The following is a 115,528-nucleotide window of genomic DNA, read 5'->3' on the forward strand; positions in this document are numbered from 1 at the left end:
CAAGATACAGGAAACCCTGATTGTGATCCAAGGCAGTGACACCCAGAATATCGCGCAGAATCCTTTACCTGCACATCATGATACACACTTTGCAGGGATAAGGCTTGATAACAGAAGCACTCGAATCCTATCGGGGACTTGTTGACTAAGGTTGATGATATTGAAGTTGGCAATGGTCTGGGCAATACAGATGCGAGGCTCAGTGGCTAAGATGCCAATTTTGACAAAGTGGGAGGACGCTCCGTTCCTTGGTTAGCAAGAGAGAAGCTTTTGGTGGCTTATTTTGTTGTCATTTCTGTTGTCCGGGTTATTCTTAGGATTGTAATACGGATGTTGTCTTATGTCAAACTTTCTTATCTTTCCATTTTTGTCATAGCGGTTTGTGTAGTTTTGTCCAGGTTTGTTTTAGGATTTTTATTCTGGTTTTTTTTTGTTATTCAAACCATTTCACCATTAGTCTAATGCAAAATCCGGTCTTTTATTTTTTTCCAGTCATCTTTTTGTTTAGTCCTTTTATCATTTTTGTTCAGCGCCGATTCTAGTGACATGACATGCGCACACAGTTTGGGCCTAATCTTAAAAGTTAATCATAAAACCCCGGAAAGGTGATCAAAAAATTTAAAGGAAATAAGGACGGTTTGAGATTATTCGGAGCTCGAGTCATACGGAACTAGGGCAAGTAAAACACAAAGAAAATCGTTAAAAGAAAGATTCGCCAAATTGGCATGAGGGTCGTTCATGATAATGAGAGTGAGAGTGTCGCCCAATGGTGCTTTAGAAATGACAAATGAAAAAGCAAATGTGTGAATATAATTGTGAAGTCCAGCACCATCAGAAGAGGCTACAAATCTCTGTTTAATTGTGTTGTTTGCACTTGGCATGTTTTGAAGACTGGAATGACGAAGGCATTTTGTTCTGCTACCTAAACACTTTATCCTTCGTTACCCCTTTTGAGCCTTATTTATTATTCTTTTCATACCCCTCATTCGGAATCGGTAACAACAGGTTAGAAACACAAACATGGAAGATAAAGAGAAAGAAAGAAAAAAGAGAAAAGAAAAGAAAAATGATAACAAAAAAACAAAAGAAAGTCAGAAGAAAACAGAGGAATTGGGAACTACGTTTGACCTGATTCCTCAAAGAGGATACGTAGGCGCTTCACGGCTCGGTCATAATGGCCATAATGGTCATAGTGTGCATAGTGTAACATAGTATAACAAAAATAAAAATCCCCAAGCAAGAAACTGGGGCAAGAGTTGCGCTTGTTGTAAGCAAATATGGTTCCGAAGGTTGTAATTTTGAACCCCAAGTTTATTTTTTGAGCCTTTGATACCCTTTCTTTCTAGCCTATCCAAAACCCATATTACGGTCCAAAGAAACACCTTCTGATCAGTCTTCAAAAGATGTCAAGTCAGACAAATGAGAGTCTTACCGGTGAACATAACATTATGTTCCACAGCAGAAAGGACTTTAATCCCCAGCAGAGAGAGTCATATCGGCTACACTCCAAATCCCCATCTGGAAAATGATACAAATGAGAGAGTCTTATCGGTGAAAATCTTCACGGGCACCATAAGGCAATGAAAACTGAGAGAAAAACCAAAATGAGATAGGCTTGATAGTGAAAACCCTTCGGGCACTACAAGTCAAATAAGATTGAGAATCAGATGGTGAATCGTCAAATGAAGATCTTGAAAGACAATTGACGGTGGAGGATAGGCCACATGTGCATGTCATGACCATTAGAGTCGATATCTGCGTTTGATAGGTTTCTATTTATAGTTTCTTTTGTTAAAGAGTCATATTTTTCCTTTGCCTTTTATTTTGTTCCTTTTTATCTTTCTCCTTTCATAGAAAAATTCTCCAGTAGAGTCTGTTTGGTCAGAACAAGTGAGAAATGACTTCAAAATATGCTATCAGCTTTCCAATTATGCAAGATGAGATCTGACTAGTACATACAAGTGGTATAGTCAGCAAGGAACAAGCGCGAGGCCAGTGTCAAGAAAGATATCCCCAGCAAAAGGGAATTGACAAAAGGATTGATGAGTGTCAAGAGGGATATCCTTGCCGAAATCAAAGGTTATAAACCTCAAGGCCAAGGCCCGTGGACAAATCAAAGAGAGAAATGATCATGATTTGGGAAATTCATACGAGACTAAAAGGTCGGGGAAATGCCAGTTTTCGAGCTATGCCACAAAAGAAGAGGGATATCCCCAGCAGAAAGGGATTATCCCCAGCAAATAATTTCATCCCCAACAAGTTGTGGAACGCAGAGCAAGGAAGGAGAAAGGGAAAAGCCATCCCAGTAGGAGTATCACAATCGACCACCGTGTTTTAAACTAACAAATTTTGTTTGATTTGAAACAGGTAAAGGAAATGGCAATGATGACGGAAATGAATGCCACAAGAGAGATTATCAAACTGGGGCAGCAAATTTTCCTTTCATTTAGAAAATTTTCTGGAAGTCAGGTACCCATTTGGGGAAGAATAAAAGATAGTACCAGTCTCAAGGGAAGTGTTCTTTGAACCAGTGTTACCCCCAGCATAACAAGTTTTTATGAAGGAAGTTGTTCCCCAGCGGACGGAACAAAAGGATGAAACTTATGCTCGAAGAAGCAAAAGGTTGTCCAGTGCCATTCCCAGCAGCCTTCCGAAGAGTGAAGCACTAGTTTTGAAGAATCAAAATCCCCCAGCAGTGTTATCCTCGACAGCGTTATCCCCAGCTGATAATATTTTATCCCCCAACAGGTAAGTAAATAATTCCCCAGCAGTGTTATCCCCAGCAGTTATGAGGGAGGACAATACAAGTTTTTAAGGAAATGGTTCACGCATAGCAGACGCACTTCCTAAGTTTAGTTTTACCAATAGGAGACGCACTTCCTAAGTTTATTCCTACCCCCTAGGAGACGCACTTCATAAGTTTATTTTTACCCCTAGGAGACGCACTTCCTAAGTTTAATTTCATGCTAGGAGACGCACTTCCTAAGTTTAATTTCATGCATAGGAGACGCACTTCCTAAATTAAGTTTCACCCCTAGGAGACGCACTTCCTAGTCTGGTTCATTTAAGTTCATTTATAGGAGACGCACTTCCTAGTTTGAATCATTGAAGTTTAACCCCTAGAAAATGCATTTCGTAGTCTGGGTCGTTCAGGTTATATTTTGCTTTAGGAGACGCACTTCCTAAAAATTAGAGTTTACCATTAGGAGACACACTTCCTGATCTTGGTTTATACAAGTTTTACTCGTAGGAGACGCACTTCCTAGTTGGGTTCATCCGCCCTCGAATAGGATATTTTGGGTTCATCCGCCCTCGAATAGGATATTTTGGGTTCATCCGCCCTCGAATAGGATATTTTGGGTTCATCCGCCCTCGAATAGGATATTTTGGGTTCATCCGCACTCGAATAGGATATTTTGGGTTCATCCGCCCTCGAATAGGATATTTTGGGTTCATCCGCCCTCGAATAGGATATTTTGGGTTCATCCGCCCTCGAATAGGATATTTTGGGTTCATCCGCCCTCGAATAGGATACTTTGGGTTCATCCGCCCTCGAATAGGATATTTTGGGTTCATCCGCCCTCGAATAGGATATTTTGGGTTCATCCGCCCTCGAATAGGATATTTTGGGTTCATCCGCCCTCGAATAGGATATTTTGGGTTCATCCGCCCTCGAATAGGATATTTTGGGTTCATCCGCCCTCGAATAGGATATTTTTGGGTTCATCCGCCCTCGAATAGGATATTTTGGGTTCATCCGCCCTCGAATAGGATATTTTGGGTTCATCCGCCCTCGAATAGGATATTTTGGGTTCATCCGCCCTCGAATAGGATATGTTGGGTTCATCCGCCCTCGAATAGGATATGTTGGGTTCATCCGCCCTCGAATAAGATATTTTGGGTTCATCCGCCCTCGAATAGGATATTTTGGGTTCATCCGCCCTCGAATATGATATTTTGGGTTCATCCGCCCTCGAATAGGATATCTTGGGTTCATCCGCCCTCGAATAGGATATTTTGGGTTCATCCGCCCTCGAATAGGATATCTTGGGTCCATCCGCCCTCGAATAGGATATCTTGGGTTCATCCACCCTCGAATAGGATATTTTGGGTTCATCCACCCTCAAAATAGGATATTTTGGGTTGTTGAAATCAGGAGCCCGCCTGAAAGAGGAAAGACGTTTTATTTTTCAAAGTTGTTGAAATCTCGCCAGCCTAAAGAAAGGAATGGCATTTTAGTTTCAAAGTTGTTGAAGTCAGGAGCCCGCCTGAAGAGAGTAAAGGCGTTTTGTTTTTAAAAGTTGTTGAAATCTCGCCAGCCTAAGGAAAGGAATGGCTGAAGAGAGGAAAGACGTTTATTTTGCAAAGTTGTTGTTGAGGTCAGGAGCCCGCCTGAAGAGAGGAAAGGCGTTTTGTTTTTAAAAGTTGTTGAAATCTCGCCAGCCTAAAGAAAGGAATGGCGTTTTAGTTTCAAAGTTGTTGAAGTCAGGAGCCCGCCTGAAGAGAGGAAAGGCGTTTTGTTTTTAAAAGTTGTTGAAATCTCGCCAGCCTAAAGAAAGGAATGGCGTTTTAGTTTCAAAGTTGTTGAAGTCAGGAGCCCGCCTGAAGAGAGGAAAGGCGTTTATTTTGCAAAGTTGTTGTTGAGGTCAGGAGCCCGCCTGAAGAGAGGAAAGACGTTTTATTTTTAAAAGTTGTTGAAATCTCGCCAGCCTAAAGAAAGGAATGGCGTTTAAGTTTCAAAGTTGTTGAAGTCAGGAGCCCGCCTGAAGAGAGGAAAGGCGTTTATTTTGCAAAGTTGTTGTTGAGGTCAGGAGCCCGCCTGAAGAGAGGAAAGACATTTTATTTTTAATGTTGTTTAAATTTCGCCAACCTAAAGAAAGGAATGACATTTTATTTTCAAAGTTGTTGTTGAAGTCAAGAGCCCGCCTGAAGAGAGGAAAGACATTTTATTTTTAAAGTTGTTTAAATCTCGCCAACCTAAAGGAAGGAATGACACTTTATTTTCAAAAGTTGTTGTTGAAATCAGAAGCCCGCCTGAAGAGAGGAAAGACGTTTATTTTTCAAAGTTGTTTAAGTCAGGAGCCCGCCTGAAGAGAGGAAAGGCGTTTTATTTTTAAAAGTTGTTGAAATCTCGCCAGCCTAAAGAAAGGAATGGCATTTTATTTTCAAAGTTGTTGTTGAAATCAGGAGCCCGCCTGAAGAGAGGAAAGGCGTTTATTTTTCAAAGTTGTTGAAGTCAGGAGCCCGCCTAAAGAGAGGAAAGGCGTTTTATTTTTAAAGTTGTTTAAATCTCGCCAACCTAAAGGAAGGAATGACACTTTATTTTCAAAAGTTGTTGTTGAAATCAGGAGCCCGCCTGAAGAGAGGAAAGATGTTTATTTTTCAAAGTTGTTGAAGTCAGGAGCCCGCCTGAAGAGAGGAAAGACGTTTTATTTTTAAAAGTTGTTGAAATCTCGCCAGCCTAAAGAAAGGAATGACATTTTATTTTTCAAAGTTGTTGAAGTCAGGAGCCCGCCTGAAGAGAGGAAAGGCGTTTTATTGTTAAAGTTGTTTAAATCTCGCCAACCTAAAGAAAGGAATGACATTTTATTTTCAAAGTTGTTGTTGAAGTCAGGAGCCCGCCTGAAGAGAGGAAAGACGTTTTATTTTTAAAGTTGTTTAAATCTCGCCAACCTAAAGGAAGGAATGGCACTTTATTTTCAAAAGTTGTTGTTGAAATCAGGAGCCCGCCTGAAGAGAGGAAAGACGTTTTATTTTTAAAAGTTGTTGAAATCTCGTCAGCCTAAAGAAAGGAATGACATTTTATTTTCAAAGTTGTTGTTGAAATCAGGAGCCCGCCTGAAGAGAGGAAAGGCATTTATTTTTCAAAGTTGTTGAAGTCAGGAGCCCGCCTGAAGAGAGGAAAGGCGTTTTATTTGTAAAAGTTGTTGAAATCTCGCCAACCTAAAGAAAGGAATGACATTTTATTTTCAAAGTTGTTGAAGTCAGGAGCCTGCCTGAAGAGAGGAAAGATGTTTTATTTTTAAAAGTTGTTGTTGAAATCTCGCCAGCCTATAGAAAGGAATGGCATTTTATTTTCAAAAATGTTGTTGAAGTCAGGAGCCCGCCTGAAGAGAAGAAAGGCGTTTTATTTTTAAAAGTTGTTGAAATCTCGCCAGCCTAAAGAAAGGAATGACATTTTATTTTTCAAAGTTGTTGTTAAAATCAGGCGCCCACCTATATAACGAGAGTAATACTTTTCAGTCTTTACATTTTAGGTATCAGGCGCCCACCTGTATAACGAGAGGAATACTTTTCAGTCTTTACATTTCTTGTTTCAGGCGCCCACCTGTATAACGAGAGGAATACTTTTCAGTCTTATACTTCAGGTCTTGAAATCAGTAACCCCTCTGGAAGGCAGAAGGTTACAACAGGAATCCCCAGCAGGAAACAATAAAAATCCCCAGCACCGGGAAGCAGAAGGTTGCAACAAGAGGTCCCAGCACAAGTTCAAGCGCATGAGTCAAAAGGAAGAAAGACGCGTCTTGAAAGAAGCGGCCTGTGAACATTAAATTATGCCCAGCATAACAAATCTGATGAAGAAAGTCGTATCCTCCGAGGAACCACCGAAAAGCTTAATGAAGGAGGCCATATCCCTAATAGACCAAACAAAATGATGAAAACTGGTATTCAGAAAAGCAAAAGGCCAGTGTCATCCCCAAATTCTCGGAAGAAAAGCACCGGAAAAAACACAAGCCGACAAGAAAGCAAGGCAACAAGAACAAGTTGAAGATAGATGAGATCTTATGATCCGTAGTCTAGCCTAGCTTCTTGTTTTCTTTTAAGCACGGTGTAACAAGGAGATCGGTAAGCAGTGGTAATAGCATGCAACAGCAGTAACATTGCAGTCCCATGGTAGTCCCAGCTACCAAAACTTCCCGAACTACATTAACCTGATTCCCCTTTAGCCAGGGATATGTAGGAAACCTTTGAAGCAAAGGTTCGGTTAAATCTTTTTCAAAAAATGTTTCACACGGAGTACTCGGATGGGCAAAAATCGCTCACTTTATCTTTGCACGAAAACCCTTCGTGTCTTCGGGCAAAGAGGGGCAGCTGTAAGCACGTGATTTTTGCCCTATGAGAGAATTACTATCAAAAAATCCAAAATAAAACAATTTTCCTTTGTGTGCAATTTTAGAATTTTTGTGGCATTTTTGATAATTATTTGTATTTCTGTCTGTGCGTGTTTATTGGTTAAATTAATAAAAAATTAAAAAAATATGTCGCATTTGCATTTAGTATTTATTTAAGTTTGTTTTACAAAATCATAAAAATAATGTACGTTGCATTTTTAGCATTTAACGTCTAAATTGTGTGATTTTTATAGTTAATTGCTATTTAAATGTGCGATAATTGTTATTTGGACAGATTTTTGAAGTTATAACAGATTTTGAATCAGGGCAGTAACAGTAGTTTTAGGGGTAATACGGGAATTAACCAATTGCAGATTATTTAATTATGGTGGGGGACAAGACGTAATGATAAAAGCAAAAAGGAAAAGGTGGATAATGATGTCTTCTTTTCAAAAAGAGGGAACAAGGGGCCCACTTTGACTACTTTTCAAAAGGAGGGAACATGTGGGCCCACTTTGACTACTTTTCAAAAAGAGGGAACACGGGGGGCCCACGTTGACTATTTTTACTAAAGTAAAAGTGTGGGTAATAATAAAAGTTAAAAGGGAAAGGGGTAAAAGGGGGTCTTGTTTTGTATATAAGGGAGGATGAGGGGATTGAAAAGGGAGGAGATTTTGGAAGAATTTTGAGAGATAGAATTTTGGGAGAGAAATTTCAAAACTAAAGGAGAGAACAAAAACTGAAAAGAAATCTTCTACTTTCCTTCATTGTTTGAAATCAGCATTAATTGTTGTTGTTTCATCGAAGCTTGAAGCTTTTTTTTTTGGGAATATTACTCCACCGGTTTGCAAACTCTGTTCCGTGTTGTTACTGTTGTTGGGCTGTTGTTGTTGGGCTGTATTGTTACTACTGCTGCTGATTCTCATCTTCATCTTCTTCCAATACCAGGTACACGACTGTAATACTAGCTATTACAAGATAATAATGTGGAAACATGAATACATATGAAGAATGAAATTTTGAAGTTTTGATTTCGCTTTTTCTTTCTTCCTTTTATTAATTGTATTTAGGTTATTTCATGTATTACTGAATAATAATTGGAATAAGGGAAAATAACATAAGTTAGTCTTTAATGAATCGGCTCGGCAAAACGGGTTAACTCGCTAGTTATGAAGGTGTTAAGATTATCAACAGTAGGTTAATCGTAAACAAGTAGCTAAATTTAGCTGAGGCATGAATTTGAACTAAATTTCGTGAATTAGGCATTAAGGTATGATTTGAGTTCAAACAAGATTAGAAGAACGTTTAAGTTTAATAAACTTTCTAATAAGCTTTAGTAATTATGGTTAAATCTAGTTTCAAATGGTTATGAATAATTAATCTCAATAGTTTTTTAAAAAATTGCGAGTTTTAATCTAGCTATATTTGATTCTTTTGTATATTAATTGTCGAATTTTATTTTTATTTATAATTTCGTTTTTTTTTTTGTAAAATTTCTTTTCATCAATATTTGTATTAATCTAGCAATTAGTATGCCATGCTTTCTTAAATAAAAAAAAAGGGCTCATAATTAATTAGGATTTTCTTTCTTTATTTTAGAGACTAATTTTAGTAGAAAAAATGTAGTCGCTTTAGGATTTGTCCATTTAAAATAAATAAGATGAGCCTCGCCTAGTAAAATGTATAGATTGCGGGGCCCTCACAAATGTATGCATTAATTACTTAGAACATCGGAGTTGGCCGTCTAGAGAAATTTTACGGCCTTTCCCAAAACAACAATACGCTAGTCGTTCTAGGCGCGTCTTTAACAAATCATTTTCTTAAATATGGGTGTGCATTTATGTAACCCAAATCCAAATCTCAACGGAGTCGAAATGTGTCGATAACCATGGGTGCATTGATTGAGGCGTGGTCTGAAATACGTTTTCACAATGTTGCAATTCTTCGTAAAATAATAATAATGACAAAAGCGGTTAAGAGTTAAAATTTTCACATGAGCTCATAATTGTATAAATCAGATAAACAAGCCGAATATGATAGTTGAGCGACCGTGCTAGAACCACGGAACTCGGGAATGCCTAACACCTTCTCCCGCATTAACAGAATTCCTTATCTGGATTTCTGGCTCGCGAACTGTAATACAGAGTCATTCTTTTCCTCGATTCAGGATTAAATTGGTGACTTGGGACACCCTAAATCTCCTAAGTGGCGACTCTGAAATAAACAAACAAATCCCGTTTCGATTGTCCCTTAATTGGAAAAACTCCTTCACCCCTCGCGGGGGCGAAAAAAGGAGGTGTGACAGCTCTGAAGACTCTGCTGGGGAATATTAACCCAGAACCACTGGTTCAGGGTTAGAAATTCGAGCTTAGATAAATTGTTATATTTGGCTTTATCTGATTTTTACATGTTTGAGCCTAATGTGCTAAATGCTGCTTTTACCGCTTTGATATTATCTGAACTGTATATAAACTGTGCCGAAACCATTCTCTTCTTACCTCCGGGGATGTGCTTATTGGTTGAGACTCCCTATTCTGTTAGTGTCATACCTTGAAATAGGAAAGAGGTCGGACAAGTTACTAAGCCGGATGGCCCTTTGGTTCCCGGAAAGTTGCCCCTCCTCGATTCGAGTTGTCCGCTCGGGTACACAGTCTAGAACACCAACTCAGGTTTTGAACATAGAATAACATGACTTCATGCTGGATCCCTAGTAGGAACGATTATTTGCATCATGTTGCTTTGACTTAGGGGATTCAACACAGGGGTTGGGTCCGTCTAGGACTAGCAACCTGAAATGAAAAGACCATCCTGCAGCATCCTGTTTGCTTTACGCATTTATTTGCTTCAGACTTGCATGCTGACCGGCTTCGAAAAATCAGGAATATTAGAAAATTATGGGAAAAAAAGAAGAGCGAGGTAACAATGTAGAGAATTAATCGCCTATTTTAGGAAGAGAAAAAAAACAATACCCAAATACTGTCGAAATTCTACCGAAAATCTTGAAAAAGTGAAGAAAAGAAAAATGTTTTATTTTATTTCACTCAAAATAAAAAAGAAAAAAAAAGAAGAGTCTTTTTATTTTTTAAGTTTGGAAGATAGGTTAGTAATTTTGGTGAAACGAAAAAAAAAATCTTCACTTTGTCTTGTTTTCAAAATAAAAAAAAAAAGAAAAGAAAAATAGTTTGTCTTGCCATGAAAAATGAAAATAAAAAAAGAGTCTTGTTTTTAAAATGGTTTTTTTATTTGTTTATGAAAATGCCAAAAATAAAAATAAAAAAGAGTCGTGTGTTGAACGTGGTTTTATTATTTGTTGCAAATATATATATATATAAATCCAAAAAGTATTTTTCTTTATTTCCTTTCTAGAAAAGTTTTTTTTAGACCCTCAATTTTCAAAAGAAAAATCCAAAAATATTTTTCACTATTTATTTCATTAGAAAGTTTTTTTTATTTTTTTTTAAATAAAAAATATTTTCTTCTAATTCCTTCAAAAAACAAAATCCAAGAAAAATATTTTCATTCTTCTTTTAAAATTGAAAAGAAAATTCAAAAATATTTTTTAGAAGCATTTCTTTCAAAAATGCTCCCTTTCTTCTTTATAAGTCTTTCCTTTAAAAAAAACAAATAATAAAATAAACATGGGGTTAGTTCATTTACTTCATTCATCATTGCCCGAACTACGCGGGTTTGATTCTCACCGGATGTGAGATAATTAGACAACCCTCATCGGGTCCAACCTCCCATTTTTTGCTAAAATAACTAAAAACAAACAAATAAATAAATAAATAAAAAACATGTCAAAATTTTAATTTTGTCATAAAGAAGTCGGGTGACGCTATTTTGTCAAAACATAGCCGAATGTTCCCGAAAGGGACACCGGAGGGCTGACTTTGCATAAACAGTCACCTTTGGGTCATTTTTTTTAGTATTTTTGTCCAGTTGACCCACACAGCCTTAAAAATCTTCGTCCCCGAGGCGTTGAAGGGCCGTGTTTGCAACACCAGGTTTTTATTGTAATTTGAAAAAAAAACGAAGAGTTTGCGGTCAGGTGAATACCGTTTGGATTTTTAGTCAAAAATAAGCCGAGCCAGCTTCGACCGCGTCTTAAACCGTTCTTGCCGAAATAGCCTTAGAGTATCTTTCAGTTGTCGAAAGGCTATTTTCGTAAAAGAACGGACAAGTTTGTAAATTGTCATAAAATAATCCTCCCCGGCCTCAAAATTCATGTAAAATTTGGAAGGGGCCACATTTGCAAAAATAACCGTTTGGTTGCATTTGTCAAACGGAGAAAGGGAGCTGGCCTTTTGTTTTTGAGTTTGTAAATCTTTTGATTAGAATATGTGGGTTGTTTGATTTTCGAGTTTGTAGGTCATCTTTAAACCTTTGAAACCCAGTTTGTTTTATTATGAAAATTGATAAAGAAAAAAATGTTTCATTGTTGTTACCTTTCATTTTGGCCGAACTACGCAAGGTCTGATTCATGCGGGGTCATGATACGTAGGCAATCTCCATAAGATTCGACCACAATAAAAAAAATGAAAAAAAAATGAAAAGGAAAAAATAAAAAAAAAATGAAAAAAAATCAAAAAAAAGAGAAAGAAAAATGAAAAAAAAAAGAGAAAAAAAAAGATCTTAATAATGAAGACCGAATGAGTCCATTCTAACCTGTTTTGTTTTGAATCGCAAGAAAGCTAAGGTGGTTGGTTTGTGGTAAGCCGGAAACACAAGATACAGGAAACCCTGATTGTGATCCAAGGCAGTGACACCCAGAATATCGCGCAGAATCCTTTACCTGCACATCATGATACACACTTTGCAGGGATTAGGCTTGATAACAGAAGCACTCGAATCCTATCGGGGACTTGTTGACTAAGGTTGATGATATTGAAGTTGGCAATGGTCTGGGCAATACAGATGCGAGGCTTAGTGGCTAAGATGCCAATTTTGACAAAGTGGGAGGACGCTCCGTTCCTTGGTTAGCAAGAGAGAAGCTTTTGGTGGCTTATTTTGTTGTCATTTCTGTTGTCCGGGTTATTCTTAGGATTGTAATACGGATGTTGTCTTATGTCAAACTTTCTTATCTTTCCATTTTTGTCATAGCGGTTTGTGTAGTTTTGTCCAGGTTTGTTTTAGGATTTTTATTCTGGTTTTTTTTTGTTATTCAAACCATTTCACCATTAGTCTAATGCAAAATCCGGTCTTTTATTTTTTTCCAGTCATCTTTTTGTTTAGTCCTTTTATCATTTTTGTTCAGCGCCGATTCTAGTGACATGACATGCGCACACAGTTTGGGCCTAATCTTAAAAGTTAATCATAAAACCCCGGAAAGGTGATCAAAAAATTTAAAGGAAATAAGGACGGTTTGAGATTATTCGGAGCTCGAGTCATACGGAACTAGGGCAAGTAAAACACAAAGAAAATCGTTAAAAGAAAGATTCGCCAAATTGGCATGAGGGTCGTTCATGATAATGAGAGTGAGAGTGTCGCCCAATGGTGCTTTAGAAATGACAAATGAAAAAGCAAATGTGTGAATATAATTGTGAAGTCCAGCACCATCAGAAGAGGCTACAAATCTCTGTTTAATTGTGTTGTTTGCACTTGGCATGTTTTGAAGACTGGAATGACGAAGGCATTTTGTTCTGCTACCTAAACACTTTATCCTTCGTTACCCCTTTTGAGCCTTATTTATTATTCTTTTCATACCCCTCATTCGGAATCGGTAACAACAGGTTAGAAACACAAACATGGAAGATAAAGAGAAAGAAAGAAAAAAGAGAAAAGAAAAGAAAAATGATAACAAAAAAACAAAAGAAAGTCAGAAGAAAACAGAGGAATTGGGAACTACGTTTGACCTGATTCCTCAAAGAGGATACGTAGGCGCTTCACGGCTCGGTCATAATGGCCATAATGGTCATAGTGTGCATAGTGTAACATAGTATAACAAAAATAAAAATCTTCAAGCAAGAAACTGGGGCAAGAGTTGCGATTGTTGTAAGCAAATATGGTTCCGAAGGTTGTAATTTTGAACCCCAAGTTTATTTTTTGAGCCTTTGATACCCTTTCTTTCTAGCCTATCCAAAACCCACATTACGGTCCAAAGAAAGACCTTCTGATCAGTCTTCAAAAGATGTCAAGTCAGACAAATGAGAGTCTTACCGGTGAACATAACATTATGTTCCACAGCAGAAAGGACTTTAATCCCCAGCAGAGAGAGTCATATCGGCTACACTCCAAATCCCCATCTGGAAAATGATACAAATGAGAGAGTCTTATCGGTGAAAATCTTCACGGGCACCATAAGGCGATGAAAACTGAGAGAAAAACCAAAATGAGATAGGCTTGATAGTGAAAACCCTTCCGGCACTACAAGTCAAATAAGATTGAGAATCAGATGGTGAATCGCCAAATGAAGATCTTGAAAGACAATTGACGGTGGAGGATAGGCCACATGTGCATGTCATGACCATTAGAGTCGATATCTGCGTTTGATAGGTTTCTATTTATAGTTTCTTTTGTTAAAGAGTCATATTTTTCCTTTGCCTTTTATTCTGTTCCTTTTTATCTTTCTCCTTTCATAGAAAAATTCCTCAGTAGAGTCTGTTTGGTCAGAACAAGTGAGAAATGACTTCAAAATATGCTATCAGCTTTCCAATTATGCAAGATGAGATCTGACTAGTACATCCAAGTGGTATAGTCAGCAAGGAACAAGCGCGAGGCCAGTGTCAAGAAAGATATCCCCAGCAAAAGGGAATTGACAAAAGGATTGATGAGTGTCAAGAGGGATATCCTTGCCGAAATCAAAGGTTATAAACCTCAAGGCCAAGGCCCGTGGACAAATCAAAGAGAGAAATGATCATGATTTGGGAAATTCATACGAGACTAAAAGGTCGGGGAAATGCCAGTTTTCGAGCTATGCCACAAAAGAAGAGGGATATCCCCAGCAGAAAGGGATTATCCCCAGCAAATAATTTCATCCCCAACAAGTTGTGGAACGCAGAGCAAGGAAGGAGAAAGGGAAAAGCCATCCCAGTAGGAGTATCACAATCAACCACCGTGTTTTAAACTAACAAATTTTGTTTGATTTGAAACAGGTAAAGGAAATGGCAATGATGACGGAAATGAATGCCACAAGAGAGATTATCAAACTGGGGCAGAAAAGTTTCCTTTCATTTAGAAAATTTTCTGGAAGTCAGGTACCCATTTGAGGAAGAATAAAAGATAGTACCAGTCTCAAGGGAAGTGGTCTTTGAACCAGTGTTACCCCCAGCATAACAAGTTTTTATGAAGGAAGTTGTTCCCCAGCAGACGGAACAAAAGGATGAAACTTATGCTCGAAGAAGCAAAAGGCTGGCCAGTGCCATTCCCAGCAGCCTTCCGAAGAGTGAAGCACTAGTTTTGAAGAATCAAAATCCCCCAGCAGTGTTATCCTCGACAGCGTTATCCCCAGCTGATAATATTTTATCCCCCAACAGGTAAGTAAATAATTCCCCAGCAGTGTTATCCCCAGCAGTTATGAGGGAGGACAATACAAGTTTTTAAGGAAATGGTTCACGCATAGCAGACGCACTTCCTAAGTTTAGTTTTACCAATAGGAGACGCACTTTCTAAGTTTATTCCTACCCATAGGAGACGCACTTCCTAAGTTTATTTTTACCCCTAGGAGACGCACTTCCTAAGTTTAATTTCATGCTAGGAGACGCACTTCCTAAGTTTAATTTCATGCATAGGAGACGCACTTCCTAAATTAAGTTTCACCCCTAGGAGACGCACTTCCTAGTCTGGTTCATTTAAGTTCATTTATAGGAGACGCACTTCCTAGTTTGAATCATTGAAGTTTCACCCCTAGAAAATGCATTTCGTAGTCTAGGTCATTCAGGTTATATTTTGGGTTCATCCACCCTCAAATAGGATATTTTGGGTTCATCCGCCCTCGAATAGGATATTTTGGGTTCATCCGCCCTCGAATAGGATATTTTGGGTTCATCCGCCCTCGAATAGGATATTTTGGGTTCATCCGCCCTCAAATAGGATATTTTGGGTTCATCCGCCCTCGAATAGGATATTTTGGGTTCATCCGCCCTCGAATAGGATATTTTGGGTTCATCCGCCCTCGAATAGGATATTTTGGGTTCATCCGCCCTCGAATAGGATATTTTGGGTTCATCCGCCCTCGAATAGGATACTTTGGGTTCATCCGCCCTCGAATAGGATATTTTGGGTTCATCCGCCCTCGAATAGGATATTTTGGGTTCATCCGCCCTCGAATAGGATATTTTGGGTTCATCCGCCCTCGAATAGGATATTTTGGGTTCATCCGCCCTCGAATAGGATATTTTGGGTTCATCCGCCCTCGAATAGGATATTTTGGGTTCATCCTCCCTCGAATAGGATATTTTGGGTTCATCCGCCCTCGAATAGGATATTTTGGGTTCATCCGCCCTCGAATAGGATATTTTGGGTTCATCCGCCCTCGAATAGGATATTTTGGGTTCATCCGCCCTCAAATAGGATATGTTGGGTTCATCCGCCCTCGAATAGGATATGTTGGGTTCATCCGCCCTCGAATAGGATATTTTGGGTTCATCCGCCCTCAAATAGGATATTTTGGGTTCATCCGCCCTCGAATAGAATATTTTGGGTTCATCCTCCCTCGAATATGATATCTTGGGTTCATCCGCCCTCGAATAGGATATCTTGGGTTCATCCGCCCTCGAATAGGATATTTTGGGTTCATCTGCCCTCGAATAGGATATCTTGGGTTCATCCGCCCTCGAATAGGATATCTTGGGTTCATCCACCCTCGAATAGGATATTTTGGGTTCATCCACCCTCAAAATAGGATATTTTGGTTTTTTGAAATCAGGAGCCCGCCTGAAAGAGGAAAGACGTTTTATTTTTCAAAGTTGTTGAAATCTCGCTAGCCTAAAGAAAGGAATGGCGTTTTAGTTTCAAAGTTGTTGAAGTCAGGAGCCCGCCTGAAGAGAGGAAAGGCGTTTTGTTTTTAAAAGTTGTTGAAATCTCGCCAGCCTAAAGAAAGGAATGGCTGAAGAGAGGAAAGACGTTTATTTTGCAAAGTTGTTGTTGAGGTCAGGAGCCCGCCTGAAGAGAGGAAATTTGTTTTTAAAAGTTGTTGAAATCTCGCCAGCCTAAAGAAAGGAATGGCGTTTTAGTTTCAAAGTTGTTGAAGTCAAGAGCCCGCCTGAAGAGAGGAAAGGCGTTTTGTTTTTAAAAGTTGTTGAAATCTCGCCAGCCTAAAGAAAGGAATGGCGTTTTAGTTTCAAAGTTGTTGAAGTCAGGAGTCCGCCTGAAGAGAGGAAAGGCATTTATTTTGCAAAGTTGTTGTTGAGGTCAGGAGCCCGCCTGAAGAGAGGAAAGGCGTTTTATTTTTAAAAGTTGTTGAAATCTCGCCAGCCTAAAGAAAGGAATGGCGTTTTAGTTTCAAAGTTGTTGAAGTCAGGAGCCCGCCTGAAGAGAGGAAAGGCGTTTATTTTGCAAAGTTGTTATTGAGGTCAGGAGCCCGCCTGAAGAGAGGAAAGGCGTTTTGTTTTTAAAAGTTGTTGAAATCTCGCCACCCTAAAGAAAGGAATGGCGTTTTAGTTTCAAAGTTGTTGAAGTCAGGAGCCCGCCTGAAGAGAGGAAAGACATTTATTTTGCAAAGTTGTTGTTGAGATCAGGAGCCCGCCTGAAGAGAGGAAAGGCATTTTATTTTTAAAGTTGTTTAAATTTCGCCAACCTAAAGAAAGGAATGACATTTTATTTTCAAAGTTGTTGTTGAAGTCAGGAGCCCGCCTGAAGAGAGGAAAGGCATTTTATTTTTAAAGTTGTTTAAATCTCGCCAACCTAAAGGAAGGAATGACACTTTATTTTCAAAAGTTGTTGTTGAAATCAGAAGCCCGCCTGAAGAGAGGAAAGACGTTTATTTTTCAAAGTTGTTGAAGTCAGGAGCCCGCCTGAAGAGAGGAAAGACGTTTTATTTTTAAAAGTTGTTGAAATCTCGCCAGCCTAAAGAAAGGAATGGCATTTTATTTTCAAAGTTGTTGTTGAAATCAGGAGCCCGCCTGAAGAGAGGAAAGGCGTTTATTTTTCAAAGTTGTTGAAGTCGGGAGCCCGCCTGAAGAGAGGAAAGACGTTTTATTTTTAAAGTTGTTTAAATCTCGCCAACCTAAAGGAAGGAATGACACTTTATTTTCAAAAGTTGTTGTTGAAATCAGGAGCCCGCCTGAAGAGAGGAAAGATGTTTATTTTTCAAAGTTGTTGAAGTCAGGAGCCCGCCTGAAGAGAGGAAAGGAGTTTTATTTTTAAAAGTTGTTGAAATCTCGCCAGCCTAAAGAAAGGAATGACATTTTATTTTTCAAAGTTGTTGAAGTCAGGAGCCCGCCTGAAGAGAGGAAAGGCGTTTTATTTTTAAAGTTGTTTAAATCTCGCCAACCTAAAGAAAGGAATGACATTTTATTTTCAAAGTTGTTGTTGAAGTCAGGAGCCCGCCTGAAGAGAGGAAAGACGTTTTATTTTTAAAGTTGTTTAAATCTCGCCAACTTAAAGGAAGGAATGGCACTTTATTTTCAAAAGTTGTTGTTGAAATCAGGAGCCCGCCTGAAGAGAGGAAAGACGTTTCATTTTTAAAAGTGTTTGAAATCTCGCCAGCCTAAAGAAAGGAATGACATTTTATTTTCAAAGTTGTTGTTGAAATCAGGAGCCCGCCTGAAGAGAGGAAAGGCATTTATTTTTCAAAGTTGTTGAAGTCAGGAGCCCGCCTGAAGAGAGGAAAGGCGTTTTATTTGTAAAAGTTGTTGAAATCTCGCCAACCTAAAGAAAGGAATGACATTTTATTTTCAAAGTTGTTGAAGTCAGGAGCCTGCCTGAAGAGAGGAAAGATATTTTATTTTTAAAATTTGTTGTTGAAATCTCGCCAGCCTATAGAAAGGAATGGCATTTTATTTTCAAAAATGTTGTTGAAGTCAGGAGCCCGCCTGAAGAGAAGAAAAGCGTTTTATTTTTAAAAGTTGTTGAAATCTCGTCAGCCTAAAGAAAGGAATGACATTTTATTTTTCAAATTTGTTGTTAAAATCAGGCGCCCACCTATATAACGAGAGTAATACTTTTCAGTCTTTACATTTTATGTATCAGGCACCCACCTGTATAACGAGAGGAATACTTTTCAGTCTTTACATTTCTTGTTTCAGGCGCCCACCTGTATAACGAGAGGAATACTTTTCAGTCTTATACTTCAGGTCTTGAAATCAGTAACCCCTCCGGAAGGCAGAAGGTTACAACAGGAATCCCCAGCAGGAAACAATAAAAATCCCCAGCACCGGGAAGCAGAAGGTTGCAACAAGAGGTCCCAGCACAAGTTCAAGCGCATGAGTCAAAAGGAAGAAAGACGCGTCTTGAAAGAAGCGGCCTGTGAACATTAAATTATGCCCAGCATAACAAATCTGATGAAGAAAGTCGTATCCCCCGAGGAACCACCGAAAAGCTTAATGAAGGAGGCCATATCCCTAATAGACCAAACAAAATGATGAAAACTGGTATTCAGAAAAGCAAAAGGCCAGTGTCATCCCCAAAGTCTCGGAAGAAAAGCACCGGAAGAAACACAAGCCGACAAGAAAGCAAGGCAACAAGAACAAGTTGAAGATAGATGAGATCTTATGATCCGTAGTCTAGCCTAGCTTCTTGTTTTCTTTTAAGCACGGTGTAACAAGGAGATCGGTAAGCAGTGGTAATAGCATGCAACAACAGTAACATTGCAGTCCCATGGTAGTCCCAGCTACCAAAACTTCCCGAACTACATTAACCTGATTCCCCTTTAGCCAGGGATATGTAGGAAACCTTTGAAGCAAAGGTTCGGTTAAATCTTTTTCAAAAAATGCTTCACACGGAGTACTCGGATGGGCAAAAATCGCTCACTTTATCTTTGCACGAAAACCCTTCGTGTCTTCGGGCAAAGAGGGGCAGCTGTAAGCACGTGATTTTTGCCCTATGAAAGAATTACTCCCAAAAAATCCAAAATAAAACAATTTTCCTTTGTGTGCAATTTTAGAATTTTTGTGGCATTTTTGATAATTATTTGTATTTCTGTCTGTGCGTGTTTATTGGTTAAATTAATAAAAAATTAAAAAAATATGTCGCATTTGCATTTAGTATTTATTTAAGTTTGTTTTACAAAATCATAAAAATAATGTACGTTGCATTTTTAGCATTTAACGTCTAAATTGTGTGATTTTTATAGTTAATTGCTATTTAAATGTGTGATAATTGTTATTTGGACAGATTTTTGAAGTTATAACAGATTTTAAATCAGGGCAGTAACAATAGTTTTAGGGGTAATACGGGAATTAACCAATTGCAGATTATTTAATTATGGCGGGGACAAGACGTAATGATAAAAGCAAAAAGGAAAAGGTGGATAATGATGTCTTCTTTTCAAAAAGAGGGAACAAGGCGGCCCACTTTGACTACTTTTCAAAAGGAGGGAACATGTGGGCCCACTTTGACTACTTTTCAAAAAGATGGAACACGGGGGCCCACGTTGACTATTTTTACTAAAGTAAAAGTGTGGGTAATAATAAAAGTTAAAGGGGAAAGGGGTAAAAGGGGGTCTTGTTTTGTATATAAGGGGGGATGAGGGGATTGAAAAAGGAGGAGATTTTGGAAGAATTTTGAGAGATAGAATTTTGGGAGAGAAATTTCAAAACTAAAGGAGAGAACAAAAACTGAAAAGAAATCTTCTACTTTCCTTCATTGTTTGAAATCAGCATTAATTGTTGTTGTTTCATCGAAGCTTGAAGCTTTTTTTTTGGGATTACTACTCCACCGGTTTGCAAACTCTGTTCCGTGTTGTTACTGTTGTTGGGCTGTTGTTGCTGGGCTGTATTGTTACTACTGCTGCTGATTCTCATCTTCATCTTCTTCCAATACCAGGTACACGACTGTAATACTAGCTATTACAAGATAATAATGTGGAAACATGAATACATATGAAGAATGGAATTTTGAAGTTTTGATTTCGCTTTTTCTTTCTTCCTTTTATTGATTGTATTTAGGCTATTTCATGTATTACTGAATAATAATTGGAATAAGAGAAAATAACATAAGTTAGTCTTTAATGAATCGGCTCGGCAAAACGGGTTAACTCGCTAGTTATGAAGGTTTTAAGATTATCAATAGTAGGTTAATCGTAAACAAGTAGCTAAATTTAGCTGAGGCATGAATTTGAACTAAATTTCGTGAATTAGGCATTAAGGTATGATTTGAGTTCAAACAAGATTAGAAGAACGTTTAAGTTTAATAAACTTTCTAATAAGCTTTAGTAATTATGGTTAAATCTAGTTTCAAATGGTTATGAATAATTAATCTCAATAGTTTTTTATAACAATGCGAGTTTTAATCTAGCTATATTTGATTCTTTTGAATATTAATTGTCGAATTTTATTTTTATTTATAATTTCATTTTTTTTTTGTAAAATTCCTTTTCATCAATATTTATATTAATCTAGCAATTAGTATGCCATGCTTTCTTAAATAAAAAAAAAGGGCTCATAATTAATTAGGATTTTCTTTCTTTATTTTAGAGACTAATTTTAGTAGAAAAAATGTAGTCGCTTTAGGATTTGTCCATTTAAAATAAATAAGATGAGCCTCGCCTAGTAAAATGTATAGATTGCGGGGCCCTCACAAATGTATGCATTAATTACTTAGAACATCGGAGTTGGCCGTCTAGAGAAATTTTACGGCCTTTCCCAAAACAACAATACGCTAGTCGTTCTAGGCGCGTCTTTAACAAATCATTTTCTTAAATATGGGTGTGCATTTATGTAACCCAAATCCAAATCTCAACGGAGTCGAAATGTGTCGATAACCATGGGTGCATTGATTGCGACGTGGTCTGAAATACGTTTTCACAATGTTGCAATTCTCCGTAAAATAATAATAATGACAAAAGCGGTTAAGAGTTAAAATTTGCACATGAGCTCATAATTGTATAAAATCAGATAAACAAGTCGAATATGACAGTTGAGCGACCGTGCTAGAACCACGAAACTCGGGAATGCCTAACACCTTTTCCCGGGTTAACAGAATTCCTTATCCGGATTTCTGGTTCGCGAACTGTAATACAGAGTCATTCTTTTCCTCGATTCGGGATTAAATTGGTGACTTGAGACACCCTAAATCTCCCAAGTGGCGACTCTGAAATAAACAAACAAATCCCATTTCGATTGTCCCTTAATTGGAAAAACTCTTTCACCCCTCGCGGGGGCGGAAAAAGGAGGTGTGACAACTGCTATTTTTCTTTTTCTTTTTTTTTCACAATTTTTCAAAAATTCCCGATTTCAGAAGCCGGTCAGCATGCAGATCTGAAGCAAACACATGTGCAAAACAAACAGGATGCAGCAGGATGGTCTTTTTTCATTTTAGGTTGCTTGTCCTAGACGGACCCAACCCTTGTGTTGAGTCCCCTAAGTCAAATGCAACATGATACAAATAAACGTTCCTACTAGGGATCCGGTATGAAGTCAAGTTATTCTAGGTTCAACCTGGGTATATGTTCTAGACAGCGTACCCGAGCGGACAACTCGAGTTGAGGAAGGAGCTCCTTTTCGAGAACCAAAAGGCCAGCCGGCTTAGAAACTTTCCGAGCCTCTTTTGTTTCAGGGTATGACACTAACAGAATAGGGAGTCTCAACCAGTAAGCACATCCCCGGAGGTGAGAAGAGAAGGTTTCGACACAGTTTAGATGTACAATTCAAATAATATCAAAGCGGTAAAAAAAGCATCATTTTGCACATTTAGACCAAAACAAGTAATAAGATCAAATAATAAATAAAGCCAAATAATTGTCAGTGATAATGGACTCAGGAACTCCGAATCGACACACAATACGATCCTTGACAAAATCTGCGATGACCTTCTTGGTTACAGCTTTGTAAGATGCAGCTTCTACCCATTTTGTGAAGTAATCAATGGCTACCAGAATAAACCGGTGTCCGTTTGAAGCCGTGGGCTCAATCGGACCAATAACATTCATTCCCTAGGTAGCGAATGACCAAGGCGGTCTTGTTGCATTGAGATCGTTTTGTGGCACATTTATCATGTCGGCATGTACTTGACATTGAAAGCATTTGCGATTATACTGAATACAATCTATCTCCATGGTCATCCAAAAGTAACCTGCCCTGAGTATCTTCTTGGCCAGAACAAAGCCATTCATGTGCGGACCGCAGGTCCCAGCATGCACATCCTTAAGTAACTTAGAAGCTTCCTTTGCATCGACACCTCTTAGCAAACCCAAATCCGGAGTTCTTTTGTACAGGCTCCCTCCGCTGTGGAAGAATTGATTTGATAATCTCCAGAGCATGCGTTTCTGAATGTGATTTGCGTGCTCTGGATATTCTCCTTTTGATAAGTATTCCTTGATGTTATGGAACCAAGGCTTTCCAACTATTTTTTCCTTAACATGAGCACAATATTCCGGCTGATTATGGATCCTCACCGGAATGGGATCAATATAGTTATTATCTGGATGCTGTATCATTGATGATAAAGTGGCGAATGCGTCGGCGAACTCATTCTGAATTCTGGGCACATGTCAGAATTCTATTTTCGTGAACCTCCTATTCAATTCTTGCACGTGGTACAGATATGGAAATATCTTGGAATTCTTATGTCACGACCCTAAACCCGGACCCGGTCGTGATGGCGCCTCTCGTGAAGCCAAGGCCAGTCAATTATTCCCAATTCGAGGTTAAACAGTTAAACAACAAGAAAACAGTCTAAAACATGATTTAATAATACTAAGTAGCAAATAATATCAATAAAATGCGGAAGTACAACCCTACACAGACCTAATCGGGGTGTCACTAGTCATGAGCATCTATAAGTCCTAATATCAATCCGCTAAGTCTATAAACTAGTACACTTGTCTGAAAAGGGGTAGAAATAATAAAGGATGAGGAACACGGGACTGCGGACGTCAAGCAGCTACCTCGTGAACTCCGAATGTCCGCCTGAAGCTGGAAGGATTAGCACTCGGGAGCGGAACCAGCTATGCCTGAATCTGCACACAGGGGTGCAGGAAGTAAAGTGAGTACTCCAACTTAATGAGTAAAAAATGTAAATAAAGACTGAAAACAAGAAAAACACGTAAGGCACAAGGCATTCTATAATGAAGTTGTAAAACCATTTGAAAACAGTGAACCAGTGAAAAAATACGTAAAATTCTTTTTCAATAAGTAAGCAGGTAATTGATAGGCAATTAAGGAAAATAAACACATAAAGGTTTGCCCATCGGGCACTGTATCAACAAAACCGTCCCTCGGGCAACATCACAGAACAATACCAGCCCCTCGGGCTCACTCTCACATCACATGGGTACCCGCGCTCACTGGGGGTGTGCAGACTCCTGGAGAGGCCCCTTACGGTCCAAGCACAATATCAAGTCATATCGTGGCGTCATCACTAGGCTCTCGGCCTCATATCGATCAAGCCACCTTGTGCCATACACATCTCAGGCCCTCGACCTCATAATCAATATCAAATGTTTCCTCACAACATAAGTCATTGGCCTTACTCAGTCAAAATCTTCACAAGCCAATCGGGCAATAGTGAAACACGATTCTTAGCCCAAAATATCATTTAAAAGATCATTTAGGTGTTAAAATATAGTAAACATGGCTGAGTATAAATGCAGTGGAAAATAACATGATTGAGCTTAAGTATAAAGTCAAAACAGTGAGAAAATATCATTAAAAAGCCCCGAAGGGTTCAAATAGTTGGCACGAAGCCCAAATATGGCATTCAGCCCAAATAATGATGATATCAAATAGATCTCAGTCAAATACGCGATAAAATCATCAATCGGGACGGACTAAGTCACAATCCCCAATAGTGCACGACCTCACGCTCGTCATCAAGCGTGCGTCTCACCTATATAGCACTACGATGTGCAATCCGGGGTTTCAAACCATCAGAACATCATTTACAACCATTACTCACCTCGAAGCGGTCAAATCGCTAGCTTGCGACGCCTTTGCCCCTCGAATCGGCCTCCACTCGCGTCGAATCTATCCAAAATCAGAAGAGGACGTCAAAATATGCTAAGGGAACGAAGCCCAAACAAAAACAATCAATAAATGGCACAAATCTCGAAATTACCAAAACCCGACCCCCTGGGGACCATGTCTTAGAATTCAGAAATTTTTACATCAATAGGTTCCTTATCTCCCTACAAGTTCACACATATCAAAAGTTCTCAAATCCGACCCCAAATGGTCCTTCAAATCCTCAACTAAAGGCCTAATTTCCCAAGCCCTAGTTTTCCCCAAATTTCACTCTTATTTTCCTTAATTTCTAGCTCTAATCCATGGAATAATAGCATAGGAGAGTTTTAAGTCCAAATCCTTACCTCAATAAAGTTCCCTTGAAATCCCTCTTTTAAATCGCCCAAAAAGCTCCAAAGGCGAAGTCCAAAATGGTGAAATAGCTCAATTTTGTGAAATGAAATAACTTATATGTTTTGCCCAGACATTTCCGCATCTGCGGTACTTCAACCGCATATGTGGTACCGCATTTGCGGTTATTTCTCTACTTCTGCAGAAATCACTTAACTCACTAGTTTCCGCATTTGCGATCCCTCATCCTCATCTGCGACACCGCGGATGCGGTCCATCTCACCGCTTCTGCAGTTTCTGACTCCCTCAGCACTTTCCGCTTCTACGATCACACTTCCGCATCTGCGACATTGCAGATGCGGTCACCCTAACCGCTTCTGCGGTCGCTGCTCATCAAGCCCACTTTCACATCTGCGATCGATCTCCCGCACGTGCGGCATCGCACCTGCGGTTCCCAATCTCAGTTGCGGAAATACCAGAAGTAGCAAAAGTTCAGCAGTTGCAAACATTCCTCAAACTTCCCGTCGACCATCCGAAATCACCCCGAGACCCCCGGGACCTCAACCAAAAGCACAAACATATCCTAATACCTTATTCAAACTTGTTCCAATTGTAAGCACGTGATTTTTGTCCTATATGAGAATTACTCCCAAAAACTTCAAAATAAAACAATTTTTCTTTGTGTGTAATTTTGAGAATTTTCGTGGCATTTTTGGATAATTATTTGTATTTGTCCGTGCATGTTTATTTGTTAAATTAATAAAAAATACAAAAATATGTTGCATTTGCATTTAGGATTTAATTCTACAATTAGGAGCAATTAAGTATGTTTTACAAGAACAAAAAAATCATAAAAAATAATGTACGTTGCATGTTTAGCATTTAATGTCCAAATTGTGTGATTTTATCGTAATTGCTATTTAATGGTGTGTTAATTGTTATTAAGAGTTAATTTGCACTTTTATAAATTAATTTAGTTCTATAGGATGATTTAGGATTTTTAGAATTTAGTTTTAGTTTAAGAAAAAATAAAAGAAGAGAAAAAAAAGCAATAAAAGAAGAAGAAAATCGGATTGGGCCTTTTCTTCAATTTTAAACCACAAGCCCAAAATCAGATAACCCCTTAACCAAACCCTTACCGGGTCAACCCGACCCGGTCCTCCCCATAACCAAACAACACCCCCCCTTCTTCCATTTTTCATTTTTTTTTAAAAAAAAACCTAACCTAACAAAACCTAAAAAACCTAAAACCACCCGCCCCCTCTTCTTCATCTTCCCCAAACCACCCCCCCTTCCCCCTCACATCCCATGGCTGCCGAAACCACCACCATCTACTCCAAGCGATGCAGCCACACACAGCTACACCTGCCCGCCCCCCTCTCCTCTCCTTCTCCAAACGAACCACCTTACCCAAGCGACCCCTCCAGCTCAAAACCACCCTCCCATGGCTGCCTTTCTCTTCTACTTCGTCTTCAACCACCAGACCACTCAGCTCACGTCGCCATTGACGCAGCAGTTGCCCCATCTTCATCTTCTTCGTTGAGCTCAAAAAGTCCGTCGAGCTCCAGCCAGCTTCACCTGCTGCTTCTTCTGCTTCGTCCTCACAGTACGTCGGACCACCCAAGTCGACCCCCCATCCGCCATTGACGAGTAGCAGCACTGCTGCGTCAACCAATCACGACCCTCGTCGTCCACCCAAACCACCCGTCGACGACACTTCCTACGACCACCACCAGCTTCGTCGCCCAGTTTGTCGTCACACCGCCTCCAGCCTCATGCCTAGAGAGTCAGAAATCGATTGTCCTATTGCATTTCTGGTTCACTTTGTTTTTGCCCGTTGATTGTTGTTGGTGTTTCTGGGCTTTTATTTGGTTTGTTCCTTGAGTTTGGTTGGTTATTTGTTATTGTTTCATTGGGGTGTTGCTGGAATTCTGCTGGTTTTATTAAACATTGTTACTGGGCTGTTCTGTTTCCGTTACTGTTGTTGTTGTTGTGTTGTTGCTACTACTCCTGCTGATCCTTTTCTTCCTTTTCCTTGTGGTCCCTTTCCAGGTACACATTTCTGAGATTAGTACTGATGTGACTTCAAACTGCAAAAATGCTGAATTAAAAAGGCTTAACAGATTGCCTATTAAAGTGTGTTCAATTAATGTATTAGAATGTACATTAGGAAATATTGTATATGTTTATGCTCATCTTAAACATGTATTTACATTGTACAACTATACTGAAAATTGGACTATGCTTAGAACTATTCTAAGTAGTTTGAACTGTTTTCTATATGCCTATGGGTATATGAATTGATAGATAGTCATTATTGGAGATTATTTTGATTTAAGAAGTATAACTCTCAATTCATGCAAACCAGAATAGAAATGAGTCAAAGCTTGTGAATTTTTAATCATGTTAGTAATGGAGATCTGTAAATATTAGGCAAAATAAAAAATGGTCAGTAATTTCATATAATCAGTAGGCCCACTATATTTTAAGTTAGGATCGTAGTAGTAATTGCTAAGATCATTAATCCAATAGGCATGAGTTGAGTTCAAACAAGACGAGTTAACGATTAAGTTTAACAAACTTTCGAATAAGCATTAGTGATTAAGGTTAATTCCAGTTTCAAATAGTTATAAACAATTAATTCCAATGGTTCAATTCATCTAACAATGTGGGTTTAAATTAGTTAGAGGATAATTAGTTTATTTTTGTAATATTATTTGTAAATTCTGTATTCTATTTATAATTTCATTTTTAGTAATATTCAATTATAGAATAAGGCATGAAACAATCTCCCTTTGTCTCGATTGCAGTTTTCAGTTTGCATTTGTCTTAATCCGATAAATAAGTAGCGGCCTTTTCAAGCATGTAATTAATTAGAATTTTTCTCTTTTTTAGAGACGAAGTTAAAATAGAAAAAATGTAGTCACTTTAGGATTATCCTTTTAAAATAAACGAGATGAGCCTCGCCCGATAAAATGCACAAGTCGCGGGGCCCTCAATAATTGGTTAATAATTGTATAGACTTCGGGATCGGCCGTTTAGAAAATTTCACGGCCTTACCCAAAATAATGACACGCTAGTCGCTTTAGGCGCGCCTTTAACAATTTACTTTCTTAAAATCGGGTGCACATTTATGTGACCCAAATCCAAATCTCAACAGAGTCGAAATATGTCGATAACCACGGGTACATTGATGTGACGTGGTTCGAGATGTATTTTCACAATGTTGTAATTCTCGATAAAAATAATAATAATGATAGAAGCGGTTAAAAGTTAAAATTCGCACATATGTTCATAATTGTATTAAATCAGATAATCAAGCCGAATATGACAGTTGAGCGACCGTGCTAGAACCACGGAACTCGGGAATGCCTAACATCTTCTCCTGGGTTTACAGAATTCCTTATCCGGATTTCTGGTGCGTAGATTGTTAAACAGAGTCATTCTTTTCCTCGATTTAGGATTCAACCGGTGACTTGGGACACCATAAATCTCCCAAGTGGCGACTCTGAGAATAAATAAATAAATCCCGTTTCGATTGTCCTTTAATTGGAAAAACTTCCTTCTGCGCCCCTTTGAGGCGGCGTGGGTAAAAAAGGAGGTGTGACAGCTCTGGCGACTCTGCTGGGGAACTGAACCCAGAATCTCTGGTTCAGGGTTCAGAATTCGAGCTTAGATGAATTGTTACCTTGCCATTTCTTCAAAAGTTTTATTCTTCCTTTTCCCAACTACATTTTTCTATGGAGCTCTAAGGACTGAGAAGTTATGGGTAATGCCATTCTCGTTGCAGAAATCATCAAACTTAGCATTGTCGAATTCTGTTCCATGATCTGATCTAATGCATGTTACTTTTGATTCCATTTTTACTTGAATTTTCTTCACAAAGGCTACGAAAACTTCAAAAGTCTCATCTTTTGTTATGAGGAACAGAGTCCGAGTAAATCTGGAATAGTCATCCACTATCACAAAAATGTATCTTTTTCCTCCCCTGCTTTGCACTCTTATAGGACCACATAGATCCATATGAAGGAGATCAAGTGGTTTTGAGGTGCTGACGTCCTTATTTGGCTTGAATAAGGATTTCACATGCTTCCTTCTAGCGCCGGAATCACAAACTTTATGCTCCATGAACTTTAACTTGGGCAGACCGCGAACTAGGTCCTTCTGAACTAGCTTATTCAGTAGAGAGAATCATGTATGCCTCATTCTTCTGTGCCACAGTTCAGCATCATCATCAACTCCTTTCAAGTAACTCAGATTACCACTTTGTAGGGACTCAAAATCAGCAATGTAGATATTCTTGTATTTTTTGGCCACAAGTACCACTTCACCAGTTACTAGATTTGTAACTATACATATCTTTGACAAGAACTCCACCTTGTTTCATTTATCACATATTTGGGAAACACTTAGGAGACTGTACTTAAGACCATTGACATAATACACATTCTCAATTTAGTGAGTGAGTGGTTTTTCAATCTTTCTAACTCCAAGAATGTACCCTTTTTTCCTATTACCAAAGGATACACTCCCTCATTGCAGGGCTTTTAGTGAAAGAAAGTCCATGGTATTCCCAGTCATATACTTTGAGCATCCACTGTCCATAAACCATTGTTTACTGCTTCCTTTCATTGTTCCATGCACAAAGAGATCATGGGTTAGATTTAGGAACCCAAGCAAGTTTGGGTCCCTTGTAATAAACAAGAGGATGAATAAGTGTTCTTATAGTCCATGCAAGTAACATGCGATTTTTATGGGTGGCACCTGATCCTTTTTTAGCAGTTACTCTCTCAGTAAAAACCTTGTTTTTCTTAAGAGACTGAACTCTGGCTTGTCAATTTTCTTTGAAATGCCTATTGTTCCCACAGTGGATACACAACCAATTGTCAGGTACAGTAACATACTTTCTATAAGGATTATAAGGAGTTCTCTCCCTTTGAAACCTTATACCCTGCCTATTTCCACCATTGTTAACGTACATGGCAGTAATAGCATCCGAGGACCAAGACCACTTAAGAGACTTCTCAAGATCATTTTTTACTCTTTCCAATTCTGCTTGAAGTTGTCTATTTTTCTCAAGTTCAGCACATAAACTAGTTTTTACAGCATTTAACTCATTTTCAAGCCTAATATATGCTTCACTAGCAGCTTCTTTTCTTTTCTTAGAATTTCCAGGCCTACATTCTGTTTTGACTTCCTATATTGTTCCCTTCAAGTCTATCATCACAACTAAGAGGTCATCTCTTTCTTGCTCTAAGGCATCAACTTTCTCCACTAAGTCATTCTTTTCTTTACTAAAATTTTCAATGGTTTCTTTTAAGTCAGCCACTACTACCATCAAATCGTCTCTTTCATGTTCTACACTAGCAACTTTCTGAGTTAGAACCTTCTTTTCATTTTTCAGATTACCTATGGTTTCCTTTAGATCAACCACACAAACTACCAATTCATCTCTAGTTTGTTCAGCATCTCCTAACTCTATGGTTAAGGCATACTTATCATCTACAAGACTATGATAGACATCAATTAATACATTTTCTAATGACATGAGTTTCTTAGGAGAATATGATTTCAGATTTCTCTAAACATCCCTGAATGTTACCTCATCATTGTCATCATCTTCATCATTATCTGACTAAGCCATCAAAGCAAATATTGAATCATATTCATTTGCCTCACTTTCAACGGCCATCATAGAACTATCACCTGCATCATTTTCTTCTTCAGACTCACTGAAGGAATCTCCCCATGCTGCAAGAGCTTGCTTCATAACATTATCAGCGGCGTTCTTTCTTTTGAAGCATTTGTCGGGAACCGAGTTCCTCTTGGCTGCTTTATCAGATTTGTACTTGAAGTTTTATTGCTTCAGGAGAGGGCAATTCTTGATGAAATGCCCAAACTTTCCACATTTGTGACAAAGGTCATAATTCTTTGGTTTGCTGGAATTGCCTCTCTTTGATATGCCTCCATTCCTTCAGACCATTTTCTGAAACCTTCTGTTTAAGTAAGCCATGTCGCTGTCCTCCTCACTTGAGTCATTGCTTTCAGCTTTGGGTACCAGGTTCTTTTCCTTCATTGGTTCTCTTCTTTCACTATCCTTCTTCTTCTTTATTTCGTAGGTTTTCAGCTTTCCAACTAGCTCATCTATAGTTAGAGCCTGCAGATCCTTTGCTTCAGTAATGGCATTCACTGTACTCTCCCATGAATTGGGCAAAACACTGAGAATTTTCCTCACAAACTTGTTCCTAGTAATGATTTCACCAAGCGAGTGTAGCTCATTTATGATAGACGTGAATCTTGTGTGCATGTCTTGAATGGATTCATCGTCATTCATTCTGAAGATCTCACACTCAGTGGTGAGCATGTCAATCTTAGATTGCTTTACTTGAGTGGTTCCCTCGTGTGTTGTCTGTAAAGCTTCTCATATTTCCTTGGCAGATTGACAGGCTAAGATCTTGTTGTATTCATTAGGTCCTATGCCACACACCAAAATTTTCTTTTGCGTGAAAGATTTTCTCCACAGCTTTCCTATCTACATCATTGTATTCTTTCCTGGTTTTTGACATCTTCTCTGGAGGTTCTCCGACCTTCTTTGTTGGGACATAAGGACCGTCACAATTAACATCCCACAACTCAGAATCTTCTGCCATGATGAAGTCATGCATTCTTATCTTCCACCAGATGAATGGAGTCGTAGAAGCCGCCAACAAGAACATTAAAAGATACTAAAGAAAATGGCAGAGAATCATAAGTAGTGGCATGAAAAGTTACCCTTTGCTCTGTTAGGGTACCACACCACAGTTTGCACATCAACCAGGACAACCCCCTACATGCTGGTTTATGGTACCGAGGTTGTCATCCCGACCGAGGTAGAGATTCTTTTTTTATAAATCATACAGGAAGCTGAACTCAGAGATGCAGAATAGATAAGAAGTCGCTATGAGCAATTGGCCCTTATCGATGGAAAAAGGATGAACGCAATATGTCACGGCCAACTTTATCAGAACAAAATGTCTAGAGCTTTCAACAAAATGGTCAAACCAAGACAGTTCGCACCAGGGTAACTGGTGTTGAAGAAGATTTTCCCACACCAATATGAAGCCAAAGGGAAATTCTCTCCCAACTGGCAAGGTCCGTATATGGTTCATAGAATACTAACAAGAGGAGCACTCATACTTGCAAAAATGGATGGAGAAATCTGGCCAAAACCAATCAATTCAGACACAGTCAAGAGATACTATGCTTAGATTATTTCACATTTCTTTTCTGATGTAATTGAACTACGCTTGACCTGATTCCTGTTTAAGAGGGGATACGTAGACAGCCTTATAGGTTCGGTCATATCATAATAAAATTTTCATTTCCCCTACAATCAGAAACTGAGGCTGAATTTTGAGGAGGGTCCTCAAAATTTCAGAGCAAGTCCAGCTAGTGCCATAACATGCCAGGAAGTCAATCATTAGTCAAGAACTGGGGCAGAATTTTGAGGAGGACCCTCAAAATTCCAACATAAGAGAGCTGCAATGCCTTTGAAATGTGTCACAGTCGCTAGTTCATCAAAAGTTACTTGATATATCAATACGCTTCCAAAATAATCCTATTTTATCAATGAACGCATATTTTTCGAAAATTCTATTTTTTTTAACAATCAGGTGCTACCTAGGGGCACTCGAATGGGGCTTCCAGGGCGAAGCAAAACAAGGTCATCATATGAAGAAAGAACCAACCTCCCCTCATGAAACTTACAATTTTTCTTTGAACACAGGCACACTTGACGATAGCATTCGTACACAAAGCAAATTCACTATCCATCCGGCCGTTAGACGCTAAACCTATCCTGGCGAAGATATACTCTACCCTTATCTGCTATTTTCTCTTTGCATGAGTCTAATCTATGACTCCACATTTGCATGAGTCTAAGCTCTGACTCCATATTTGCATGAGTCTAATCTCCGACTCCACATCTGCATGATTCTAAGCCTTGACTCCATATTTGCATGAGTCTAATCTCTGACTTTATATTTGCATGAGTATAAGCCCTGACTCCATATTTGCATGAGTCTAATCTCTAACTCCATATTTGCATGAGTCTAATATTTGACTCCATATTTGCATGAGTCTAAGCCCTGACTCCATATCTGCATGAGTCTGGTCTCTAACTCCATTTCCATGGGACTAGGCCATGTCCCGCATCTTGCATGAGGTTAAGCTCTACCTCCATATCTGTATAAGGCTAAAAATTGCCTTCTATTTGCATGGGACTAAGCCATGTCCTGCATATTGCATGGGGTTAAGCTCTACCTCCATATCTGCATAAGGCTATGCGCTGCCTTCTCCTTGCATGAGACTAAGCTCTGTCTCCAATCTTGCTTGAGTCTAATCTCGGACTCCATATTTGGATAAGGCTAAGCATCGCCTTCTCTCTGCATGAGTCTAAGCCCTGACTCCATATTTGCATGAGGCTGATCCTTACCTCCATACCTGCATGAGTCTAAGACTTGACTCCATATTTGCATGAGGCTGATCCTTACCTCTATACCTGCATGAGTCTAAGCCCTGACTCCATATTTGCATGAGGCTGATCCTTACCTCCATACCTGCATGAATCTAAGCCCTGACTCCATATTTGCATGAGGCTAATCCTTGCCTCCCCATTTGCATAAAGCTAATCCTTTCCTCTCCACTTGCACGGGACTAAGCACTGTCCCTCTTTGCACCAATATTGCTCTGTTTTCTCTACTACTATCTACCTGCTTTTCAATCGGGCTAAGCTCTGCCCTCTACTTCCCAAGACTAAACCTTGTCTTGTTACGTCATATTGTTGCATATCATGGGCTGAAACATCGCCAATCCGTCCAAAGGCGTCATAGTCTAAAGGCACCATCCTCATAGCCGGAAGACACCATGCCATGGTCTGAGGATCTCTCAAATTTGCATATCATTATTCAAAGGCGTCATGGTTCGGAGGCACCATTCTCATGGCCCGAGAACATTATTTCATGGCCTACGAATCCATCATTAAACAATTCATGGCCCAGGACGTCATGATCCAAGGACGCCATCTTTAACCGTCCAAAGACAACCTTCATGGTCCAAAGGGAATTTGCATCATGTTTAAATTTTGGCAAATACGTTTGTAGCATCTTTTATCTGCAGGTAACCAGTAAGCAATCGCTATCCTATCAGGAGCGATCCCGCTCCAGTTCCCTCTGACCGTACCGATCGTAGCCGCTTCTGTGCCTTGTGTTCATTCTTACAATAATTTCATTGGCATACTCCACAGGTGAATCCAAAACTACACATGGCCCGATTCCTGTAAAACCAAGGATATGTAGGCAACGCGAAAACCAGGGCTCGACCTCTGTCTTTTTGGCATGAAATACAAGAGATTGTGTTATGTTTGATGGCAAGTAAGACCATCGAACTATTTTATTCAATCAAAAAATAACCAACTGTTATATTCATTTCTTACTCTGCAACCTTCACCGAGCACAATGATCTAAGCTTTCATAAAATGAGATATAACCGTAGTCTCTTTAGCCAATTCAGCCATCATCAAGGAGACATTAGGGCCTTTGTCCTTGTACTACACCCGTTTGATTCTTACCTAATTAGAGTCTAATTGAAGTAGTAGGTGATGTTGTTTTAAGTTCTTTCTCAAACTATTATCTAGTTACATGATGACAAGTGAAACACCTTAATTTGAATTTATGTGTAGAACTCTCATGTGCCACTGATACTCAAAGGTAAGTTTTATAGAGCTGTGATTAGACCGGCCATGTTGTATGGGGCAGAGTGCTGGCCGGTTAAGAACTCTCATATTCAGAGGATGAAAGTAGCAAAAATGTGGATGCTGAGGTGGATGTGCGGGCACACTAGGATAGAAAAGATTAGGAATGAAGACATTTGGAAGAAGGTGGGCATCGCCCCTGTGGATGACAAGATGCGGGAAGCGAGGATCAGATGGTTCGGGCATGTGCAGAGGAGAAGCCTTGATGTACCAGTGAGGAGGTGTGAGCGGTTGGCCGTGGTGGGTACGAGAAGAGGTAGAGGGGGATCTAAGAAGTATTAGGGATAGGTGATCAGGCAGGACATGGTACGACTGCAGATTTCTGAGGATATGGCCCTTAATAGGAAGGCCTGGAGGTCAAGCATTAGGGTTGTAGGATATGGGTAGTAGAGCTTTCCTTACTTCATACTGGGGGTAAGGCGGGGTTGGATTAGGGTTGATCTTAGATGGCTTGCAGTTTATGTTGAACCCACACTATTCTTGTTGTTTATCTTAGCCCCGGGCCTTAGACTCTGGTTATTGTTATTGCATGTCATTCATCGTTTGGTTTTATGCTTTTGTTACTATTACAGTTTCTACTGGAGTTACTAATGAATTCTCTTTTCTTGTTTTTTTCCCGTATTTCTGAGCCGAGGGTCTATCGGAAACAGCCTCTCTGCCCTATCGGGGCAGGGGTAAGGTCTGTGTACTCATTACCCTCCCCAAACCTCACTTTGTGGAATTTTACTAGGTTGTTGTTGTTGTTATGTAGAACTCTCACATGGGAGGTAAAATGTTTCCAGAAAAGGACTTCATAGGCTCGAATCCAAAACTTTTAGGGTCATTTGGTAGAATATATAAGAATAGTGTTGAATAAGGTGTATTAGTAATGCATGGGTTAGTAGTGCAAAGATTATTTCTTATCTACTGTTTTGTGTGATGTATTAAAAATTAAAATGTATTGCATAATTTTTAAGAAAATTAGTTGTTTACAGAAATGCTTTCCATATTGTTTAGCTTTAGGGTACTTTAAGAACAATTTTGTCTTTAATTATGCCAATACATGCATTAATAGTCTTGGAATTACTAGTACCATAGTTTGCTTTGTATTAGTTATACATAAAATAATACAAAATATGTTATGTAACTAACATTTATATTAATAATACATAGATTGACCAAGTATATCAAATAAGAAATTAATAATTCAAAAAACTAATGCATGTTATGAAATAAAAGCAATTTAGTAAAACATGAACAAGAAATATAGATAGAGAGAAGGAAGAGATTTTCTTCTTCAATTGTGTGTATCTTTCCATTGCAATTACATAGATTTTTATAGGCATAAAGAGAAAAGATGATGGACATAAAGTAGGAGATTTAATCTTTAACTTATTCACAACATGGGCATCCAATGTACAAACTATTCATAACACTCCCCCTTGGATGTCCATGTTAGATAATGTGTCTCATTAAGAACTTAAAAAAATATTGGGATGTACATAGTTATTTATAATATGCATTCTTGCTGCCTCATTAAAAACCTTACTAGGAAAACCCAGTGGGACAAAATCTTGGTTAAGGAAAAGAGTGCAGCGTGTAGTTACTCCCCTTGATGAAAAATCACTTAATGTCTCGAAGATGATGCATTTCAATCTTATATATCAGCTTTTCAAATATTGAGGTTGGTAATGCCTTAGTGAACAGATCAGCCAAATTATCACTTGAACGAACTTGTTGTACATCTATTTCACCATTCTTCTGAAGATCATGAGTGAAAAAGAATTTCGGTGAAATGTGTTTTGTTCTATCTCCTTTGATATATCCTCCTTTCAATTGAGCTATGCATGCAGCATTGTCTTCATACAATATTGTTGGAATATTCTCTTTCGAAGAAAGACCACATGTTTGCTGAATGTGTTGAGTTATAGATCTTAACCAAACGCATTCTCGACTTGCTTCGTGAATGGCTATTATCTCTGCATGATTTGAAGAAGTAGCAACCATAGTTTGTTTTGTCGAACGCCATGATATGGTTGTACCTCCACTTGTAAATAAATAGCCTGTCTGAGATCGACCTTTGTGTGGATCAGACAAATATCCTGCATCTGCATAACCAATCAATGATGGCTTGGATTCATTTGAATAAAATAAACCCATATCAATGGTCCCTTGGAGGTATCTGAATATATGTTTAATACCATTCCAGTGTCTTTGTGTTGGCGAAGTACTAAATCTTGCCAATAAGCTTACTGAGAAAGCTATATCTGGTCGGGAATTATTGGCAAGATACATTAATGCCCCAATTGCACTAAGATATGGTACTTCGGCACCAAGAAGCTCTTCATCATTTTCATGAGGTCGGAATGGATCTTTCTTTATATCAAGTGATCTCACAACCATCGGGGTACTCAATGGATGTGCTTTATCCATATAGAATCGCTTTAAAATCTTTTCGGTGTATGTTGATTGATGGACAAATATTCCATCTTTCATATACTCAATTTGTAGACCAAGACAAAATTTTGTCTTTCTAAGATCTTTCATTTCAAATTCTTTATTCAAACAGTCTACTATTTTTGGAAGTTCCCCAGGAGTTCCAATGATATTTAAATCATCAACATACACGACGATTACAACAAATTCAGATCCAGACCGTTTTATAAAGACACAGGGACAAATTGGATCATTCTTGTACCATTCTTTCAACGGGTATTCACTCAGGCGATTGTACCACATACGACCTGATTGTTTCAATCCGTATAAGATTTCTGAAGCTTTATTGAACAAGTTTCTCGAAAACTTTTATATGCTTATGAACAATTTAAATCCTTCAATAATTTCCATTATACGCATATCAAGTTTTTCATGTATTTCCAGATTAAAATCTTAAATGACTACATCCACCACACGAGAACATGTCTCTATATAATCAATGCCATGATATTTACAAATATTCTTGTGACACAAGTCGTCTTTATGTCTATCGACTTGACCTTTTTCGCACAAGAACACATTTACCTCCACTGGATTTATACTTTCAGGTGTTGGGACTCCGTCCAACTTTATATTTTTCAAGTGAAGTCAATTTTCATTGAGTATTTTTTATTTGGCCAATCATTTATCTGTCCAAATTTCATGACAGATTTGAGCTCAAGATCCTCTTCAATATTAATAATATTGAGCGCTACATTATGTTAACAATATCGTCGACGATCATTTTATATCGGTTCAATTATTACACAATAAAGACATAACTTATTGAGATCTCTTTATCTCATTATTTTTCAGGTACTTGAGCCTCTCACATGAGGTTTTACGAAGTGTTATGTCGTGGTGCTCTTCTAGAGCACTTGCCTCCTTATTATGACCATTTTGAATACTTGCCCCTTCTCCTTCTTCAAGGAGTTTTATCTTTGGAACCGATTGGTCTGTTACGCTTCATGTGTACCATAGACTTTGTCCCTCATGGACTTTATTCTATTTCGAGTATTAACAGCTGAAATATGACATTTAGCTTTGGGTCAGCAAATGCGTCTGGCAATAATTTGTAAATGAATTATCACTTGAACTTCAAGTTCATATTTTCTTGTATGAGGATCTATATGTATTCATAATAATTCATTTCACGTATCACTTTCTTAGCTGCCCATTTTCTCCCCCTAATTTTGGGATCACCAAAATATTTTCCAACCTTCTTTGGGAACTCATCTTTGTGCATTTTGTGGCATAATTAAATCATATAGCACATCTATATTTCTATATAGAAATTATTTGGTTCCTGACCCTGAACCGATTGTGATAGGGAGAATTTTTTTTATAACTTGGCTAGATGCGTACAAGTGCTGTTGTATATTAAATAATACATCTCATACCAAATTTCGTTTTTGGGAGTTTTGTTCTCATACCAATGATTTAGCTATAACTGGAGGCATGCAATTTCTGCTAAACCAACTTGGATTTAAACCAGTATTATTAAGATAAATCGATATAATTTATATTCTGGAACTGTGCTCTAATAACTTGAGCAAGAAATCTTGCAAAAGCCAAACTGCAAGTTGATAACAAATGCACATGTGACCAGATAATAGATGCATCTATTAAAATCATATAATAGTAAACGGTCCACATGCCAGGTGACTGGGCCCATATATTTATCACCTTTAATTGTTCTAGAAATCAAGGGATTCAATCCCAACCTTAACTGGTATATCATGAGAATAAGCAGCATGAGATAATTCTTGAAGAATCTTTCTATTCTTCAATATATGCCAATGTAATTCTCAATTAATTTTTCGCATCATAATTAAACCAGGATGGTCAACCGGTTATGCCAACTAATATTTGTTTTAGTAAACCTCTAGTTTACTTGTGACATATTATTCCATCATCATGCTTTTATTTGTGTACTACAAATAGAAAGAAAATCGGGTAACCTTTTATATTTACCCGGTATGATTATAGAAATATGAAGATATTCAATCTTCTTTTCATTTATAGTCTCAATATGCCAACCACTTTGACTTATACATTTGAAACTCAAAAAAGTTTCTTTTGAGACTTTACAATATCAATATCATGAATATTGATAGTAACAAATTAGTTTTTCCGGAGCGCTTAATAACTTTTGTACTACAAGATATTTTATCATACCATTCATATGGTAAATGTATCCTTCACGGAGAAACTTATATCATAATAAATTGTCATGGTCAAAATCATCATAAGCAAAATCATTTCTTGCTTTAATTTTGCCTTTAATAACTTTTATAAGGCATGACAAAATAATATTTGGCGTATCACATGTACGCGACCAATGACATATTCATGTAACCACACAATAATATTTATTCTCTTTATTCATCATTATATCATCAGTATGGTACAATGGGACACAAAACCCAATGTCTTACCTCTATAAAGGCATGTTAGGCCATAATAAAAAATTGGGATCCAAACTCAACTCTTATTATTATGGAGCATCAAGACTTGATCCCGATGTCTTACCCTCAATCAATGGTATAATAAGCTAAACAATATTGAGATTCACTCTCAAGCCTTAATTTTAATAACATGCCAAGAAAGTTGTACACAACTAATTTGCAACTTAGCAAATCAAATTTGCTTTCTTAGATAAGTATACAAATCTCAAATCAGCGTAAAGCTTTATTAATTATTTGTAGCATCTGTATGAAATACAATTGTTTGTAGTCAGAACATTTCTTCTAAATTCTATTAGAGTTTAAATGGATCATAAAATCATTGTCATAATATGCCAAAGTGCAGTATGACTCACCCTTGAGCCTTTATGAAAAATATCAATTATCAATCTTGTGGTCATCAGTAGAAGCGGGATTAGTTATAAGTATATAATCACTTCTACAAGTCATGTATATCATGAAACTTTGCTATAATTCAATTGTTATTCACTAATGCAAGATTTTCAATTTTAAATAACTATTATATAATAAATTTTAGGTAGTGATAAACCATCAACAAAGTAGTAACAACCATATAGAAATCGATTAAGAGATTATTATGATCCATTGACAATTAAATCTCATAATTAAGCATTGACATCTGTTAGTTACCACTTTCCAAATAAAATGAATCTTAAAATCCTCTTTTCTAAAAGAGAGAGAGAGACATCTTCAAAATTATCAATATATTTATAGGCTGCAAATTTACATCCAATAACTTGTAATAAATCATGATAGTGTTTGATAAATATTATAGAACACATAAAAAAATCACTAAGTGTTTACATGATATATTAGTAGCCAAATTAAAAATGTATGCATGTTCAGTATTTATTGAATAAGTCAACACACTTGATCAAGTTATTTCAATTACACAAAGACTAAAATAGTTTAAAGTGATCAGAGAGGTTCAAAAGAAATCCAAATTGATGAAAAATTCAAACAAAAATTAAAGTACTTAAAAAAAACTGAATATTCAAACCATAGTAAGCAAGTTCTGTTTTGAAAGCTTACATATGAAAAGCTTAACTATTATTAAAAATCAATGTAACTAAGAATATTATTAATAAATGATGATATAAGAGTTCCAAAGCGAACCGCAGAGAAGAATCACATCCTTGAAAGCTTTGGAAAAATTTCAAGTTCAATAAATGAAAATTAGTAAACTGTAAACTTACATATGTTTCTTCTTTATTCAACCCGCTTATTTTCTGATTTTAGGTATTCAATATTTTATAGTTCAACGATGAACTTGGTTATCTTCGTACTTTAAGATGATGGCTGAAATAAAAATTAGAGCTTCGTGCTGATAACGTGTTATGAAATAAAAATAATTTAGTAAAATATGAGCAAGAAATATAGATAGAGAGAAGCAACAAATTTTCTTCTTCAATTGTGTGTATCTTTCCATTGCAATTATATAGCCTTTTATAGACATAAAGAGAAAAGATAATAGACATAAAATAAAAGATTTAATCTTTAAGCTATTCAACGTAGCATCAAATGTACAAACTATTAGTAACAACGCATACTATCTTCTCCGGTGCATAAGAGATGGAATATGAAAAGTTTTGCATGCTGTAAACTGGAATATAAGGGTTTATGGTTTGACCGTGCCCTCATTTGATGGACCCACACGTTTACAAACAAAACTCACCAGCGAATGTTCCCCTCTCTAACATGTCATTGGTCCCACACGTTTATACACCCCCCCCCCCCAAAAAAAAAATATGATCATCAAACACCATCTTTAACCTTCTCTTCATAGCTTCACCTTGATCTTTGTCCAATTACAATGGCGACTCTCTTTTCCACCTTAGCCCTGTACTTCTCCTTCACACTCCTCTGCTTCCACCTTATCGCAGCCTCTTTTTCCCCCATCGATCACTACCTCATAAACTGTGGGTCCCATGAACCTAAAACCGTTGACTCCGACCACCGCTACTTCACCGGCGACTCAACGATGTCGTTTCTTGCCTCCACTGGAACGATTTCACTCACTGACGCAAGCCCAAGTCCTAAGTCTTCCCCAATTTACCACACCGCTCGGGTTTTCACGCGCCCCTCTAAGTACAAGTTCCTCATCAAGAATCCTGGTACTCACTTGCTACGTCTCCATTTCCGGCGATTAATTAGTAGTAGTCTCGATTTTAATAATGCTAAATTTCATGTCTTGGCAAATGGGTTTGTGTTATTTAACAGTTTAAGTATAGAAATGGGTCAGGATTTTGAGATAGTAAAGGATTATGTGATTGGGGTAGACTCAGATGTGCTTGTTATCAGCTTTGTGCCCATCGATAATTCAAAATTTGCATTTGTAAATGGGATTGAGGTTATTTCTGCTCCTAAAGATTTGATTGCTGACGTGGCTCAGTATGTCAGGTTTGATAAAAATGAGCAAATTCATGGACTATTGAAGAATGGGTTTGAAACTGTGTATAGGGTTAATGTTGGTGGTTGGAAAGTTACCCCTTTTAATGATTCATTGTGGAGAACTTGGGTTGCTGATGATGAATATCTCAAGTCTAATGACGGGTCCTCAAAGGTTCACTTTGGTGGCCGTATAAATTATCAAGATGGTGGGGCAAGTAGAGAGGTTGGTCCTGATAATGTTTATAATTCTGCTCGAGTTATTAGGAGTTCGGGTGATTCAGTCTCCAAGTTGAATATGACATGGACATTTCCGGTGATTGGAGGGTACATGTACTTGGTTAGGATGCACTTCTGTGATATAGCTAGTGTTGCACGTGGGATGCTATTTTTTAATGTGTATGTGAACGACAATTTGGCCTACGAAAACTTGGATCTTACGTCAGTTACGAATGGGATGCTGGCTTCCCCTTTCTATGCTGATGTTGTTGTTGATGGAGATAGTTCTGGTGTTTTGACATTGAGCGTTGGGCCATCCAATATGAGTCTGCCACGTGCTGTAGATGCCATTCTGAATGGGGTTGAGATCATGAAGATTAATAATTCTGTGGGTAGTCTTGATGGTGAGATTTGTGCTCATTCTGTCTTGAAGAGTTGGAAGAAGGGAAGTGGTAGCTTATATCCTATGCTAGCTGCTGTCTTCCTGCTACTGATAGCATTTGTGATTATGCATCGGAGAAGAGCTGGGGCTACTGACTCTGGGACCTGGTGGAGGTTACCCACCGAGATTCCTAAAGTTAATATGAAATACAGCAACCAACTGTCATCTAATAAGCTGTGATGATTCTGAAATAAGATTAAGAAGATATCATCATTTTCACTACTTTGAAACCTTTAGGGTTGTCTTTAGCACGGAGTTCAGTTGTCTTGTACTGTAAGTATTTTTATTTATGTAATTAAAAGCAAAATTACTGTTCTAACAGGATTTGTTTTTGATTTTCCACTTTGATATTTTCTGTGTGCTTCTATATCTTATGTTTTACGACTTAACATTCAGAAAGTGAAGATTCTGAGGCTATTATCTTTGTAAACTTGTTGGGAGACTCATATTCGATTTATTGGTATTGTATGCTTCGAAAGCTTGAGTTGTCGAAAATTGGGCATTCTCTCTTTATTTATGAATCCTGTTTCATTATTGCATGCTGATGTCATACAGTTTTTACTATAAACATAGAACTGGTAAACTTTAGTGATTGAAAACTAAGATTATTAGATTGTGGCTTCAGGACAAGCACTCATTGTTGAAAGTTTTATGATGACTGCAACTCCAATTACTATCTAATCATAACTGGCAAGGTTGGTTATAGAAAGTCTCAGAAGTACCTTAAGATGTTAGCTTGAGCCTGAGAGGACGATAGATGATATTTTTGATAGATCAGTAATTTCATCATTCTAATATAAAGATGGTGAAGGGTACTAGATGATACCTTGAAGCATCTAAAGTGTCGCTCCTAATCCTGCAAGGGTGTGGTTGGTCTACCAGTGAAAATGCCAAGTATTTGCTATTGAGCACCAAGCAAAGTACTAATAAGCATGGTTCAATAATTCAGATCCTTGCAGCCCTTAAAATTGTTGCTCATTTATTTGGTGTTGGAGGCAGCCTTTCTGATACACAAATTAGTCTGTAGAAGACCATTTACATTCGTCTTATTTCTATTTGCCTCTGCAGTATTTGTCCCTTCCACCTCTTATCATGAAATTGTCTCCTTTTCTCCCTTCAATTTTTCCTCCACATATACCTGGCTTTGACTTGCTTTCATCTATGCTGTTTATGCATTGCAATTTCAGCATTTAACTAATAGCTCCTTTCACCAAATAAAAAGAGCTACTAGCATGTAAGATTCAGGATTCTGATTTTCATGGCAAAGCTATCGTCATCTATTTGGAATGTGTTCTCTTATGTTCTTTTTCTTTCTCTCCGATCCGTTCGTCTCGTATATATATATATATGCTGACGAACAACTTTCGACCTACAATATGCTGGTATGCTTCTCATTAAGTGCCATTAGTGCGCAGCTGAAGGTTTTGATGGTATCTTGATATTCACAATACAATTATATGCTAAATGAACTCTCCAATGTTGTTCAAGGAAAAAAAAAAGAAACAGAGAAAATAGAAAACCTCAAATGTTTAACTTTGAGCCCATCAATGAGTTCGGCCCCTGGTCACATAGTTTTTGTCGTTTATAAGTTCATTCATATTCAGTTCTTGCTGCTCTTACCAGTTTGATTTTTTGTTAACCCTGGAAGTGAGCTAAAAGAGCTAAGCATATAGGCCTTTTGGCTTTAGCATCATGTCTACTGTCTGAATTTGTTCCAGATTATTTAAATATCATCACTGTCGCTTGCATCACACCATCTAGGTATTATCAGATACATCTCTGCTAATCATGTCCTTCATCTTTACTTTAAGTGTGAGCTTATGTTCGCTTTGCTATTTTAACTAAGAATGCACTTCCCAAGAAGGGGAATGGAAAATCTGGTATTGCAATTCTAAGATTGTCAAGTGCGACCTACAATTGCATGAATAATCATTAACTGAATGTACAATCAATACAATTAACTAAGTCTTAATCCCTAACTAGTTGGCTCATGATATGATTCCTCTATTTTTCTGCTCTTTAGAGATTGGTAAACATCAGCAAAAAGATTGCTGACATATGGATCCTTTGCTTCCATAGCCAACTATATGCAGTGTTGTCAAAGGCGAAAAGAGTTAAAAAGAGCTCCAAGTCTATTGGGGCTTTAAGCGCAATTAAAGTGTGGACATTAATTAAAAAGGCGCAACGAAGAAACAAATAAAAACATATTTGTAATACAAGGAAAAAATAACAACTTCATTCATAATGATTTCCTTTATAATTAATATATCTTTTGTCAATCATATTTATTGCTTAGTATCGCTCTATTCAATATAGAACTTATGGGCAATGAGGTGCACGCCTTAGTGTCTTGTCTACACTAAAGCACGCCTAAGTGACGTGAAGCGCCTGCCCGAACTTCTATGAGCTTCAGGGCTTAAGTGCGCCTCAAATGGGCTTTTGACAACACGGACTATATGTGCAAATGTAAAAAAGTTATAACAGAATATTGAAGAATTGGCGAAAAAATTTGGGGTCCTTTTTTTAGGATTCCCCCAAAAGTGAAAGAGTTGACTGATGACAGAACTTAAAGGGAAGCCATATTCAACACTCTGAACGTTGTTAGTGAGGTCAGCACGTCAACTGCAGTTAGTGACTACTGACCACATATATCTTCACAGTTTGATATTACTGCCTCCTTATTTTGTAAACAATTTGTATAGTTACTTGGGTAGACTTTCAGAAGTTACTTTGTTGTAGATATAGACATTTAGGGTGCTTTAAATGAATTTTTTAAAGGCCGTCATCTGCTAAGCACTGGTCGTTTAGATGTTCATGCTCACACTAGTCTTGTTCAATAGGAAAAGACATTTCTGAATGTCTCTTGGTTGGTTTAAGTAACCTATCCTACTCATTAAACTCGATATCTAGCTTAAAAACGGAACATTAGAGCATATTCGGTACTACTATCTTGAGCTACAGATTCTGTTCCTAGAACTTGCTTTGTTCAAGACCAGCAAGTTCTTCCTCCTTTCAGGGTCAAGGATTGGAAAAGCCCCTACACTGTCCTCTTTTCTCCAGTTCTCCTTTCTCTGTACATATATTCGAAGTACTTTGCACTATGCAAGGCTGATTTTTCCTGAAACCTATCATGTTTGAGCAAATTCAAGATGGTCAAAAAGCACTCAGGTCTGCTTGCTGTAAATCCATCTTTCTTACCCGGTTTGGAAGCTGTATTGAAGCCTCCCCCCTACCCAAACCCCCACAATCAAAATAAGAAACATTAAGTGTTTGTTTCGTTGAAGGTAGCTTCACATTTTGTAAATTGGAGTTTCATGTTACTCATGCTGGTTGCTGGGAACTTGCATGGCAGTGTGGAACTTCTTTAGGTGGTTTTACGTTTTATATCTGATGGAGCTTTAGATTGGATTCTATTTACTTAGAGAATGCTGATTTGATGGTGCTTTCATATAAAACCATTTGTTAGTAGAAGTATAAATATGATGTAGCTACCACCAGAATGCTTAAGCCTTCGGAGGTATTAGGCATACTTAATTGGTTATCGAGGTTACTTGAATACAGAACATCACGGAAACCTTCAGCTGAACACATGGGGAGAACTCTTGCTGGAAGCTGGAAGGGAGAAATGAATGGAAGATTTTGCGTTAGTCTATTTATTATTTTGCAACATAGTAATAGAAAAGGAAATTTTTCTACAAGAGTACTCTAAAAGTTGCTGTAAGCCACCTGGAGCCTAAAGCATCATGGAAACTAGAGTTTCTTGTTTGTTAGTTCTGTTAGTCTTTATGAAATTTGGTGACTTTGTGGTTGCAAATGTTTTACTATTAAGTTCGCAAGCAGTTTTCTGTTTGCCTTTTCTATATTGCTTTCCTCGATTTAATCAATGTTATGAAACACCATTTTGTTTCTTATAGCTTGCTTCCTAGTTTGTTTACGTTTGCCCCAATGATCCCTTCCACTAGTGCAGGTTGGGGTGGAGTTGGGCGGTATAGTGGTCGATGAGGACATCAAGACTATTGCTGATCTTGATCTATGATGATTGCAGATATTGCAAATGTCCATTAGATTGACACGATTCAGTGAACGTCTTGTCACAGAAGCATACGCCAGGGCTTCTGTGGTCCTCAATTGATGGCTGAATTCCGTGTTATTCTTTTCAGCTGTTGTAAAAGGAGGTTGGTGCATAGGTATGAACTCTTAGTATAATCAGCCTTTTGCCATTTGTTTGGTGCAGGGCTTTGTTCCATAGTGCTGTTTATCTAATTCCCAGCAGCCCCAATTTTCTCCTCTAGATTCATCACCCTACAAAGTGCTCAATAAGGTGGGCTATTTGTGAGCCAAAAACAGTGACATCAGGAATCTTCTTTAGTCAAAACTTCATGAACTGGGACAAATCATGGTTTGGCTTCCCATTTTATTCTCAAGAACTCTCCTTTTGCCTTCTTTAAGTTGAAAATCTTGGAGTCTGCTTGTCTAGTTTGAATCGGGGCAGGTGCACAGATAGTCATTTTCAGGGATGCTATTTAAAAATTAACCAGTAGCTCATTACTTATTTTGTCCTTAAACAACTTCGGGACAATTCAGGACATTTTTGTCCCGAAAAGTTGAACTGAAAAGCTGAAATTCTGGACGCACCGGAAAAGCTGAAATTTTGGATGCATGGGAAAAGCGGAAATTCTGGATGCACTGGCTAATTCTTAAATAGCAGCCCGTTAAAGTGGCTACCCGGTGTCATTTGCACGTTTGAATCTAGTATCTTTACTTTTTTGATAACCGTAGTATTAAACCAGCTTGCACGATTATTTTATCGTATCTGCTACCTCCCACCCGTATAGGTACCATAATTGCATCGTCCTAGCAAGAGACAAGAAGAGCAAATTAAAAGGAAAAAAACATACAGTTTCAGATATATTATTTCTGAGTTATGCAAAAAGATTTAAAAAAAATAATATTTCTCATGGAAATTACTGAACTAATCAAGTTGGAATAGGTCCAAATCTTTTCTCTTACGGCCTTAATGCATCCCAGGTACCGACAGATATAAATTTTTTATTTTAATATATATCCGTGGATGTTATTATTATTCCACTATAGATGATCAAAGTACTAAGCTGACACTCAAAAAGAGTATTGAATATATTGTACAGACATAGCATGACAAATTGAAAGTGAATAAAAAGATTAATTATTCAAATTATGCTCAAGTTGAATCCAATCACTAGATTAATGGGCACGTGTTAACACACACACACCACGCTAACTACACTTCTCAATCTCAAGGAAACACAAGATGCCCACACTTTAATTTGCTTTTGCAAGTCAAAATCCTATTTATCTGTTTTGTCAACCCTTTCTGTTTATGTCATTAAGCAGCTTAGAAATTGTTAAAGAAGCAACAAAATATTTGCACTTTTTAATCTTTTCTTTTTGTATTCTTATGCTTTTAAAAACTGAAAAAAACCACCCCAACCGGCTGCCTTTACCTTTTCTTCTGTTATATAGACGGAAATGGTAGTAATTTACAAGCAAAGTTTTTTTTTTGGGACGCTATCGACGTGTTTACAACGTTTAAAAGTTTTATAAACTATAATAAAATGAAATAATACATTTTTTAAATTAATTCGAAGTGTTCTCACACATTAAATCTCATTAACCACAGAATTAGTGATCACTACGAAATCTTTCGCCCTTTCACTTTCAAAACCCAACTGCTCATGGTTTGGCTATACCAGAATCTGTTGTAAAGGCGACAACAAACTGCTTTAAAATTGGGTATCTGCACTTTTTAAGGTTTTCATAACCAATTCTGTAGAAGGGAACAAAATATGAGCACTTTAGCATCGTTCTTTTTATACATATATATATATATATATATATATATATATATATATATATATATATATATATATATATATATATATATTCCTTTTTTTTCCTTTTTAATTTTAGAGTGTCTTTAAGATCTCTAGAATTTTTTACTAGTAACTTTTTCAAGATAATATAATGTGTTATTTTGAGTTATAGAGCTAATAAGCATTTGCAACTTTTTAATAAGAAGAAAGAAAAGGAAAAAGAGCCCAACCGTTATTCCCCATGGGATCTAAGTTATACACTAATACACACTGTAATTAGAGTGTAGTTTTAATTAATTAATCGTGACCTGCAAATATTTACTTAGAAGCTCTTTCTCTTATTAAAGAATGCTAACTTGCTATGTTCACTGTTTAAGCTTCCAACTAGTGACATGAAACTACAGTGCATGAACCATGCAATGGTGTTAAATGAGAGTTATCCACGTGACATTCTCCCTCAATTCCTATATGTATGGTTGACCTCCATACTATAGGACCATATTTATCTTCATGGATTATTACACGTCAATATATATATATATATATATATAGACACACACAAGTTGTTGAAAAATGAAGAAAATAAAGGAATTTCCCAGCCGTAAACGTAATACAAAGATGTTGGGACATGAATCATGCTACTTCAAGAATATATTAGGATGAGCTCACATTTCTACACTTGGCAAAAAAAAATAGTATATCAATTCCCTTCTTATACTATATAAGACTTCATTCCTTTTAACATTCTCCATCCAAAAGTTTTTAACTCATCATTATCATCAAGAAAGAGAGAGAGATAGAGAAACAAAAGGAAAATGGATTCAAGAATGGCTCAGAGATCATCTTCTCCTTCATCAAGCAACAGCAATGGCTTCCAAGCAATTATAATGGCTCTACTGTTAACTGTTACAATTGGGTATTTTCTCCTTTTGATCGTAACACCAACCAATATGTATAGACAGATATGGACACCCATGATCAAAGCTCAGACTGCTACATCCACTTACTTTGGAGCTCAAGGTATCTTACTTTTTTTCCTTTTAATATACTAATGTATTTTTTTTTTTGGATGTCAGTGTAACTTCTAATAGTGTAATTACAGGCCAGGTTACAACATATTATTTGGTTTAGTTTTCAGATTACCATATCAGAGTTGTTATGATAGTTGCTTCTTGTTGTTGGTAACTAATTTGATGATTTAAAATAATTACACCACTGAAATTAAGCTTTTTTATGAAATTTAGCTCAAAGAGCTTGCTTCTTTAATTCTTTTGGATGAAGATACAAATGAAACTTTCTCAAAAAAAAAATTAATTCATTTATTTGACGAACTTATCAGTTCAAGTGCAATTTTTTTTACAGGGAGGACACTGTTGATGAACACATTTCCTTTCATATTTATTGCTGTCTTGGGATGTGTATACCTTCATTTATGGAAGAAATCCAACGATAAAAACATCAACAGGTATGCAGCCCCCCCCCCCCCCCCTCCCAAAAAAAAGCGAAGAGATAAATTAAATATGCAAATCTATTTATGTATTAATTTTTTTTTCTGATTAACAGAGTTGAGGGAAAACAAAAGTTGACAATATGGAGGAGGCCGATAATCATGAAGGGGCTAGGGATTGTTTCAAGGATTGAGCTTTGCTTTTTCGTCATGTTCATCGCACTTTTAGTCTGGACTTTTGCGTCTTACTTGCATATTATCTTTCCCACTATTACACCAAAGTCTGTAGCCAAAAAGGGAGAGAAAGTGTAAGTTATCCTCTAATATTCGAGATCGATAAAACTTGTTCAATATTTACTTTAATTTTTCATAAACAAAAATCCATTTGTACCGACATATAAACACTCCTAACCATAAGTTTGGCAGAACTTAGCGTTTTGAGATCGAATTCTAACCTTATATATTAGTGCGAAGAACAAGTACGCACTATATATGGTTCACTTTGTGCTGTTGGATTCAAAGTACGAGTCACACTCCTTAGTTTTAGGTTTGTAGAATTTTCAATTTTCCTTTAATAATATATAGATGTTGCAACTGCATAAAAATAATACCCCTGCTATATATAAGTCACAATAATTAACAATTCAAAAAAGTTTAAATCATTTTAAAAATTATGGTCAAAGGAAAATCTCTCTGACTCTTTTTAATAGTAGTAAGTAGCAACAGTGGAACAAAAATTATTGAATTAGATATATATTTGAGAGCTTTTTTTCTGAAAAAAACATCTAAATTTTGGATTCGGCATTGACTTAATTTGTTACCATTTAAATGACACTTTTTTCTTATTATTTTGAATTGGTAATGACAGATGGGAAGCCAAGTTGGAAGATTCAGCCCTGAGGTTAGGACTTGTTGGAAATATAGCGCTTACGTTTCTGTTTGTTCCAGTCACAAGAGGTTCCTCAGTGCTGCAAGTCTTTGGTCTGACTTCTGAAGCAAGTGTTAAATACCATATATGGCTTGGTCATATCGTAATGACTCTTTTCTCTGCTCATGGCATTTGTTACATTATCTATTGGGCTGCCACTCATCAATTGTCTGAGGTAAATTAATTTAATTACCTAGATTATATTAATAGTAATCACCTCTATTCATTCTTTAATAATTAATTATATTACAATATATAAGGGAGATGAACAGACACACAACTAGTTTAGGATGATATAATTATGACGTAAAGCTAGAGGTCACATTTGATGGAGTGAACATAAAAGATATCAAGAAAAATAGAAAGTGATATTATATTGTGCTTTGTTTATTTGCTTGTTAATTTTTTAATAATTTAGTGGGGTTTGTCTCAACTTTAACCTTATATCACATATTCGTTCCATTGCAATACGTCAAGTCTTTGTTAGCAAGAAAAGCAGAATAGTACGTACTTCCCATATTTAGAATGACACGTTCAATAATAAAATAATTAATCGAGAGATAAAATAGGAAAGAGCAAACTTCTTGGATCTCCATGTAGTCAACTCTTTAAGTGTTCCAGTGGTCCAAATTTTTTTAAAGAAAATATTCCGTGTATAAAAGAACTGACCTTTTATTCCTTTTCTTTTCTTGTGATATATGTCAACTGGTCCTTGCTTTAAAAGAAATAGACAACTCAAAGGGGCAACAATATTTGACATTTTGAGAAAAATAAGATATGTAGAACAAGTTTGCGGTTTATTATAGGAAGCTTGTTACCGATCGGATTCACTATTATATATAGGACTATACTTATATTATACATTCATTGGTTATTTTGTTATTTGAGCGGTTGAGTGAGTGGATATTTAGGTGAATTCTTCTTATTTGAAATAAAAATTGCAACACAAGTCACTAACAACAGATGAATGGAAAAAAATATGTACACAAATTACAGTAGAATCACATTAAATAGTATATTACTAAACCTTTTTTGGATTTATCTTGAAAATATACTAAAACACAACTAAGTCCAATTCTTGGTGAATTTCTAATTAGTGAAGTATCTTGATCGAAATGAAACAGATGCTTAAATGGGCAAAAACTGATGTCTCAAATTTGGCTGGAGAGTTGTCATTGCTTTCTGGATTGGTGTTGTGGATTGCAACATTCCCTCGCATTAGGAGAAAGATGTTTGAACTCTTCTTCTACACTCATCACCTCTACATCCTCTTCGTCGTCTTCTTTGTCTTCCATGTTGGCGTCTCTTATGCTGGAATTATGCTTCCCGGTTTCTACCTCTTCATGGTTGATCGATACTTGAGATTCTTACAGTCGCGATCAAATGTTCGTCTGGTCTCAGCTCGAGTTCTACCATGTGAAACTGTTGAGCTAAACTTCTCCAAGAGTAAAGGTAACTGAAGCAACTAACATCATTTATATTGGCATCGATCGAGGTAGAATGTTAAGTCTTCTGAATAACATGTTTGAGCACTTCTCTTTTCCTTTATTTGGCAGGTTTACGATATACACCAACTAGCATCATGTTTGTGAATGTACCTAGCATTTCAAAAATGCAATGGCATCCTTTTACAATCACTTCAAGCAGCAGTTTGGAGGCAGATAAGCTCAGTGTTGTCATTAAGGGTGAAGGAAGTTGGTCAAAGAAGCTTTACCAGACGCTTTCTTCCCCTAATTCTGCCGATCGTCTTAATGTCTCTGTTGAAGGACCTTATGGACCTCCTGCCACACATTTCCTAAGGTATGAATGAAAAAGATAACATAGAGATAGTTTTATTTTGTCCTCTAAATTATGGTACATAATTAGATTCATTAGAGTTCAGGAACATGGTAAGTTTCACTTTTCAATTGACTACTATACATGCCATCAGTAGATGCAGGGAGGGATAGCCATTTAATACTTTATGGTCAGTTTGGTAATGAATTTAGTGATATTGCCACATGAGATGATGCGACAAACTTAACATGATTGAAACTATTATATTGTGCAGCAGAGCGAGGGATTTAGAGTCAGTGGATTCAGAATGGATGTGATCTTATCGTTACTTTATATATACATTTAAAAACATTTTTGCATTTCATTGTTGCAGGCATGATTTATTGATTATGGTGAGCGGCGGGAGTGGAATCACCCCTTTCATATCCATTATAAGGGAGCTAATCCACACAAGTGAATCACAGAAATGCAAGACACCAGAAATCCTACTCTTAAGTGTGTTCAAGAACTCACAAGACCTCACCATGTTAGACCTTCTCCTTCCCATTAGTGGTGCCCCTTCAGAAACATCTAAGTTAGGCCTACAAATTGAGGCTTATGTAACAAGAGAAAAGCAACCCATATTAGCAGAAGACAAGAAGCACTTGAGGACCATATGGTTCAAACCCAACCCATCTGATCAGCCAATCACTCCAATTCTTGGCCAGAACAATTGGCTTTGGCTTGGTGCTATCATATCATCTTCCTTCATCATTTTCTTGATTTCTTTGGGGGCTTTGAATAGATATTACATCTATCCAATTGATAAAAATACCAATGACATCTACTCTTATCCGATAAAGGCGGTGCTGAATATGCTTCTCATTTGCATTTCCATAGTCATCACAAGTACTGCAGCATTTGTGTGTAACAAGAGACGCAGTGGCATGGACGCCAAACAAATTCAGAACATGGAAGGTGCAACTCCAACGTCTTCACCTAATTCTTGGTTCTATAATGCTGATAAGGAGATGGAGAGTTTGCCCCAACAATCACTTCTTCAGTCAACTAATCTCCATTTTGGTGAAAGGCCTGACCTTAAAAGTAAGTTCATCCAAAAAATATAGAGTACTGAATAAAGTATCCCCAGATATCAATGGTCATATATCAAGTTTATACAGTAATATGAAAAGTAGAATAATAACCTATTTTAATCAGTTAAATTAAACTAATGGCTGGCGTACAATCTTTTCTTTGCGTTTAGTGTCTATAACTTAAATCCCAAGATCATTTAGCTATAGAATAAAAAAAATTACCTAATTTTTACTAATTAATAGAACTCTTACCTGCTACAATTTGAACAACTCTCCTTTAAAAAAGTTGTAAATTTGATGCAGGGATTCTTTTTGAGAGGAAAGAATCAAGTGTTGGAGTTCTAGTGTGTGGTCCAAAGAAGATGAGGCATGAAGTTGCAAACATTTGTTCCTCTGGTTTAGCTTCCAACCTTCATTTTGAGTCCATCAGCTTCAGTTGGTGATTTCTCTTATAATTTCAACAGAGTCCCCAGAATAGCAAAATATTCATCCTTCCCTATCCTTGCCCCCCCCCCCTACACAAATGGAAAATAAGATAATTTTTGTTGTCGTCGTTATGCTCATGTTGGTTGAATTTTTCTAAGTGCTCCTGTAACATGTTCCTTTTGTTGTGAAATGTAAAAAATACTAATTCTCTGTTTTAATTGCTGTTCTAATGGCCGGTATAATGAGATGTCCGCGTAAAGATATTAAACTTGAAGCAAGGAACATAGGTAGTTGGTTGCAAAGTCTGGATCTAAGATTTGAAGCCTATGAGATTGTAAAACAACCTCAAGTCAATATATCATAATAATCAGACTAATGAATGAGTAGTGATATTTCGTATGTGTTGATATTACCATATTCAAAATTAGAAAATCGGAAACTCAGAAAAATAGAACTTAGAACAGAAAATGCAAAAATAATTCCGAGCCCACTGAATTCATAGTGTATCCTTAAGGAATTTAATCCCTTCACTGTTGTCCAAGGTATACGGATTAATTCCTCCCAGGATAGAACGGAATAACTATTCTGTGATAGCGACACTTCAAATCACAGAACTTAAACGAACTCAACAAGCGGAACAAATCACACTTGACACTTATGTTTATTTAGAAAATAATGCAACAATGTAGAAAAGAAGAGAGAAGATTTCAGATTTTCTATGTCTGATTTCATGTCTGAAAAATAAAGCCAAGCCTCTAAATTCACAGACAAAGGAAGAGTGATATGGAGAGGTGCAATCCAAAAGGTGCATCTTCCATTTCCCATTCACATCCCTTTATACAAACGCAACAGTGTGTATTTAAAAACTAACGAATCAATATATAAATATAAACACATTACTATTAGTTTGACTATAGTCATTTATTATGTTGTTTTTACAAAAAGACAAAAACAGAAATAGAATTAAGTGTAGCTAGTAGGACCAGTTTTGTGATAAAAACAAAAGGAAAAGGTCAAAAGTGCTTAAACGGATTCGAACTCGCATCAGAGAAGTGAGAAACCTAGGTTCCAAATGAGCAAAAAACCAAGAACAACTGAGTTCCCATCTAAATATTTGGATTTTATACATCTAATAAATTTCTTAATACAAATATCGAATTTAGATAAAAACTATTGAGTTTCGAGGAACTCATACTCGATGATGTGGATCCGCCCCAGTTGGTTGATAAAATTAAAATAGGAAACTTAACAAAAAAGAAAGAAACTTATGTTGTTGGCTTTTTAGTTTTTGAAAGTTGCTAGAGGAATGTAGGCAGGAAATGAACAAAATAACGTCTTACGAATTTTGCAAAGAGTGTTCAAGAATTTTAAAATTTAATATGTATATAAAAAATAATTTTAACTTATACACACTATAATTTTCCGGCAATAAATATTTGGTTTGATTTGATTTGGTTTGGTATTGGAAAAAAAAATCGACCATAATTGGTTGGTTTGGTTTTAACTAAAAAAAACCAAACCGATTAGTTGGTTTGGTTTGGTTTTAACTATAATTAATACTTGTATCATACTTGGTATTATTCAATGTATAAATAATGTATAGAAAACCATGACATTAGTAATACCAAAGTTATTAATACATGCATTAGTATGGTTAAAGACAAAATTATTCTTAAAGTCCCTTAAACCCAGAGAATATGGAGGGCATTTTTGTAAACAATTATTTTTCTTAAAAATTATTTAATGTATTATAATTTTAAAATACCATATTAAATAGTAGATAAGAAATAATAGCTGTATAACTAATGCTTGTATCGCATTTTTATAAACAACTATTTTTCTTAAAGATTATGCAATGCATTAGTATTTTAATACAACTCACCAAACAATAAATAAAAAATAATATGTGCACAAATAATGCTTGAATTATTAACCCATATATTACTCATAAAAAATAATATTTGCTAACTAATACTTGAATTATTAATACACCTTTGTTCCGCATTATTTGTGCAAAACTACCTCTTATACTTCATAGGTCACCCATATTATGTTTCAACTCCGGAGTCTATTTCAGCAGCATAGGGATGTCTCTTTGAAGCTTGCAAGGCATGTATTCTTCAGCGATTTTGAAGGCCATCAGTCCCTAGCAAAAGGATCGACCAGGAAACAAACAGATGCATTCTTAACCTTAGCCAATCCTGTTGTCCCAACGGCGGTTCACAAAGGGGAAAGTAACATGGTCTTCTCTCCGTTGTTGATGCAAGTAGTGTTGGGTCTCATGACGGCGGGTTCAGCTGGTCCAAGCCGCGACGAGCTTCTCTCTTTCCTCAAATCCAATTCTACTGATGAAATCAACTCTCTCTTCTCAGCTCGTCGACTGTGTCCTTCTTGATGCTAGCCCCAATGGTGGCCTTCGTTTGTCTGCCGCTAACAGCGTCTGGGTCGATCAGTCTGCGAGGTTGAAGCCTTCTTTCACACAGATTGTGGACAATGTTTACAAGGCTACTTCTCTTTCTGTTGATTTTGCGTCCAAGGTTAGTTTTTTAATACTCCTACCGTTGATTAGGTAGTTCAGTAGAGTTCGTCTTTGCTGTTTTAAGAAGTTCTAAATTCATTTCTTAGGAGGCATGCTATATTCTTCGAATTCATTTTTAGGGTCTTAGCAATATTAGCTTTGATAGTTCTTCTGACCTCTGTCAGGAAAAAAGGTTAGAAATAAATAAAAGGAAACTTAGATAGAATCCGTTGCATATACTCCATATTTGTTTTACAATGGTTATTAAAGAAAAAACATATTTGGTTTACAAATTTTTGATGGTAATGTAGCCTCTTGAGGTGGTCAATCAAGTGAATCAATGGGCTGAAAAGGAGACAGCCGGTCTCATCAATGAAATTCTACCTGTTGACGCAGTTGACCATTTAACCAGACTTGTCTTTGCAAACTCACTTTACTTCAAAGGTGTCTGGAGTGAGAAGTTCAATGCATCAATGACAAAGAACAGTGAATTCCACCTTCTCAATGGGACCTCCGTTCAAGTGCCCTTCATGACTTGCCAGAGCAAGCGATATGTAAAAGCTTATGAAGGCTTCAAGATGTTGAGGCTTCCTTATAAACGTGGCTTGGATAGGCGTCATTTCTCCATGTATTTCTTTCTGCCTGATGCGAATGATGGACTGCCAGGCCTGGTGGAAAAAGTCACTTCAGACTCCGAATTCTTGGAGCGTCACCTTCCATATGCGAACGTTGGAGTTCCTGAATTTCGTATCCCCAAATTTAAAATATCTTTTGGATTTGAAGCTTCTGAAATTCTGAAAGGGCTAGGCGTGGTATCGCCTTTCTCTGGCCATGCCCTCACCGAGATGGTGGAGACCATTTGTAACAAGGGCCTGTTTGTTGATAGCATCTTTCATAAGTCCGTTATTGAGGTAGATGAAGAGGGCACAAAAGGTGCTGCTGCAATCACTGATGAGATTGGCCTAAGGTCTCATTCAGGAGAGAAAGTAGATTTCATTGCTGATCATCCGTTTCTCTTTCTGATTAGAGAAGATGGAACAGGCGTGGTATTGTTTGCAGGTAGCATCCTTAATCCTCTCCTTGAGTAAGTTGTACCCCTACATGTAGGTCGGTACCACTACTTGGAGATTGACGTTGGTCCTCAATTGATGGCTGAATTCCGTGTTATTCTTTTCAGCTGTTGCAAAAGGAGGTTGGTGCATAGGTATGAACTCTTAGTATAATCAGCCTTTTGCCATTTGTTTGGTGCAGGGCTTTGTTCCATAGTGCTGTTTATCTAATTCCCAGCAGCCCCATTTTTCTCCTCTAGATTCATCACCCTACAAAGTGCTCAATAAGGTGGGCTATTTGTGAGCCAAAAACAGTGACATCAGGAATCTTCTTTAGTCAAAACTTCATGAACTGGGACAAATCATGGTTTGGCTTCCCATTTTATTCTAAGAACTCTCCTTTTGCCTTCTTTAAGTTGAAAATCTTGGAGTCTGCTTGTCTAGTTTGAATCGGGGCAGGTGCACAGATAGTCATTCCCATGGATGCTATTTAGAAATTAGCCAGTAGCTCATTTCTTATTTTGTCCTTAAACAACTTTCGGGACAATTCAGGACATTTTTGTCCCGAAAAGTTGAACTGAAAAGCTGAAATTCTGGACGCACCGGAAAAGCTGAAATTTTGGATGCATGGAAAAGCGGAAATTCTGGATGCACTGGCTAATTCTTAAATAGCAGCCCGTTAAAGTGGCTACCCGGTGTCATTTGCACGTTTGAATCTAGTATCTTTACTTTTTTGATAACCGTAGTATTAAACCAGCTTGCACGATTATTTTATCGTATCTGCTACCTCCCACCCGTATAGGTACCATAATTGCATCGTCCTAGCAAGAGACAAGAAGAGCAAATTAAAAGGAAAAAAAACATACAGTTTCAGATATATTATTTCTGAGTTATGCAAAAAGATTTAAAAAAAATAATATTTCTCATGGAAATTACTGAACTAATCAAGTTGGAATAGGTCCAAATCTTTTCTCTTACGGCCTTAATGCATCCCAGGTACCGACAGATATAAATTTTTTATTTTAATATATATCCGTGGATGTTATTATTATTCCACTATAGATGATCAAAGTACTAAGCTGACACTCAAAAAGAGTATTGAATATATTGTACAGACATAGCATGACAAATTGAAAGTGAATAAAAAGATTAATTATTCAAATTATGCTCAAGTTGAATCCAATCACTAGATTAATGGGCACGTGTTAACACACACACACCACGCTAACTACACTTCTCAATCTCAAGGAAACACAAGATGCCCACACTTTAATTTGCTTTTGCAAGTCAAAATCCTATTTATCTGTTTTGTCAACCCTTTCTGTTTATGTCATTAAGCAGCTTAGAAATTGTTAAAGAAGCAACAAAATATTTGCACTTTTTAATCTTTTCTTTTTGTATTCTTATGCTTTTAAAAACTGAAAAAAACCACCCCAACCGGCTGCCTTTACCTTTTCTTCTGTTATATAGACGGAAATGGTAGTAATTTACAAGCAAAGTTTTTTTTTTGGGACGCTATCGACGTGTTTACAACGTTTAAAAGTTTTATAAACTATAATAAAATGAAATAATACATTTTTTAAATTAATTCGAAGTGTTCTCACACATTAAATCTCATTAACCACAGAATTAGTGATCACTACGAAATCTTTCGCCCTTTCACTTTCAAAACCCAACTGCTCATGGTTTGGCTATACCAGAATCTGTTGTAAAGGCGACAACAAACTGCTTTAAAATTGGGTATCTGCACTTTTTAAGGTTTTCATAACCAATTCTGTAGAAGGGAACAAAATATGAGCACTTTAGCATCGTTCTTTTTATACATATATATATATATATATATTCCTTTTTTTCCTTTTTAATTTTAGAGTGTGTCGATCTCTAGAATTTTTTACTAGTAACTTTTTCAAGATAATATAATGTGTTATTTTGAGTTATAGAGCTCATAAGCATTTGTAACTTTTTAATAAGAAGAAAGAAAAGGAAAAAGAGCCCAACCGTTATTCCCCATGGGATCTAAGTTATACACTAATACACACTGTAATTAGAGTGTAGTTTTAATTAATTAATCGTGACCTGCAAATATTTACTTAGAAGCTCTTTCTCTTATTAAAGAATGCTAACTTGCTATGTTCACTGTTTAAGCTTCCAACTAGTGACATTAAACTACAGTGCATGAACCATGCAATGGTGTTAAATGAGAGTTATCCACGTGACATTCTCCCTCAATTCCTATATGTATGGTTGACCTCCATACAATAGGACCATATTTATCTTCAACATGGATTATTACACGTCAATATATATATATATATATATATATAGACACACACAAGTTGTTGAAAAATGAAGAAAATAAAGGAATTTCCCAGCCGTAAACGTAATACAAAGATGTTGGGACATGAATCATGCTACTTCAAGAATATATTAGGATGAGCTCACATTTCTACACTTGGCAAAAAAAAATAGTATATCAATTCCCTTCTTATACTATATAAGACTTCATTCCTTTTAACATTCTCCACCCAAAAGTTTTTAACTCAGCATTATCATCAAGAGAGAGAGATAGAGAAACAAAAGGAAAATGGATTCAATAATGGCTCAGAGATCATCTTCTCCTTCATCAAGCAACATCAATGGCTTCCAAGCAATTATAATGGTGTTTAACCAAAAATCTGAGTCTTTGGTCAAAGCTAAAAAGAAATTCGGGTTACTGATAATCAGGAGACGAAAATAAAATACTTTTGAGAATGATGGTAAAACAGCAAATAGTTTTGTATTTCAATGAGTTCCCAATAGTATTCCGTGTCCTTACAAATGATGATACTTCTTCCTTTTATAGATAATTCTAGGTAAAGGAATGAAGTCTCAGTTTTAATGATATAATTATGAGTAATAAATGATATTAAATAAGCCGTTATACAATCATTCCTATTAAATACCAATTTTCTAACGTATCAGGTATTTAATAATGAATTTGGACTCCTTTATGTCATCAGATCTTTGTCTTTAATGTCTTCTAATCCGTTGGCTTTAAATGACTTGAATTGGTACGAGACTCGTATCTGCACTTCGTCTCGTGCCTATTTAAGTTCCTCTTCCCGTGGTTGTCTCCATCCATGCCTCTTAGTCAATTGTTGCACTTTGACCATTTAACCAAACCACGTGTCATGTCACGTCATCTTTAATATAAACTCAGTTTTTTCCCAATACAGATAGTCCCCCCACTTTCCATTTATTTATCAATTAAATAATTGGGAAGTGGATCTTCATAAAAAAGAATTTTCGCCACAATTAATGCTTATGACAGTATTAACGCCTCAGTCGTCTTTTCCATTTAATGTTCTGCCCATGTATCATTTTCTGATTGATTCTGCTATTTACACCCTTTTTCAAGACTTCTTCATTCTCACTATTCGTGAAGTGATAGTTTCCTTTATTATAGGCTTTCCATCATTACACTTCTTAGTTTAACGGTTCCCATTATATACATAACCTTTTCTTCCTTTGTCTTCTTCACAAATCTTCAGCAAACATTTTCTTCTTTATTTCTATTTCTTTCGACTTATCCTTCCTAACAATGTCATCTTCAAACCCTAACCGTAAAAAAGTTCCGATTCTAGACCAATTCCCCAACGCCCCTGTTAGACACAGAAGAGGCGGAGGAGGTAGGCTTCGAACAGGGTTAGAATCTACTCGAGACGGCTCCTCTGGTTCTTCTTCAAGGAGTTCTATCCCAAAGGCCCCCTCTTCTAGAAGTAGAGAAATTCTTGATTCTTCTCAAGAACCCTTAGTTGATGAGATAGTTCCCAGCGATTTGTCTTTTGAAAGTGACAAAACGTCTCTTCAAAAGCAAATTGCAAATTTGGAAAAAGCCGATACTTATCCTACAATAGTAACCGAGCTTACAATCCCCACCATAAGAAGAGATTGTAACTGGAAGGATAGTCTTCGAATGTCAATTCCTTCCCCAAATCAGAGAATTTCCTCCTTTAGAAGTGGGTATTCTTTTGTTTATACTTACCCCTTCACTTTAGGTTTTAATCCTCCGATTGACCCAGTTATTCTTGATTTTTGCCGTTTCTTTACAATTTGTTTGGCCCAAATTGGTCCCCAAATGTGGAGAACAGTGGCTTGTTTGAGATACTTATCTTCCAAAGCCAATGTCAATTTCACCTTCTCTCACCTCATTCATTTATACCACCCTAACTTAATACGCCATAGGATTTTTACCTTAACTGCAAAGAGCAAAAAAGTTCTGGTAAATCCTGAAGATGACAAAGATCGTGGATGGTATATCCGTTACGTTGTTGTTCGTACGGTGGACTTGATTGGCGAAACAAATATTCCCTTCCCCGAGAAGTGGAATTTTGAACGTAGGTTTCCTTTTACTTACCGTACCTACTCTTGAGAATTTCAAAAGAAATTTGTTTTTAACCTCGTCTCTTCTTGGTTTTTTGTAGCAATCATGGGAGATGTGGAACCTATTCCCAACTTCCGTGGTTGGGTAGACTCACTTTTGAAGATTGCTTCTAGGGAGCAAAGAACTTGGAAATCGATTTCTTCCTTACATGGATGGAAGGTGAAAACACATGGTATGCCGCTTTTTATATGTTTTTTTACATGTTAAGCATTTTTTCCTCAATTTTGATCATGTATATCCTTCCTTTAATCAGGATTTGGCGTTAGAGGAATGACGGCTGAAGTAGCTATGGCCATTCGCATGTCTGCTAATGCTGCTCTTGATTTGGATAAGGCTCGAGCCTTGCTGCCAAAATGGAAAGCTATAAAAGAAAGTTCTGAGGAAGAGGAGGGTACCTCTCTAATTACCAGGCCAAGGGTCAGGAGGCAAATAATTATTGATGATGAAATTGAAGACACTCCTGCTCGAACCTCAACCACCGAGCCTGTTTTGATTCATTCTGACGAGGACACCGAACCAAGAGATAATAATGAGTCAATTCAGCATCTTTTTGATAGTGGTTTCGAGAGTGGCGAGCTCGACCTTGTTTTTAATGAATCTCCTCTTTCCTCATTCGTTCCTATTTCCTCCATTCCACTACCAACCGTAAGTATTTCTTTACCAATTTTGACGACTTCCGTTCTTTTGCCAGTTTTTACCGCTCCTATGTCCGTTCCCTTGGCAGTTTCTACTGCACTTGCTTCCGTTCCTGCATTGGTTTCTACATCTTCTCCTTCCATTCCTGTTTCTACATCTTCTCCTTCCATTCCTTCCATTGCTCCTCTTCCCTCTGTTCATCATACAGAGACAGGTTCTAGCAGTGGAAGTATGACTATGAGAAGTGTTACTCTTGAAGTTCCTGCCAACCATAGCCTCTTGAGAAAGACTGGTAGAGCCGATGTTTGGATCGAGCCCCTAATTGGAGATATTGAGAAGAAGAAGATGGAGAGCCATAGTTGCTTGACTCTGATGAATGACATAGTTCATTCTACTTTGAAGGTATTTTTCCTCTTCTTACCAATAAGTTTTTTTTATTATCTTCAATCCCTCATTTCTATGAGTTGTCTCTGTAGGCTAACCTCATTGGTACGGAATTAATGGGAAGAATTTTCCTTCTGGAAAGAAAAGCCCGTGAGTCTGAAAAAACTATCCACGAGGCCGAAGAAATAGCCAGGGGAGCCCAGCTTGAAGCAGCCAATTGGAAAGAACAATTTGAGAATGCTCAAGGGACCATAGAGGAGTTGCAAGAAAATAAAAACCTCCTGGAGCAGCAAAACCGTGGTTTGACTTCTGAACTGGCAACTGCCAAGGCTTCTTCAAGCCAATTTAAAAGAGACAAAGAGCTTTTGGAATGCTCTTTGTCAGAACAATTATCAAAGGCTAGTGAAGAAGTTAGGGAGCTTAAGGCACTTTTGGCTAAGAAAGAAGAGTATGCAGGAAGAGTTAGTGCAAAGCTTGACTCAAGCTCAAGCTGACTTACAGACCTCCTCTGACGAGATTCATGCTTTGAAGAGTTCTCATGCCTCTCTTGAAGCTTCCCTTGATTCCCATTTAGCTGAGCATCAAATCTTGAAAAACGATCTTGCTATGTGGGAAAAGGAATATGGACTTCTGGAGGAGAACTTTAACATAGAGGTGAGTTGGGCTTTCCTAAAATCTCACCGTGATGCTTTGATGGAAGCTGCTCAGGAAGGCTTTGACTTGCAGTCTGAACTGGCCAAAGTCGTAGATACCATCGAGAAAAGTCAACAATCTACTGATACTCCTTCTCCTGTACTTGAAGCTCCTGGAACGGAAGAGCTTTTAAATGAAGAAGTGGCTACTGCAGCAATTGGGGTTGCAATTCCTTGCTCCCGAGGGTGAAACTTCTGATGTTCCAAACCCTTCAGTGACTAGCTGAAAATGAAATTGTTGTTTTTGTTTTTATTACTTGGTGGTGTTATCCCTTGGCAACTTTAAGGGATCTTTTGATGAAGTCCCCAGTTATCATAATGGGGCATTTGTAAAAAACAAATATTTCGCTGACTTATAGAATAGCTTAGCATTTTTATCCTTTTAAAATGCTTTATGAAGTTTTTGTTGGTACTTCTGTATATTTTATTCTTGCCCATTTATCTAGAACTTATAGAATAGCTTAGCATTTTTATCCTTTTAAAATGCTTTATGATTCTTCTCATGGATTATCAACATGAGGCTTATAAAAGAGGGCCCTTTTATTTTATCGACACTTAATGAAGAAGACGTCTCAACTTCATAATGGTGTTATAATACGATGAAAGAAATAGGAATACACACGTTTTGTATGAAACAACTTTGGCAAGTTTTTATTCATAAACTTTAACAAGTGTTTGACTATTACATGTATTACAATACATCTATAACTTTCTCGTAACTGTTTTTCTCGTAACAGATTTGTACATAATGTCACACCTCCTTTTTCCACCCCCGCGAGGGGTGAAGGAGTTTTTTCCAATTAAAGGACAATCGAAACGGGATTTATTTATTTTTTCCTAAATGCAAATGCGACATATTTTTGGATTTTTTATTAATTTAACAAATAAACATGCGCAGACAAAAATACAAATAATTACACAAAAATAATTCAAAAAATCGCACACCAAGGAAAAATCATTTTATTTTGAATTTTTTGGGAGTAATTCTTTCATAGGGCAAAAATCACGTGTTTACACATAACATAGATAAAAAAGGTTTTTCTTCATAACCTGTTTCAGTACATAGTCATGACCCTATATTTATATATCAAGAAGGGTTTGAGAGGTGACTTTGTTTATGAGTTTTGAGAGATGACTCTGTTATTCTCATGAATGCTGAAGACTTCGCAACTTTTACTCAACACTTGTCTCTTTGTGGCCGACTTTTGTTCGATATTCGTATCTGTTTCTCTACACATATCTGTGTACAATATGTAGTCCCCCAATTGTTTGAGCGGTGAAGTATGAAGCCTTGAGCACTTGTTTATTTCTTTTACTTTGGCCCTTTTCCTGAAACAGAAAGATGTACGGGACCCGGAGATGCGATTATAGATGAAGACTGCCTAACTCGTGTGTATTTCCATCAGATTAATTGAAACCCTGGGCTGGGAATTAAGAATACTCCATTTTGCCTTGCAGGTTGTGACTCATCATTTGGCACGAGTTAGGGTGTTTTGCCTAGCATCTAAAATCGTTAGTAAAATATTAATAATCCAAGAGAGAAATTTTAACAAGGTGATACCTGACCGTAGGTACTTTCTCAAAAGTAATATCTTTTTAAGTGGACGGCATTCCAATGTGAGGGTAAAACTTTGCCGTCCATTGTCTCCAACTGGTATGCTCCTTTTCCCGCAATGTCACGGACTTTGTACTGTCCTTCCCACATTGGACTTAGCTTTCCTGAGTTAGCAGCCTTTGCAGATTGGAACACCTTTTTAAGCACAAAGTCCTCAATTTTGAAAAATTTGAGGCGTGCTTTCCTATTGTAATATCGTTCAATTACTTGTTTTTGTGCTGCCATCCTTATCAATGCAGCTTCTCTTCTTCCTTCAAGTAAATCAAGGTTGACCCGCATCTCTTCATCATTAGATTCCTCCGTTGCCTGATCGTACCGTGTGCTTGGCTCACCTATTTCAACTGGAATTAAGGCTTCCGCACCATAAACCATTGAAAATGGTGTTTCTCCAGTGCCTGTTTTGGTCGTTGTACGATAAGCCCATAATACTCCAGGTAACACCTCAGGCCAATTACCTTTTGAATCCTGTAACCTCTTTTTCAAGTTGTTGATAATGACTTTGTTAGTAGATTCCGCTTGTCCATTACCTACTGGATGGTATGGCGTAGACGTTATCCTTTTGATCTGCCAACTTCGAAGAAATTCTGTGATTTGAGCTCCAATGAATTGTGGTCCATTGTCACACACGATCTTCCTTTGGTGCTCCAAAGCGGCATATTATATTTCGCCATATGAAGTCTTTAACTTCCTTCTCTCGTACCTGTTTAAATGCCCCTGCTTCTACCCATTTAGTGAAATAATCTGTAAGTACAAGTAGAAACTTTACCTGACCTTTTGCTTGTGGAAGTGGACCTACGATATCCATTCCCCATTTCATAAAGGACCACAGGGCTATAACAGGATGTAATAATTCAGCTGGTCTGTGCATATTGTTACCGTACCTTTGACATTTATCACATTTGGACACGAAACTGGTTGCTTCTTCTTCCATATTAGGCCAATAATATCCTGTGCGAATTAATGTTCTTACCAGTGATCGTCCCCATGCGTGATTCCCACAATGTCCTTCGTGCACTTCTCTCATCACATATTCTGTTTGAGAAGGTCCGAGACACATTGCTAGTGGTCCACCGAACATCTTTCGATAAAGATTTCCTTGATATAAACAATATCGAACAGCTTTTTTACGAAGCGCGTGAGCCTTTCCTTTGTCATTAGGCACAGTACCGTGCTGTAAAAAGGCAACAATTTTGTTTCTCCAATCCCATTTTAAATGGTTAAAATTTACCTCGTTTTTATCAGATTCGAGAACGGAATGAAATAGATGTATGACTGAAGCATTTGTATTGTTTGCTACGTCTGCTGTAGATGCGAGATTTGCTAAAGCATCTGCCTCTACATTCCCATCTCTTGGGATCTGCACTACTTTCCAAGTTTAGAATTGCTTTATTAACTCTCGTACCTTTGCGAGGTATTCTTGCATTCGTGTCTCTTTGGCTGTATAAGTCCCCAACATTTGATTAACCACGAGTTGAGAATCACTCTTGATTATAATCTGTGTTATGCCGAGTTCTCGTGCCAATTCTAAACCTGCAATTACAGCCTCATACTCTGCTTTATTGTTAGTTATAGAATGACATTTTATAGCCTGTCTAATAGTCTCACCCGCAGGTGGTACGCGGACTATCCCTAGGCCTGCCCCTTTTACATTAGATGAACCATCAGTGAATAAAACCCAAGTCCCCGGGTTTGCATCATTAAAAACTAGTAATTCTTTTTCTGCTTCTAAATGCATCCCCTGGCTAAAATCAGCCACGAAATCAGCTAGTACTTGAGACTTTATATCGGTCCTGGGTTGATAAACAACTTCATTTTCACTTAGTTCTATAGCCCATTTTGCTAATCTTCCTGAAAGTTCGTGTTTATGCAAAATATTTCGAAGCGGAAAAGCAGTAACTACATTAATGGGATGACATTGAAAATAAGGTCTTAATTTTCTAGATGCCATGATCAAAGCTAATGCTAAGTTTTCTAGTTGTGGGTATCTGTGAGCACGTGATTTTTGTCTTACGCGACAATCGCTCCAAAAAGAAATGAAAAATAATAACAAATGGTCCTGCTGTACAATTTTCGGATTTTACGTGGCATTTTGTTAATTATTTATGATTTTGCCCATTTTATTTTATTAAAACAAAATACAAAAATGTATGTGTCATGCGTAATTTGAACCGTAATCCGGTTGTTAAATAGAAAATCATAAATATGCATCTTTGTCCATGATTTTTTTTGTTTTGTTTGATTCTACCTGCTTCAAATATTTTAATATGTGTGTGCAAATAATTGTATTAAGTGTCTATTTAATTTTAATTTGATTTACTTGGGTTTTGTTTTAAAAATAAAATAAAAAATATATATAAAAAAAATAATAATGCAGAATTGGTTTGAAAATCAGCTTGGGCTCGTTTTTTATTTTAAAATTTGAGGCCCAAATCAAGCCCAGAACGTGAGCCTGCCCCGGTCCAGACCAGCTAATACCTAGAGCTTCCAAACGACACCGTTTTAACCTGGTCTGATTTGGGCCGTTGATCTCAGATTGATCAACGGCCAAGATCACTTCCCCATAACCCACTGATGAACCCAACCCGTTCCACCCGGACCGACCCAAACCCCTTTAGGATGAAACGACACCGTTCCCCATCAGCCAAGAGATCCTGACCCTTCATCGCACCCCATCCAACGGCTAGGAATCAACACCTCACTAACTATATAAACCCATAACCTTTACCCTGCCCCCCCTATCCGAACCCCCAGCCTTAGGTCATCTTCACCCCAGACCTCAGACCTTCAAACCCTAGCCGCCCCTGTATACTTTCACCATGAAAGCCGGCGGCATGGACGACGGCAACCCCACCCTTAACACCATAGATGCTCCTCACCGTCCTGAACCCAAATCCACCAACCACACACTTCGAATCCCCTCCCACCTTCTCGAATCTTCATTTGAAGATTCGAGTCGGAACCTGATTTACACCGATCGACCTCAACTTCACACTAGACAGTCCCCAGACCCCCTCGTGACCAAACCATGTTTGGTTTGGTCCGAATCTGACCAGGGAAGCATGAATCCCAGATCTGATTTTTGGAACCCTAGGGTTCCTCGTCACTGGTTTGTATCTGCTCGAGCTAAGGTATTTAGGGTCTAATGGATTTTAGTCGAAGTGTTCTCAGTGAGAACATTTCGATTAAAGTCCTTTCAACCCCAAGAAGGGCCTGTTCGAATCAAAGCCAAGACTTTTGATTTTTCGGGATTTATGGTGAGTTTTTGTTTTCCTCTTTCCTTTATTTTTAGTCCATGTGCTGATTAAAGGTCTGTTCATGTTTTGTTTAATTTGTGCCCCTGAATTTTATCAACTGTGTCCTGTCCACTTTGCCTGAACCTACGTGTTTGATTAAGTCCTTCTTCTATTCACTGATAATATGTATGCGTAAGCTGTACAATCAAATGAATTTGAATTGGAACTGATTAACTGATTCCTCGAGTACAATTCTGCTGGGTCAGTATGACTCGAGTCATGTGTTCGATACTATTAAACATCTGATTTTTGGTTACGATTGTACATGTTATGATTAATATAGTCGAGTCGACATGTGTCGTCAATTAGTTTCAGCTGCCTGAACAATAACAAATCGATTTGCTTCTGCTAAGCATTGCCTGAATCAATTAGGAACTGAGTTTAGTACTTATAATTGTTAATTTGAATCAGAAATGTAAAATCAATGTTTTGTTTAGTTACAGTTCTGAAATTGGAGGGCATGTGCACTTGTGCACAATATGTGCATTTGTGCACCACATGTGCATTTGTGCACAGCCTGTGTCCTGCATAAGGGCTTTTTGAATTAAATAGTTTGACAGCATATGCTGTCAGACTACATTCTGTTGCCCATACTCTACTTTAGTTTCAGAAATAATAAACATTACTCAAAAGTGAGTCTGCCAGGGAATATCATGGAGTTTTGTTTATACTTAATTAGCTAAGTGGAATCTGGACAGGCTGTTAAAGGGTTGATTTTAGGTTTATAAAAGAGGGGACTTCCATCAGTTTTAAGAGAGACATCAGATAGATCCGATAAGAGAGAGCAAAATACATACACATACACACATAAGACAGGCATACAGACCTTAAGATAGACATAGATACACACACACAGACAGAGAAAAAGAGAATACACACAGAAAACTTAGTTTGGAGATTGAGAGTTGAAGTTTTGAAAAGTAGAAAACTAGAAAAGAACTCTGTTTGATAACACAGACAGACAAAACTAGAAATTGCATTCTTCTTGCTGTCTTGATTTCAATGGTCTTGACTTGTTTGTCCAATACTGATTTCTTCTAAATCCAACTGAGTCTGCTGGTTGTTTGTTGGTTTACTCTGGGATTTGGACTAGCTGGGATCTTGATTCTATTCCAATTATTTTGCTTGTTGTTGCTGCTGCTATTCTGTTTCTCGCTGCTGCTGATTTCCCTATCTTCTTCCTCTTCTCCTTTGCATTTTCAGTATTTCCAGGTACACATCTCGAGTCTCACATTGGTGTAGCTGAATGTAACATTGAAAAGCATGAATAGAAAGATTTGAAGGAGTTATAATCACCCGCTATTTACTGACTGCCTTTTCATAAATGTTGTTAAGTTGTGTAAATTTTAGTTTATAGCTAATAGAGAATACATTAGTAAGTTTGTACTTAATTAAAGTTTATGTTAATTTGAAACTATGGTATTTGATTCGTTTAGTAGCATACAAGATGTAAATATAATTCATGGAATGTGAAACTATTTAGTACGATTGTTAAAATTAAATTCACTCTTTCAGCATGCTCTGAATAAGTAGGGGCGAGTGGCTTTTAAATCTAACCAAATATGATATAGTTTTGAATCACCCAGTTCGATTTCCTTTAGGCAGTTTATAGGATTAGTTTTAAACATCATCAGTAACATCCTTTGATAAGGAATTCTTTAATCATGTTTAAGCAAGTTAATTTAAATCCGATTTTAGGATGTTGTTCGGATTAAGTGTTGTATTTCGTCGATCTCGCATGTGACTTCTTTGTCCAATTAAAAGCATGTTGCACAGGGTATGACGTCTCTCCATGTTATAAGTAATTAATCGGAAATTGACAGGGATCCGGGTTAGGCCAAAGCATATACTTGAATTAACGTGTGTCTTTCTTCTTCTATTTTTAGACAAACGCATTTAGAAATGTAGTCGCTTTAGGATATCCTTTCTAAAATAGAGACGAGCCTCGCCAGATAAAAATGCAAATTGCGGGGCCCTCAATAACTAACCATAATAAACATTTAGAATTCAGGACAGGCCGTTTAGTGAATTTCATGGCCTTCCCCGAAAATAATAACGCGGTTAGACTCTTTAGGCACGGCTTAATTAAATTACATTCTTAAACTCGGGTGCACATTGATGTGACCGGAATCCAAATCTCAACGGAGTCGAAATGTGTTAACAACTACGGGTGCATTGATTGTGACGCGGTTCTAGATGCATTTTCACGACGTTGCAATTCTATAAAAATAAATGATAATAATAAAAGCGGTTTAAACTTAATAAAAGCACATAAGTCAAAACATGTATTTAAATCAGATATTTAGCCATTATAACAATTTAAGCGACCGTGCTAGAACCACGGGACTCGAGGGTGCCTAACACCTTCCCTCGGGTCAACAGAATTCCTTACTTAGAATTTCTGGTTCGCAGACTTCATTTGGAAAAGTCGAAAATTTCCTCGATTTGGGATTCAAGATAAACCGGTGACTTGGGACACCAAAAGCCAAACCTTTCCCAAGTGGCGACTCTGAATTAAATAAATAATCCCATTTCGAATATTGTCACTTAAATTGGAAAAACTCCCCTCGCGCATCTTACCCTCCGGGGCGGGCGCGCAAAAAGGAGGTGTGACAGCTCTGGCGACTCCGCTGGGGAAGATTAACCCAGAACCACTGGTTCAGGGTTCAAGAATTCGAGCTTAGAATAATTGTTATATTTGTCTTTATTATCTGATATTTATTACATGTTTTGACATAACGTGCTAACTGTTGTCTTTTACCGCTTTGATATTATCTGAACTGTATATAAACTGTGCCGAACCCTTCTATCTTCACCTTCGGGGAGAAGCTCGCTGGTCGAGGCTCCCTATTCTGTTAGTGTCGATACCCAAAATAAGAAAGAGGACGGATAAGTTACGAAGCCGGACGGCCTTTTGGTTCCCGGTAAGTTGCCCCTCCTCGACTCGAGTTGTCCGCTCGGGTGCACAGTCTAGAGCATCTACCCAGGTTATAAACCTAGTATAACAAAACCTCATGTCGGATCCCTAGTAGGAACGCTTATCTGCATCATGTTGCATTTGACATAGGGGACTCAACACAGGGGTTGGGTCCGTCTAGGACAGACAACCTGGAATGAAAAGACCATCCTGCTGCATCCCGTTTGTTTTGCACGTCTATTTGCTTCAGATCTGCGTGTTGACCGGTTTCCGAAAAAATTTCAAAAAAAGAATAGCAGGATAGGGAGATAAGTACTTATTCTTTTGAAAAAAAAACAATGTCCAAGTAATGTCAAAACCTCACCGGAATTTTCTTTTTTTTTAAAAAAAAAAATATATATATATATATATATATAAAAGAAAAAATGAGAAAAAAAAACAAAGCTTGTTTTTAAATCTGACTATTCCTTTTAATCACTTTCAAAATCAAAAAAAATATATAAATCAAAAAAAAAATCAAAAAATATAATAATTTTTTTTTGTTTCATTTGTAGCACCTCTTTAAAAGATTTTCAAAATTTCAAAAAAGAGGAGTTTTAAAATGTGTAAATATTTCCTTGGTTTTTTTTATAATAAATTGAAAAAAAAAACATATAACAAAATTTAAAAAAAAACAGTTATTCTTCTTTTCTTTAAAAGGCTTTATTTTGTTTCCCCTATTTTTATCCGACCGAACTACGCCAGTTTGATTCTCGCACGGGGTGAGATACGTAGGCAACCCTCGTCGGGTCCAACCTCCCGTTTTTGTTTACAAAAAAAAAAAAAATCTAGATAATTTTAATTTTTGAGTCTAATAAAGTTTATCACCCTAAATAAATGTGCAAGATGAGCACGATACAAAACGAACCGTTTTCAATAATGACCAAGATCCCTTTTGAGTTGCGATTATGGTGGAACGACTTAGGCAAAGAGGGGCAAGGCAAAGTGAGGAAATATCTGAAAAATCTCCCGGATTTACTAGACATTCAGCCTCGGGGCGATATTATCAGATCATTGGTCACTTACTGGGATTCGGCGCACAATGTATTCCATTTTTCAGACTTCGAACTCACCCCGACGTTGGAGGAAATAGCGGGATACATTGGGGGTGATGAAGCTCCGTTAAGGTTCAAGTACTTGATTGCACCTAGGGCCGTCACGGTACACCGATTTTTGGATTTTCTGAAAATACCCCGAACATTTCACCATCCAGATCTTGCCAAAGGTTTCTGCAGTCTCCATCTCATGTATGCTAGATACGGTCATGAGGGCGGGTTCAATAAGCCGGATTTCAAACTGTGTAGCAAAGGCAACCGACAAAAGTGGGACGAACACAGGCAGTTAGCTTTTATGACAGCCTTCTTAGGTCTTATAGTGTTCCCAAGGAAGAACGGCAACATCGATCTAAAAGTAGCTGGGGTCGTCAGTACTTTGCTCACCCAAGATAAAAGTACTCTGGCACCTATGATTATGGCTGACATTTTCCGGGCTCTCACTGCTTGTCGAGCCAGGGGCGACTTTTTTGAAGGATGTAACCTACTGTTGCAAATATGGATGACCGATCACTTATGCTACTGCTCTCCGCTCTTGGGTTACGGTTCGCCCGAGAAGACTTGTATTGGAGAATTCTACACTAGAGCCAAAGGTTTCAATCTACCTGAAGGCGTCACATCATGGACCTCATTTTTCCGAACTCTCACTGCTAGCCAAATCCAGTGGACGCTCGGATGGTTCGCCTGTTGAGGAAATCATATACATGCCAGCAACCAGGCCCCACTTTCTGTTGATGGGACTTAAAAGCATCCAACCCTACGCACCATATCGGGTTTTGAGGCAACTTGGGAGGTATCAAGTGGTGCCGAAAGATGAAGATCTGAGTACCCAAGTGATTGAGATCAGTCCAGACGGTCGTTTTCCCGAAGAAGAAGTTCGCCAAATCTGGAGTGAGTGCCAACATCTGACGGCAAGCACTTGTGTAATGGATATAGCAAAAGGGGAAGTTGCCCCAGGATATCACGCTTGGTTCAGGGGCGACCTGTCTTGTGAAAGACCGGCTAAGAGACCACATCTCAAAGACAAGGGCAATGGAACTGGTTAGCAAAAGAAAAGGGGTATCGGGCCGAGATCGGTGATTTGAAGCTACAGATTGACAGTCTGAAATTCAATAACAGCATACAAATCGCGGCGGATTGAAGCGAAAAGAATAAATTGGTCCGAGAGAATGAAGAACTTAAGGCCCAAATCCAAAAATTAAGATTGTCTCTTGATGAACAGCCCAGAAGTCGATCAGACCAACGGTTGATTAAGGTTTTGAGAAGAGAAGTCGCGGAATGGCGAGATGGTTTAGAAGAATCGGGAAAGATTATGGCGAAGCTCAAGGCACAGTGGGGAGTAAAAGTAGAGAAGCATCGCCGATACTTGAACCAATCGAAACGCGACCACGAGAAAACTGTTGCCAAAATGAAGAGAGAGATGGCTACACTTGAGATCAAAGCAGCTAATCAGGCCAAGGACTTCCAAATTGAGAGCAGATACTGGTACGATTTGTTGGCCCAGATGAAGTTAGAAGTACGGCAACTGAAGCATCAGCATATACAGGATGCTCAGGTATTCAAGATATGTAGCGATCAGATAAAACGCCTACTCATAGAGAAGAAGCAAACCATAGATAGGATCAAGACCATTGCCCATGCCATCACCAGACGATGTCTACGATGTGAGAACATGACCAGCGTTACCGTCCTCTCGGCAGTGATGAGTTATGTCAAGCAGACCATGTATGATCTGGAGCAACTTGAGAGGGATCTCACACCTAGGACCGCGGCGAGGCCGAACGATGCCCCGCGAACACCAATTTTCAAAACCATAATGTACTCATAAGTCAAGTCTGTATCTTAGCATCTTCTGCCTGTTGTTCCCATCAGGGTGATTTTTAGTCTATTTTGAGTCCAGGTTTATTTTTAAAGTTTGCTCCTTCTTTCGCAAAATGTAGTTTGTAATAGACCGCTTCAACAATAAAAAGGTTGTTTCTTTTACGCTTATTTGTGTTTTTGAACTACGTAATGATCTGATTCACGTGGCGTCGTGATACGTAGGCAATCCTCATTGGATCCGGTCGCATTTTTACCCCAAAATAAAAACATAAAACAAAAACAAAAAGAGAAGAAAAAAAAAGATAAGAAAAGGGAAGCCTAAAAAGAATGCCGGAATGACGCATGCTTTCGTCGCAAACATGTAGAATTCACTTAACTGTATAGGTGCATCATGCTCAATGTGAGATTGCCTATCTGTTATTTATTTTGAAATTAACCGCTCGTGTGTCGTTGAGTTCCTCAGGTTTTTGGAAAAGACGGTTGGTTTGGTAAAAGTCTGGCCTCGCACTCATACTTCACGAGGTCAAAGAGAAGTGTTCAACTACCTGTTGTCAAGACCGGAAGCAGTACTCACACTTACTTCACCAGGTCAAAAGGAAGTGCGGAAATATCTTCAGAAATCCCGTTGCAAACAATCCCTGTTTCCGAGGAGAGCTCGATCTCAGCCGTCCTCACACCTGAATCCGCAACTGCGGAGGAAAATAGAATCCTACGGCTCCGCATGTTGGAAATGCTAGACGACTGGAATAATGGGAAAGAGCCGCCAAGCGTCGTCCCCGGATTCCCTGAGTTATTCTCCAGGTCAAGCGAGACTTCTAATGTCCCCATAAATTATCCTGCCACCCCATTCGGGTACCCAGCCACTTCAGCCTTCTCTGTTGGATCGTCTTCTGAGCCTCATCCCCGAATGTCAGCCACCGATGCAAGCATGAACATCTTTACTACACCGCCCTGCCCGATTACGGCACAGCCTGCTACGTACAAGCCAAGCTTTGACTCATCTTCTTTTACATTCCAAGCACCCTCGTTCTCAATGGAACCAACTAGGTTCGCTACCAGCGCTAATCCTCCACCGCCTCAGTGCGAGCTCGCACCCGGGCAGGATCAGACCCCAGAATTGCGGAACAAAATGAGATAGCCAAAAGAATGAGAAGCCTTGAACAGAGTTTGAAGAATATGCAAGGTTTGAGCGGACAGAAGAGTGTCTCTTATGCCGACCTATGCATGTTCCCTCATGTGCACCTGCCAGCGGGTTTCAAGACCCCAAAGTTTGAGAAATACGATGGACACGGTGACCCCATTGCACATCTTAAGAAATATTGCAACCAATTGCGGGGAGCCGGCGGAAAAGAAGAACTGCTAATGGCATATTTTGGGGAAAGTCTAGTAGGGATAGCCTCAGAATGGTATATGGACCAGGAAATGTCCCGATGGCATATATGGGATGATCTCGCCAGAGATTTTGTGAAACAATTCCAGTATAACATCGACATTGCACCAGACCGAAATTCTCTGTCAAATTTGAAGAAGAAACCTTCAGAAAGCTTCAGAAAATATGCTATTAAGTGGCGTGAACAGGCGTCGAGGGTAAAGCCTCCCATGGATGAAGTGGAAATGGTCACTACCTTTCTCCAGGCTCAAGAGTTTGATTATTTCCAAAACATGATGTCAGCCATGGGAAAGCCATTTGCAGAAGCAATCAAGATTGGAGAGATGGTGGAGAATGGTCTGAAAACAGGTAGGATTCTGAGTCAAGCAGCCATAAGAGCGACCTCCCAAGCCGTCCAAAGCGGGTCCGGAGGAATGGCAAGAGGGAAGAAAAAGGAAGAAACGACCATGGCAGCCTCAGAAGCAAGGGAATATCGTCATCCCAGGCCCCGTTTTCCGGAAAGAACCCCACAACACTACTACCCCCACTCAAATCTGGCATATGCTCATCAACCTTATATGGTCATAAATGCCCAGCCTTATGCCCATCCGACGCAACAAGCCAACCGAGGTTCAGCTCCACCTCCCAGAAATCAGTCTCCTTACCGCAACCACTATAACCCACAACCCCCACAGAATAACTTTCGCCCTCAGGAGCCACCTCGAAGGCGGACTTTCACGCCCATCGGTGAACCATACTCTACTTTGTTCCCGAAGCTAGTCCAGTTGGGTTTCTTGCAACCAATCCCTCAAACAAGGCAAAACCCGACGTCACCTTCTTACAAAGCTGGAGTCAGATGCGCCTATCATTCAGGGGCCGAGGGACATGATACAAATGACTGCTGGTCGTTGAAAAGAGTGGTCGAGAATTTGATAGAGCAAGGGAAAATAGTGCTAAGGGACGAGGAGATCCCGAATGTAACTAACAATCCATTACCTGCTCACAATAATGGGCCGCTGATCGGAATGATTTGCGAAGACAAAGAATTCGACCCTGCTCTGAAAGCTATAATCACCATTGTCGACACGGGGAAAAGGCCTGAGACAGACCAGAAACCAGAAAAGGGGGAGGAGGCCAAGGCTATAAAGAGCGAGCCTGAAAAGAAGGTGGAGAAGAAAGTGGTACCGGTAAAGGATGGAGTTCTTTACATACCACGAGGTCGAGCTGAGAAGACGCAGAACTTCGGGATCAAAAAGACAAAACCTATGTACGTGCCAAAAGGGACCTATGTGGTCCGGGGGACGATTCAACCACCTCGGCTGAATGAGACAGTGGTTATCGGACGCGTGCCACAAAAGCCGATGACCAACTCATCCACAGTACCGTGGAATTATCAAAAGACTTTGGTAATGTACAAAGGTAAAGAGGTCATGGGAGAACTTCCAGAAAATACTTTCATTGGAAGGTACTCAAATACCTAAGAGCTAAACAACGCCACACGAAGGCGCTTCCCACCAAAGAAGCCTGTGAGCGTTGAAGAAGCGGAAGTGTTCTTCCAACAAATGAAAATGCCGGATTACGAAGTGATAGATCAACTGCGCAACTGCCCCGAGAAAGTATCCATGCTATCATTGTTGATGAGGTCGGCCGAGCATCAAAAGATCTTACTGAAGACCCTGAATGAAGCATACGTGCCAGTTGAAACCTCGGTTGAACAACTAGAGCGGATGACAGAAAAATTCTTCGCCGTCAACCAAATCTCTTTCAGCAAGAACGACTTACCCCCGGAAGGAGCGGCACACAACAAGGCCTTGCACCTAACAGTTAAATGCGAGGACTACTATGTCAAGCGGGTAATGTTGGATGGGGGATCAGGTGTTGACATTTGCCCGCTCTCCACGCTACAAAGAATGGAAATTGGGACCGGAAGAATCCGACCCAATAATGTCTGCGTAAGGGCTTTCGACGGCATCAAGAGAGATACCATGGGGGAAATAGACCTGTTGTTGGTCATAGGACCAGTCGAGTTTGAAGTAACCTTCCAGGTGCTCGACATGGATACATCCTACAATTTTCTCCTCGGCAGACCTTGGATCCATGCGGCAGGAGCCGTTCCTTCCACTCTTCACCAGATGGTGAAGTTCGAGTACGAAGACCGAGAGATCGTGGTCCATGGAGAAGATGAGCATGCTATTTATCGGGACCCATCCATCCCATATCTTGAACCAAGAGAAGGAAGCGAACATACGGTCTATCAAGCTTTCGAGATTGTACTGGCAGAGCAGCACGAAGAGGGAATACCCTACCCCCAGCCTTTCTTGTCTAACGCCTCGGTTATGGTAGCCAAAGAGATGATCCGCCATGGATTTAGGCCAGGGAAAGGGCTTGGACGAACCCTGCAGGGAATAACCGAACCTATCACCTTACCGACCACCAAGAAACCTTTCGGACTAGGTTTCAAACCCACTCCAAGAGATGAAGAGTGGGCAAAGAAAAGGAGAAATGAGGGTTGGAAGTTACCTCAACCATTGCCGGATTTATATGAAACTTTCATCAGGCCAAGGTACACCGAAAAAGAAGACGATGAGGTCTTCACGGCTGAGGAAATCGATGAGATATGCGGGGCAATGAGAGAGATGCTCTACGAGGTCCACATGGTTCAACCAGGTGAAGGCACAAGCATTGCTGAGATGCTGTACGTGGGGCCGAGCGCCAAACTTCGAAACTGGGAGGCCACGCCCTTTCCGACTAGACGGAAGTCCGGGTAGACCTGTCCTGCCACCTTTCCTGTGTCACAAGTTGTCTTCAGGACATAACTTGAATGTTTTCTTCCTTTCAATTGTTGTTTTGAATTCCTATGTTGTAAACATTGTCGTCTTCCAACTTTCCAAAGAAAATAGAAAAAAAAATCAATCATTGCTTTCCCATTCTTTCTTTTGTTCTGATTTTTGTTATTTTTCCTTTTATATTTCCTTTCAGTTATAATAATGCGGCTTTAAATATGACATGCTTGCGGACTTCACGCCCAGATCACAACAAGCTATTTAACTATGAATTAATGAACTCAGAACCAGAATATGACGAAGAAGAGGCTTTTAGGGAAATAAACCGAGAGTTGGAACATTTTGAGAATAAACCTAAGCCAAATCTGAATGACACTGAACCGGTTAATTTAGGAACTTCTGAAGAAATCCGGGAGACCAAAATAAGCATTCACACGGACAAGAAAACGCGAGAGGCGATAATTCAACTTCTTTTTGAATTTAAAGACGTGTTTTCTTGGTCATATGATGACATGCCGGGTCTAGGTGTTGATCTAGTGGTTCATAAATTTCCGATTCATCCTGATTGTCCTCCAATTCAACAAAAGCAACGAAAGTTCAAAACTGAGGTCAGTGACAAGATTAAAGAGGAGATCACCAAACAACTGAAAACGGGAGTGATTCGGGTAGTCCAGTATACAACATGGTTGGCAAATGTGGTTCCAGTACCGAAAAAGGACGGGAAAACTCGGGTATGTGTAGATTACCGAGATTTGAATAGAGCAAGTCCCAAAGATAATTTCCCACTGCCCAACATCCACATCCTCGTTGATAATTGCGCCAAACACGAGATACAGTCTTTCGTAGATTGTTACGCTGGGTATCATCAGGTATTGATGGATGAAGAGGACGCCGAGAAAACTGCCTTCACCACGCCTTGGGGCACCTACTGTTATCGGGTCATGCCATTTGGTTTGAAGAATGCTGGGGCTACTTACATGAGGGCCATGACTGCCATTTTTCATGACATGATGCATCAGGAAATAGAGGTGTACGTGGACGACGTGATAGTCAAGTCCAGGACGCAGGATAATCACATCCAAGACTTGAGGAAATTCTTCGAGAGATTAAGGAAGTATGACTTGAAGCTGAACCCAGCCAAATGTGCTTTCGGAGTTCCGTCGGGCAAACTTTTAGGCTTCATCGTAAGCAGGAGAGGTATCGAACTAGATCCAACTAAGATAAAATCCATCAGAGATCTGCCTCCCCCGAGAACAAAGAAAGACGTGATGAGTCTGTTGGGCAGGTTGAACTACATCAGTCGGTTTATTGCCCAGCTGACAAGCACGTGTGAGCCCATATTCAAGCTGTTAAGGAAAGATGCGGCGATTAAATGGACAACTGAGTGTCAAGAAGCCTTTGATAAAGTCAAAGAATACCTTTCGAATCCCCCAGTCTTGGTCCCTCCAGAACCAGGGAGGCCACTTTTCTTGTATCTGACAGTCTTGGAGAACTCTTTCGGTTGCGTCCTCGGGCAACACGACATAACCGGAAAGAAAGAGCAAGCAATCTACTACTTGAGCAAGAAATTCACCGGCTACGAGGCCAAATACACTCTGCTGGAAGGACATGTTGCGCTCTGACGTGGGTTGCTCAAAAGCTGAGACATTATCTCCAAGCCCACACTACTTTCCTCATAAGCAGGCTGGATCCTTTGAAGTATATATTTCAGAAACCGATGCCTACTGGGAGACTGGCCAAGTGGCAAATCTTGCTTACTGAATTCGACATAGTCTATGTCACTCGCACGGCAATGAAAGCCCAGGCACTAGCAGATCATTTGGCCGAAAATCCGGTCGATGAGGAATACCAGCCATTGAGTACATACTTTCCAGATGAAGAAGTAAACACCGTAGAAGTGGTCTCGGAGGACGCTCATGTTTGAAAGATGTTCTTTGATGGAGCCGTGAATGCCAAAGGTGTAGGGATTGGGGCAATTTTGATCTCGCCTTCTGGTCAGCATTATCCCGCCACAGCTAGATTGTGTTTTTTTTGCACAAACAATACAGCTGAGTATGAAGCCTGCATCATGGGCATGCATATGGCAATCGATCAGGATGTCGAAGATTTACTGATTATGGGAGATTCCGACCTGATTATCCGGCAAGTCCAAGGCGAATGGGAAACTCAGGATGTCAAACTTATCCCTTACCGACAGCATGTGGAGGACCTCGGCAAGCGCTTTACATCAATAGAGTTCAGGTATATCCCGAGGTGTCACAATGAACTGGCAGACGCACTGGCTACTCTGGCTTCAATGCTACCCTACCCGAGCAACGTCCACGTCGATCCTTTGGAAATCCAAATCAGGGAAAGACACGGTTACTGCAATGTAATCGAGGCGGGATCAAATACGCAGCCTTGGTACCATGACATCAAGAGGTTCTTGAAAACGCAAGAATACCCCGAGCATGCTACTGGAGATCAAAAGAGGACCATTAGGCGACATGCAAGTGGTTTCTTTTTGAGCGGTGAATTGTTGTATAAGAGGACCCCGGACCTCAATCTCCTAAGATGTGTCGATATCGAGGAAGCGAGAAAGATCATGCACGAAGTACACGCAGGTGTGTGCGGACCTCACATGAACGGGTATGTCTTAGCGAAGAAAATCCTTCGAGCAGGTTATTACTGGATGACCATGGAAAAGGACTGCTTTAGCTTCGTTCGGAAGTGTCATCAGTGTCAGGTGCACGGTGATTTGATTCATGCACCTCCCACGGAACTGCATCCCATGTCTGCACCTTGGCCATTTGTCGCCTGGGGCATGGACGTTATTGGACCAATCGAACCAAAGGCTTCGAATGGACATAGATTCATACTGGTTGCCATAGACTACTTCACAAAATGGGTAGAGGCTGTCACTCTCAAGTCGGTCACTAAAAAAGCTGTAGTGGATTTTGTACACTCAAATCTTATCTGTCGTTTCGGTATTCCTGCGACTATCATTACAGATAACGCAGCAAACTTGAACAGTCACTTGATGGGAGATGTATGCGAGCAATTCAAAATAACGCATAGGAATTCTACTCCTTATCGGCCAAAGGCCAATGGTGCTGTGGAAGCGGCAAACAAAAACATCAAGAAGATTTTGAGGAAAATGATCCAAAGTTCCCGACAGTGGCATGAACAGTTACCATTTGCATTGTTGGGGTATCGCACTACGGTACGCACATCAGTAGGAGCGACTCCTTATCTTTTGGTTTATGGGACCGAGGCTGTAATACCGGCAGAGGTAGAAATTCCTTCGCTTCGAACCATTGTCGAAGCAGAAATCGAAGACAGCGAGTGGGTCAAGACTCGGTTAGAGCAATTGACTTTGATTGATGAAAAGCGAATGGCCGCGGTTTGTCACGGACAGTTGTACCAACGAAGGATGGCCCGTGCTTACAACAAGAAAGTCCGACCCAGGAATTTCGAAGTAGGTCAGTTGGTACTGAGGCGTATTCTGCCGCATCACGAGGAAGCGAAAGGGAAATTTGCTCCAAATTGGAAAGGCCCATACATCATAAGGAAGATATTGCCGAAAGGAGCATTGTATCTAGATGATATCGAAGGAAATGACCCCGAAACAGTAGTAAATGCGGATGCAGTCAAGAGATACTACGTCTGAATTATACTCCAGTAGTCTTGACACATTTGAAATGACGAAGGTTTTATTCCCCACTACTCCCCAAACACTACCCAATTCTCTCTACAAAACTTTGATCCGCTTACAAAAAAAAACCAAAAACAAAAAAAAAAACAAAAAAAAACAAAAACAAAACAAAACAAAACATTGATTGAGGCCTGAACTACGTTTGACTTGATTCCGAAAGGATACGTAGGCAGCCTCTCCCTGAGGTTCAGTCACACCAACAATAAAATCCCATTCACCCTGAAATTGAAACCGGGGCACGTCGAGCAGTTTAGAAGTTAGTATCATCTACCTCTCTTTACCAAGCACAAGCCTTCAGATCAATTACCAAAGATAGTGGGAAACCAATAAGCGTCACAAATGGAGACCGGCACACTCTGAATTGAGAGAGATAAAATGAGAGAGTCTCGTCGGTGAAAACCTTCGGGCACCACGAGGCGACGGGAGTAGAGAAACCAAAATGAGAGAGCTTGTTTAGTAAAAACTCACAAAGAGTGCTATCAAGCGATGACAGGAAGAGAAATGAGAGAGGTCAGCCGGCGAAAACCCGCAAAGGGCGCTGTTGGCCGAAAAGAATGACTCCACCCCAAGGAGGTCTCGGCAAAGTTCCACCGGTTTGGAATCACAGATCCGTTCTGGTTCAGGGAAACGCAAGTTCATGGAAGGTCAGGCGTCCAGTCCAAAGAGCATGTCATGTCATTTAAAGCCAGCGTTATCTTCCTCAGATAAGTCTTTCTCGTCCCAAAAGGGACACTCCCTTCCTGAAATTTGTTTTCTCCTTTCTTTGTTTCTCTTCGAATCCCTTTTATGTTTTAACCCCAAGTTCAGGATACACCGGAAAGGGCAGGTGGCAGGTTTGTTTTCACGGAATTCCGTTTCATGAAGGAAAACACCCCGTTTCGTTGGTACGTCCGTCCAAACTTGATGAATCATGATGTTTGATGGCGTTCGAAGTAAAGAGGAAAAAGAGAAAGTTCCCCCAGCAAGTCCGCCTTCGGACGAATCCCCACAGAGTCTCCCCTTGTACAATCCCCTACAGAGTCTCCCCAATATATATATAAAAAAAAATCCCCGTTAGAATTTCTCCAGCACATCCCCAGCGAGTCCCTTTGTAAAAATTCCCCAACAAGCTTACCCCAACAAATCCTAGAAAGCCCGCTTCGAAACAAATCCCCAGCATGCACCATTGTACAAAAATCCACACAAAGAATCCACTTTGTAAATATTCCCCCACATGGCTTCCTTTTGTACAAATCCCCACAGAATACCTCCAATAAAATCCCCGTGGAGAACCTCCAAGCAAAACGGGACAAAAAAAAGATAGAAAAGAAAAAAGAGCCTTACGAGGCAAATCATCACAGAATCTGGAAATACAAGCCTGAGCAGTCTAAAGGGTTTCGACATATGAATCAAATCAATGGCGGGACTTCGCAACAGAAATGAAGACGCAACAAAGCAACCGGGAACGATCAAGGTCACCAAACCGACCGTCATTTCCGAACTAACAATTGTTCTTTGTCTGAAAAGTTGAAACAGGTTTAATCCAAGACAACCGTGCAAGAAGCAGGTGTCGCCCAAAGAAGAAGGTACATGGGTACAAGAAATATTTTGGCAATAAGGAATTCACTCGAAAGGTAAGTTTCCACGAAACTCCCTTTTATCTTCTACTAAAACAAGAAAATTCAAAAAAAGAGGTCAGTTGTTGTTCTCGAATTTTGTCCCCAGCCAGTCAGCACTAGGGTCTTAAACCCTAAACTGAATTTTCCCTTTCAGTCAGCATTAGGGTTTTAAACCCTAAACTGAACTTTTTCCTTTCAGCCAGCATTAGGGTTTTATACCCTAAACTGAGCTTTTCCATGCAGTCATCATTAGGGTTTTAAACCCTAAACTGAATTTTCCCTTTAGTCAGCATTAGGGTTTTAAACCCTAAACTGAACCTTTTCCTGTAATCAACATTAGGGTTTTAAACCCTAAACTGAATTTTTCCTTTAGTCAGTATTAGGGTTTTAAACCCTAAACTGAACTTTTTCCTGTAATCAGCATTAGGGTTTTAAACCCTAAACTGAATTTTTCCATTCAGCCAGCATTAGGGTTTTAAACCCTAAACTGAGCTTTTCCATGCAGTCAGCATTAGGGTTTTAAACCCTAAACTGAATTTTCCCTTTAGTCAGCATTAGGGTTTTAAACCCTAAACTGAATTTTTTCCTGTAATCAGCATTAGGGTTTTAAACCCTAAACTGAATTTTTCCTGTAATCAGCATTAGGGTTTTAAACCCTAAACTGAATTTTTCCATTCAGCCAGCATTAGGGTTTTAAACCCTAAACTGAGCTTTTCCATGCAGTCAGCATTAGGGTTTTAAACCCTACACTGAATTTTCCCTTTAGTCAGCATTAGGGTTTTAAACCCTAAACTGAACTTTTTCCTGTAATCAGCATTAGGGTTTTAAACCCTAAACTAAATTTTTCCTTTAGTCAGCATTAGGCTTTTAAACCCTGAACTGAACTTTTTCCTGTAATCAGCATTAGGGTTTTAAACCCTAAATTGAATTTTCCCTTTAGTCAGCATTAGGTTTTTAAACCCTAAACTTAACTTTTTCCTGTAATCAGCATTAGGGTTTTAAACCCTAAACTGAATTTTTCCTTTAGTCAGCATTAGGGTTTTAAACCCTAAACTGAACTTTTTCCTGTAATCAGCATTAGGGTTTTAAACCCTAAACTGAATTTTTCCATTTAGCCAGCATTAGGGTTTTAAACCCTAAACTAAGCTTTTCCATGCAGTCAGCATTAGGGTTTTAAACCCTAAACTGAACTTTTTCCTGTAATCATCATTAGGGTTTTAAACCCTAAACTGAATTTTTCCATTCAGCAACATTAGGGTTTTAAACCCTAAACTGAGCTTTTCCATGCAGTCAGCATTAGGGTTTTAAACCCTAAACTGAATTTTCCTTTTAGTCAGCATAAACTGAACTTTTCCATTCAGCCAGCATTAGGGTTTTAAACCCTAAACTGAGCTTTTCCTTTCAGTCAGTATTAGGGTTTTAAACCCTAAACTGAACTTTTTCTGGCAATCAGCATTAGGGTTTTAAACCCTAAACTGAACTTTTCCATTCAGCCAGCATTAGGGTTTTAAACCCTAAACTGAGCTTTTCCTTTCAGTCAGCATTAGGGTTTTAAACCCTAAACTGAACTTTTTCTTCCAGCCAGCATTAGGGTTTTAAACCCTAAACTGAGCTTTTCTATGCAATCAGCATTAGGGTTTTAAACCCTAAACTGAACTTTTCCATTCAGCCAGCATTAGGGTTTTAAACCCTAAACTGAGCTTTTCCTTTTATTCAGCATTAGGGTTTTAAACCCTAAACTGAACTTTTTCTGGCAATCAGCATTAGGGTTTTAAACCCTAAACTGAACTTTTCCATTCAGCCAGCATTAGGGTTTTAAACCCTAAACTGAGCTTTTCCTTTCAGTCAGCATTAGGGTTTTAAACCCTAAACTGAACTTTTTCCTTCAGCCAGCATTAGGGTTTTAAACCCTAAATTGAGCTTTTCCATGCAATCAGCATTAGGGTTTTAAACCCTAAACTGAATTTTTCTTTAGTTAGCATTAGGGTTTTAAACCCTAAACTGAGCTTTTCCATGCAATCAACATTAGGGTTTTAAACCCTAAACTGAATTTTTTCTTTAGTCAGCATTAGGGTTTTAAACCCTAAACTGAGCTTTTCCATGCAATCAGCATTAGGGTTTTAAACCCTAAACTGAGCTTTTCCATTCATCCAGCATTAGGGTTTTAAACCCTAAACTGAGTTTTTTCATGCAATCAGCATTAGGGTTTTAAACCCTGAACTGAACTTTTTCCTTTAATCAGCCTTAGGGTTTTAAACCCTGAACTGAACTTTTCCATTTAGTCAGCATTAGGGTTTTAAACCCTAAACTGAACCTTTCCCTTTCAGGCAGCATTAGGGTTTTAAAGCCTGAACTGAACTTTTTCCTTTTAGTCAGCATTAGGGTTTTAAACCCTGAACTGAACTTTTTCCTTTTAGTCAGCATTAGGGTTTTAAATCCTGAACTGAACTTTTTCCTTTTAGTCAGCATTAGGGTTTTAAACCCTAAACTGAACTTTTCCCTTTCAGTCAGCATTAGGGTTTTAAACCCTAAAGTGAATTTTTCCTTTGGTCAGCATTAGGGTTTTAAACCCTAAACTGAATTTTTCCTTTAGTCAGCATTAGGGTTTTAAACCCTAAACTGAATTTTTCCTTTGGTCAGCATTAGGGTTTTAAAACCCTAAACTGAACTTTTCCCCAGTTGGTCAGTATTAGAGTTTCAACTCTAAAAACTGAACTTCTCCCCAGCTATTCGGTATTAGGACTCCAACCCTGAACTGAGCATTTTTATCTTCCTTCCTCAATTTTATGAACTTCCTGGCGAATAATTAACGAAATTTTCCTAGTGAAACTGGGGCAGAAAATTTCGTTCGTTTGTCTGTTTTCTCCCGCAGGTCTAACCTCGAGCCACACGGATCGAAATGACCCACGAGATGAGTCTCAACTCAGAATCAAAAAAGAAAAAAGACAAAAAGAAGATGTCCCGAGATACCGGAGAAAATGGAAGGCGGATCGTTCCAAGATTTGATTAAGGTCCAGAACTCTGCCAGTCACGTCTCACTGAGTATCCCAGAGGTTAAGCTTACCTACAACTCGCAAGCATCAAGATTCAGATCGAAGTCTCCAAGCAAAATCAGCTAAGACCCATGATCAAGTCACAAAAGAATCATAGATAGGGATCTTGTAACTAGCAGTTGACATGCATATAAGTATTTAGTTCAGTTTCAATTTTTCTTTGGTTGTAATAAGGCGGTTAGTAAAGCAGGTGACAACAGCAACAGCAGTAACAGCAAGCATTGCAATCCCATGTTAGTCCCAGCTACCGAAGCTTCCCGAACTACATTGACCTGATTCTTGTTTAGCCCAGGATATGTAGGAAATCTTTGAAGCAAAGATTCGGTCAAATCTTTCAAAAACATGCTTCACACGGAGTAGTCCATAGGCAAAAATCGCTCATATCTGCTCACTTTATCTTTGCACGAAAACTCTTCGTGTTTCCGAACAAAGAGGGGCAGCTGTGAGCACGTGATTTTTGTCTTACGCGACAATCGCTCCAAAAAGAAATGAAAAATAATAACAAATGGTCCTGCTGTACAATTTTCGGATTTTACGTGGCATTTTGTTAATTATTTATGATTTTGCCCATTTTATTTTATTAAAACAAAATACAAAATGTATGTGTCATGCGTAATTTGAACCGTAATCCGGTTGTTAAATAGAAAATTATAAATATGCATCTTTGTCCGTGATTTTTTTTGTTTTATTTGATTCTACCTGCTTCAAATATTTTAATATGTGTGTGCAAATAATTGTATTAAGTGTCTATTTAATTTTAATTTGATTTACTTGGGTTTTGTTTTAAAAATAAAATAAAATATATATATAAAAAAAAAAATAATGCAGAATTGGTTTGAAAATCAGCTTGGGCTCATTTTTATTTTAAAATTTGAGGCCCAAATCAAGCCCAGAACGTGAGCCTGCCCCGGTCCAGACCAGCTGATACCCAGAGCTTCCAAACGACACCGTTTTAACCTGGTCTGATCTGGGCCGTTGATCTCAGATTGATCAACGGCCAAGATCACTTCCCCATAACCCACTGATGAACCCGACCCGTTCTACCCGGACCGACCCAAACCCCTTTAGGATGAAACGACACCGTCCCCCATCAGCCAAGAGATCCTGACCCTTCATCGCACCCCATCCAATGGCTAGGAATCAACCCCTCACTAACTATATAAACCCATAACCTTTACCCTGCCCCCTATCCGAACCCCCAGCCTTAGGTCATCTTCACCCCAGACCTCAGACCTTCAAACCCTAGCCGCCCCTGTATACTTTCACCATGAAAGCCGGCGGCATGGACGCCGGCGACCCCACCCTTAACACCATAGATGCTCCTCACCGTCCTGAACCCAAATCCACCAACAACACACTTCGAATCCTCTCCTACCTTCTCGAATCTTCATTTGAAGATTCGAGTCGGAACCTGATTTACACCGATCGACCTCAACGTCACACTAGATAGTCCCCAGACCCCCCTCGTGACCAAACCATGTTTGGTTTGGTCTGAATCTGACCAGGGAAGCATGAATCCCAGATCTGATTTTTGGAACCCTAGGGTTCCTCGTCACTGGTCTGTATCCGCTCGAGCTAAGGTATTTAGAGTCTAATGGATTTTAGTCGTCGATTAAAGTCCTTTCAACCCCAAGAAGGGCCTGTTCGAATCAAAGCCAAGACTTTTGATTTTTCGGGATTTATGGTGAGTTTTTGTTTTCCTCTTTCCTTTATTTTTAGTCCATGTGCTGATTAAAGGTCTGTTCATGTTTTGTTTAATTTGTGCCCCTGAATTTTATCAACTGTGTCCTGTCCACTTTGCCTGAACCTACGTGTTTTATTAAGTCCCTCTTCTATTCACTGATAATATGTATGTGTAAGCTGTACAATCAAATGAATTTGAATTGGTTCGTTCAATTAGTTCCCAGGGCCATTCTGTATTAACATTGCAATCTGAACCCCTTGTGTGATACTCTTGGATTTCTGATTTTTGGCTACGATTGTACATGTTATGATTAATATAGTCGAGTCGACATGTGTCGTCAATTAGTTTCAGCTGCCTGAACAATAACAAATCGATTTGCTTCTGCTAAGCATTGCCTGAATCAATTAGGAACTGAGTTTAGTACTTATAATTGTTAATATGAATCAGAAATATAAAATCAATGTTTTGTTTAGTTACAGTTTTGAAATTGGAGGGCATGTGCACTTGTGCACAACATGTGCATTTGTGCACCACATGTGCATTTGTGCACAGCCTGTGTCCTGCATAAGGGCTTTTTGAATTAAATAGTTTAATAGCATATGCTGTCAGACTACATTCTGTTGCCCATACTCTACTTTAGTTTCAGAAATAATAAACATTACTCAAAAGTGAGTCTGCCAGGGAATATCATGGGGTTTTGTTTATACTTAATTAGCTAAGTGGAATCTGAAAATAGGAGAGCACATGGGAGGGGTGTTCTAATTGTCTAAACAGGCTGTTAAAGAGTTGATTTTAGGTTTATAAAAGAGGGGACTTCCATCAGTTTTAAGAGAGACATCAGATAGATCCGATAAGAGAGAGCAAAATACATACACATACACACATAAGACAGGCATACAGACCTTAAGATAGACAAAGATACACACACACAGACAGAGAAAAAGAGAATACACACAGAAAACTTAGTTTGGAGATTGAGAGTTGAAGTTCTGAAAAGCAGAAAACTGGAAAAGAACTCGGTTTGATAACACAGACAGACAAAACTAGAAATTGCATTCTTCTTGCTGTCTTGATTTCAATGGTCTTGACCTATTTGTCCAATACTGATCTCTTCTAAATCCAACTGAGTCTGCTGGTTGTTTGTTGGTTTACTCTGGGATTTGGTCTAGCTGGGATCTTGATTCTATTCCAATTATTTTGCTTGTTGTTGCTGCTGCTATTCTGTTTCTTGCTGCTGCTGATTTCCCTATCTTCTTCCTCTTCTCCTTTGCATTTTCAGTATTTCCAGGTACACATCTCGAGTCTCACATTGGTGTAGCTGAATGTAACATTGAAAAGCATGAATAGAAAGATTTGAAGGAGTTATAATCACCCGCTATTTACTGACTGCCTTTTCATAAATGTTGTTAAGTTGTGTAAATTTTAGTTTATAGCTAATAGAGAATACATTAGTAAGTTTGTACTTAATTAAAGTTTATGTTAATTTGAAACTGTGGTATTTGATTCGTTTAGTAGCATACAGGATGTAAATATAATTCATGGAATGTGAAACTATTTAGTACGATTGTTAAAATTAAATTCACTCTTTCAGCATGCTCTGAATAAGTAGGGGCGAGTGGCTTTTAAATCTAACCAAATATGATATAGTTTTGAATCACCCAGTTCGATTTCCTTTAGGCAGTTTATAGGATTAGTTTTGAACATCATCAGTAACATCCTTTGATAAGGAATTCTTTAATCCTGTTTAAGCAAGTTAATTTAAATCCGATTTTAGGATGTTGTTCGGATTAAGTGTTGTATTTCGTCGATCTCGCATGTGACTTCTTTGTCCAATTAAAAGCATGTTGCACAGGGTATGACGTCTCTCCATGTTATAAGTAATTAATCAGAAATTGACAGGGATCCGGGTTAGGCCAAAGCATATACTTGAATTAACGTGTGTCTTTCTTCTTCTATTTTTAGACAAACGCATTTAGAAATGTAGCCGCTTTAGGATATCCTTTCTAAAATAGAGACGAGCCTCGCCAGATAAAAATACAAATTGCGGGCCCTCAATAACTAACCATAATAAACATTTAGAATTCAGGACAGGCCGTTTAGTGAATTTCATGGCCTTCCCCGAAAATAATAACGCGGTTAGACTCTTTAGGCGCGGCTTAATTAAATTACATTCTTAAACTCGGGTGCACATTGATGTGACCCGAATCCAAATCTCAACGGAGTCGAAATGTGTTAACAACTACGGGTGCATTGATTGTGACGCGGTTCGAGATGCATTTTCACGACATTGCAATTCTATAAAAATAAATGATAATAATGAAAGCGGTTTAAACTTAATAAAAGCACATAAGTCAAAACATGTATTTAAATCAGATATTTAGCCATTATAACAATTTAAGCGACCGTGCTAGAACCATGGGACTCGAGGGTGCCTAACACCTTCCCTCGGGTCAACAGAATTCCTTACTAAGAATTTCTGGTTCGCAGACTTCATTTGGAAAAGTCGAAAATTTCCTCGATTTGGGATTCAAGATAAACCGGTGACTTGGGACACCAAAAGCCAAACCTTTCCCAAGTGGCGACTCTGAATTAAATAAATAATCCCATTTCGAATATTGTCACTTAAATTGGAAAAACTCCCTCGCGCATCTTACCCTCCGGGGCGGGCGCGCAAAAAGGAGGTGTGACAGTATCGTGTCTTAGCTTCCAATAAGGACTTACTTACATAATAAATAGGAGATTGTTTACCTTGGTCCTCACGGACTAAAACAGCACTTACTGCGACTTCAGATACGGCCAGATAAATGAGAAGTTTTTCCCCCACCTTCGGTTTTGCCAACAACGGTGGTTTTGACAAATAAGCTTTCAAATTTCTAAGGGCTTGTTGACAATCTTCATTCCATTCAAAATGATCTTGCTTTTTAAGTGCAGAGAAAAACTTAAAACACCTTTCTGAGGATTTGGAAATAAATCTCCCCAAAGCTGCAATTCTTCCCGTTAATCTTTGTACTTCCTTTTTATTAGTAAGGATATCAGGGATTTCTTCTATTGCTTTGATCTGAGAAGGATTCACTTCAATACCACGGTTAGAAACAAGAAAACCCAAAAACTTACCTGATGCAACTCCAAATGCACATTTTTCTGGGTTGAGTTTCATATTAAATTTTCGCAAAATTTCAAATGTAACAGATAGATGAGAAATATGATCATGAGATCACTGAGTTTTGACGAGCATATCATCTATATATACCTCCATTGTTTTCCCTAAATGTTCTTGGAACATTTTGGTGACCAACCTTTGATAGGTTGCCCCAGCATTTTTGAGACCAAAGGGCATTACTTTATAACAGTAAGTCCCCCTGTCTGTGATGAAAGAAGTTTTTTCTTCATCACCAGGATCCATTTTAATTTGATTATATCCCGAGTATGCATCTAAAAAACTTAAAAGTTCATGACCTGCGGTTGCATCAATTAGTTGGTCTATATGCGGTAAGGGAAAGGAATCTTTTGGACAGGCTTTATTTAAATCGGTATAATCCACACAAACACGCCACTTACCATTTTTCTTGGGTACGACCACCGTGTTAGCTAACCAATTAGGATACTTTACCTCACGGATCGATCCGATTTTTAATAATTTTTGGACCTCATCCTGAATCACCTGGTTCTTGAAAGCACCTTGCTTTCTTTTCTTTTGCTTTATTGGTGTGAAAGAAGGGTCCTCATTGAGTTTGTGAGTCATCACATCCGGTGGTATCCCTGTCATATCAGCGTGGGACCAAGAAAAGCAGTCTAAGTTAGCTTTTAAAAATTCGATTATCATACCTCGCATGTTTAAGCTTAAATTGGCCCCGACATAAACCTTCCGTTCAGGCCATTGCTCAAATAACATCACTGCCTCAAGCTCTTCAATTGTCGTTTTTATACTTTCATTTTCTTCAGGTTCCTGAATTGTGTCAGGCCTTGAGTCCAAATCTGTCTTTTCTTGTTCAGCTGAAGTTTGATCTTTTTTACCTTCAACTGCTTCCTGTAATTGCTATTTTTCTTTATTTACGGTGCTCGTACTTGTTACAGTGTTGACACTTCTAGCCATCTGCTGATCCCCACGAATTTGGCAAATTCCCCATGGTGATGGAAATTTAATAACTTGATGTAGAGTTGATGGGACAACATCCATATCGTGTATCCATGGTCTTCCCATGATCATATTGTAGGCCATTTCCATATCAACTATCTGAAATTTAGTTTCTTTAACAACACTCGTAGCAAAAGTTGTTAGAATTACCTCTCCTTTTGTTACTACACTTGATATGTCGAAGCCTGACAAGGTGTGCGCCTTGGGTATCATTTTGTCTTCAGCTTGCATTTCACGCAACACCCTTAGTAATATAATATTTACAAAACTCCCTGGATCAATCAAAACTCGTTTTACATTAGTATCATGTACAAGTAAAGATATTACCAGTGCGTCATTATGTGGAGTTGTCACTCCTTCGGTATCTGCGTCATCGAACGAAGTACTTTCATTTTCTAGGACCTCCCGCACCCGTTTCCCGTGTGTAATTGTTACCTTAGAAACCTTGTTGGAGGTTGTGTAGGTTATGCCATGAATATCTTCTCCCCCGTTTATGACATTCACTATCCCCTTGGGTGAAGGAGGCTGTGGTGGCTCTTGCCTGTTTTTCATATAAGCTTGTTTTCCTTTCTCGCTAAATAACTTAGTAAGGTACCCTTGCTTTAATAGATGATCCACTTCACTCTGCAGGAATCTACATTCTGAAGTTTTGTGCCCGTGATCGTTGTGGAATTCGCACCAATGATCTGGATTGCGTCTATTTGGATTTGACCGCATCTCTTTTGGCCACCGTACCTTATCTCCCATGCTTCTTAAAATAGCTACGAGCTCGAAGGTAGAGACATTAAAACTATATCCGCCGAATCGTGCCTTTAAACTTCTGTCATCATCTCGTGATTCTTGTTTGTTCCCATCATTCCTGAACTTTGAAGAAGAGCCAGAGTCCCTGTTCCTCGACTTTTGATCATATTGCTGGCTATCTTGTTTCGACCGTGGGTCTTTTCCTGCAGGTCCCATATATGGATCGTACCTATTTTTACCTGATCTTTTTTCGGTTTCTGATCTTCGGGGACCACCCATTTCTTCATGATGAAACTTAGGTACGGTATCTTCTTCAATTCGCAGCTTCGTACTATACCTGTTGTAAACATCATTCCATGTGGTTGCAGGAAATTCTCGAAGGCTTTCTTTGAGTCGTCTTGTGGCTTCAGAACTTTTGTTATTTAAATTACTTGCAAAGGCTATTGCAGCCCAATTGTCATGCACACGAGGTAGAGTCATTCTTTCACGCTGGAATCTATCAACAAAGTTTCTAAGCAACTCCGAATCCCCTTGTTTGATTTTGAAAATATCTTCCATTCTTTTCTCAACCTTTTGTGCTCCCGAATGTGCTTTAATAAAAGAATCTGCAAGCTCAGCAAAAGAATTAATAGAATTTTTAGATAAAAGAGAATACCAGGTTAATGCACCCTTGGTGAGTGTTTCTCCAAATTTCTTGACCAATACTGATTCAATTTCTTGTTTGGTCAAGTCGTTGCCTTTCACGCCTGTTGTAAATGCAGTCACATGGTCACGTGGGTCTGTAGTACCATCATATTTCGGGATGTCAGGTATTTTGAATTTTTTCGGAATTGGAAGGGGAGCAGCACTTGGCTTCCATGGTTGTTGTGAGTATTTGTCCATGTCTACTCCTTTTATTACAGGCGGAACTCCAGGGATTTGTTCAATACGCTCATTTTGTTCCTTAATCTGTTTCTGCAAGGTTAGTACTAAATTTTGCAAATATGAATTATTTGAATTATCTGGTCCCCCTTCCTGTGGTTCATTGGGGGTTGCTCCGTTTCCAAAATTATCAAGACCAGAATGGGGATTCTCCAATGTATTATTATTAGGAGTTGGTGTGGGTGGTGCAGCAGGCAATCGACTAACAAGTGCCTGAAGAGCTTTGCCGACCTGTGCATCAATTAGCTTTTGTAAAGCTTCAGTTGTAACTCCTTCAAAATGTTCAGATTGCTCTTGTTGATCAGCACGGGATTCAGTAACAGGAGTGCCTTCACGAGATTGACGTGGTGAATCTGGAGGGTAGGGAACCACGTCATCTTGATTTTGATGAATTTGATTTTCATGGTTTCCCAATGTGTTATTACTGTTATTGTCGGTGTTGTTGTTTGACATGGTGACGACAATAGACAAGATATAGCTTAAAATAAAAGATTATCAGATTCCCGGTAACGGAACCAATTTGTTTAACCAAAAATCTGAGTCTTTGGTCAAAGCTAAAAAGAAATTCGGGTTACTAATAATCAGGAGACGAAAATAAAATACTTTTGAGAATGATGGTAAAACAGCAAATAGTTTTGTATTTCAATGAGTTCCAAATAGTATTCTGTGTCCTTACAAATGATGATACTTCTTCCTTTTATAGATAATTCTAGGTAAAGGAATGAAGCCTCAGCTTTAATGATATAATTATGAGTAATAAATGATATTAAATAAGCCGTTATACAATCATTCCTATTAAATACCAATTTTCTAATGTATCAGGTATTTAATAATGAATTTGGACTCCTTTCTGTCATCAGATCTTTGTCTTTAATGCCTTCTAATCCGTTGGCTTTAAATGACTTGAATTGGTACAAGACTTGTATCTGCACTTCGTCTCATGCCTATTTAAGTTCCTCTTCCCGTGGCTGTCTCTATCCGTGCCTCTTAGTCAATAGTTGCACTTTGACCATTTAACCAAACCACGTGTCATGCCACGTCATCTTTAATATAAACTCAGTTTTTTTCCAATACAGATAGTCCCCCCAACATTCCCTCGTACGAGGAGAAAGATGTTTGAGCTCTTCTTCTACACTCACCACCTCTACATTCTCTTCGTCGTCTTCTTTGTCTTCCATGTTGGTGTCTCTTATGCTGGAATTATGCTTCCCGGTTTCTACCTCTTCATGGTTGATCGATACTTGAGATTCTTACAGTCGCGATCAAATGTTCGTTTGGTCTCAGCTCGAGTTCTACCATGTGAAACTGTTGAGCTAAACTTCTCCAAGAGTAAAGGTAACTGAAGGAACTATCATCATTTATATTGACATTGATCGAGGTAGAATGTTAAGTAAGTTATCTAAATAACATGTTTGAGCACTTCTCTTTTCCTTTATTTGGCAGGTTTAAGATATACACCAACTAGCATCATGTTTGTGAATGTACCTAGCATTTCAAAAATGCAATGGCATCCTTTTACAATCACTTCAAGCAGTAGTTTGGAGGCAGATAAGCTCAGTGTTGTCATTAAGGGTGAAGGAAGTTGGTCCAAGAAACTTTACCAGATGCTTTCTTCCCCTATCCATTTAACACTTAATGGTCAGTTTGGTAATAAATATAGTGATATTGTCATATGAGATGATGCGACAAACTTAACATGATTGAAAATATTATTGTGCAGCAGAAGCGAGGGATTTAGAGTTAGTGGATTCAGAATGAATGTGATCTTATTGTTATTTTTTATATATACATTTAAAAATATTTTTGCATTTCCTTGTTGCAGGCATGATTTACTAATTATGGTGAGCGGCGGGAGTGGAATCACCCCTTTCATCTCCATAATAAGGGAGCTAATTCACACAAGCGAGTCACAGAAATGCAAAACACCAGAAATCCTACTTTTAAGTGTGTACAATAACTCACAAGACCTCACCATGTTAGACCTTCTCCTTCCCATTTCTGGTGCCTCATCTGAAACTTCTAAGTTAGGCCTACAAATTGAGGCTTATGTAACAAGAGAAAAGCAACCCATATTAGCTGAAGACAAGAAGAACTTGAGGAGCATATGGTTCAAACCCGACCCATCTGATCAGCCAATCACTCCAATTCTTGGCTAGAACAATTGGCTTTGGCTTGGTGCTATCATATCATCTTCCTTCATCATTTTCTTGATTTCTTTGGGGGCTTTGAATAGATATTACATATATCCAATTGATAAAAATACCAATGACATCTACTCTTATCCGATAAAGGTTGTGCTGAACATGCTTCTGATTTGCATTTTCATAGTTATCACAAGTAGTGCAGCATTTCTTTGGAACAAGAGACAGACTGGTGTAGATGTCAAACAGATTCAGAACATGGAAGGTGCAACTCCAACGTCTTCACCTAATTCTTGGTTCTATAATGCTGATAAGGAGATGGAGAGTTTGCCCCAACAATCACTTCTTCAGTCAACTAAACTCCATTTTGGTGAAAGGCCAGACCATAAAAGTAAGTTCATCCAAAAAATATACTGAATAAAGTATCCCCAGATATCAGTCGTCATATATCAAGTTTTATTTTGATTTGAAAAATAGAGTAATAACATATTTTAATCCTTTAAATTTAACTAATGGTGTAAACAATTTTTATGCTTTTTCCCCCTATAACTTAAATCCCAAGATCATTTAGCTATAGGATCAATCAAATTACCTAACTTTTACTAAGTAATAGAACTACTGGAGACTCTTACCTACTACAGTTTAAAAAAGTTGTAAATTTGATGCAGGGATTCTTTTTGAGAGGAAAGAATCAAGTGTTGGAATACTAGTGTGTGGGCCAAAGAAGATGAGACATGAAGTTGCAAACATTTGTTCATCTGGTTTAGCATCCAACCTTCATTTTGAGTCCATCAGCTTCAGTTGGTGACTTTTCTTTTTTTGGCATAATTTCAACATAGTCCATAGAATGGCAAAATATTCATCCTTCCCTATCCTTGCCCCACCCCCTACACAAATGGAAAATAAGATAATATCTTCTTTTTTGGTTGTTGTGGTTATGCTCATGTAGTCATGTTGATTGAATTTTTCTAAGTGCTCCTGTAACATGTTCCTTTTGTTGTGAAATGTAAAAAGTACTAAAAGTTCCAATCCAAGTGCTTTCTTCCAATTGAGAACTCCATAGTTCCATATTAACTATATGAAAATTTATATAAAATCATTCGATGGATTTCGAATCAGGTCAAAATTCAAGTTCTGATAAATAATTCCAAACTTTGGAATGTTAAAATATTTGCTTCTAATGGCTGCTATGATGAGATGTCCGCGTAAAGATATTAAACTTGAAGCAAGAAATATAGGTAGTTGGCTGCAAAGACGGATTTAAGATTCGGAACATGGCAATAAAGGACTGAAGATCGGCCTTAAGTCTTACCGGGCTAGAACCCGGGGTCAGAATGTCTGTCTTCGAGAATATTGAGTCCGTGATCTCAGAATCGACCATAATCCCGAACGAGCTTGAATAAATATTGTTAGCATAACCAACAAAAGACCGAAATATTCGTGACCGGTCGGATATTACGGCGGGAATCTCGGCACGTATCAATAAGGAATCGGCAATCAGCAAATCAAGAGATTTTTTACCTTTTATTGAATTGTACCTAAAGTAGGATTCCTCCACTATATAAAGGGGGTCTGATAATTTGTTTAACACAGTGTAACATGCATTCCAAAGCAATACATTATTTTTCTCTTTAAGCGTCTATTCAACTGTGTCTTGATACCGATCGAAGAGCATCCAATTCGAGGGTGGCCAATCTCCCAAGACTGTAACTGTTCAATTCGTGTGCTTTGAATTTACTTTATCATTATTTATTTCAATTGCAACTTAATTTATCACTTTGTGTCAAGTTAATCCGCATATCCTTAAAACCACTTACAAATTTAATTGTTATCCGATTTGGAGGGTAAACAGTTTGGCAGCCACCGTGGGACTAAGGATAATAGTGGTTATTTGGTACAAATTTTTATAACACACACTACTTTACACTTGTTCTTTGAAGTGCCTCTAATTTCAGGTTAAAGCTCAAAATGTCAAACTCACAATCAGTACCCCTACATTTTGACAACGAGTCCAGCCATCACGATGAAAATAACAACATAGTGCCCAGTGACGGGTTACCGCCGGTTGATCCCATCGGAATTCCGGTCGCAGACTCGAATGACGCTAACTCGTATGTGGCTATCGACACAAATCTGCCTACCGACCCGTAAATAGCGTCTGTGGTGGATCCCGATCGGCAACTCAAAATACTCAAAACATTGGAGGAGACGAGATCAATTCACGGATGATCTTCGAAATGTTACAGGCTCAAGATGTGGCGATAGCTCAGTTACATAACCAAAATCGCGCACCGAGCAGAATTGAACTCAATCCGTCCCGGAAAGTCACCCGCAGGGATGAACCGGTCGCAGAGAGGTCGAATGAAAATGATTCGAGGACTAACCCCGAGATCATAAAGATGCTCGAGGAACTAACAAAATAGGTAGAATCAGGGGAGAAGAAAATTGAAGCTAATGACAAAAAGGTAAGAACCTATAACTCTAGGATCGGCCAAATCCCAAGAGCACTGACGATATTAAAAGACCTGGATTCCAAGAAGTTCGTGCAAAAACCTTTTCCTCCCAGCGCGGCTCCAAAGCCGATCCCTAAGAAGTTTCGCATGCCTAAGATTCCTAATTACAACGGAACGGCCGACCCAAATAAGCATGTAACCGCCTACACATGTGTCATCAAAGGCAACAACTTGGAGGATGATGAGATCGAGTTTGTCTTGTTGAAGAAGTTCGGAGATATCCTGTCAAAAGGAGTTATGATATGGTATCACAACTTACCTCCTAATTCTATTGACTCATTTGCTATGCGTGTAGATTATTTCGTGAAAGTACATGCCGAGGCTATCAAGTTCAAGACTAGGAAGTTGGACCTTTTCAAAGTAAAACAAAAGGATAATGAAATGCTCAAAGAGTTTGTTTCCCGATTTCAGATGGAACGGATGGACCTGCTGCCGGTCGTTGATGATTGGGCCATTTAGGCCTTCATCCAGAGACTCAATGTTTGAAGCTTAGTGGCTTCACAATAGTTGAAACAAAATTTGGTGGAATACCCGACTGTTACTTGGGCCGACATGTACAACCGGTACCAATCTAAAACCGGAGTTGAAGATGATCAACTTGGGCCCCTTTCGGGTCCGTATACCCCATCAGAACCATCGACAGAGTTAAGAGAGATATCGACCATGAACCGAGATCAAACAGGGATCGATATCATCCGTATAATAGAGACCGAAGAAGCAGTGGGCCCGGGCAGAACTCTATGAGAAATGAAAGGAAAAGTGATCGAGGTGAGAGCAACCGGGAACTCATGAGCAAAAACATATTTGATAGGTCGTCGGTCCTAGAGAACCACCAAGGTTATCGGAGTACAACTTTAACATTGATGTTGTTGCCATTGTATCAACTATCGGATGTATCAAGGACACTAAATGGCCTCGACCTCTACAATCTGATCCAGCCCAAAGGGATCCTAACCAGATGTGCAAATATCATGGCACTCATGGCCATAGAACAGAGGATTGCCGACAATTGAGGAAGGAAGTAGCCCAGTTGTTCAACAACGGGCACCTTCGAGAATTCTTGAGCGAGCAAGCCAAGAATCATTTCAAGAATAGGGATTCTAATAAACAGACCGAACAAGAAGAACCTCAACACGTCATTAACATGATCATCGGTGAGGTCGATGTCCCTCAAGGTCTGATGTTGAAGCGCACCAAAGTATCCATCACAAGGGAAAAACGGACTCGAGATTATATACCAGAAGGAACCTTGTCTTTCAACAACGAGGACGCAGAAGGGATCGTGCAGCCCCACAATGATGCACTAGTGATATCTGTACTCATAAATAAATGTCGAGTAAGCGTGTGTTAATTGATCTAGGTATCTCGGCCAAAATCATCCGATCGAGGGTGTAGAGCAGCTCGGTCTACAAGATCAAATCGTGCCTGCAGTCTGAGTTCTAAACAGATTCAATATGGCATGTGAAACCACTAACGGGGAGATAACATTACTAGTGAATGCTGCCGGGACCATCCAGGAAGCCAAGTTTTTTTGTGATTGAAGGAGACATGAGGTACAACGCTCTATTTGGGAGGCCATTGATACACAACATGATGGCAATGCCCTCGATTCTGCAACAAGTGTTAAAATTCCCAACACCAGGAAGGATTAAAATAATCTACGGAGAACAGCCAGCCGCAAAGAAAATGTTTGCGGTCGAAAAGGCGATTCCGATATCCGCGCTTGCAATGACAAAGGGGCCAAGTTCGGTCACAAAGCAAGAAGCTAAATAGCAATTACCGACACCAGACCCGACCCAACCGGAGAAGTAGGTGACTGATGAAGACGATGATTACGGGGTTCCCATGTCTTTTGTAGCCCGCGATGATTTCAACGCCACTAAATTGACAATCGAGGAGCTGGAACAGCTCATATTGATTAGCACTACCCCGATCGAAAGGTATACCTAGGCACGGGGTTAAGTCCCGAGCTCAGGAAAAAATTCATGCAATTTCTTATAGCTAACATAGATTGTTTCGCTTGGTCCCACCTTGATATGATAGGGATCCCGGCGGAGATAACCACTCACAAGCTAAGCTTGGACCCGAAGTTTTACCCGGTCAAACAGAAGAGGAGACCCCAGTCTGAGGTCAGACATGCTTTCATCAAGGACGAGGTATCTAAACTCCTCAAAATAGGGTCCATTCGGGAGATTATACACCTATTCTAGAAAATAATTAAGGTTTAGATATGTCAGAGAGTTTATATCATGTTCAATGTTTGTTAGGAGTTTTTGTAATCTTGTTAAAGATTCGTATGTCAGTAGAAAATATAAAGAACTTCTAATAATAGATAACCAAATTATTTCAAATGAAACGTGTGTTGTAAAAACTGTATTCAAAACTAGAAAATTAGAGAAGCAAAGAAACGGTAGTTTAATAATCAAAATAGAAAATAATTCTGAGCCCACATGTTGGTTGTGTGTCCTTAAAGAATTTAATCACTTCACTGTTGCCCGAGATTTTGGATTAATTTCTCCCATTATAGAATGAAATAACTATTTTGTGATGGCAATTCTACAAATTATAGAACTTCAGCGAACTTAAATAACGGAGCAAATCCACTTGACATCTATATTTGTTTGAAAAATAATGCAACAATGTAGAAAAAACGGGAGAAATTTTCAGATTTTTCATATTTAAAAAATGAGGCTAAGCTTCTAAATTTATAGACAGTAAAAGAGTGAGATGAAGAGGTGTAATTCAAAAGATATCTCTTCCATTTCTCATTCACACCCATTTACAAAACCTAAAAACGTTTTCATATAGCCAAGCTCCAACTGTAGTATAGAACTCCAGCTGCTGATTGAATGGTTGATTCTTATACATCTATTATATGCAGAAAAAATGGTTTTGCTGTTTCTGAAACCAGAATGCTTCTGTGGCTGTGAGTGAAGAGACTTAAGATCATATTGAAGATCAAGTCTGCCAGTTACAGTGGTAGAAAACTGCATGCTGCTGCTGCTGCTTCTGTTTCTATTTTCGTCTATTGGTTTTATGTTGTATAAGGTTTCTTAAATGTCTCTCTACTGTCCCCAATATGTATTTAATGGAAGTGCTGACCAACTTTCACAGACACGCTAATGTAGTGTGCTCAACGACAACCTGCGTCACGCTGTCGATTTATATGGTCTCTCTAATAGAACATGGTTACTACTAGATTGAATGATATATCTTCTTTTGTCCTGTGCTAAGAGCAAATAGCTGCTGCCTAGAATTATCACTATGTGCTTCTACAATTAGGATACTTAAACTTGCTCCAGCTATATGGATTATGTATGTTGTACATTTTGATGATAATTTGCTTATTCAGTTCAGTCCATCAGGGTTGGTTGCTAGTACAGAAAGAAAGTTCTCATCTTTCATGCTTTAATTGCCTTGCCTTAAAACAAGGAAAGATCACAATAGAGAAAGGCTAGTGTTAAAGGATGAACCAAATTAAATGATTGTTTCAGAATGGCTATTCCTCACATTTAAGATACAGTATTGTTAAAGTTCAAAATCGCACGATAGAGAAAGAAAGAAAATGAAGTATTCTAATTATTCAATCGACTCTCCAAAATATATATAGACGTCTCTATACCGATCCGCAAGACTCTATTAGACATGTTCATAATTCGTGAGACTAGAGGCGGATATACCTTATACAGTGAGGGGTCACCGGCACCCGTAAAATTCGATAAAGTTCTATGTATACATGTATATGTTGTTAAAAAATAGTAATATTAGTAATTGCACCCTATATACAAAGCAAATTTTAGTTGAATGCAAATTTTCACCTGCTACCTCTAAATCATGGGTCCGCCTCTGCATGAGACCTATGCAATCTAGTCTCTCATATCAAACTGTCACGACTCAAACCATACCAATGGCCGTCATGACATCTAGCGCGCCGGTAGGGATGATAAGTGGTGCGGGCCAGTGTGGGGCGAGTTTTCTCTTAACCCGCAAAATTTCAACTCGCTCCGCCCTGCCCCACATAGCAAATGCACCCGCGTTCGCCCGCGTCCACCCATCCGCCCCGCACAACTTAATTTTTTTCCCGTCATTTTGTTAGTTTATTTATTTTTTAATCTTTGGGCTGGAATTTTTTTATACATTTATGAAATTTACTCATACTTTTTTATTAATTTTAAAGATTGGGGGAGACTTCAGCTAAGGAAAAAAGAAGCTAAGATACTTACGAGAACTAAATCTTGTACATATATAATAAAAGTTACTTAACAAAAATCTTTGATATGATAATAACTCTTTGACTTTTAACCTTTTATATTTGATAATAGAATATATATTTTTATCATATTCAAGCTAATCCACTAGAATAATTCTTAAGCCACTGGAATGTATAAATAAGCCACTTCTCTAATCCTCTCGAAGGTGATCTTGATATGTAATTTTTGGATGTTACATTTTCGGAACAATATGGCGTGCAAGCATTTGGTTCAAATAATATGAAACTTTACTTTGCTCGTGGAATCAATTTCATCTTCATCAAGGCAGAAAATTGAGTTTCCTTTTTCAATGAAGTTTTTAAGCCTGCACCCGCACACAGTTTTTAACTCTTTTTTTTTTTGACCTGCCCCGCTCGCCTCGCACATGCATATATTTAAACTCGCATGGCCTTATGGCCATCCCCACAAACTGTCTAGGCGAACCAATAGTTTTTTGTTATAAAAAAAAGTGGAAACCATCAAATGTTCATGTGATTTCTTGAGTTTTCTCATTTTTTTTCCTAGCATAATAACCTATTTTTGTTACCATATAGTCCTCAAATATCTCTCATTTGATCAAGACGATAATCGTTGCCTCTACTGAAAAGCGAAAAGTAAAAAATCCACGACACGTGCCAACCACATTACTAGGAAATTATCTAGCGATTGTGAATTCGCCACGTCATCCAAGTCCTACTCAGACCCAATTCATCCACGGCAAACCTTATTCATCGACGACAGAAAAATACAACCTCAAACTACATTTTGCACATTACCAAAACTACCCTTACCACATCCACCTATTTCCAGCCACAGAACCCTCTCAATGGCGGTTAAAGCACCTATAAAATTACATGCCCATTTCCGTCATTTTATTTTCATCAAGTAAAACCCGAGAAACACCCGATCCCTCCATCATATATTCTTCTGAATAAAATTTAATTTCTTTTGCTTTCTTTGTAAAAAGAAATCTATCCAATCTCCGCGTCTTTGGTTTCCCAAGGTAACTCATCAATGGCGACCGGTTTAATCCGACGAGCAATTTCTAGGGTCCACTCATCGCCGGCGGCGAAGCTAGTTGTCGCCCGAGCACACGCATCGGAGGCCAAAGCCCATCAATCAGAATCCAAGCAGCAGCCAAACATCAAGTCATTTCAAATTTACCGATGGAGTCCAGACAACCCAGGTAAACCCGAGCTCAAGGAATACAAAATCGATCTGAAAGAATGTGGCCCAATGGTCTTAGATGCTTTAATCAAAATCAAAAACGAAATCGACCCATCACTTACGTTTCGTAGATCCTGTAGAGAAGGGATCTGTGGGTCCTGTGCTATGAATATTGATGGTTGCAATGGACTTGCTTGTTTGACTAAGATCGATTCGGGTGCTGAATCGACGATTACGCCGTTGCCACATATGTTTGTGATTAAGGATCTGGTTGTGGATATGACTAATTTTTATAATCAGTACAAGTCTATTGAGCCTTGGTTGAAGAGGAAGACGGAGCCGCCGACCCCTGGGAAGGAGATACCGCAGAGTAAGAGTGATAGGGCAAAGTTGGATGGGATGTATGAGTGTATTCTGTGTGCTTGCTGTAGCACATCATGCCCTAGTTACTGGTGGAATCCTGAGTCTTATCTTGGTCCGGCTGCACTGCTTCACGCTAACCGGTAACATTTTTTTGGTTCTTTGTTCCTCTGAATTTTTGTCTTCATGTCTAGGCTCTTTCTTGTTTGCCTTTACTCTCTGTTGATACGCTGTATTTGGCTCAAATATGAAGTTAAAGATAGTTATAACTAATAAAGATTGTAACTTGGTGGGTTCCTATCTGCCTAAGCCTTAGGGGTAGAGTTATTCGGTATTTGTGCTGATGGGACGTAACTTGTTCCGTTTTCTCGGTGGAATATTTGAGTTGTGCGCAAGCCAGCCCCTACACCTCCATTATTAAAAAAGAACTATTGATTATAATTAGGTGATTTCTTTCCATATGCTCTAATTTTGGTGGGTGGAGTTATCCGAAGAAATAGTAAGGGTTGCTCAAGTTGGCTTGGGCACCATTGTCATAAAAAACAGGCTGACTACAGATTGTTTACTCCTTCCATTTCAATTTTATGTGTGTTACTTTTTTTATATTATTATAAAAAGAATATTATCTTTCTATATTTAATAAGTTTTTAATTCCAACAATTCTATTTTACATGTAAGGACACTCTTATAGGAGTGACATGACATGCTTAAGACCATAAAATTCAAAAAGTATTTTTGGTATTGTTGTACACACCCTTAGTTTTAGGTCATAGGATTCAAAAGCTTTCTTTACATTCTTATATTTCATGTACAATTAAACTAAGACATAAAACAAAACAGAGTGAGTATTTGATTTAGAAAGTAGTGTTCCTTTGAGGTATGAAATGAATGAATCTCTTTTCTATGAGGCATATTTGGTAAAACACTATGCAACTTTTAGAAGTTCGATGGATCATATGCTGAAGGATCTTATTGTATGGTAAAACCATGCAATTTCCATGGATGTTCAGTCATTGGATCTTATTCTGAAGTATCTTCTCATTAGACAATTTTGAAACATTGATTTTCTGAACTTCTAATACTTTTTATTTGGCAAGAGATTAGTTTAAATGGAGTAATGTGTTCAGTGAGCATTTAAATGAGTATCTCGGCTCTCGTATTAGCTAGTAAGGTTCTAAGAAACTAGTAAGTGTTTAGAAGTCCTTTATTATTCTAAGTGTGGACATTTCCGTTGAGGATGGGAGAAGTTGAAAGCATGTGCTGGCATGGGCGGATTTATAGGGTAGTTTATGGGGCACGTAAATCCATGGTCTCTCCGCCAAACTAGGTATTTTATGTATGTATTTTCTAGAATTAGTCTAATATTATTTATTGGCACCCATGCTCCACAAAGATTGAATGGTGCAGTTGGTTGAATACTGAGTTATTTACCTAAAGGAACACGGATTGATTCACACTTAATACTTCTTTCCTCCTTTTCTTAGTGGTGCACCCATGCTCTAGAAATCTTAGTTTCACCAATGCAGGGCTTGTCGCCACTCAAAACATGACGAAAAACTAATTAAGGGGCCTTTTCCTATTCAGTTCTTGAGGGGGATGTATTATGTTAAGTGTAATATTATGGGGAATGTTATTAAACCTTAGGCCAAACTCAAGCAATGCAATTTTATGATTTAAGTGTCCTGAGATGTACCATTCTTTACTTGAGCCTGCATGATGAGGGAATAACAGATTTCGATGTCTACCATGTTGGTAGCCTTGATTCTGTTACTGTCTATAAGTAGTTCTACAACATTAACCCCACTGTCATTGGTATGCCATATATGCTGCCTATTATTATCTTTACTGAAAAGTGTTTTTTTCTTCCCATACTTGCAATATATTTAACAGAGGTTTATGTCTTATTTTTGAAATGTAGATGGATTATGGATAGCCGTGATGAATATACTCAGGAGCGCCTGGACGCAGTTAATGATGAATTCAAGCTTTATCGCTGCCATACTATTCTGAACTGTTCTCGTGCTTGCCCAAAGGGATTGAATCCTGGAAAGCATATTCAGAATATCAAGCGTCTGGAGCTTGCATCTTGAGCCAGCAGTGATGTCGTTCCAAGCTCTTTTGCTAAGATTTGATTTTGAAGGACCAGTAGGAGGTTGTTTCTCAAAATAATGTATGCACAGATTGTAATTTGCTCTGTGAGATCTTTTTTATACTTGAATTTAAGATGAAAGGTGCATCTCTCTTGAATATAATACAGTATCATTTCAAGTACATTGCTCCATAATGCCTGAAATGTGTGTGTGTTTCCTTTTATAAGTTTTGTATAGACCTGGCTATATTTTTTCAAGGATGGTTGTTTGGGATGTCTATTGGAGCTTCCCTTTGTTTTTCCTTGACGATGTTCAAAGTTAAGATGAGCATTATCTCCTCTGCAGATGTGGTATTAGGGAGTTGTCATACTTGGATCTGTATGATGTTGATGCAATTCAACTTTTATTGAGTGTCTTTTATTGAGTGTCTACAAGTTTCTTTTCTTCTTTGGATTTGCAGACAGGAGAAGGAAAGAGATGTAGGAAACTAACTCTCTTAACCTACTTATTGGCAGGGAAATTTTGCATTCGATTATGTTTGTTTCTGAAGCCAAATTGAAAAATAAAAATATTTTCCATGGGAAGTTCTCCCTGGAAAAGGTTGTTTTACCTTGAGATTTAAAGATTGCCGTAATGTCTAAATGTTGATAGAAGCAAGTGATATGGAGTAAGAGTTTGGACTATTTGTGATGCTGAGATAAGTCATTTTCCCACCTCTTCAAAATACTAGTATTATTTGGACATATTTTCTATTAGTGGATAACCTGAATTTTAGTAAAGGTAAATATTGATGGAACAATTGGAAATGATTTTATCGTGAAATATTTGTAAAGAAAAGCTTACCACACTCCACAAGTTACAGTTCCTCATGTGTGAAGTGTGACGATTTGATTATAAATTCGCGTGAATATTCAAAAGTAGTACAAGGTAATTCATATATATATATATATATATATATATATATATATATATATGATCTCCTAGATAACCATTAACCATATAGTTTTTATCTTCACGAGGTTTGCTCAAACTCCTAAACTAGAATATTAATATAGAGATCCTATTCCTATATTAATTAGAACCAATATCAGATGCTTGCTATGTTGTGTTGAAAGAAGAAGAAAAAGGGCGGAATGAGGTTGTTAGTAGTAGCTAGCTTTCTGGTGTATATGGTGATTATTCAGAATATGAATAAAGTTGGAACAAGCACTCGCCTTCCCTTTCTAATAAATCCTAAAACTGTGGGGAACCATATCAATACATCACAGTAACAGGAGGTTACTCAAAACAACCCATTTCTGCATCACAATCCTTTCATATTTTACCATTAGGTGGATAATAAACTCACACATTTTTCTTCTACTAAAATAATAGGTTGTAACAACAACTGCGACATAGCCTGTTGCTATTGTGATATCACAAAGCAGTCACCTCTAGAGACCCTGAATCTGCAGGTAATTCTCTCTTCTTCTTCTTCTTTTTTTTTTTTGGAGAGCCTTACAATTTCTGTTGAGTGGCGCAAGCTTCAAACTCGTTGGATAGTGTCCTCTTTGCCCTTCTCCACTTAATACCAGACTTTTCTCTTAGCTTCAAGCAAATACTGCTTATAATTGATGCATCTATCAAATTCAAGAAGAAAACAAAAATGGTGATTTTGGACTACAAGTTGTATCAAAAGATTGGAGCCTTAGATCTTAAAGCATGCTAAGCTAGAGCTTCTCTTTTAGCTGCATGCATTACGAAATCAATGTGTTCTATTTTATGCAATGAATCTGAGGTCTTATTTCCTAGCCTTTATATTTGCAAACAGGGAGGTATGTCGTCAAGTTTCTCAAATGCAGCCATAAATATCTTGGTCACTCAACGAGTGGAACCAACGCTCTCTTCTAAATATGCTTTTCAAATAGGTTTAAAAGAGCCATTGTATAGAATTCGTTGAATTTTGCTCTTCTTACTTATAGCATACATCATATACTATCAAGCTTCATGATTTCCAAAGAATGGAGGATAACTTTCTAAATGACATGGCTTCACTTCAGTTTATTCGTCAATATGAAGATCAAGGCATTCGTCTGTCATTCCAATTCATTGGTAATTGGGATTCGCACTTGAAGCTGGGCCTTGATTGGCAGCATAATCTAGACCAAGAGGCAAGATTTGTCCGATTGTAAAATGAGGAGGCATTATGGATTTCAAATCTGTTTCTCAAAATATAAGAAGGAAAGAAAGAAAGCCATAAAATGGCGTAATATCCATACAAGGACCGACCAGCTACTCCAACTATGTTATAGGAAATGCTATTGGTATTGAGCTAATGTACTAAAGAGACAGAATAAGGTAAAACTCACAAAATGAGTACCATATCTATACTCTCCTCGTAAGTCCAAGAAACACCACAGCTGAAGCAATCTGAACTTTTAGATCTGCAATATCAACATCATGGCCGCCTTCAACGAGACCCCAACTGGAAGAAGCCAAAGAAAAGTCAGCACTTAAACTTGAGGAACAACTCTGGGTAAATGATGGACCACAGTCTTGGCGGTTAACGTATTTTAGGATACACGAGTCCTAGAAAAGATAATGAAGGAAAATTGATTCTAGTACAAACCTGCAAATCTTCCTCGAGCCTAATCAACTCAATAGCCTCTTCAATCCCAAGTGCAATGACTAGCGAATGTGAAGCTGAAGCAATTGCATCAATTGTTGCTAATTCACAGTCATCCATTTTCTTGAGAAGGCTTTCAATGGCACTAACAAGACCATCGTCTTGCTTGCCACAAAAAAAACTGGTATATACGGCTGGCTTGAAGCCAAATTCTGACTCTACCCACTTAAGAAGAGGATCGATTTTCTCCACTTGATGCTCTGTGAATTTCAAATTGTCAGATTAATATGCAAAAAGTACTAATATTATGAAACCCAAATGAATTGCCAACACAAACAACAGAGAATTGTAGGCCTGCCGGTAAGCATTTAGCATACTAGAAGAGCGGATCACATTTATGCTCAGAATCTGGAGACAACTCTTCAAGATCTCGTGATAATACACAGTGCAAAAAATAATTAATTGTAGGAAGCCAAATAGATGGAACTTTTGAGGTGATTTAAATTTTCAAGATACTTTAAAACTAATATAAATTTTTAAGACAAAAGTGTTAAGAAAGAGGTAGAAAGGACACTTTAAAGCCCCCAAAGTTTTCTTATTTACAAAAACGTCCCCTTCCTCCTTCACCGCGATGGATGTTTGAAACATCTCCCATGATGTTTGAAACATCCCCAAGACATTTGAAACATCTCCTGGAAGATGTTTCAACTATCCCGATGGATGTTTCAGCTATCCCGGGAGATGTTTGAAACGTCCTGGGAGATGTTTGAAACATCCCGGGATGTTTCAAACATACTTGAGATGTTTCAAACATCACGGGAGATGTTGGAGATATTCAAAATTATCAAGAATTTTTGTTATTTTTAATTTGACCCCGAACTCCTTGTGTCCTATATTCTTCCACAAGACTTGAGAAGCCTTTTTTACCTCTTTTTTCCAACTTTTGAGCGCTAAGCTTTGTATCGGTCAAAATGTGACCACAAGATGGTTGTCCTTATAGGAATGATATGGGGTCTACCAAGCCGTAATCGCACCCACGAGGCGTAACAGCGGCGAGCATCTCGGCCACTATCGAGATCGAGCCGTCAGAAGGCCTGCACAACAATAATACATCATACTACTCGGGCAAGTAGGGAAAAATATTGTCATGAGAGAGTCCGTTGGGTAGAGACCGTTGGATAAAGAGGAAGATTGATAATATATACACGAGGGGAGAAGGCAAGAGAAGGAGATCCCATTCAAGAAAAGAGAGGAGCGATGTATAAAAGATGAGAACAAGAGGAGATCCTCATCATCAAACCAACAGCCCAGATTTCGGCTACAACTTTTTATAATCATCATTGTTGAATCAACAAAGACATATCTTTTAGTTATCGACAACTTTCCCTTTTTTCCTTCTTTGCTCTTACAAGTACGGTACAGACATATCAAAGATGTAAGCTTATTATTTACATTTGATGTCTGTAATGATCTTAAGGAATCTTATATAAACTTGGTCTCCTTCGATTATGATATTCAATATGTTTGGATTTAGAGTTAATTATGTTTGGCTAAGATTTATCTTTCATCCTGTATCTCATCATTAATTAGTTTAACTAAAAGATTTAACACTTTTTTGGTGAAGACATTTTGGCGTTGTCTGTGGGGATTTCTTAGCCAAACTTTTAGTTTCCTTTAGATCTAGAACCAGCTACATATCACTGTCAGGCTGTCATATCCTCACCATCAGGGCATAAACACCACCCCGAAAGAATAGTAGGTAAACCTTTGAGACAACTATACCAATCTAGGCCACAACTCTACATAGAATAGAAGTCGCGACCAGTGTCTAAGCGAAACCCATGCCTCACCTATAGCGATGGGTTTGACACGCCATGCACACGTTTAAAGTAGAATCACGGTCACCATGCACCTAGCATGACCGCAACCCCATTTGACGTATTCACCTTATATACCGACCCATACTCTCACCCCTTATGAAGGGACGATAACCTAATGTGTGATCCTTCGAAACAGCGGGCATATCCTGCCCTATTATCGTACCCACACGCACTGGATGATTTATTAACAAAGTATGACATGTTTCCCTTGTTGTTTGTACTATCGGACGGGGTCGAATGGGGACTCGATCTCAGCGTCCCAGCGGGTAAGGTAAGTCCAACCCGCGCGAAGCCTAGACGCAGTTATTGACGAAGCCAAACACGGCTGGCAAATCTAAAACCATCATTCAAGTACGAAGCGAGCGACTCCCAGCGTCGTTCCTCCTCTCGCCGACTTGCCAGGCCAAGGTAATAGGCGATTTCGTTCAGTTTTAACTTACCACACTCTCTTGTTGGTTCAAAACAATAAACGTACAGTATTCTCCAATGAAAGAGAAACTAAGCAAACTGAGACTCACCCATGAAACGTACAATATTCTCCAATGAAAACGAAACTAAGCAAACTGGGATGCACCAAGGAACCGCCCAGCATTCTCCAGTAAAAGCAAAATAAAGCACAACGGGACTCACCCCGACGCCTGCATAGACAGTTCAGCGATGTGTAAAGTACTCCAAATAATAATAATAATAATAATAATAATAATAATAATAATAATAATAATACAATGGGTTACTATTTCGACCTTGCTCGAAATAACACCCCTATGGCCATCGACCTTCGCCAAGAAACAAATTGGACCTCGCTCGAATTACAACGGGTTATTATTTTGACCTTGCTCGAAATAACACCCCTACGGCCATCGGTTTTCGCCAAGAAAGAAATTCGATCTCGCTCGAATTACAACGGGTTATTATTTTAACCTTGCTCTAAATAACACCCCTACGGCCATCGGCCTTCGCCTAAAAAGGTTCGACCTCGCTCGGATTACAACGGGTTACTATTTCGACCTTGCTCGAAATAACACCCCTACGGTCATCGGCCTTCGCCAAGAAAGAATCCAACCTCGCTCAAATTACAACGGGTTATTATTTCGACCTTGCTCGAAATAACACCCCTACGGCCATCGGCCACTGCCAAAAGACAAGTTCGACTTCGCTTGAATTACGGTGGGTTACAATTCCGACCTTGCTCGAAATAACATCTTTATAGCCACCGGCCGCCATCAAATGAAAAAAAGTTCGAACTCGTTCAAATATAAGTCAGAGCTTGACTTCGCCCAAGGTGACGAGTCTCAATTCGACCTCGTTTGAATCAAGACTAATTCTACCCGAATTGACAAGCCAGAAGTCAATCTCACCCGAATTGGCAAATCCAAAATGACTTCATTCGGACTCATACGATGGGATCCTACCCGATCAGCGCAAGGTCGGTCTCTCAATTAAAAAGATCAGGGAATCATCACAAAGAAATCTGAAGGTCTACGCCAAAAAGAGAAATATAACAAGCGGGAGGGATAGAAAAAGAAAATCAAAAGGTACACAAACAAAGGCGAAGCAACTGTTTTATTTAAATACACGTGCGCAACAGTTGCACCTTACAAAAGGCAGAAACAGGCCCCCAAAAAAAGAGACGAAAAGAAATAGCAAAAGGACAAAAAAAAACTAAGTACAAAGGCTACATCAAAGTTTCACTCGGCGTCATCCCAGCCGCCGTTCTCCACAACATCACCATCATCAGAAAGGAGCCCATCCTCGACATCAACGCCCTCACTAGCCTCCGGCGTCGTAGGGTCGTAACCACAGGCAGTACGAGCCTCGCGTGCCTTCGTCCGAATATCTTCGAAGGCGGTCTCTGAAACACTTTCCGCCTCCCACAAACCCTTGTATATATCTCGCTGGGCCTCGTCATGGACCCATAACTCGTACAAGCGGCGGGGGACCGCGGCATAGGCAGATCCGACCTAGGTCAATAGTTTTGCCTTCTCGGCCTCGAGTGCCACGACCCGGTCTCCTAGGTTCGAAGCCTCCCGGTCAATCTCACCAGTACGCTCCTCGAGTCGCGCCTCCCTCAACATGGTCGTTGCCCTCTCAGATTCCTGCTCAGATCTGAGGACGCGGATAGTGTCCTCTAGCACGCGCCACTCTCGCCAAAGCCGACATCCAAGCATTTTCGACGCTTTCCATCCCGGTCACTTTCTTCTCCAGCTCGGCCAATTTCCCCATCCATTCTGCGCTCAAAGCTTCAACTCTAGTGGCATTCTGCTCAAGTTCGGCTTGCAACGACAACATCTTCGCCTGAAGGTACGCGCAATCCGCGGTAACTCCCTTGCCCACCTCGAGCTCCTTGTTCTTGGCATGAAGCATCTCCTCAAGCTCACTGCATCTGCGGATAGACCGCATCAGGTCCTCATCTCTTTTCTCCAACTCCTCTCTGGTAGACTTGGTACTGGCACCCGCTCTGAGCTGCTCGTACATCTCACGGCACCTGTTACGGTACTGTCGATACTTCTCGACCATCTTCAGAAAAATCACAGCCCCCGTCTCGGCCCTACGAGCATTCTGAACCTCCAGCATGTAGGTTTAAAAGAAAGGAGGGAGGAAAGGAGTTAGTAATATAAAAAAAATGGACGAACGAAGGTCGCCAAACAAAGGAAACAAAGAGAAACTCACCATCAGGCCCAGAGGGGCCACACCGCGTGACAATTCGGAGTCGCTGACATCCTGAAGAGCTCCGCTTTCAGCGGTAGAGCACAAAAGATCGAACTGCGGCACAAAGTCCACCTTAAATTTATTTATTTTTTAGTATACCAATCGATTTCGGTCGGTTTATTATAATTTACAAAGAATTATAAATGTATTTAAAATTTCGACCGATGTCGGTTGCTATTCGAAAAATAAAATAAAAAAAATTTAATTGATGCCGACCGAATTTAGTCGGTATATTTATCTTTGTTGTCAGTCAGCTCGTTGAATTAACCGACCGATTTCGGTCACAACACCTTAGACCATCATTTTCCCGACTAATTAAAAGCGGTTGGAATTGGTCGTTTTTCCTCAAATTTCAACCAATGTCGGTCGGTTTTGATGGACAAAATTGGGCAGTTTTCTAGTATTGTGAAACAGCCTAAAGATACTCTTAACACTGTGAGATATTATCCACTTTGAGTCAAGCCCGCATGATTTTCCCAAAAGACCTCACACCATTAAGAGTATCTAACTCCTTATAAATAATCTTTTTCCTTTCTACTTTACATGTGGAACTTTGTTCACACACACCCAACACAACTTCAGCTACCTACTTCCGAACCTGATTAGTTACTTTCTCGTTGTCTTCGTCACATTATTAGTTACTCTTATTATGATAAACAAACAATATTTTGTAGGTATCTTTTAGTTTAATTCGTCTTTACTTTCTGCACGCTGCTTGGAAACCTTTGGCAATATGCAACTTGAGGGGTGGGGCGGATTGGTGAGGGTGGGGAAGGTTGAGAAGGAGTTTTCGAAAATACTTTTCCTTCTCTTGATAAGGAAAAAAATTTCTTCCAATTGGAAGAAAATGAGTTCATAAGGAAAATGTCTTCCAAAACATTTAAGTCAACCAAACATGGAAAAATTAAAAGATATTTTTCGGAAGATGTTTTCCTTCGTACCAAACGCACTCTTAATCTATACTCAAGATAAAGAAAATTGGATCTAATATTATAAGGAGTTTGCATGACAAAATGAAAGTAAAAAACTGATTAATTATGGGAATTATATCCCAAGTTGAATTTAAAAATAGATTAATGGGCACGTGTAAACACACATCCACCACATTAACAGTGCATCGCAGTCCTCTAGAAACCACAAGATCCCCACGCTTTGATTTTCATCTAAATGCATTTTTTTCTTTTCTTCCCGTTTAGTTTTAGTGTTAATTAACGATCCCAACAATTTCTTGCTTAATCAAACTAATTTGTGAGTACTGTCTATAGAGAGCAAGTAACAAGCTTACTGCAACTCTTCTACTTAGAGAAAATACATTTTACTATTTTAGACAAAATACTCAGATACAGTAATTACAATTATTAAATGTCTTTGTTAGAGAATTTTGCAAGATACTATAAAATGGTTTTAAGATTCCAAGTGACATGAAGCAAAATTGCATGAAACTTGCAATGGTGTAAAATGGGGCTATCCACGTGACATTCCCCTCCCCCACCAATCCCACCCATCTTCCTGTTGACTTCTATACTATATATATATATACACACACTCTATTTCAAATCAACATGGAATTTTACACGTTATTATATTAATTATCAGATTTAGAATAATAAGAAAGG

General features: G+C 38.6%; 3 protein-coding genes and 2 pseudogenes across 3 annotated transcripts; all 5 read left to right on the forward strand.

Annotated features, from left to right (window-relative positions):
• The first annotated feature begins 40,963 nt into the window (after positions 1 to 40,963).
• LOC104210559 (probable receptor-like protein kinase At5g24010) lies at positions 40,964 to 42,773 on the forward strand. Its single transcript, XM_009759486.2, has one exon. The coding sequence runs from the start codon at positions 41,043 to 41,045 to the stop codon at positions 42,456 to 42,458; it is 1,416 nt and encodes a 471-aa protein (XP_009757788.1). The 5' UTR covers positions 40,964 to 41,042; the 3' UTR covers positions 42,459 to 42,773.
• A 5,974-nt stretch (positions 42,774 to 48,747) lies between these two features.
• Positions 48,748 to 53,998, forward strand: LOC104210558 (ferric reduction oxidase 2-like). The gene is made up of 8 exons (XM_009759485.2): positions 48,748 to 49,150; positions 49,493 to 49,595; positions 49,694 to 49,885; positions 50,446 to 50,680; positions 51,630 to 51,957; positions 52,062 to 52,305; positions 52,655 to 53,364; positions 53,658 to 53,998. Exons 1-8 carry the CDS (start codon positions 48,946 to 48,948, stop codon positions 53,795 to 53,797), a joined length of 2,157 nt encoding a protein of 718 aa, XP_009757787.1. The 5' UTR covers positions 48,748 to 48,945; the 3' UTR covers positions 53,798 to 53,998.
• Positions 53,999 to 55,813: 1,815 nt separating this feature from the next.
• LOC104210557 (serpin-ZX-like) lies at positions 55,814 to 57,467 on the forward strand (annotated as a pseudogene).
• A 2,476-nt stretch (positions 57,468 to 59,943) lies between these two features.
• Positions 59,944 to 97,146, forward strand: LOC138876480 (ferric reduction oxidase 2-like; annotated as a pseudogene).
• Positions 97,147 to 103,965: 6,819 nt separating this feature from the next.
• Positions 103,966 to 107,019, forward strand: LOC104246486 (succinate dehydrogenase [ubiquinone] iron-sulfur subunit 2, mitochondrial-like). The gene is made up of 2 exons (XM_009802299.2): positions 103,966 to 104,771; positions 106,547 to 107,019. The coding sequence occupies exons 1-2, from the start codon at positions 104,116 to 104,118 to the stop codon at positions 106,716 to 106,718; spliced, it is 828 nt and encodes a 275-aa protein (XP_009800601.1). The 5' UTR covers positions 103,966 to 104,115; the 3' UTR covers positions 106,719 to 107,019.
• The last annotated feature ends 8,509 nt before the right edge of the window (positions 107,020 to 115,528 follow it).

This window comes from Nicotiana sylvestris, chromosome 1 (genome assembly GCF_000393655.2).
Source record: "Nicotiana sylvestris chromosome 1, ASM39365v2, whole genome shotgun sequence".
NCBI lineage: Eukaryota > Viridiplantae > Streptophyta > Magnoliopsida > Solanales > Solanaceae > Nicotiana > Nicotiana sylvestris.

Excerpts from the sequence above, each read along its gene's own strand:
- LOC104210558 (XM_009759485.2), top strand. The coding sequence starts at position 48,946 with ATGGATTCAAGAATGGCTCAGAGATCATCTTCTCCTTCATCAAGCAAC. Across the intron at positions 49,886-50,445 it reads GCCAAAAAGGGAGAGAAAGT|ATGGGAAGCCAAGTTGGAAG; the intron begins GTAAGTTATCCT and ends TGGTAATGACAG. Across the intron at positions 53,365-53,657 it reads TGAAAGGCCTGACCTTAAAA|GGATTCTTTTTGAGAGGAAA; the intron begins GTAAGTTCATCC and ends AATTTGATGCAG.
- LOC104246486 (XM_009802299.2), top strand. The coding sequence starts at position 104,116 with ATGGCGACCGGTTTAATCCGACGAGCAATTTCTAGGGTCCACTCATCG. Across the intron at positions 104,772-106,546 it reads GCACTGCTTCACGCTAACCG|ATGGATTATGGATAGCCGTG; the intron begins GTAACATTTTTT and ends TTTGAAATGTAG.
- LOC104210559 (XM_009759486.2), top strand. The coding sequence starts at position 41,043 with ATGGCGACTCTCTTTTCCACCTTAGCCCTGTACTTCTCCTTCACACTC.